Source organism: Triturus cristatus, chromosome 2_2, assembly GCF_964204655.1.
Source record: "Triturus cristatus chromosome 2_2, aTriCri1.1, whole genome shotgun sequence".
Lineage (NCBI taxonomy): Eukaryota > Metazoa > Chordata > Amphibia > Caudata > Salamandridae > Triturus > Triturus cristatus.
Window position 1 is genome coordinate 116,906,607 of NC_140582.1, and position 144,179 is coordinate 117,050,785.

Sequence of the window (144,179 nt, forward strand, 5' to 3'; positions counted from 1 at the left end):
GGTGCTTGGCTGGCTGTGTGCGAGTAGTGACTTTCTGCTGGTCACTACACACACTGCTAGCTGAGTGCCACTCCACGCAATCCTTCTGCCTGTGTAGTTGCTGTGTCTGGATTGTGGGCGTGTGAAAGTGATGGGCCCTTGAATGGCGCTGTGTGCCGGTGTGAGTTTTGTTATGTGATGGGCCCGCGGCTGGCGGTGTGAATGGTTTTGTATGTCTCACACGTATGAAAGGTGTATGAATGGCCTGTAAAGAGGTTGGTGCCTTGTCGTGGCTTTACAGCTCACGAGCTGTGAGTCAATGGTTCAGTTTCTTGCCCTTTCAATTATTACCAGTGCATTTCATTTTTTGTGAAATCACTTGGTAATACAATTTTATCTACTGAACCATCACTCACCCTCGTGCCAAATCCAACCAGTATGTGCGTGTGCTTGCGGGTTAGATGACTGTGCAGTAATATTTGTTTTTTTGAAGCAGGGTGTACCTTGTCCCTTTTTGGTGATTTTTGTACTGTGTTGCTTTTGTACCTGGTGGTGCGAATGGTCTTGTTTGTATCACGTATGAAAGGTGTGTGAATGGCCTGTAAAGCGGTTGGTGCCTTGACGTGGCTTTACAGCTCACGAGCTGCAAGTCATTGGTTTGGTTTTTTGTGAATTTAATTATTGACAGTGCATTTCATATTTGTGAAATCTCTTGTTAATAAAATTTAATACACTGAACCATGACTTGCCCTCGTGCCAAATCCAACCAGTATGTGTGTGTGTTTGAGGAATAGATGGTTGTGCAGGAATCTTTTTTTTTTGTTTCTCTGCCAAGGTACACTTTCCATGTAAGAATAACCCACCAACTGTAGATATTGTCGAAAACCTTTGGGAGTTTATGGTGATGTCTCTCTAGTGATTTGAAAAATATTTTTTATCCCCATTGTCCTGTAAACCTCAAATTGTCTGCCACATTTTCTTTGCAGTATTATTCCTAAATTCTCACGCTGTAGTAACAATAGGTAATCTGGTTATGCAAGGGGGGTTACTTTTGTTTTTTGCCCAGGGATCGGCGGGCATCTAGGGAAACCTTTCCAACCCACGCATTTCTGAAAAGTAGACACTCGGCGGCTTCCAGGGAGGTATGGCTTGCGTGGATCCCCCAACGTTTCCTTACCTAGAATCCCCTGCAAACCTCAATTTTTGCCCAAATAATCACTTTTTTCACACATTTTGGGGTGGGAAAGTAGTGGCATCACCGGGCTCACACAAATTTACCACCACCCAGCGTTCCCCCAGGTCTCCCGGTAAAAATGGTGCCTCACTTGTGTGGGAGGCCCAAGTACCCGCGGCAGGCAAGGGCCCCAAAGGTAGTGAGGACACCTCTAGATGGCCTATCGCCAAACCACCTGGTTTTGCAAGGGGGGTCACTTTGGTTTTTGGCCCGGTGCGCGGCGGCCATCTAGGGAAACCTACCAAACCCAGGCATTTTTGAAAACTAGACACCCGGCGGCTTCCAGGGAGGTATGGCTTGCGTGGATCCCCCAACGTTTCCTTACCCAGAATCCCCTGCAAACCTCAATTTTTGCTCAAAAAATCACTTTTTTCACACATTTTGGGGTGGGAAAGTAGTGGCATCACCGGGCTCACACAAATTTACCACCACCCAGCGTTCCCCCAGGTCTCCCGGTAAAAATGGTGCCTCACTTGTGTGGGAGGCCCAAGTACCCGCGGCAGGCAAGGGCCCCAAATGTAGTGAGGCCACCTCAAGATGGCCTATCGCCAAACCACCTGGTTTTGCAAGGGGGGTCACTTTGGTTTTTGGCCCGGTGCGCGGCGGCCATCTAGGGAAACCTACCAAACCCAGGCATTTTTGAAAACTAGACACCCGGCGGCTTCCAGGGAGGTATGGCTTGCGTGGATCCCCCAACGTTTCCTTACCCAGAATCCCCTGCAAACCTCAATTTTTGCTCAAAAAATCACTTTTTTCACACATTTTGGGGTGGGAAAGTAGTGGCATCACCGGGCTCACACAAATTTACCACCACCCAGCGTTCCCCCAGGTCTCCCGGTAAAAATGGTGCCTCACTTGTGTGGGAGGCCCAAGTACCCGCGGCAGGCAAGGGCCCCAAAGGTAGTGAGGCCACCTCAAGATGGCCTATCGCCAAACCACCTGGTTTTGCAAGGGGGGTCACTTTGGTTTTTGGCCCGGTGCGCGGCGGCCATCTAGGGAAACCTACCAAACCCAGGCATTTTTGAAAACTAGACACCCGGCGGCTTCCAGGGAGGTATGGCTTGCGTGGATCCCCCAACGTTTCCTTACCCAGAATCCCCTGCAAACCTCAATTTTTGCTCAAAAAATCACTTTTTTCACACATTTTGGGGTGGGAAAGTAGTGGCATCACCGGGCTCACACAAATTTACCACCACCCAGCGTTCCCCCAGGTCTCCCGGTAAAAATGGTGCCTCACTTGTGTGGGAGGCCCAAGTACCCGCGGCAGGCAAGGGCCCCAAACGTAGTGAGGCAACATCAACATTGCCTATCCCAAAGGTCGCCTCACTACGTTTGTTGTCCTGGCCTGCCGCGGGTACTTGGGCCTCCCACACAAGTGAGGCACCATTTTTACCGGGAGACCTGGGGGAACGCTGGGTGGTGGTAAATTTGTGTGAGCCCGGTGATGCCACTACTTTCCCACCCCAAAATGTGTGAAAAAAGTGATTTTTTGAGCAAAAATTGAGGTTTGCAGGGGATTCTGGGTAAGGAAACGTTGGGGGATCCACGCAAGCCATACCTCCCTGGAAGCCGCCGGGTGTCTAGTTTTCAAAAATGCCTGGGTTTGGTAGGTTTCCCTAGATGGCCGCCGCGCACCGGGCCAAAAACCAAAGTGACCCCCCTTGCAAAACCAGGTGGTTTGGCGATAGGCCATCTTGAGGTGGCCTCACTACCTTTGGGGCCCTTGCCTGCCGCGGGTACTTGGGCCTCCCACACAAGTGAGGCACCATTTTTACCGGGAGACCTGGGGGAACGCTGGGTGGTGGTAAATTTGTGTGAGCCCGGTGATGCCACTACTTTCCCACCCCAAAATGTGTGAAAAAAGTGATTTTTTGAGCAAAAATTGAGGTTTGCAGGGGATTCTGGGTAAGGAAACGTTGGGGGATCCACGCAAGCCATACCTCCCTGGAAGCCGCCGGGTGTCTAGTTTTCAAAAATGCCTGGGTTTGGTAGGTTTCCCTAGATGGCCGCCGCGCACCGGGCCAAAAACCAAAGTGACCCCCCTTGCAAAACCAGGTGGTTTGGCGATAGGCCATCTTGAGGTGGCCTCACTACCTTTGGGGCCCTTGCCTGCCGCGGGTACTTGGGCCTCCCACACAAGTGAGGCACCATTTTTACCGGGAGACCTGGGGGAACGCTGGGTGGTGGTAAATTTGTGTGAGCCCGGTGATGCCACTACTTTCCCACCCCAAAATGTGTGAAAAAAGTGATTTTTTGAGCAAAAATTGAGGTTTGCAGGGGATTCTGGGTAAGGAAACGTTGGGGGATCCACGCAAGCCATACCTCCCTGGAAGCCGCCGGGTGTCTAGTTTTCAAAAATGCCTGGGTTTGGTAGGTTTCCCTAGATGGCCGCCGCGCACCGGGCCAAAAACCAAAGTGACCCCCCTTGCAAAACCAGGTGGTTTGGCGATAGGCCATCTTGAGGTGGCCTCACTACCTTTGGGGCCCTTGCCTGCCGCGGGTACTTGGGCCTCCCACACAAGTGAGGCACCATTTTTACTGGGAGACCTGGGGGAACGCTGGGTGGTGGTAAATTTGTGTGAGCCCGGTGATGCCACTACTTTCCCACCCCAAAATGTGTGAAAAAAGTGATTTTTTGAGCAAAAATTGAGGTTTGCAGGGGATTCTGGGTAAGGAAACGTTGAGGGATCCACGCAAGCCATACCTCCCTGGAAGCCGCCGGGTGTCTAGTTTTCAAAAATGCCTGGGTTTGGTAGGTTTCCCTAGATGGCCGCCGCGCACCGGGCCAAAAACCAAAGTGACCCCCCTTGCAAAACAGGTGGTTTGGCGATAGGCCATCTTGAGGTGGCCTCACTACCTTTGGGGCCCTTGCCTGCCGCGGGTACTTGGGCCTCCCACACAAGTGAGGCACCATTTTTACCGGGAGACCTGGGGGAACGCTGGGTGGTGGTAAATTTGTGTGAGCCCGGTGATGCCACTACTTTCCCACCCCAAAATGTGTGAAAAAAGTGATTTTTTGAGCAAAAATTGAGGTTTGCAGGGGATTCTGGGTAAGGAAACGTTGGGGGATCCACGCAAGCCATACCTCCCTGGAAGCCGCCGGGTGTCTAGTTTTCAAAAATGCCTGGGTTTGGTAGGTTTCCCTAGATGGCCGCCGCGCACCGGGCCAAAAACCAAAGTGACCCCCCTTGCAAAACCAGGTGGTTTGGCGATAGGCCATCTTGAGGTGGCCTCACTACCTTTGGGGCCCTTGCCTGCCGCGGGTACTTGGGCCTCCCACACAAGTGAGGCCCCATTTTTACTGGGAGACCTGGGGGAACGCTGGGTGGTGGTAAATTTGTGTGAGCCCGGTGATGCCACTACTTTCCCACCCCAAAATGTGTGAAAAAAGTGATTTTTTGAGCAAAAATTGAGGTTTGCAGGGGATTCTGGGTAAGGAAACGTTGGGGGATCCACGCAAGCCATACCTCCCTGGAAGCCGCCGGGTGTCTAGTTTTCAAAAATGCCTGGGTTTGGTAGGTTTCCCTAGATGGCCGCCGCGCACCGGGCCAAAAACCAAAGTGACCCCCCTTGCAAAACCAGGTGGTTTGGCGATAGGCCATCTTGAGGTGGCCTCACTACCTTTGGGGCCCTTGCCTGCCGCGGGTACTTGGGCCTCCCACACAAGTGAGGCACCATTTTTACCGGGAGACCTGGGGGAACGCTGGGTGGTGGTAAATTTGTGTGAGCCCGGTGATGCCACTACTTTCCCACCCCAAAATGTGTGAAAAAAGTGATTTTTTGAGCAAAAATTGAGGTTTGCAGGGGATTCTGGGTAAGGAAACGTTGGGGGATCCACGCAAGCCATACCTCCCTGGAAGCCGCCGGGTGTCTAGTTTTCAAAAATGCCTGGGTTTGGTAGGTTTCCCTAGATGGCCGCCGCGCACCGGGCCAAAAACCAAAGTGACCCCCCTTGCAAAACCAGGTGATTTGGCGATAGGCCATCTTGAGGTCGCCTCACTACGTTTGGGGCCCTTGCCTGCCGCGGGTACTTGGGCCTCCCACACAAGTGAGGCACCATTTTTACCGGGAGACCTGGGGGAACGCTGGGTGGTGGTAAATTTGTGTGAGCCCGGTGATGCCACTACTTTCCCACCCCAAAATGTGTGAAAAAAGTGATTTTTTTGAGCAAAAATTGAGGTTTGCAGGGGATTCTGGGTAAGGAAACGTTGGGGGATCCACGCAAGCCATACCTCCCTGGAAACCGCCGGGTGTCTAGTTTTCAGAAATGTATAGGTTTGCTAGGTTTCCCTAGGTGCCGGCAGGGCTAGGGTACAAAATCTACAGCTAGTCACTTTGCCAAAAAAAGGGTCATTTTTCACTCCAAAACCACGTTGCGTTTTGCGCCGTTTCCTGTCGCGGGCACTAGGCTGACCCGCACAAGTGAGGTACCATTTTTCTCGTAGGACTTTGGGGAACGCGGGGTGGGTGGAAATTTGTGGATCCACGCAGATTCCAGAACTTTCCATCACAGAAATGTGGGGAAAATGTGTTTTTTTTGTCAATTTTTTACGTTTGCAAGGGATTCTGGGTAACAGACCATGGTGGGAGGCAGTCAAGTCACCCCATCCTGGATTCCCCTGGGTGTCTAGTTTTCAGAAATGTATAGGTTTGCTAGGTTTCCCTAGGTGCCGGCAGGGCTAGGGTACAAAATCTACAGCTAGTCACTTTGCCAAAAAAAGGGTCATTTTTCACTCCAAAACCATGTTGCGTTTTGCGCCGTTTCCTGTCGCGGGCACTAGGCCGACCCGCACAAGTGAGGTACCATTTTTCTCGTAGGACTTTGGGGAACGCGGGGTGGGTGGAAATTTGTGGATCCACGCAGATTCCAGAACTTTCCATCACAGAAATGTGGGGAAAATGTGTTTTTTTTGTCAATTTTTTACGTTTGCAAGGGATTCTGGGTAACAGACCATGGTGGGAGGCAGTCAAGTCACCCCATCCTAGATTCCCCTGGGTGTCTAGTTTTCAGAAATGTATAGGTTTGCTAGGTTTCCCTAGGTGCCGGCAGGGCTAGGGTACAAAATCTACAGCTAGTCACTTTGCCAAAAAAAGGGTCATTTTTCACTCCAAAACCACGTTGCGTTTTGCGCCGTTTCCTGTCGCGGGCACTAGGCCGACCCGCACAAGTGAGGTACCATTTTTCTCGTAGGACTTTGGGGAACGCGGGGTGGGTGGAAATTTGTGGATCCACGCAGATTCCAGAACTTTCCATCACAGAAATGTGGGGAAAATGTGTTTTTTTTGTCAATTTTTTACGTTTGCAAGGGATTCTGGGTAACAGACCATGGTGGGAGGCAGTCAAGTCACCCCATCCTGGATTCCCCTGGGTGTCTAGTTTTCAGAAATGTATAGGTTTGCTAGGTTTCCCTAGGTGCCGGCAGGGCTAGGGTACAAAATCTACAGCTAGTCACTTTGCCAAAAAAAGGGTCATTTTTCACTCCAAAACCACGTTGCGTTTTGCGCCGTTTCCTGTCGCGGGCACTAGGCCGACCCGCACAAGTGAGGTACCATTTTTCTCGTAGGACTTTGGGAAACGCGGGGTGGGTGGAAATTTGTGGATCCACGCAGATTCCAGAACTTTCCATCACAGAAATGTGGGGAAAATGTGTTTTTTTTGTCAATTTTTTACGTTTGCAAGGGATTCTGGGTAACAGACCATGGTGGGAGGCAGTCAAGTCACCCCATCCTGGATTCCCCTGGGTGTCTAGTTTTCAGAAATGTATAGGTTTGCTAGGTTTCCCTAGGTGCCGGCAGGGCTAGGGTACAAAATCTACAGCTAGTCACTTTGCCAAAAAAAGGGTCATTTTTCACTCCAAAACCACGTTGCGTTTTGCGCCGTTTCCTGTCGCGGGCACTAGGCCAACCCGCACAAGTGAGGTACCATTTTTCTCGTAGGACTTTGGGGAACGCGGGGTGGGTGGAAATTTGTGGATCCACGCAGATTCCAGAACTTCCCATCACAGAAATGTGGGGAAAATGTGTTTTTTTTGTCAATTTTTTACGTTTGCAAGGGATTCTGGGTAACAGACCATGGTGGGAGGCAGTCAAGTCACCCCATCCTGGATTCCCCTGGGTGTCTAGTTTTCAAAAATGTATAGGTTTGCTAGGTTTCCCTAGGTGCCGGCAGGGCTAGGGTACAAAATCTACAGCTAGTCACTTTGCCAAAAAAAGGGTCATTTTTCACTCCAAAACCACGTTGCGTTTTGCGCCGTTTCCTGTCGCGGGCACTAGGCCGACCCGCACAAGTGAGGTACCATTTTTCTCGTAGGACTTTGGGGAACGCGGGGTGGGTGGAAATTTGTGGATCCACGCAGATTCCAGAACTTTCCATCACAGAAATGTGGGGAAAATGTGTTTTTTTTGTCAATTTTTTACGTTTGCTAGGGATTCTGGGTAACAGACCATGGTGGGAGGCAGTCAAGTCACCCCATCCTGGATTCCCCTGGGTGTCTAGTTTTCAGAAATGTATAGGTTTGCTAGGTTTCCCTAGGTGCCGGCAGGGCTAGGGTACAAAATCTACAGCTAGTCACTTTGCCAAAAAAAGGGTCATTTTTCACTCCAAAACCACGTTGCGTTTTGCGCCGTTTCCTGTCGCGGGCACTAGGCCGACCCGCACAAGTGAGGTACCATTTTTCTCGTAGGACTTTGGGGAACGCGGGGTGGGTGGAAATTTGTGGATCCACGCAGATTCCAGAACTTTCCATCACAGAAATGTGGGGAAAATGTGTTTTTTTTGTCAATTTTTTACGTTTGCAAGGGATTCTGGGTAACAGACCATGGTGGGAGGCAGTCAAGTCACCCCATCCTGGATTCCCCTGGGTGTCTAGTTTTCAGAAATGTATAGGTTTGCTAGGTTTCCCTAGGTGCCGGCAGGGCTAGGGTACAAAATCTACAGCTAGTCACTTTGCCAAAAAAAGGGTCATTTTTCACTCCAAAACCACGTTGCGTTTTGCGCCGTTTCCTGTCGCGGGCACTAGGCCGACCCGCACAAGTGAGGTACCATTTTTCTCGTAGGACTTTGGGGAACGCGGGGTGGGTGGAAATTTGTGGATCCACGCAGATTCCAGAACTTTCCATCACAGAAATGTGGGGAAAATGTGTTTTTTTTGTCAATTTTTTACGTTTGCAAGGGATTCTGGGTAACAGACCATGGTGGGAGGCAGTCAAGTCACCCCATCCTGGATTCCCCTGGGTGTCTAGTTTTCAGAAATGTATAGGTTTGCTAGGTTTCCCTAGGTGCCGGCAGGGCTAGGGTACAAAATCTACAGCTAGTCACTTTGCCAAAAAAAGGGTCATTTTTCACTCCAAAACCACGTTGCGTTTTGCGCCGTTTCCTGTCGCGGGCACTAGGCCGACCCGCACAAGTGAGGTACCATTTTTCTCGTAGGACTTTGGGGAACGCGGGGTGGGTGGAAATTTGTGGATCCACGCAGATTCCAGAACTTTCCATCACAGAAATGTGGGGAAAATGTGTTTTTTTTGTCAATTTTTTACGTTTGCAAGGGATTCTGGGTAACAGACCATGGTGGGAGGCAGTCAAGTCACCCCATCCTGGATTCCCCTGGGTGTCTAGTTTTCAGAAATGTATAGGTTTGCTAGGTTTCCCTAGGTGCCGGCAGGGCTAGGGTACAAAATCTACAGCTAGTCACTTTGCCAAAAAAAGGGTCATTTTTCACTCCAAAACCACGTTGCGTTTTGCGCCGTTTCCTGTCGCGGGCACTAGGCCGACCCGCACAAGTGAGGTACCATTTTTCTCGTAGGACTTTGGGGAACGCGGGGTGGGTGGAAATTTGTGGATCCACGCAGATTCCAGAACTTTCCATCACAGAAATGTGGGGAAAATGTGTTTTTTTTGTCAATTTTTTACGTTTGCAAGGGATTCTGGGTAACAGACCATGGTGGGAGGCAGTCAAGTCACCCCATCCTGGATTCCCCTGGGTGTCTAGTTTTCAGAAATGTATAGGTTTGCTAGGTTTCCCTAGGTGCCGGCAGGGCTAGGGTACAAAATCTACAGCTAGTCACTTTGCCAAAAAAAGGGTCATTTTTCACTCCAAAACCATGTTGCGTTTTGCGCCGTTTCCTGTCGCGGGCACTAGGCCGACCCGCACAAGTGAGGTACCATTTTTCTCGTAGGACTTTGGGGAACGCGGGGTGGGTGGAAATTTGTGGATCCACGCAGATTCCAGAACTTTCCATCACAGAAATGTGGGGAAAATGTGTTTTTTTTGTCAATTTTTTACGTTTGCAAGGGATTCTGGGTAACAGACCATGGTGGGAGGCAGTCAAGTCACCCCATCCGGGATTCCCCTGGGTGTCTAGTTTTCAGAAATGTATAGGTTTGCTAGGTTTCCCTAGGTGCCGGCAGGGCTAGGGTACAAAATCTACAGCTAGTCACTTTGCCAAAAAAAGGGTCATTTTTCACTCCAAAACCACGTTGCGTTTTGCGCCGTTTCCTGTCGCGGGCACTAGGCCGACCCGCACAAGTGAGGTACCATTTTTCTCGTAGGACTTTGGGGAACGCGGGGTGGGTGGAAATTTGTGGATCCACGCAGATTCCAGAACTTTCCATCACAGAAATGTGGGGAAAATGTGTTTTTTTTGTCAATTTTTTACGTTTGCAAGGGATTCTGGGTAGCAGACCATGGTGGGAGGCAGTCAAGTCACCCCATCCTGGATTCCCCTGGGTGTCTAGTTTTCAGAAATGTATAGGTTTGCTAGGTTTCCCTAGGTGCCGGCAGGGCTAGGGTACAAAATCTACAGCTAGTCACTTTGCCAAAAAAAGGGTCATTTTTCACTCCAAAACCACGTTGCGTTTTGCGCCGTTTCTTGTCGCGGGCACTAGGCCGACCCGCACAAGTGAGGTACCATTTTTCTCGTAGGACTTTGGGGAACGCGGGGTGGGTGGAAATTTGTGGATCCACGCAGATTCCAGAACTTTGCATCACAGAAATGTGGGGAAAATGTGGTTTTTTTTTCAATTTTTTACGTTTGCAAGGGATTCTGGGTAACAGACCATGGTGGGAGGCAGTCAAGTCACCCCATCCTGGATTCCCCTGGGTGTCTAGTTTTCAGAAATGTATAGGTTTGCTAGGTTTCCCTAGGTGCCGGCAGGGCTAGGGTACAAAATCTACAGCTAGTCACTTTGCCAAAAAAAGGGTCATTTTTCACTCCAAAACCACGTTGCGTTTTGCGCCGTTTCCTGTCGCGGGCACTAGGCCGACCCGCACAAGTGAGGTACCATTTTTCTCGTAGGACTTTGGGGAACGCGGGGTGGGTGGAAATTTGTGGATCCACGCAGATTCCAGAACTTTGCATCACAGAAATGTGGGGAAAATGTGGTTTTTTTTTCAATTTTTTACGTTTGCAAGGGATTCTGGGTAACAGACCATGGTGGGAGGCAGTCAAGTCACCCCATCCTGGATTCCCCTGGGTGTCTAGTTTTCAAAAATGTATAGGTTTGCTAGGTTTCCCTAGGTGCCGGCAGGGCTAGGGTTCAAAAACTACAGCTAGACTCTTTGCAAAAAAAGTGTAAATTTTCAGTGTGAAAATGTGGTGTGTTCACCTTAGGTTTTGAGCCACTTCCTGTCGTGGGCACTATGCCTACCCACACAAGTGAGGTACCATTTTTCTCGGGAGACTTAGGGTAGTTCAAATTTGTAAAGCAACTGTTATTACCTGTTGATTTTTGATGCATTTCTCCCTTCCAAATGAAAGACATTGTGTAAAAAAAAAGTCATTTTGAAAAATGACCAATAATTGTCATGCAAATATGAGTATTCCCAATTTCGAAAATGTGCAAATATGCACTGTTTCTGAACTCTGTAATTTGTTCCCATTTCAGAAATACATAGGTGACTTTCATACCGATTTTTCCAAGTATACATTTTCCCACAATAATTGCTATATACCCGGACCAAAAAAAAAAAACATTACAAAATGCTGCTCATTTTTCTACTCTGGGTTCGTTGGGCTCTTGATGAACCTACAAGTCCTATATGTCCACACAACCAGGAAGGTCTACCGGATGTAACGGTACATTGCTTTCAAAGAGATGTCATAATTCGAAGAAGTTACAGGTAAAAACGTTGACTCAAGAGGCTGCTTTTTTCAACAAATTTTTAATTTCTCCTATATTTGCCTGTAAATTTCTATAAAGAAACCTTGATGGATCTACGCAAATGACCCCTTGCTGAATTCAGAATTTTGTCTACTTTTCAAAAATGTATAGCTTTCCAGGATCCATTATTGTTTTGTTACCCTTTTCTACCGTTAACTGGAAGGAGGTTGAAAGCACAAAAAATAGCAAAAATAGGGTATGTCCCAGAAAAATGCCAAAACTGTGTAAAAAATGTTGGTTTTCTAACAAAAGTCTGTCATTCCCTAAAAGCTGGAGAAATTGTGATTTCAGCCCCACAAACCCTTTTTTGATACCATTTGCAGAGAAAAACCCAGAAGCTTTCATTTGCAGCCCGTTTTTCACATTTTTCACAAAAAAAAAAAAAAATTGCTGTATTTTGACTAATTTCTGTGACCCCTCTAGGAGAATCCACAAACCCTGGGTACCTTTAGAATCCCCAAGATGTTGGAAGAAAAGGACGCAAATTTGGCGTGGATACCTAATGTGGTCAAAAAGTTACAGGGGCCTAAGCGCGCACTACCTCAAATAGCCCAAAAAGGGCTTAGCACAGGAGGGGAAAAGGCCTAGCAGCGAAGGGGTTAATTAAGCCGACATTTTACAAAATGACAGCAAAACAAATTACTCTCATTTTTTACACCTCTATCACCCGCCAGTAACAATGGAAGAGCATATAATGCCCTCCAAAGTCAAGTCCAAGCATTTACTAGACCCCCTCCCCACCACTTTCTACTCTTGACACCTCCTCCAAAGAAGGACAACACTGGGCCAATGGAAAAGCCTGTGTGCGTCCCCGCCCAACCCTTGGCTCAGATCATATCATGGGAGGAACCAGAGTACACTACCCTGAATCTCAGTATTAAGTGTTTCTTGTAACTGCATCCCAAAATATGTCTAGTTTGAACAATCATATTACCTCTGGCAGAAATATGTAATCTGTGGTATCCAAAAATTTGAAAACACTCCTGATTTACAAAAAGGCAAAATTCACTTGCAATAACAATTCAACCATTATCTAATGTTGGGTTTAATTAGTGATACAAGCCATACATATAGGGTATTTTGAGTGAGTGAGTTCTGTCTTTTATTTTAGATTACAGGATGCCTGGATTGGCAGCTCACTTTGCATATATATTGACAAGTAACAACCTAGGCAATCAAGGAGTGATAACATTAATGAATTATGTGTCTCTAAGTTAAAATTGACAAATTCTTATAATAAATGAAATATAAACAGTAAAGAAACATTTATTCTTATTATTAAAAAAATATATAAATTTATTCATATATTGAATATAAATGACATAAAAAATATTAAAACACAATTATTGTTCTGAATACAAATACATAATATGGTGATTACAATCATGAATTAATTTTTATATAAAAAAGCAAACATTTCTGTGGCAAAGTTGTTTGTTTATCGACGCGCGTTTCGGCGTAGTGAACGTCTTCGTCAGGAAAGAGCCACAATTCCTGTGTTTCAAAGTCAAGTAATTGGAGTTCAGTGGATTTAGAGTGCCTCCAAGGGGACAGTTGCCTTACTGGTTATTTATCAATCAAACCAGGATGTATTGGTTATAAATTGATCAGGTGAAGGGTAGAGCTTCTTTCTTATATCATTTAAATGATTGATGATCCAGTCTCACTTAGATGTAAGGGACTTATCCAAAAATCTATTTTCGTCACTGTATTGGAATGGTGAGCATATCTCATGTGAGTATTGGTTAGCAAGCAGGTTTGATGTAATCTCGATGAAGGCTTGTATACGCGGTAAAGCTTTCCCTCGCTGTGTAGCAGCACGTCCTTCGGTTAATAATAAGAATAAATGTTTCTTTACTGTGTATATTTCATTTATTATAAGAATTTGTCAATTTTAACTTAGAGACACATATTTCATTAATGTTATCACTCCTTGATTGCCTAGGTTGTTACTTGCCAATATATAGTACCGTGCCCTAGTAATTTGAATTATCAGGGGGTCCTTGTTACTTTTGAATAGCTCACTTTGCATAGAAATGCTCCTCCCTGAAAACCCAGGGCCTCACTTAAGAGGCCCTACCGGCACTATTGCGCTGCCGGAACATCACTTTTTGACGTTCTGCATGCTCAATGTGCCACTGGCATACTTGTAAGGCCGCATAGAGCCATGTTACATGGCTTTTCATGGCCATATAAATATGTGCCCATTTCACGGAGAAAAATGTGTGAAAGGGGTGTTCCATGAGTGTTGCTGGGGGTGTTCCCAGCAACATCCATGGCTTTTCTGACACTGCTCCAGATTTATGCGAAATCAAAAGTCCAAGGCAGCGCCAAAAACGTATGCCTCCGAGGGGAGGTGTAAGGGAGGAATTTATTTATTTCGCCTCGTTTTTCCTCTTTCTATGTGTGCTGCATTCTGTCCTTTTTTTTGCTGTAGGGCAGTGCAGCAGCAAGGCCTGCTGCACAACCCTACAGCATGAAAACCATAAATGAGGCCCCCAGTGACAGGATCATAATCTCTCACTTCTGGATATTTATGGCAAATGTAGGGATACTAGTCTTCCTGGATTTTTATTATATGTCTGGCAGATTTCACTAAATTCAGTCCATGTCCTATTTTTAGAGAGGTTTGTTTGAAGACAAAGGAAGACTAGTTTTAATGAGTTTGAGTGCAGGATTAGTTACCAGCCTTTTCAGAAATCAATTTAATTAACACTTATGGAAGTTGTATTTAATGTATTGCCCTTAGTGCCTCAGGTGTTCTATATTAGTGGGCCCTGTTTTTTTTTTAACCATTGAGGGCCCCATGGTCAATGTGAAACTGTAATCCTACTTCTAAATTAGTGAAATGTCCCAGTCTTGGGTTTTCAAAATATGGTCACTCTAGGAAAATTGCATGTGTAGTTTCTGATATTAGATCTCACAGGGATTCCATCAAGGTAGTTAAAATGTGTTGCCTTGCATGCATGTAGCAGTGCTGATGAAGACAATGCATTGAATGAACCAATGTGTAAGCGTTATGATTTCAAATGTAATCAGATAAAATGGATTGTTTATGGATGTTTAGTTTCAGCAATGTGGCAGAATAATAAAATTGTAAAACAATACACAAAATAGTTTATATAAGTAGGTTTTTAATGAATGTAGGTAAAGGATTTGATGTTTTAAAACTGTTGAACTAGTACTCATTTTTTTAAACTTCTTGCATGACACTTGTTTGTGTCACTGCATTCATTCGTAAGACTAATGATTTTTAAAATATTCGTTAGAAGAAATGGCTTACTAGAGAATTATTAAACTTTCCTAAATCAGTAGAATCTCTAAAGGGCAGAAATAATTTATTGAAAGAGCAGAAACAAGTCGAACAAATACACTTGTAGAAAAAGAAAGAGTTCCCTCTTTAAAAAATTGTGATGTGTGTATGAACGGTTCCGTTTGCAAATCTACAAATTATTCAATATACAAATTATTCAAAATACATATTATTCAAGTGGGGGGAGCATTCAATTCAATTAACCCGATTTTAAACTGTAATATAAAATAGGGAAACCATGGCTATCCTCTATCCCTCCAATTTATCTTACATTGGGAAACAAGCCAAGAGGTATGGATGCAAATAACTCAAGAGCCCGAGAAAATGCACTGCTTATGAGGACCTCGCAAGCTCACAAGCATTAGCAATGCCAATAGGTATAGTATTTCTAAACAGGCACTCACCCTGGAGTCATACATGCTCACCTCTCAACTCGCTCTCACATTGGATACAACTTTCACCCTGCACTTACACGAGCACATCTTCCCCTATGTACTTACTGTCATTGTTAGCCCTGTGGTCTGTCCAAGGGTCGGCTCCAGGGTCTATCTTGTGCCACTCTCACACTTGCATTCTCTACCTCATAATTCCTTTCCCAGGTCTGTGGGTGTGCTGGTGCGTCTATGCGGAAGTGGTGGCGATGCCAGGTAACCTGAACTGAGAAGTGAGTCTGGCGGAGAAGTCAACTGCAAGTCAAGGCATTCTTTCATCTTGGTGGGACAATATTTTTGCCAGTAATTGAGTGAACTTGGGTTTCCTTACTTTGTGTTATCATAACTGCAGTTGTTCCGACCCATATATAGAGGGGCATATTTACAAGCTCCTATCGCCATGGGAACGTCACTTTTTACGACGTTCCTGTGGCGAAAGGGGCTTCGACTTATTTACAAGACAGCGTTAAGGCACTTAACGTGCCTTAACGCTGCCTTTTAAATAAGGCACCCTTTCACACTGTGTTTAGCATGAAACGGGTGGGCAATGGGTGTTGCGGTGAGCATTCCACTGCAGCACCCATTGATTCAGACACTGTCCCCTATTTACAAGGGAGGCGTAAATATGGGGCAGCACCAGAATTAAGACCAGGGAAAACCTGGTCTTAACCTAGCGCAATGAGGTGAAATGTTTAATTTCTCCTCGTTTTTGCTGTTTTCATGAGTGCTGTGTTGTACAGCACACATGAAAACAACAAAGGGCCAATGAATGCTTATGTACAGGAAGGTCTCCCCACATAAAACCTAATATTTTTTAAATGCTGTTTTGCAACTTCTATGTGTGCTGCATTAAGCAGCACACATAGAAGTTACAACACAATATTTAAAGAATGTTTATGGGAAGGAAGGAAGGGAGACCTTCCTGTACATAAACAATATTCCCCTACATGCAGACACCCTTGCACTATGGTGCAAGGGTGCCTGCATTGGCGCTAGGCTGCTAAGTGTAGCGCCAGCGCAGGGAAAAACGCAGCACTGCACCATATTCTTGTAAATATGGTGCAGCCCTGGGTTTCTGAAGTGGCGGAGTGAGGCGTTAAGCCAGGAAGGCAACCGCCTCACTCCGCCACTTTCCTTGCACATATGTCCCAGAGTGTGTTTTTTACACTATAGTGCCCTTGAGATTGCTAGAGAGAAACAGTGGTGGTGTGATGGCATTCTTTGAGAGGTACAGGCACTTGGCTAGTGCTTCCCAGGTCGTGTTTGGTGTACCACAGAAGTACTGCATTGATGACGTGATCTGGTCCTCAGTTAGGTGAAGCAACATAAACCTGTATTGTGGAAAATTTGACCTATCACATGTTCACAATTTATGTGAGGCAACATAAAGCCGTATTGGCGTAGTGTCTCACTTTAATTTGAATTGCTCTTTACTATTGTAGCCATAAGTATACCATTGACTGTGTCTCTGCTTACATGTTTGTATTAGCTCTTTTGGATATCATTAGTATGCAGAATAGAGAGCCAACTGAAAGTAACCAAGCATGAAACATTCTTGTAAACATATTTGGTATTGTTCATATGTTTGATGGTAACTGTATCTAGCATGAGCTTCTCACCAGTGTTCCTGTTATCTTCTTCCAGATATCCTTCAACGCAGATCCATTCAAGAGGTCTGGATTTTTTGCTTTTGCACAGAATCAGTGCTGCCAGAAAGTGGGCTTCGGGAAGGTACTGTTTCTGAAGATTCGGGCTTTGGCACTTGCACAAGCACACCACTTTCATCCTGCACTCACACAGACACAGCTGTTACCCTATACTCTCATAAAAGAACCTTGTCTAACAGTTATTCACCTGGCTCTTTAGCAAATGCTTTGACCCACTGAGCTATGAGACCAGGGTGCTAACATGAGACATGTAAGTGACAGTCGTTCCTGCCTCTTCCCACCAGCAGTTAGCAGTGACTATGCCTAATAATGTTTATTCATTTTCACACTGGTTGATACTTTGTTTTAGTGTTTTTTTTAAGAGCTATGTTTTTGCTAAACAATACCTGCAAGCTCATTTCCGCTGTCAAATGATCCAAATGGCTAAAGTAAAGTACAGTAACAATATATCAAATTCAGTCACCCAGGCACACACCAGAAGTGGGTCTGTTATCAGCTTTGCAAGCAAACAAGCTTTGTAGACCCTTTTTGTAGGGGTGGTCGGAATTCACAGAGTTTCACTCGGTGGTATTCCACAGAGTTACATGAAAACTATGCGAGATGCTGCAGAGTTCTGCAATCAGGTGTAAATAAGCACGTCGTGCTGCTCGTGAAGATTCTTGGTGACGGGAGCTTGCTCCATGCTGCAAAATTACCACGGGTACACCAGAGGACGTTGCTTCTTGGCTGCTGCTTGAGTAGATTTTCTACTCAAGAGACAGCTTTCGCGCCGTGAACGGTAGCGACCCCCTGTGACTGACCATCACCGCCCGTTGAGAAAATCTCTCCGGGTTCTCCTAGTGCCCATAAAGGGGACTAGCAGATGCCAATTCTCGGTTGTGCTCGTCAACTTACAGTTGGCGAGCCGGGCACATGAAAAAACTCTGCCATGTGATGGTTGTCGGTGTTTGGCCAGAACTTGTCTTTTAAGCATAAAGTAGAGTTGCCAAAACTATGCTAACTCTGCCGGCATAGCGGAATTTATCGCCCACCCATACTTTTTTTCATTTCTGAGATGACCATCCCACTGCTTGTCACTGTCACGTGGTCAGTATAACTGTGCCCCATGCAGGCTGTCCTACTATTAGTGAGAATTGAGGCAATTTCAGTTCTTATTTAAAGTCCACTCTGGTCCTGACTCCCAATGTGTAGTAAAGAGCTGGACAACACAGAACCAAAATACTAAGCGACAACCCACTTCCATCTGTTCGACTCCTCACATTCCCAATAATTACTAATAATCACTCACTCAGTCTCCAAAGAGTTCCAAAAAACATATGACAATGTTCAGTACAAAAGGTCAGGTCTTGATTCCTTGATCTCACTACATTTATCTCTTGGCTTGGCCGGCTCACGGAATCAAGGAGCTTTGGAAGGACAACAGCACCTTGCCCAGAGCCAAGGCAAATACTTTAGCACCGGGACACTCCTTGGAGCACTGTTGACTTATGACAACAGTGTCTCACTCTGAATGTACTCTGTCATGGCAATCAAGGAAGGTATTTTAAGGCCATGAGACTCTCGCGGGTAAGTAGCGCGCTTTACAAATCCCTAATTGATTGATTGAAAGCAAAGCCATAGCTTGCCATTATCCCCTCAATCTCTGTTGTTGCCTCTCAGTGTTATTTTGTCTTCCTACTGTGACAAGGATTGTGTACCTTATCTGCTGGCTGAACTCCTTTCTTTCCATTCCCAGATGCTAGTAATCTGGCCCACTGGAGAGCTTTGGCCAAAGCAGTCAATCCACAACATTTGGTTCTGCAGGAGTGTTTTCTGGATAGAAAAGGCTCATTATCCTGCTGTCGGTCAAATAGTAGGTAATCTCTGCTATTACCCAGCAGCCATCAAAATAGTACATAATCTCTACTATTTAGCTGTTGCTAAATATCTGAAACTTCACTGTTTATCCGGCTGCAGGCTACATAATAGAAATCATTAACTATTCAACTGGTGGACAGATAAATAGTGAGAAGGAGGTCTTGATTTAGCAAGACATGAAGAAAAAAAGGACTCCAGGTAATAGTACTATGGTGGCCATCTTGTAATGGGGATGCGTCATGTCTAAAGCATTTGAAAGTAAATGCATATATAAATGTAAAAGAAATTGCACAAAGGTAAGTGCATGAATTACGGTAAGTTGTTTACAGATAAAAAACAGTAAAATGAATTTTGCATAAAAAGATTTATAATAATAATAAAATAAATGTAGGAATCAAAGTTCTGGTTCAGGAGGTTCAGGATATCTCACAAATATTTTGGACAGCAGTATCAAAGTATTTGGCTGTCTGCAAGGAATAATAAGTATGCTTTTAAAGCAATGTTTTCTTCACTTATGAGAATACATTATTTTTTTTAAATTTATATGAACTTCCTTTTGACGATGTTTGATGGCTGGCCACATTTTGGGCTTCTAATGGATAACTTGTACTGTTTTTGGGCGTTGTTAAAAGAGCTGTTGAACATGCTTAGTGTTGCAGATATGGTAACACAGCAGTAGATTACTGGCAGCAGTAAACATGTAAGGCAGAGAGATGAGCGGTATGTGGGCCATAGAAGGAGAGACACTTACAGTAGGCATCTGGTGATTGGGGGCACAGTGCTTTTGGACACATGCAGTGGGTAAATTGAGTAAGACACAGTAATGCAACATGTGTGAAACAGAGTAAGTGATAGGAGGAGACAAGTAAGCAATGGATCTGGGAAATTCACAGGAAAAGTGGCTATACACTGAGCTGCCAGCCGAATAAACACACTTTTTCCATACTATTTACCCAGCTGAGTGATTTTCAGGCATAGATGCTTATTGGTCCCATGTCAAGAGTGGCCCCTTCAATCACGTTGACATTTTAGTCACCTGGTTAATGTATTTTAGGAATGGTAGTTTTGTTTTTAACAGGCATAGCAGTGTTTTAAGTAGGCAACATTCTGCCACCAAGAGAGCTAGGGTGACCAGAGAAATGGGCACCAGGGTGGCCAAGACCAGGGTTAACCATGAACAAACAGACGAGGAGAAACAGGACAAGGAAAAACCCAACTAGGGGTACTAGAGCTAGAATGAGATGGATCCAGAGGGCCAGGAGAATTTGGGAACAGGGAGATCAGGTCCCAGTGGACGCGGGCACAAATGAACTGAAAGACAAGGCGTAGAAGCAACAGAAGACCCGGGACCAGCACAACGAGCAGGGCTAGCTGGGTCTGAGTACAGCGACCAGGACCAAAGGGAGAAGAACGACAAGGACCAGGAGTAGCAGACCCAAGTGGAAAGACAAAGAGGGCCTGAACCAGGAAAACAATGGAAATATGGACCACCAGGACCACGGAGATCAAATCAAGGACCAAGGGACCAGAAGCAAACGGACCATGATCAGGAAGGCCACAAACAAAAAGGACCAGGAGGGCAATGGCCAGTAGGACCAGGAGGCCAGGAGAAGCTGGCCAGGGACTAGGAAGTCCAGAAGAACCAGGGCCAAGGGTACTCAGAGGACAAGAGTACGAAGGACTAGGTGACCTAAATGGACTATGACCTGGAGGACAAGAACCAGGGCTAAGAGGGCCATAAAGATCAAGACCTAGGTGACTTGGATTTCCAAGTGGAGTGGAGCAATTATCTTGGGTGGGGAGCTAGGGTGAGGAGAATTAGATATAAGAAGGTTAATCAGAGTCAAGAAGATAAAGAAGACTGGATAGTGATGGTTAATGATACTCCATCACCCACCTGAACAGGAAGTGACATCAATGGACTTCCCATCATCCATCTGCAAAGTAAATGACATCTCTGGTTTCCAGCCAAAACCACCTTTAAAAGAAGAAGCCAAGCAACAGGACTTCACTTCCCATCATCCATCTCAACAGGAAGTGCTATTGCCGGATTTTCCATCATTATCCGCACAGGAAGTGATGTCACTGGATTTCCCATCATCCATTTGCACAGGAAGTGACATCTCTTGTTTTCTACTGAAACCATCTTTAAAAGAAGAAGCCATCCAGAGGACTCAATTTTCCATCACCATTCTGCATAGGAAGTGACATCACTGGTTTTCCCATCATCCATCGCACAGAAAGTGATATCACTGGATTTCCCATTTAATGTTCCCTCTAATTTTGTTACTCTGCTTGCAGCAATAAAGGGCCCCTTTGCAATGAAGCCAAGGCTGTGTGCACTGAAGGAACTCAACAACTCCCTATGCAAATGAGTGCAGTGTGTGAGCTACTGTAGTTAGTAAAGTTTGCCACATCAAATATGTTTGAAAATAGATGTAGAATATGCGATTTAACTCACTTTTAGTTTAATGTATGAGTTACATGTAATGGAGATGTTCTAATATATCTGTATGATACATAAAATGGTTAGATCAGCAAACTGAAAGAATAGATTATTTATTCTAGTTGCATCTGCAGCCTCCGGGGGCAGAAATGACACGGCTCAAATGTTTGTATTGTAATGTATATTTAATTGAATACTGTTAGACCCGGCCTCGTGGCATGGCCATCCCTGTCCCCGCACCACAGAACCTGACCCATGCACCCCGCGCAGCCCCCGAGCACACGGCCTAGCCGATCCTTCCCACCAGAACACACACACACCCGACCCGGACTTCCCCGTCCGTGGCCTTCCTCCTTTCGGCCACACCGGGCCCGCGTGCCCACTTCACGCACCATGATGGCCGCCCGGCCCCAGCGCGACCCTGGCCTAGAGGCGCCACTCCGGCTGGGGGACATCGCGCTCCCATTGGGATGAGAGAGAGAGGAGCAGTTTCCATCGCACCTCTGAGCTCCCCTGGGAAGGTGGGTTTCGATCGGCCCGCCGGCCTCCCCGAGGGCTGGCTCCACGCCTGCTGGGTGTCTGGGACTCCTCCCGACCCGGCCCTGAAAGGATCAAAAGACACTGTCAGGAAACCCCGACAAGCGACCCCCAGGTGACAAGACCCCTGCCTGCACAGACTCCGGACATCAAAGAGGAGTCGTCCTATAACAAGGGGTGCTCTGGGACTATCTGGCAGATTCGCCTTTGGAAATACCTGAGCCTTGCTGAGTGACTCGCGGCTCCCTGAAGATCGTAAGACCTCCGAACTTGTGCTTGAGCCCTGCTGAGTGACTCGCGGCTCCCTGAAGATCGTAAGACCTCCGAACTTGCGCTTGAGCCCTGCTGAGTGACTTGCGGCTCCCTGAAGATCGTAAGACCTCCGAACCTGTGCTTGAGCACTGCTGAGTGACTCGCGCTCCCCGAAAAGATCGTAAGACCTCTGAACTTGTGCCTGAGCCCTGCTGAGTGACTCGCGGCTCCCACAGACTCTCTTGGTCCCGCCGGACCCCGACGACGACAAGCGTAACCCCCAGCTCGAGGATTGTGAGCTGTGCGCCGGGTACGCCCCTGCATTTGATCCATATCCCCAAAGACTGTCCCGCTACCTCCTACCCCCCCCCCCGGGACTCTGTGAGCCCGTGCTCTACTTGTATACATTTGTCTTGCTGATCATAAAGATCCTACGACTCCGATCTGATAAAGATTTGTTCTTAAGAACTCACGGCGTGGTGTCTCTTTGTCGTGTGGTGCCGAGTGTACGATCCTAGATACGAGATTCCTCCCCTGAGGAGTCTCCCGCCAGTGCCCGGCTACGATACCTTGAGGGTTGATCTCAGGCTAGTCAGTGCCCCCCTCTGGGCCCCTCTGAGGTCGCCTTCTAACATTGGTGGCAAGCGACGGGATTCGGGCCCATAATCTAGAGATCGTACCGTGAAAGGCTGACGCACTACCGACAAAGATGGCAGAAGGAAACGCCGTGATTCTCACAGAAAACGACACCAGTACCGTGTTCCGGGCGGAACAACTGGAGGAGTACACACACAGAGAACTGAAGCAATTCTGCAAAGAACTCACAATCGCTACCACTGGTCTCAACACCAAAGAAGATATGCAGAAGGCACTGAAAGCTTGGGTGGATTCTGGAGCCCCCCGCCCAGAAGGAGCGGTGGAGCCCCACGACGAAGCTGGACCCTCCCAAGGAGAACGCATCAGCAACCAGGTGCGAAGCTTCGTACCAGACGGGGGCCTATCCCCGGAGGAACTCGCAGACAGAGAAAGAAGTGGCCATCACGAACTCGAATTAGCAAAACTCAAAATCGAGGGCGAATTGAAATTAGCCGAGAAAAAGCTAGCAGTGGAACAGATGCGGGTGCAAGGAGAACTAGAAGAGAAGAAATTCCAACGGGAACACGAAGGAAGGAGACTTCAACTGGAGCACGAACGCAGCTTGAAGGAGATCGAGCTAAAAGCAAAAAGCGAAGAAGCGCGGCCCCCGGGAAACCGAGAGGCGGCATCCCCGGCGGAGCAGAAGGTCCACATCCCCAAGGATGTGGTCAAAGAATATTACAAAAACGATGACATTCAACAGTGGTTCAGGGCATACGAGGTCGCCATGACCTCCCATCGGGTCCCGCAGAAGGATTGGGGGGCCGGGTTGTGGGGACGATTTCTGAGCGAAGGGAGAGACACCCTGCTCGACCTACCAACCTCCATGCAGACCTCCTACAACCACATGAAAGAGGCCCTCCTCACAAGGTACGGCCTCACCCCGGAGATGTACCGCCAGCGGTTCCGGGACTGCAGGAAGATCCCGGGCACCACCTGGGTGGAGTATGTAAACTTCTTCAGCCGCGCATTCGCTGGGTGGATCAAGGCCAGCAAGGTAACCACCCTAGAAGAACTAACCGACCTTATGTTGTGGGAACACCTGGCTGCGAACTGCTTTGTGGAACTGCGCCAGCATCTGCTCGACAGCAAGCTCACAGATCCGAGAAAGCTGTCTGTCGAGGCGGATCGCTGGACCAACACCCGGGTCTCCCGGGGCCCTGTAGGAGAGTACCCCCGAGCCAGTCAGGGACCACCCCGCCAGAGAGGGGGGGGAAACCAGGGAGGGCAAAGAGAGTCCCAGTCCAGTACCCCGAAAACCCAACCTCCGCCTTTCCCGGCACCCCCACCAGCTGTATCCGGCCGCCCGTGAGACGGGGGCACCGGGTGACCATCACTTGTTTCCGTTGTCAGAAGCCCGGGCATTACGCCAACGACCCTGAATGCCCCATGGCCCCACACATCACCCAGGCAGCCCCCCGCTAGACAGATAGCCAATGTAGCACTGGGGGAGGAGGGGGAGGAGACCGTAGAGTGGGAACCCGCAGCCATGGCCCTAGTAGCCTTAGGAGATAGAGAAATGGTCCCTGGAAGCCTCCTGCCCTCCAACACGAAGAAATATGGGCAGCTCGTAACGATCAATGGCCACCAAGTAGAGGCCCTTCGTGACACCGGGGCCAGCATCACCGGTGTCCTCAGTCATTTGGTCAACGAAGACCAGGTCCTCCCCAACGTCTTTTGACCGGTAATTTCCGCTGACAATACGGAAAGTCTGTGTAATGTAGCCCTGGTGCCTTTTGAGTGGGGAGGGGTGGTCGGGAAACTGAAAGTCGCAGTGAGAACATCCCAGCCAGTCGACTGTCTCCTGGGGAACGACCTGGAAAGTTCCCCCTGGAAACACGTCGAGCGCAAGACCCACCTAGGGATGATGGGTCTCCCTGAGTGGGTGTGCGCCACCACCCGATCTATGGCAGCCCGACTGACCCCCCTTGGGGAAGTCGACGACGCCCGACCACCGAAGACAGGATGGTCCCCACCAAAGGTCCCCACGTCCCCCCACAAGGAGGGTCGGTCGCCAGTAACGAACCCCCACCGTCCGACTCCGCACAGGTCACCGAGTTAGGCGATCTGCCCGAGTTGGTCCAGTGGCGCCATGAGGGGGGCCCCTCCCGAGAGGAGTTCTGCCGGGAGCAGGCTACCTGTCCTTCCCTGGTCGGGCCCCGGCAACAAGCAGAGGCCCAGGCCACGGGCGACCAAACTGGAACGCACCGGGTGTATTGGGAGAATGACCTTTTGTACAGCGAGCAGAAGTCGGTGGAGCTAGGATCCGCCCGGGTGCTGGTGGTACCCCTACGCTTCCGAGACCTCCTCCTGGGCTTGGCCCACGACGTCCCCCTCGCAGGCCACTTGGGCCAGGACAAAACCTACAGTCGCCTCGTGACTCACTTCTACTGGCCCAGAATTAAAGCGGATGTAGAAGCCCACTGCAAGTCCTGTCCCACGTGCCAGGCTAGTGGGAAGAGTGGAGGAAAGCGCAAGGTTCCCCTCCAACCCTTCCCTGTCATCAGTACCCCTTTTGAACGGGTCGGGATTGACATCGTGGGGCCCCTGGACCCCCCAACCTCCCAAGGGCACCGCTTTATCCTCGTCCTGGTGGATCATGCCACCCGATACCCTGAAGCCATACCCCTGCGCACCGTCACAGCCCCCGTGGTGGGCCGGGCGTTGATGGGAATCTTTTCCCGTATGGGTTTTCCCCGCGAGGTCGTGAGCGATCGCGGTACGAACTTCATCTCCAGATACATGACGTCCCTGTGGCAACAATGTGGAGTGTCCTATAAGTTCACCATCCCGTACCACCCCTAAGGAAATAGAGCGGTTTAACCGGACTCTGAAAGGGATGATCGCAGGCCTGGAAGAGCCCCTCCGGCGTAAGTGGGACGTCCTGCTCCCCTGCCTCCTGTTCGCCTACCGGGAAGTTCCCCAGAAATCCTTGGGGTTCAGCCCCTTTGAGTTACTCTACGGGCACCCCGTCCGGGGGCCCCTCAGCCTGGTCAAGGAAGGGTGGGAGGCGGCGCCCAGAGGCCACCCCCGAGATGTGTTCCGATACGTCCTGACCCTCCGAAACCAGACTAGGAAGTTCCGAGAGCTGGCCGAGGCCAACCTGGAGGCGAGCCAGGAAGAGATGAAGCGCTGGTACAACCAGAATGCCACTCTGGTCGAGTTCCAGCCGGGCCAGCAGGTATGGGTCATGGCCCCCGTGAAACCCTGCGCCCTCCAGGATAAATGGACCGGGCCCTTCAAAGTGATTGAGCGGAAGAGACAGGTCACGTACTTGGTGGACGTCCAGTCACCACGGGACCCCCTCCGGGTCCTCCACGTGAACCGCCTCAAGCCTCACTTTGTGCGGACGGAGCTGAGCCTCCTGCTGGCCACCGATGACGGGGCCGAGGAGGAGTCGGATCCCCTCCCTGATCTCCTGTGCACCAAAGAGAAGGATGGCTCCGTAAAGGGAGTGAACCTCTCCCCATCCCTCACTTCCCAGCAATGTGAGGATTGCCGCCAGCTCCTAGGGCAGTTTTCTGACCTATTCTCCCTGGTCCCCCAAGTCACCGACTGGTGTGTCCATGACGTGGACACCGGAGACAGCCCACCGGTGAAACACCGCGCCTACCGAGTCCCTGATCGGGTCCGGTCCTGCATTCAAGCCGAGGTCTCGAAGATGTTGACCTTAGAAGTGATCGAACCCTCAGACAGTCCCTGGGCCAGCCCCGTGGTCCTGGTCCCGAAAGCAGCTGCCCCCGGTGTCGCCCCAGAACTCCGCTTCTGCATGGACTACCGGGGACTCAATGAAGTCACTCGAGCCGATGCCCATCCCATTCCTTGAGCCGACGAGCTCATTGACCGACGCGGGGCTGCTCGGTTCCTCAGCACCTTCGATCTCACCTGCGGCTACTGGCAAATTGCGCTCACAGAAGGAGCCAAGGAGCGGTCCGCCTTCTCCACCCTGGATGGGCACTATCGCTTTCGCGTGATGCCCTTCGGGATGAAAAATGCCCCGGCCACCTTCCAGCGACTGGTAAATAGAGTCCTGGCCGGGCTGGAAAAATTCAGCGCTGCCTATCTAGATGATATCGCAGTTTTCAGTTCCGAATGGAGTGAGCACCTCCAGCACCTCCGGAGGGTGCTCACTGCCCTGCGCCAGGCAGGCCTCACCGTGAAAGTCAGCAAGTGCCAGATTGGGCAAGGTTCGGTAGACTACCTGGGGCACCAGGTCGGAAGCGGCCAGGTCGCCCCCCTACAGCCCAAGATCGACGCCATCCTAGCCTGGGAACCCCCCACTACCCAAACGGAGGTCCGAGCCTTTCTGGGCCTCACGGGCTACTACCGGAGATTCATCCGGGGGTACGGCAGCCTAGTCGGTCCCCTCACGGAACTCACGTCCAAGAAACAACCCAAGAAAGTGCAGTGGACCCCTGCCTCCCAAAAGGCGTTCGATGCCCTGAAAGCGGCCATGTGCACTGCCCCCGTCCTTCAGGCTCCCGACTACTCCAAGGAGTTTGTGGTACAAACGGACGCCTCTGAGCATGGAATTGGGGCCGTCCTGTCCCAGGTGAATGACCAAGGCCTAGACCAGCCCGTAGCCTTCCTCAGCCGAAGGCTGTTGCCCAGAGAACAGAGATGGAGCACCATCGAGCGCGAGGCGTTCGCCGTAGTCTGGGCCCTCAAGAAGTTACGCCCCTATCTGTTCGGCACCCATTTCAAAGTCCAAACCGACCATCGCCCCTTGCGATGGCTCATGCAGATGCGAGGAGAAAACCCCAAACTACTGCGGTGGTCAATCTCCCTCCAGGGGATGGATTTCACCGTGGAACATCGCCCTGGTTCTTCCGCCTCAGCGAAGAGAACCCCCAAGAGGATGGGTATTTCTCTCTGGCTTTCAGCTGGGGGGGACGCGTGTTAGACCCGGCCTCATGGCATGGCCATCCCTGTCCCCGCACCACATAACCTGACCCATGCACCCCACGCAGCCCCCGAGCACACGGCCTAGCCGATCCTTCCCACCAGAACACACACACACCCGACCCGGACTTCCCCGTCCGTGGCCTTCCTCCTTTCGGCCACACCGGGCCCGCGTGCCCACTTCACGCACCATGATGGCCACCCGGCCCCAGCGCGACCCTGGCCTAGAGGCGCCACTCCGGCTGGGGGACATCGCGCTCCCATTGGGATGAGAGAGGGAGGAGCAGTTTCCATCGCACCTCTGATCTCCCCTGGGAAGGTGGGTTTCGATCAGCCCGCCGGCCTCCCCGAGGGCTGGCTCCACGCCTGCTGGGTGTCTGGGACTCCTCCCGACCCGGCCCTGAAAGGATCAAAAGACACTGGCAGGAAACCCCGACAAGCGACCCCCAGGTGACAAGACCCCTGCCTGCACAGACTCCGGACATCAAAGAGGAGTCGTCCTATAACAAGGGGTGCTCTGGGACTATCCGGCAGATTCGCCTTTGGAAACACCTGAGCCTTGCTGAGTGACTCGCGGCTCCCTGAAGATCGTAAGACCTCCGAATTTGTGCTTGAGCCCTGCTGAGTGACTCGCGGCTCCCTGAAGATCGTAAGACCTCCGAACTTGCGCTTGAGCCCTGCTGAGTGACTCGCGGCTCCCTGAAGATCGTAAGACCTCCGAACCTGTGCTTGAGCCCTGCTGAGTGACTCGCGGCTCCCCGAAAAGATCGTAAGACCTCCGAACTTGTGCCTGAGCCCTGCTGAGTGACTCGCGGCTCCCACAGACTATCTTGGTCCCGCCGGACCCCGACAACGACAAGCGTAACCCCCAGCTCGAGGATTGTGAGCTGTGCGCCGGGTACACCCCTGCATTTGATCCATATCCCCAAAGACTGTCCCGCTACCTCCTACCCCCCCCCCCCGGGACTCTGTGAGCCCGTGCTCTACTTGTATATATTTGCCTTGCTGATCATAAAGATCCTACGACTCCGATCTGATAAAGATTTGTTCTTAAGAACTCACGGTGTGGTGTCTCTTTGTCGTGTGGTGCAGAGTGTACGATCCTAGATACGAGATTCCTCCCCTGAGGAGTCTCCCGCCAGTGCCAGGCTACGATACCTTGAGGGTTGATCTCAGGCTAGTCAGTGCCCCCCTCCGGGCCCCTCTGAGGTCGCCTTCTAACAAATACTGTGGCAGAGCATTCACAGAGCTCTCAGGTTCTACCACATCAAGTATGAGTAGCTGCTCCAGTCATGTTTGTGTCTTGCCATTTCATATCTTACAGTTTTTCCATCACATTATAAAAGCACGACTACCAAGTGCTAGAATGCAATGTAAAAAAGAAATTGGATGAGTTAGCTATGCAGGACATTAGACAACAACGGATGGGCTAGCTTTGTCTACCATCGGACAACAATGATTTATGTGCACTGCAACACTGCCTTTGAGAGCCGGCATGTGACTTGTTCACTATTTCTTCTACTAGTTTTCTCTTCTTGGATGATAGTTGCCATACCTTACTAAGCTCCCTAAATCAAATTAAACACATCCACTTCTGTATTAATGCAGTAACCAATGTGTGCACTAAATGGATGAAGCTGGCCAGTGGACACCATCTTACCTGTGCTGTCATATGAATGGCAGTGCAGTGAGCCATATTACAGGCAGTGGTTAATTTGTAAAAGAACAAGTGCCAGGATCCAAACATTTTCTCCAAAGTCTGATGCTGGTGATATGGAAAGTAGGGAGCACCAAATTATAAGGCTGCATAATCTTGACTCAACCTTTTGCCTCTTGTCTCCATCATCACACATGCCCTGCCCCTTTATTATACTCTGTCAGGTTCTTTTTCATTAATGCTTTCTTGCTTTATCACTATTTTCCTGCCTTTCTTCCCCTTCATGTTTTTTCTCTCTGCCCGGGTCAAAGTCAGATGAAGGAAAATAAGTGCTGGTGTCGAAAAATGAGTTCTGGTGGTTCTCATCACCAAGCACCAGCACACATTAGGCACTGGTTATGAGGTGTCCAAAGAGCTCCAGTGAAATGGTTTTGTATCATGATTTTTAAGCACCTTACATTCAGGGAGCACTGGCCCCACTAACTTGTGGGCGGCTGTGAGTTAGAAACATATGGCTGGGAGTTGCTTGCTGTTTTTTGTGTTTTGTGGCTGGACTCTGGGCATGGTCTCGGTCTGTCCTGCAGACTGGCTCCAGAATGGTACATCAAAGTGGTTATTACAGCCTTCATGGTAGGCACAATGTTAATGTCTGCTACTGCATTCCTGTTGCACTGTCGACAGTGTATCTTTGTTGCCAAGCTGCCTTCTTTAATTGCTATCCCAGTAATGCAAGTACTTGAGGAAACACAGGTACAGTTGCAGTCAGGTTAGCTGTGGTATGCATGATGTAGTACAATCCACCTAGTTGCTCAGCTCTTATGTGGCGGAGGCTTGTGTCTTCACTGGCTCAACTTTCTTGGGGGCATATTATCAAGCCAGGCGATAAATTTGTCGCCGCTTTAGCGGCAGAAAACTGCCGCTAAAACGGCGATAATGGGCTTGATAATATGCTCTATGGAATTCCAATTGAAGCCCATGCTCCTATAAAAGCTCTCCTAGTGCAAACTGAGTCATTACTGGCCCAAACAAGATCTAGTGTTCCACTCCACTGAAAAGGGCACAGCTCAGGGGAGGTTGATATCAGCAAATAGCCCAGCAATTAAAAGGAACGGGGAGCACCATGGGCGCCATCCTGCATCCCACGCCTCTCAACTTTGAAATGCGCAGATTGGTACGTTGTGCCCTGCACGGGCCCGACAGAACCCAGAGCCTCCGCCACATGACCACGGTGTACACTTTCACATCTAGAAAGCACCGCGCCTGATGGAGCATCTGCTTCTTGAATAAGCATATTTTCTCGATGGGGCGCCAGTGAAACTTTCTGGGGTAAGGGGTGGATGTGGGTCAGCTTGGGTAGGTTGAGGATGAGTCTGGCCACTGCATACTGTATGGTTTGTAGTCTTTCCAGAAGGTGGGAGGTGATTCCTACATACAGTGAATTGCCATAGTCCAGCCAGCTAGTGACTAGGGCTTGAGTGATGGTTCATCTAGTGTTGACGTTGAGCCACCTGAAGATCTTGTGGAGCATGGGAAGGGTGAAGAAGCAGGTGTAGGTAGACTGTGTGGATCTGGTATTTCATTGTGAGTTTTCTGTCAAGGATAATGTCAAGGTTGCGGGCTTGGTCTATCAGTGTGGGTGAGGGTCCTATTTCAGAATGTCCCCAGGAGTCGCTCCACAGGGAGATGTTGTTCCTCAAGATCTATAGTTCAGTCTTGTCCATGTTGAGCGTGAAGCAGTTGTCCTTCATCCAGTTGGCTACATCTGTCTTGCTCCTACAGAAGTTGGTCATGGCGGTGGATGGGTCTTCTGAGAGACAGAGGATGAGCTGGGTGTCGTCTGTGTAGGATATGATGTTTAGTCCATGGGTTCTGACGATGCTTGCAAGGGGGTCATGTAGATGTTGAACAAAGTGGGCTGTGGACGAGCCTTGAGGGTCGCTGAAAGTGATGTTCTTAGGTGGTAGGGGGATTTTCTGGGTGCTTCCGGTGAGGAAGGGGCATTCTATTGGAAAGTGTCTTCTTGGATTCCGGTATGATGAAGTCTCTTGATGAGGCTGTGATAGAAAACGGTGTTGAATAGTGCTGAAAGGTAGAGGAGGATCAGCAATGGGAATACTCCCTATCTTGCTGGTGCATGCCTCTCCAGGAATTATAGAGGCCCCAGCTTGCCACAAAGCCCATGAAAATGTGCTGCTGTTCTGACACTTGGTGTACTTGGCTTTGGGGGAAGGATCAGAAATGGTGCATCTAGCGATATCCATATCCTTACTCCTCTAGTGTATGAAGAGTATTTTGTGCCCACTACCTGTCCCATTTCCCTATTGTGCAACCTGACAAGTTCAGTAGTGTTCATATGAGTCTCTTGAATGCATGCTTTGTGTGTGTGTGTAAGCATCACAGATAACTATACATTTTGTGTCACAGTGAGTAGCCATGCCCCGTATATTCCAGGTTAACACATTATAAGCCGTTGGCATCTCTTTCTATCTCATTCCTATCTAATGATATCATCTAGCAGTGGTCTGAGCACATTGGGGACTTGTAAGAACTCACTTCTAATTGGATGTACACTTTTGTCCCTTTTTCCTCACATCTTTCTGAACTCTGGAATCTGTATACCTCTCTCATCATCTCTTTCCATGCTAGCACGCACTTTTCACTTTTTTTTCTTTTGGCATGTATTTCTTTTAATCTCCTGCACTACAACATCCTCCATATCCAAAGCCTTCCCACTCGCCTATAAGCATCTCATTTTCGTTTCCTTTCGCGCTGCAGGGATTTCAGCAACTGTGGCACCTAGATGGCACTCAGTTCACAGTATGTACTACAGGGCATATTTGTGATGGTTTTGCATCACCCTTGCACCTCGGTAGGGGAAGTTTTATCAAGCCACACAAGGGCAGCTTGTGTGGCCCTGCATGGCTTGATAAATCCAGAGTAACACAGTGCAAATCACTGTGTCGGGTTACCTTGCCACAGGGAGGCATTCCATGGATGGTGTCTGGGAGTTCCCACACATCCACCCATGGATTTAGGTGCATTCCCACATTTGCCAACAATAGTAAACCTATGAATGCATCAAAATGCTACACCAGGGGAGGCGTAATGAGGAGAAATATGTTTATTTCTCCTCATTTTTTCCCCTTTCTATGTGTGCTGCATTATGTATAGGGGATACACTGCCTGCTTGTTGCACTCCTTGCTCCCTGCCCTGGTGGGACTACCTGTCCCAGGGCTCACCGGACTCCTGCTCAGCTGCTGGCCATCAAAGAGGCTGAGTGAACGTGCTCAAAGCGCTGCCTCACTTCCTGCGGCGCACGTGCCCGGGCAAAGACCGAGCCAAGATTGGGCCTGTCTTGGCCCGTCATTGCCCCGGAAGGGGCTGGGCTGGGCTCCCTCTCTTTCATCGAGGAATCATCGCTGTAGACACCAGAAGACATCTGCTGTAAGTGTCCATTTAAACCCTTGGTTCTAGTTATTAAAGATAAATATGGCCAAACGTAAGGTGGGGGACATTGTGAACCATGGACTCTTTGCTAAGAAGCAGAAAAGACCAGGGACAACTAGACCTACGGCCATACCATCTGAATCTACTACATTATCCGATATTGACATCTTAGTTGGAGAGGTAGAGCTGCTCCTTACAAGTTATAATAGGGGAACGACAAACTGGCAAAAATGTTTAAGTCGTCTATTGGTGTCAGAGCTCCTACTTTGACAGAGGAGCTTATTTTGCCCTGTGAGTCAAATCTTGGAAACCAGGGCACTACGAATGTTCAAGAATCGGTTTCTCTTAGCCCCAAAGCTATTAATAGTGCAGACCAACCGGTCAAGACCCCGTGTTCTTTATACCCCACTATCACTGTGGTTCCCAATGTGCCCTGTCACAACCAATTTGATCCCACACAAGCAAACGATCAATGTGTAGAAACACCTCTGCCCATCGTCCTTTCACAGGAAATACTATTACGCTCATGCTTGGAACACCAAGATCCAGCGAACACTGAATTACTGTTAAGCAAGCTGAACTACCTTTGCAATCAACTATTGTCGCTAACTATTCTTGTATTGGACCTCAAATCGAGTCTTTCGTGCAGCTGTAATTGCAGAAATAATGTTCAGATGAATAACTTCCTCATGTTAACCATCCAGCCAATGGAACGAGTAGAGGTGTAATCCCGATTCCTGTTCCACTTCCTGTAGGTATAGTTAAATGTACTACTCCAGATGCCATCACTGCCAGTTCTTTTCACAAAAGTGTCCCTCCAATGAGCATAGATCTGAACTGGCATAGGGAATCGCTTATCTCTAGTACCACCTTTAGCTCTAACTCCCAAAATCTTCAAAATAAAGGGGCATATTATCAAGCATGGCGATAAAATTATCCCCGCTTTAGCGGCAGAAAACTGCCGCTAAAACGGCAATAATGGGCTAGATAATATGCTCTATGGAATTCCAATTGAAGCCCATGTTAGATGTGAAGGGCGATAATTTTATCGCCTGTCTTGATAATATGCCCCAAAATGTCTTTGAGTGATGGCACTTCACTGGCTGAGAGGAAGTTTCCCCATAGAAGACCTCTGCATCATTTAGATACCCCTTCCAACTTTCCTTCCATCTGAGCGTCGCCGCCCCTTGAACCACCATTTTCGTCATTCTAACGTGCACCGGAAAACCAGTAGGTCTATTCACATGGTACAGGTCCCCAAACTAAAGCCAGGCACCTCGGAGGACACTGATGCATTAATAAATGCGGTGATTTATTGGTTAAGGACGGAGCGGAAATGCCTATCTATAACTGGATCTGACATTATCTTTGCAACAAAGCAGTTCAGTCACCACAACACCTTACGACCATATCCATGTTGTTCTGTGTTCTAACTCCCTGGCTGAAAACCTTATACATTTTGAACTACGTATCTGCCATATTTCCGGGAGCATTCGATCAGGGATACGGCTGGAAGCATCTAACCCCGCTGCTGGCTAGCTTGGGGGGGGGGGCGGGGGGTCAGTCCAGTCCACAGACTGCTCCAGCGACCATGGATATTTCCACCCCCTCTCTTGCCCCTCCATCGCCCACAAATGCACCTGATTGACTGTGTAATAACTCGTACTTACCACCATGGACTTACCTAAGTCATAGTACCTGTACATCAGCAAATGGTAACCCGAAAATGATTAAATCTTGCACATGAAAGGAAACGTGGGCAAAGGGAACAATAAAGTCTACTTCTCGTACTGTTTTATTAGGTGGACCAGTTCCCTCCTCAAGCACTAGTAACAACAGGGATAATCCTCATGAAGGGGTTGGTTGTAATCTTGAACCGCATAACAAGGAAGATAATAATTACATCACAATCCCCGATGAGCCTCATTGTCTTAGTGATTGTCCAGGGCTTAAATCTCACTACGATGGCAATCTTTCAATGCCACCTAGTTTTAATCTTTGATCCTGGAATTTATCTGGTCTAAATGCAAAAATATGTGATCCTAACTGGTTTCTGTGTATTATGAAGTATGATGTGTGCATGTTCCAAGAAACATGGCCAACTGAGAAAGCTTACATAGAGGGGTTTACCTCCTTCAGTCTAGAAGCTAAACCTGCTGAGCACTTTGGCAGAGCAAGTGAAGGGCTTTTAACTTTGGTTAAGAATGGTCGTTTTAATTTACTAACTCCCTTGGCAATTGACTGCCCAGACCTAATCGAGATAATAGCTACTTTACACTCTGGACTTTCTCTGGTCCTATTTAACATCTACGTTAGAACGTTAAAGTCAAATGTTAAATCCCATATCATATCTGTTTCAGATGCTACACTGGATACCGTACACCTTGATATAAAAATAATAGAGGCTGGAGATATGAACACCTTCTTTGAACCCTGCACTTTTCTAAAAGAGATTACCATAGAGGAGGATGAGCACTGGGGTATTCCTGCACTGATAGTACCACCAAGGAAAAACCTTTCTTCGAGCGGACTACAAGTAGCCTCCCTAACAACTAGCATAGGGCTCAGAGCTTTAAATGAACGCACCATCTTGGATCCTAATAGACCACCAACGTTTAAAAGGGGAACAAGTTCCAGTGTAATTGACTATGTATTGATCAATGTGAGATTGTGGCCACTGTTGGCTGATATGGAAGTTATTGTAAAATCTGATCGTGACCACAATTCTCTTGAGGTGACTCTTCTGGGCGAGCCTTTGAAACAAGGGAGTAACTTTTCGTTTACAGTTTTCCCTGCCCCAACTATAACTAATAAATTGCCGCTCTGCTAAATGGCCTAATGTCCTGTCAAAACAAAAATTATATTCAGAGTTATAGAATCAGTTTTTCGCTTTCCTAGCTTATATGAAGGGACAGATGCAGCTTACATTCCTATTTTAACAACCAGTTTAGAGAGCTGCAAAAGGTTTTTTACAAAGAGGTGATTGTCGCAAACACCAAGCACTACAAAGAGAATGCATGGTTCGACCCAGCATGTAAAATAGGAAAGAGGTTGTTAAGGTTGGCTATTATAGGGACGTAGTCTCGCCATGCTGCAATATGGCCGTGCAGTAAGTGAGCTTTGCCGGCCGAGTCAGGGATCCGACTTAGTAACTGTTCCCTGGGCGTCCATTTGTAGCATCAGCATGCCTGGGGCACTTTTGGATACAAGCGGCTCCGATCGAGAGGCGTTCAGACTGAGTGGAGCCTAATACTGAGATGCTCGCTTGATCAGCATTGTGGGAGCAGCCTCGGCCTAGTAGATTGGCGACGTACTTGGCCCGTGAGTCAGTAGATCCTGCACTTTCCTGGCTGGATCGAGCTGGCGAAGGGCAGCCAAGGCGATCCGCCCACTCGTCCTAGAGGCATGGCGCGACACTGCTGCCTGGGTGAGGAGCCGACACCGGCGACAGGGGGCACACGGCACACTGCCTATCCACTCACCCCACATCGTTGTTGGCTGCCTGCATTGTACTGGAACTGGCACGGCTGGCTCACCTCACCACACGCAGCGGCTACAATGGAGGGGAGTGGTCTCACGCCCGCTGTCTTTTAGGAGGGCAGAAGCTAGGGCAAGCGACAAAGTGAATCGGCTGGGGAGCACCAGAGAACCGGCCAAGCTGCCCAGACCCGATGCTATTGGGGCCGGCCGTAGAGACACTATTGACCCGCACATTCCTCCTCTGTCCGGCGGTAAGGCCTATAAATTACCCTCAAAACACCGACAGACCCTGGCAGTGGGGCACTACTACAAACAGATGCAGTGGTGCGACATTGGTTGAAGTTCAGCGATGCTTTTGACTACGACATGGGTGGTCGGGGGGCATACAACACCCATTTGAGCCATTGGGACATTGGCAAATCTGCATAGCGGTGTGAGGGTAGCACAGCGAGCGGATCCAGTGCATGCCCTATAGAGCCCTCAAGCAACTTCAGGGCACCGCAAACAAGTGTGCAGCCCCCAGCAGACCACGCAGAAGGTAATGGAGCGGCGCCTTACAGAGCAGAGGACTCTGATGAGCATGACTTGGACTTGAAAGAAATACTTCTAGATGTTAAAACGAGCCTGAAAAACATAGATGCCAGGTTAGACTTACTTACATTGCTTCTAGACAAAGTCAAAGGAAGAGTGCATAAGCATGATACTCAAATTGACCAGCTGGAGACTTGAGTCTCTGACATTGTTGACAATCAGGCAGTAGCAAAGGAACAACTTCTGTGGATGGACAAAGTACTGGAGCTTATAAAGCTTAAGAATGAAGACCTCAAAGCCTGTTTGAGGCAAAATACCATTCCCCTCATGGGGGGTGCCGGAGAGTACTGCTACCACCAAAATGGAGGATTTCGTGGACACCCTGCACAGAGACCTCTTTGGAGTTGACCTATCATCGGTATTCATCGTCGAAAGGGCCCACTGGTCTCTCGGTCCAGGAGCCCCTCCCGGTGCCTCCCCCAGCCCATTGTGGTGCGACTGCTAATTTATAAAGATAATGGGCCCGATTCACAGAACTAACTTAAGACAAAATCCTAAACTTACTACCATCTTGGTATTCACAGAACGCACTTACTCATTTTGGTATTCACAGAAGACACTTACTCACTTCGGTATTCACAGAAGTTAGGAGTCCTAACTTTAGGACTCCTAAATGCCTTCTGTGAATACCGAAAGTCTTAAAATTAGGATTTTTCTCAGTTTAGTAGTAGTATAGTTAGGACTCCTAACTTTAGGACTCCTAAATGCCTTCTGTGAATACCGAAAGTCTTAAAATTAGGATTTTTCTCAATTCAGTAGTCCTAAATTTAGGACTCCTAACTTTAGGACTCCTAAATGCCTTCTGTGAATACCGAAAGCCTTAAAATTAGGATTTTTCTCAGTTTAGTAGTTGTAAAGTTAGGAGTCCTAACCTTAGGACTCCTAAACTGAGAAAAATCCTAATTTTAAGACTTTCGGTATTCACAGAAGACATTTAGGAGTCCTAAAGTTAGGACTCCTAACTTCTGTGAATACCGAAGTGAGTAAGTGTCTTCTGTGAATACCAAAATGAGTAAGTGCCTTCTGTGAATACCAAAATGGTAGTAAGTTTAGGATTTTGTCTTAAGTTAGTTCTGTGAATCGGGCCCAATGACTTGGGGGCCGATTCACAGAACTAATCTGAGACAAAATCCTAAACGTACTACTTTTGGTATTCACAGAAGGCACTTACGATTTTTGGTATTCACAGAATGCACTTACGACTCCTAACTTTACCTCGGGCTGGAATTTCCACACCCGGACCATACTCTCCGCACCCGGAGAGTACTCTCCGCACTCGGACTGTACTCTCCGCACCCGGAACGTACTCTCCGGCTAGGGCCGTACTCTCCGGCTCGAGCTGTAATCTCCGGCTGGGGCCGGATAAAGTGTAATCAATGGGCTGGATTGCAATTTTTACGAAAAGGAACATTAGGAATGTGTGATAAATAGTAGAGAAGGTCATGAATAACAGTTTGGGCAGGGAAAAGTGTACAGCCAGACACTACAGAATAACCCAGAAAAGGTTTCTCCTTTGCATCATGGTACATGCAGTACACAATTTGTGCTCCCCTCAGTGTTGACTGCACAGCATGAGTGTATGGGTACTGCCTGAGTGAATGGATGAGTGCACGAGTAGTGCCTGAGTGGAAGGTGTCGTGGAAGGGTAATGTCTGAGTCATTTGATGAGTGCAAGTATGAGTGCAAGAGTAATGCCTGGGTCATTGTATGAGTGCATCGGTAGTGCCTGAGTGAATGGAGGAGTACATGGGTACTGCCTAAGCGAATGCTAGAGTGCAAGAGTAGTGCCTGTCTGATTCCATCCATGAGTGCATGGGTAGTACCTCAGAGATTGGATGAGTGTGTGGGTAATGCCTGACTGGAAGAATGGGTGCAAGGTTAATGCATGGGTCATTGGATGAGTGTATGAGTAGTGTATCACTGAATTAATGAGTGCAGAAGTAGAATTAGAGGTGAATGAATGAGTTCAACAGTAGTGCCTGAGTGATTGCATGAGAACATGGGTAGAGCATTGGTGATTGTATAAGTGCAGCAGTAGTGTCTCGGTGATTACATGAGTGCATGGGTTTTGCCTCTGTGAAATAAAAAATGCAAGGATAATGCCTGAATTATCCGATTAGTGCCAACGTTGAGCTACAGAGATTAGATGACAGCATGGATAGTGTTTGTGTGAAAGGATCACTACCTGGCTGATGACATCAGCAACATAATGAAAGTTTTTAAATAGTGTAAAGGATCAACATTATTTTTAATTGAAATAAATAACATAACAGTGTTGACTGCACAGTCAACACTGAGGGGAGCGCAAATTGTGCACTGCATATACCATGATGCAAAGGAGAAAACTTTTCTGGGTTATGATGTAATGTCTGTCCGTACCCTTTTCCCTGCCCAAATTGTTTTTCATGACCTTCTCTACCATTTACCACACATTCCTTATGTTCTTTTTTTTTTTAAATTGCACTCCCGCCCATTGATTACACTTTATCTGGCCCCAGCCGGAGATTACGGATCGAGCCCGAGAGTATGGCCCTAGCCGGAGAGTACAGTCCGTGTGCGGAGAGTACTCTCAGGGTGCGCAGAGTACGGTCCGGGTACAGAAATTCCGTCCCAAGTGCGGACGTAAAGTTAAGAGTCGGAAGTGCATTCTGTGAATACCAAAAATCGTAAGTGCTTTCTGTGAATACCAAAAGTAATAGATTTAGCATTTTGTCTCAGATTAGTTCTGTGAATCGGCCCCATAATACTCAGGCTGGCTTGAGAAAAGGGACAGATCCAGTAGAAAGTGTCAAAATATCCTTTTACCCCGACTTCACAGAGGCGGTGCAGGCCGCCTGGCGAGACGTCCTGCCGGGCAAGCGTCTGTTACAGTAGGCGGATGTGCAGTATGCCCTCCTCCTTCCAGCCAAACTCAGGAACATGCAAGAGGGCAAGGTCCATTACTTCACGGATGCAAAACAAGCTCTCAAATTTGCCAAACAGAAAATAAAATCAGCAAGATCCCAGGTGGGCTCACCTCACTCCTCAGCGGAGGGCCGTTTGAGTGATAATGATTAGCAAGCATGAACTGTTTATGTTAAAGCACAGTGTACAGCAGCCCGCAATAGTTTTAAGTACAGTCACTCCAATAACTGTTTTGCAATAGTACTTTGACATAGAATGTTGTTACAGGCACACGTCGCATCGATCTGGGCAAGTATGTCTCCCCGGTTTTTCATAACAATGTTTACTTCTCCTTTCTTTTGCTGCATATGGGTCGCCCTAATATAAGTATGCTCGGCAACCTAGCCTCCATGGCAGGTAGTTGACTTGGAGTTTTCACAGCCCCAAGGGATTATTCCCATATATTAATGTTGTGGAGTTGGGTATCACAACCTGATTGGGGGGGGGGGTGGGGGGGCTTTAGGGTGGGCAGTTTTGTCAATGTTTCTAGGAAGTGGGGTGGGAGTTGGCAGAAATGTTCATAATTGTTGTTGGCCTACATCTACATATGGACGCTTTAGCATTTGTTGCATTCATGGATCATATATTGTCACAACACGCACCCACACAAGGCTGCAACCTCCGTACTACAAGATCCTCCTTCCTTCATCCAATGCCGAAGTGAATGGCAACAGTTAATTCCCTTAAGTGTAATATATGCGGGCTAAATAATGGCAGGCAGGTTCAACTAGTATATGCTTACTTGATCAGGCACAAAATCGACATTTATTTACTCCAAGAAATGCATCTATCTAGGGCAGGTCTCCCAACTTGCTGACGAGGGGGTTGGGGATGTCGTACACTTCGACCTATTCCAACTATGCATGAGGGATATGCATCCTCAAACGTAAGGGCCTTGCTTGGGAACTGACCCAGTGTATTAGTGATACGGACGGTCGATATGTCATATTAATAGGCACATTGTTTAACCTCCCTATAACACTGGCTACGGTCTATGGACCAAATGTAGACGACCCTGAGTTCTTCATTTAAGTATGGCACCTAATCACTGGCACTGGCCTGCGGACAGTGCTCTGGAGTGGGAATTTTAATGTTCCATTAGATGACACGCTAGATAGACGAGGTCGCACCAGACGCCCAGATCCATCAGCAGCCGCTGCTTTCCATGCAATTATTGCAGATAATCACCTAGTTGATGTCTGGCGGGAAACACATCGGGAAACTAGGGAGGGCACTTGTCCATCTCTGCAACACAAAACTTGGTCCAGAATTGACTATTGGTTAACCACCAAAGACGTGCAACAAAGTATGCGGTCGGTCACTCACCTTTCTCATACACTTACAGACCATGCCCCAGTACTTTTAACCCTCCAGCCCCCACGCACTCTCCCTCATGCATTCGTGTGGCAACTGCCTAATGGAGCCCTCCAGGACTCTGCCTTTAGAGCAGAGCTACATGCAGCTATACTTGAATACTTCGAGCTGAACACGGAGTCGGTAAGCTCCCCCTCTGTACTCTGGGCACATTTAAATATGTTATATGGGGCATCTGCATAGCTAAACATGGTATTCTTAAATCTTTCCATGGAACACTGGCTAAACTAGGGACTGACATTACTGCCCTGAAATCCAATTTCTTCTACACTGAAGATCACATTGGCCAGTATCTGAGATAAAATGTCCACATATCAGGAAAAATCCCTTCAGGAATCATATATTCTAGATAAGGAAATCCATGCCCGTAGATATGGGGAGAGGGGCAGGCCAGGTAGAACCCTTGCTCGACTTCTTCACAAACCCCATGCTTGAACATATATATCCGCCCTTTTGGACACGAAGGGTCAAAGCCGCTCTTCCCCCACCGACATTTTACAGACCATAGTGGCATTTTTCGAGTAGCTTTACACTGCCACCCCTATAGCGAGTCCTGCTGACCTCCAGGCATACTTGGAGTCCCTTCAACTTGTCTGGCTATATGACGCTCATGGAGAATTTCTAAACAGTCTGATCATGTTAGAAGAAATACAACAAGAAATTGCAGGCCGCTCCCCTGATACGGCCCCTCGCCAGGACGGCCTGCCTGATGCTTTTAGTACTCCCAGCTTCTAGAGCCTAAATTACTGGACATGTACCAAGGTTCCATGGAAGCTGGTGCCTTGCATAATGAAGGAAATGCCTAACTAGCGACATAGTCACAATATTTAATATGTCAATTACCCATCTATAAAGACAAACTCTGAATACTTTTCAAGATACCTATATCTGATATTTCAAAATGTGAATGGTCATTACAGGAATACAATAAGAAATATCAAAGGGCCCGATTCACAGAACTAACTTAAGACAAAATCCTAAACTTACTACCATTTTGGTATTCACAGAAGGCACTTACTCATTTTGGCATTCACAGAAGGCACTTACTCATTTTGGTATTCACAGAAGTTAGGAGTCCTAACATTAAGACTCCTAAATGCCTTATGTGAATACCGAAAGTCTTAAAGTTAGGATTTTTCTCCGTTTAGGAGTAGTAAAGTTAGGACTCCTAACTTTAGGACTCCTAAATGCCTTCTGTGAATACCGAAAGTCTTAAAGTTAGGATTTTTCTCAGTTTAGGAATCCTAAAGTTAGGAGTCCTAACTTTACTACTCCTAAACTGAGATTTTCTGGAAAGTTCTTTGTTATTCTAATAGCATCATCGCTCTTTGGAAGTAGGGAACAAATTGTAGTCTCTTCGTGTCCTCGCACTCACTTCCACAACGGCTTGCAACATAGTTGACACAATTTTTCATAGAAGAAAATATTTTAGCCAAAGTAAAAAAGATGTCCTATAGATATGCTTTACACAACTAAACAAATGAATCCGCATTTTAGAAATAATGAAGGACAAAGTACATTCTTCTGAGGCCTACGTTAGAAAAGAGAAATAACTTTAGCAGCGTTTGAGGCCTTCTTGGAGTAACTGTAAAAGTTTTGCTTTCTTCTAAAGAAATAAAACATAAATCAGTAAAATGATCACAAAGTAATACAAAGAAGTCATTATTTTAGAGATTCATTGTTATTATTAAACCCCATAGCTATAATGTTATTAACTACTAATATTAATGTTTCTTTGCTATTAAGAAAAGAAAAACATTTCTGAAAACATTTTTTCTGCAAACATTTCCATTATTTTCTTTTTCGTTATTCTAATTTTGAAGATTCTAGTACACATTTAGAAAATCTCTTCCTCATTTCTGATGTGTTTACATAAAAACTCATGTTTTCATTTGCTTCCTTACACAGCAACTATTGCAGACTTTGATCACTGATTGTGTTGCATCCCTCTTACACATTTTCCACGTTATTCTTTTTAGGTCTTCATGTTAATAATATTCACACTATTAGTCACTTGTTTTGTTAATAACACTCTTATGAGCAGATTTGATCAAGCAAGATTATTATGCAAAAATCATGCTACATCAGTGGTGCTAGTACAGGCAGAGCAGGGGCAACAGACAACGCAGGGACAGGGAAAGCAGGCAGGCCAGGGGCAGAGGGCAGTGCATGGGCTGTAGGAAGTGCAGGGACAGCATTCAGCACAGGGGCAGCAGGTAGCACAAGGGCAACAGGCAGCACAGGGACAGCATACAGTGCAGGTGCAGCAGACAGCTCAGGGACAGCAGGCAGTGCAGGGGTAGCAGGTAGCGCAGGGACACAGGCAGCAGGCAGTGCAGGGACAGCAGGAAGCACAAGGGAAACAGATAGTGCAGGGACAGGGTCGGAAGGCAGCACAGGGTCAGCAGGCAGCGCAGGGACAGCAGGAAGCACAGGGGCAAGGGCAGAGGGGTAGAAAACCTTAAGTTAGGGGTCAGGCGAAAGAGGGGTAGCCCAGCCTCCTCCGTGCTATGAAGGGCGCAAATGGGCCCACCTCCAGGGTTGCTGGGAAACGCAGTCCGGTCTGGATGGCTGAAATAGTCGGGTGGTGGGAGGGGGTCTTGAGGCGCTCTCAATCGTTGGTGCAGGCAGGCAAATATTGGAGGGGAGACACCTACTCTAATGAAAGGCGGAAGGTGGCTTCCCCAGAGAGTAGATATATAGTAGATATAACTCCTCCAGGCAGTGAAAGTGCATTGATTGCATCCCTGAGGGTGGAGGGTGGAGACTCAAACACTGAAGGGGAGGGAGAATGAAGAAAAGCAACCCACAGAAATTCAGTGAGGTCCTCGTTAACAAAGAGCTGCTAATTAGTTCTTCTTCAGAGAAGCGATTGGGTAGATGGTGGGAGTGATGCGTAGGTCAGAGGTTTTTATTGTTAATCTCGGCAAACTTTGTCTGGGTCTGATGACTGCTTCAGAAAGATTGAGGTTAGCCAGATGCTGAGATCCCATGATTAATTGTGTGAGTTGTTATATATTCCTGTTTGGAGTCAGCACCATTATTGCTGCTGGGAGAGCCACAACCTAGAAAAAAGGATGTGTATGAGCTTCAGCCAACAAATTAAATTTGAAAGAAAATTAACCCAAATCAGTTCTGAAACCTTAGACTGTGGGCCCACTGCTCCTGTGTGGCAAATTAATACTACAGTTAAACTGTGAAATAATTGATATGTAGGTCACAAGAATAGAGGTAACAAAACATCTCTTTTTATTTATCCCGTTCCGTGATCATGACGGAACCACGCCGTCATGAGCCACGGGTGCCGTGTGCTCATGACGGAGTGGTTCCGTCATGCTGCGGCCGTTGGCGGCCGCTCCGCCCACGCAGCGCTAATTCCCCGCCTGTGCGGGCGATTAGCGCAAGTGGGTGGAGTCATGACGGAACCACTCTGTCATGAGCACAGCTCGCCCGTGACTCATGATGGCGTGGTTCCATCATGAGCACAGCGGCGCCGCACTGCCCCCAAACCCCCCCAGCGCTGCGGCGGAATTCGCGCCGCAGCGAAGGGGTTAAAGTGTCTTTTTACTAATGAAGTATCTCTATCCATTTCTATTGTTCTATGTCTTTGATGCCTGCATGCCCTCTCCTTATTTATTGGGAATATTCCAATAATATTCAGTTCAATTAGTCATAGCCCATTCCTTCACTAGTAAAGAACAGTGAATTAACCATATGGCGGTGATTGGTTGCCTCCTTCAGATCTTTCCCTCCATGACCTTGCTCAGGAAAGGCTTCCCTGTCCCGAGAGGAAGAAGAAGCAATGGCCATCCCTTGTGTACAGCCTGTGTACCCACTCTCCTCCATTAGGAATAATGCACTTTTATTTCCTTGTTGATTCCTACTTGAGAGAAGGAAGAGGCAGTGGGCATCTATGGCATGCAGCCTGAATATTTCCCAATCTGCAATCTTGCTCTCTCTCATTTATGTAACATTGTATTTCAAAGAGGAGGTACAAAAGCTTCAGATTCCCTAATAGTGGAGTTCCTGCTGGTAGGAATGTTACTAACATCCCCAGGATTATGATTGGGCAATGAGCTGTAAGAACTGCTCCTAACACTACCGCCTTAAAAGCCAGGCACCTCTCTGTCTGCAGTCCTGCCATCGCTGGCAAAGGGCTCCGGCAAAGACAGTTTACTTATATCATCCCTTGTGAAGCTTGGATTAGAGTCGAGGTTGACTTCCTCTCCATCCTTGAGACAATGTTAACCCCCATGGGTATTGTCCAAACCAACCCAGTTCTAGGTTGTTAAAATAAAACTGTCAGAGATGGCTGCTCATGGGTTGCACATAAAAACTTCTGTCTATCTGCAGCACCTCCCCAGAGTGTTGCCTTTATCAGGTAAGACTCTTGTTGGGCAGAAACTGTTTTGACTATTGTCAAAGGGAATCAAACTACCCCAATTTATTCAAGTTCCAAGTTCTTCATGACAAATGAAGAAAGTGCTCTGCTGAGTGTTGAAAAGCTGCTGTGTGAACAGCCAGTCTCCCAGAGGAGAGGGAAAATCACCTGATGTCTGCATGTCTTTCTGGAGGAGCTGATGGCAAGTGCCTGTCCCTCCCTGCAGTAGGGGAAATTGTCCTGCAGGAGAAGCCCTGCATGTTCCTGGTGTGAGAAACAGCAGTCAATCTGTGTTGTGAAGGGTCTCCCAGTTTCCCTTAACCCCTTCGCTGCTAGGCCTTTTCCCCCTGTGCTAAGCATTTTTTGGGCTATTTGGGGTAGTAGCTTTCTGACCACATGAGGTATCCACGCCACATTTTCGCCCTTTTCATTCAACATCATGGGGATTTTAAAGGTACAACAAATTTGTTGATTCCCCTGGAGGGGACCCAAAAAGTGCTGCAAATAAAACTGCCTGTCTTTTTCCCTGTAGATGGTATCAACAAAGGGTTTGTGGTGCTGAAATCACCATATTCCCAGATTTCAGGGACTGACAGACTTTTGTCAGAAAATCCAAATTATTTTCACAGTTTTAGGATTTTACTGGGACATAGACTATTTTTGCTATTTGCTTGTGCTTTCAACCCACTTACAGTTAATAGTAGAAATGGGTATGAAAGCAATAATGGATCCTGGAAAACTATACATTTTAGAAATATAGATAAAATTCTGAATTCAGCAAGGGGTCATTTGTGTAGATCCTTCAAGGTTCCTTCATAGAAACTAACAGTTGAAAATGGGAAAAATTGCAAATGAGTTGAAAAAAACAGCCATTTGAGCCAACGTGTTCACCTGTAACTTCTTCCAATTATGACAGATGTTTGAAAGCAATATACCGTTACATCCGTTGGACCTTTCTGATTGTGGGGATATATAGGACTTGTAGGTTCACCAAGAACCCAACGAACCCAGAGCCAATAACTGAGCAGCGTCTTGCAATGTTTTTTTATTATGTACCGAGTATGTAGCAATTGATTTGGTAAAACATAAACACTGAAAAATTGGTATGAAAGACACCTATGGACTTCTGAAAATGGAACAAAATATAGAGATTAGAAACAGTAGCTATTTGTACATCTCTGAAATTGTGAGTACCCACACTAGCATGTGAATTATAGGACATTTTTCAAAGTGACTGCTTGTTTACACATTTTCTTTCATTTGGAAGGCAGAAATGTATCAAAGGTCAAAAGGGAATAACAGTTGCTCTACAGTTCTGTGTTACCCTGAGTCTCCTTATAAAAATGGTACCTCACTTGTGTGGGTAGGTCTAGCGACATGAATCGGCCCAAAACGCAACGTGGACACACCACATTTCTACAGTGAAAACTGACCCTTTTTATCAAAGTGCCTAGCTGTGGCTTTTGAACCCTAGCTCTGCCGGCACCTAGTAAAACCTAGCAAACCTATACATTTTTTAAAACTAGACACGCAGGGGAATCCAGGATAAGGTGACTTGTCTGGCTCTCACCAGGTTCTGTTACCCAGAATCCCTTGCAAACCTCAAACTTTGTAAAAAAAACCAACACATTTTCCTCACATTTCTGTGATGGAAAGTTCTGGTGTCTGCGTGCATCCTCAAAATTCCATCCACCCCGCATTCCCCAGAGTCTCCCAATAAAAATGGTACCTCACTTATGTGGGTAGATTTAGTCCCCGCGACTGGAAACGGCCCAAAACGCAACGTGGACACACCACATTTTTACAGTGAAATCTGACCCTTATTTGGCAAAGTGCCTAGCTGTGGATTTTGGACCCTAGCTCTGCCAGCACCTAGGGAAACGTAGCAAACCTATATATTTTTCAAAACTAGACACCCAGGGGAATCCAGGATGAGGTGACTTTTCTGGCTCCCACCACTTTTGTTACCCAGAATCCCTTGCAAACCTCAAACTTTGTCAAAAAAACCCACACTTTCCTCACATTTCTGTGATGGAAAGTTCTGGAATCTACGTGGATCCACAAAATTCCATCCACCCCGCATTCCCCAAAGTCTTCCAATAAAAATAGTACCTCACTTGTGTGGGTAGGTCTAGTGCCTGCAACAGGAAATGGCCCAAAGCGCAACGTGGACACACCACATTTTTACAGTGAAAACTGACCCTTTTTTTGCAAAATGCCTAGCTGTGGATTTTGGACCCTAGCTCTGCCAGCACCTAGGGAAACCTAGCAAACCTATATATTTTTGAAAATTAGACACCCAGAGGAATCCATGATGGGGTGACTTGTCGGGCTTTCACCAGGTTCTGTTACCCAGAATCTCTTGCAAACCTCAAACTTTGTCAAAAAAACACATTTTCCTCACATTTCTGTGATGAAAAGTTCTGAAATCTGCAAGGATCCACAAAATTCCACCCACCATGCATTCCGCAAAGACTTCCAATAAAAATACGATCTCACTTGTTTGGGTAGGTCTTGTGCCCGCAACAGGAAATGCTCCAAAACGCAACGTGGACACACTACAATTTTACAGTGAAAACTGACCCTTTTTTTGCAAAGTGCTAGCTGTGGATTTTGAACACTAGATCTGCCAGCACCTATGGAAACCTAGCAAACCTATACATTTTAAAAAAAATAGACACGCAGGGGAATCAAGGATAGGGTGACTTTTCTGGCTCTCACCAGGTTCTGTTACCCAGAATCCCTTGCAAACCTGAAACTTTGTCCAAAAAACCCACATTTTCTTCACATTTCTTTGATGGAAAGTTCTGGAATCTGCATGGAACCACAAAATGCAATCCACCCCGCATTCCCCAAAGTGTTCCAATAAAAATTGTATGTCACTTGTGTGGGTAGGTCTAGTCCCCGCAACAGGAAACGGCCCAAAACGCAAGGTGGACACACCACATTTTTACAGTGAAAACGGACCCTTTTTTCAAAGTGCCTAGCTGTGGATTTTGAACCCTAGCTCTGCTGGTAACAAGGGAAAATTAGCACACCTATACATTTTTTTAAACTATACACCCCGGGGAATCCATGATTGTGTGACTTGTCTGGCTCTCACCAGGTTCTGTTACCCAGAATGCCTTGCAAACCTCAAACTTTGTCACAAAAACACATTTTCCTCACATTTCTGTGATGGAAAGTTCCAGAATCTGCATGGATCCACAAAATTCCACCCACCCCACATTCCCCAAAGAGTTCAGATAAAAATAGTACAATAAAAAGTTGGGGTATCCACGCAAGCCATACCTTCCTGGACTTCACATGTTGTCTAGTTTTCAGAAATGTGTTGGTTTGGTAGTTTCCCAATATGGCCGCTAAGCCTGGGGCCAAAAACCCAGGAGATCCCCCCTTGCAAAACTAGGTTGTTTAGTGATAGGTAATTTTGATGTCTCCTCGTTAAGTTTTGGCCCCTTGCCTGTCACAGGCACTTGGCCCACCCATGCAAGTAGGGTGTCATTTTTATCGGGAGACCTGGGTAATGCTGGGTGGTAGGAAATTTGCATCAGCCCGGTGAGCCCACAACTTTCCCACACAGAAATTTGAGAAAAATAGTATTTTTTCAGCTACATTTTAGGTTTGCAGGGGATTCTGGGTAGGACAACTTTGGGTGGTCTACGCAAACCATACCTTGCTGGACTCCACTGGGTGTTTAGTTTTCAGAAATCTGTTGGTGTGGTAGTTTCCCAAGATGGCCGCTGAGCCCAGGGTGAAAAACCCAGGTGAGCCCCTTGCAAAACCAGGTAATTTTGTGATATGTAATTTTGATGTCTCCTCAATATGTTTTGGGCCCTTGCGTGTCGTGGGACTTGGCCCACCCACGCAAGTGAAGTGCTATTTTTATCGGGAGACCTGGGGGAACGCTGGGTGGAAGGAAATTTGTGTCAACCCAGTGATCCCACAACTTTCCCACACATCAATTTAAGAAAAATATGATTTTTCGCATAAATTTGAGGTTTGCAGGGGATTCTGGGTAGGACAACATTGGGGGGTTCACCCAAGCCATACTTTGCTGGACTCCTCTGGGTATCTAGTTTTCAGAAATGTGTGGGTTTGGTAGTTTCCCAAGATGGCTGCCGTGCCCGGGGCCAAAAACCCAGGTGGTCCCCCTTGCAAAACCAGGTTGTTTTGTGATAGGTAATTTTGATGTCTCCTCAATACGTTTTGGGCAATTGCCTGTCGCGGGTACTTGGCCCACCCACACAAGTGAGGTACCATTTTTTCCAGGAGACCTGAGGGAATGCTGGATGGTAGGAAAATGGTGGTTTTTCTGAAAGCAGAATATTATGACACAGTAATGCAAGAAAATGTGTGACTATAGTCAAATTTTCAGGTCTGCATGGCACTGTGAGTAAAAACAATTGTTGGGATCCATGAGAGGCACACCACCCAGCACTCCCCATTTTTCCGGGCTTATAGAAATATCTAAAGTTGGCAATTATTCCCTAGAGACAGAAGACTCCTGAGCACAGTAAGACAGATGAGACAAATATAACTGCCTATCCATCTGTTTCTCAAGTAAACACACGTACTGGTTGGATTTGGTACGAGGGTGAGTGAAAGGTTCAAAATGTATATTTTATTAACAAGAGCTTTCACAGAAAGGAAATGCACTGTTGAGAATTAAAAGGTTAAAAACATGAACCAATGACTGCCAGCTTGTGAGCTGAAAGCCAGGATAAGGCACCAACCTCTTTACAGGCCATTCACACACCTTTCATACTTGACACACACTTTAACACAACTAGTTGTGGCCCCAGCACATTACAGCACTCACATCAAAAGACGATGTGGAGACAATTTACACCCTGGCAGAGAGAGAAAGAAAAGACAAATATTACTTAAAAACAAACAATTCCTTAAGTACACATACATACTCGTTGGATTTGGCATGAGGGTGAGTAAATGTTCAGAGCGTTAAATGCTATTAACAAGAGATTTCACAAAAAGGAAATGCACTGTTAATAATGAAAAGGTTGAAAACCTGAACCAATGACTCACAGCTCGTGAGCTGTAAAGCCATGGCAAGGCACTAACCTCTTTACAGGCCATTCACACACGTTTCATACGTGACACACTAGACCATTCACACCGCCATCCGTGGGCCGAGCACATTACAACATTCACATAAACAGACAGCACCATTCAGGGGCCCATCACTTTCATACACCCACATGACTGACACAGCAATCACACTGGCTGGTGGTTGACATAGTGTGTGCAGTGGCGTTTGACTAGCAGATTGTGTAATGACCAGCAACAAGTCACTACTCACACACTGCCAGCCAAATGCCAGCCAAGCACCAGCCCACCCACACCACCGGCCCACACACACTTCCAGCCCACACTCACTGCCAGCCAAGCGTCAGCCCACGCACATCGCCTGCCAAGCACCAGCCCATGCACACCACCAGCCAAGGTCCATCCCATGCCCACCGTAAGCCAAGCACCAGCTCATGCACATTGCCATCCAATCACCAGTCCACACACACCATCAGCCAAGCGCCAGTCCACACAGACAGCCAGCTAAGCAGCAGTCCATGCACACTGTCATCAAATTTGTTTTTAGCAAGAAAGAAAACACAAACCAGTTGGAACTAGATACAAAACTATAACTACAAACACAACAGCGGTAACTAAAGACACCATTCTAATGCCAACCGTGAAACTGGACAACAACTATATCAAACCATACAGAACAGGCAGTACACTATTAGACTCACGGTTGCTCCAAAAAAACTCTTTTGAGTGTGATACAATGTGAAACATATGGACACACACAGCCCAGTATTAGAAGGACAATCAGCACAGTGCATACCACTCTCCTTTCGCATACCTCTTCGCAAACAGATTCTACATCTCTTACAGGGATTGGTTTTCTTAGCGTGGAAGGAATTAAATCAGGAAAGTAGTGATCTTTCAATCTAGCCACATCCTCCACCTCTACAACTCTAGGAACACTTGCCCGTTCCACTACAACAAGGCTGCTTATTACAGACTCCTGAAACTGAACAAAAGTCATCTTTGATGCAAGAGAACACTCCTTGAGCACAACAAAAGCATCAAAAGTTTCTAAATTGAAGAGATGGATGGGCAACTTCCTATACCAAATGTAAGCCTTGTGAACAACAGTGTAAGGTTCCAAAATCTGATCTACTCTATCAACACCACCCCTGTGCTTTTTGTAATCTACAATTGACAAAGGTTTGCGGCCTTCAGCAACCTGACACCAGTCACAGGTGAAGTACTGTCATCGTGGATGGTAGTCAGCATGTACACATCCCTCCTGTTCACAAATTTCACAGCTAGCAGTACCTCACTACGCAAGGCACTGCACTGTACCCTCTGAAGCTTTTTGCAAACAAGCTCTTTTGGGTGACCTTTACAGTTAGAGCGGATTGTGCCACAAGCAAGAGTGTCCACTTTGAACAATTCCTTAAACAATTGCACAGCAGTGTAGAAGTTATCAAGGTACAACTGGTGACCTTTGCTAAACAGTCCTCTAGCAAGTTCCCACACAATTTTCTCTGAAAGTCCAAAAGTGGATGGACAATCAGGGGTGTCAATAGTGGAATTCCTACCAGTGTACACCTGGAAATTATAGACATATCCTGTCCTACTCTCCGACAACATATACATCTCAATCCCATAACATGCCCTCTTGCTAGAAATGTACTGCCTAAAAACCAACAGGACAGGACCAAAGACTCACCAACAGCTACTTCTTTCCCTGGAGTATAGATCTCTGAAAATCGATCTACAAAGTGGTCAAGAACAGGCCGAATCTTAAAAAGACAGTCACAGTCAAGGTGATCTTGTGGCAACGCCAAAGCATCATCAACAAAATGCAGCATCCAAAGCAAAGGGGGTCAGAAACAGCCAAAATATTCACCCCCGTAAAAGGGAAGCAGCCCTTGCCCAAGAGGACACTCCCCAACGCCAACATTTAAAAGACCCTTGTGTATAGTAGCTTCTGCCCCCCTTGGGGACAGATGGGCCTAAAACATATGGCTTATCTGTCCCCAAAGAATGGCCACAATAATCCCCCCATAAAGGGGAGCGACCCTTGCCCAAGGGGCCGCTCCAAAACAACATTTAAAAAAAAAAACTGGTGTCTAGTGGCTGCTGCCTTCTTGGGCACAGATGGGCCTGAAAGCATATGGCTGACCTGCCCCTAAAGGAAGCAGAAACAGCCACAAGAATCACCTCATAAAGGGGAGCGACCCTTGCCCAAGGGGCCGCTCCCCAACATCCAAAAAGAAAAAAACAGAACTCTCCGGTGGCCTAGTGGGCCACACAAAATAAAACAAAATTAGCTGATCTCTCACCCAGGGGGGCAGAAATGGACAAAATAATGCTCCCCAAAGGAGAGCAGCCCTTGCCTAAGGGGCCGCTCCCCAAAAACATACCTGGACACAATTTTTTTTAATGGTCTGATCTGCCTCTCAGGGGCGCAGAAATGGCCTAAATAATGCTCACCAAAGGGGAGCAACCTTTGCCCAAGGGGCTGCTCCCCGCAAACATATCCATGGTGTTCTAGTGGGCAGGATTTATTTTAAATATGGTCCGATCTGCCACTCAGGGGGGCAGAACCAGCCAAAATAATGCTCCCCAAAGAGGAGATACCCTTGCCCAAGGAGCCACTCCCCACAAATATATCCCTGATGGTCTAATAAGCACAATTGAAAAAAATGGCGAGATCTGCCCCCAGGGGGGCAGAAACAGCCAAAAACATTGCCCCCCAAATGGGAGCTACCCTTGCCTAAGGGGTCGCTCCACGCAAACAGTGTATTACTTTAAAAATAAATCCCTGGTGTCTAGTGGGCATTCCTGCTGCACAATCGCAAGATCGTGCAGCAAGAATGCTCAAAAGAGGCATCGGAGGAAAGGAAAATAAGGGTGGGCGTAGTGGGCGCAGTGGGGCTACGTGAAGCAGCGCGTAGTGTGCCCAAATCTACGCACACTACGTGCTCCGCGTAGCCCCACTATGCGCCACCCGCCCTCCTTTTAAAACATACCCTAATTGTAAATTAAATAAAAGTAAAGACACTTACCTGAAGCGCGGCGTCTCCGGGGCTCCCTCTTCCTGGTTTCCAACTTCTTCTGACAAATGCGCATGTGCGGACGCCCGCGCATGCACATTTCTTGCGAGAAATGCACATGCGCAGGCGTCCGCGCATGCGCATTTGTCAGAAGAAGTTGGAAACCAGGAAGAGGGAGCCCCGGAGACGCCGCGCTTCAGGTAAGTGTCTTTACTTTTATTTAATTTACAATTAGGGTATGTTTTAAAAGGAGGGCGGGTGGGAGGTGGGTGGTGGGTCGCAGGCAGCTACGCTTCGCCCTGGCGTGTGCGTAGCACTGCCTGCTTCGCCTACTTCGAAAACTGCAAAGCAGGCAGCGCTACGTACACTACGTGGGCGAAGCGTAGTGTCATGCCCAGGGTTAAAGGAAAACCCTTTCCTTTCCCCCGATGCCTCTTTTGTCTAAATCCCCCCCTCCCCAAGGAGAAACTCACCTCCTCTCTTGCCGACGCGCTGCAAACAAATGGCTTCCAGCGTGCCCGGTTTCATCTAATGACGTGGGCGCACGGAGCGCACTGACGTCATTAGATGGGCTTCTGCTGTCTTCCCTGGTGGGAGCAGTATTAAGGGCAGCCCATGGGGGGAGCACCAACACTTCCCCCGTGGGTGGGTGCTAGGATGGCCGGGAGCCGTCCGACACACATGCCCACCGTGACCGTCTGACGCACGGAAAGGGTTAATGGGTTCATCAATTGACTAAGTCAACATGTTCAAATGTTTTGTTCGGCGTCCATGCCATTTGGTGAGAGACTTGCACACCACTGCCTGATGATGGGGCTGCCTTGGAAGGGGAGACATTGTCACCACCTATGTAAAAGCTTTGATCTCTCCTGGGAAGGTTCAACTGCTAAAGATGATCACCTGCTGGAGATCCGGCCTGGGAGCAGCAACTGCTGAAACCAAGCCCCAATGTGTCCAGTTTTTAAGGCTTCCCCTGCCGAAGCCATGCATTCTCCGTACAGGCCTGCTGCACTAATTCCCGCCCAGCAGCCCTCATACCGAGTGAAACTGCCTTCATAGTCCCACACCATCGAAGTCACTGGTGGAGGAGCAGGGTGGAGGAACAGGGTGGCAGAATACACCAGCCAATGCCACAAGAGCCATATCTTCTCTGCGCTGGCAAAACAGGGTGTAGTGGGAAGAACAACAGACTGAACAAACAGATACAACTCTTCCATTAGGAACTGTAAACTTTACCTGTGGAAACTCATAGCAGCACGATTTTTGAACTGATATATGTATTGATTAGCCATTCATTCAATGACTGTGCCTACACTTCATATGAGGTACCATAGACATTTGGAGAATTTAGAGCAGGGAGAAGGCCGAAGGGGGTGCAGTGCTTCAATGAGATTTGTAGATGAAATTATAACATGGTAAATTATGCCTATTTGAACTGTGCAGTATTTCATTTTGCTGGGTGTTTAAATTACTTCGGATTTATTAAGATATGCACAGGGCTGGACAATACATTATTGTTTCTGTTCATGGACTGTTTAGTTCTGTGGTCTTGGGCTCTGAGAGTTTTCTCTCAGAAATAGGACCTTGTGCTTGCATTTAAATATAGCATTGTAGATATGAATATGTTTTCTTTATATTCCATTAACATGTGAAGGTCCTAAGTATTTGCGATTATAGTATATGCTGAACAAATAGGCTAATACATGGAGGACAATCATTAAAGTAGCGTCTTTTTTCAGAAAGTTATCGACTAATATTGGCTACCACAATAAAGGTTAAGTAACTGGTAACTGGTGGAGAGGCTGACAGTCACTGTAAGATATGCAAGCAATGTGATTGGTTTAGAGCCAGGCTATTGTGCCACACAGCCTATTGTTATCATGTATTTATTCAGTTATTTGTAGTATTTGTAAAGTGCACTGTGACCAGGCTGGTACCTTGGCGCTAGACAGGAGCAGTTGTCTACAAGGGAGAAGAAAAGCCAAGAGCAGTACCGCATCATAAGCATCCATTCTTTAGAGAACATCATTTGCATTCTTTATTTTGGGAACAGCCAGGTCTTCAAGGCTTTCCTAAATTCCAGCAAGTCTGTCAAGGTTCTTAGACCAGAAGGCAACCTGTTCCAGAGCTGTGCAGGTTTCGCTGTGAAGGCGCGACCCCCTGGTCAAACCTACAGGAACTTGTCTTCCTGGATAAGATTAGCATTTGCTGATCGAAGAACTCTCCCCAGGCGTATCTTCTCAGTCTACGCTGCAGCAGTATCGGGACCTTCTTCTGTAGAGCTTTGAACACAGTACACATAGATTTAAATAGAATCCTTTGCTCCACTAGGAGCTAATGAAGTTCCCTAGGAGCTTCGGAAGCTGGAGATCTCTGTGCTCTATTCAGCTTCAATTTTGCTGCAGCCACCTGGACTCTGGATAACCTCTTGATCAGGCGATCAGGGGCTACTTGGTGAAGAGCATTATAGTAGTCCAGTCTACGGAGGATAACACTCTGTGTATCTAAGGCTTTAGCATGAGCAGGTAGGACTGGCCACAGTTTTCCGGGGCCATGAAGCAGTGCAAAACAGACACAGCCACTTTACAGATGTGCTTTGCTAAAGACAGACGATTATCGAAGATAACTCAAAGATTAGGTACTGCCTCCGAGGAGGACAGCTCACTCTCAGTAGGTAATGGTGAAAGATTTGAAGGTAGTGGCATCAGGATCTTATGCGACAAGCAGCACAGAAATTCTGTCTTAGTTTCCACCCATCCTTTGTACAATGTCTACTAAGCAGCTCTGGAAATGTTTATATCATCCAGCTGATTATTGTTAAAAAACAGACGCAGCAGTGTTTCATCCGCATAACTAATCAAGTAAATATTATGTGCTTTTATCAAAGAAAGCAATGGCTTCATGTGAGTGTTAAACAGCACCGGCCTATGCGCTGATCCTTGTGGCAACCCATGTTTCATTCATCTAAAATCAGCTTGAAACAAGGGCAAAGCCACAGCCTGACAGCAATCCTGCAGGTAGGACTTTATCCACTTCCAGGCAGTCCCACCAACACTCAAATCCATCAACTTGTCAGCAGGGTTTGATGGTTTACCATATCGAAACCGGCCGACAGGTCCAATGGAACAAGAGCCGTGGATTTGCATTTGTCTATCCTCATACTGGTCTTATCCATAGCAGTCACAACTGCTATCTCTGTACCATGGCTTGGTCTCAAGTCCAATTGTTCTTACTCCAAGTAAGAAGAAAGAGTCCAACTGACATAACACTCCAAAATCTTAGCCGGGAAGGGAAGAAGGGAAATAGGTCTGTATTTACCCCAAACCGCCGAATCTGATGCCTTTTTTTAGCATAGACATAACTACAGCCTTCTTCCAGCTATGTGGCACTATGCACGTTTTCAAAGATTGCTTACAAAGTAGTAACAGAGAAGACTTCAGGTCATCCGCAATTTTTTTCCACTGTTTGGGTGGAAGAGGATGTAATGGTAATCTAGACATCGTAGATGAGGCAATTGTTGAGAAATTCTCCTTTGTGATGGATTTGAAAAATTCAATCATACAATTGATGTTCTCATAAAAGTCTTGTCCATCACATGCTCTACTCCTTTGTGTCTCCAAGACCTCAGTGTTATGTAGGGGTGTAACATTAGTTAGGGATGCAGCATTCCTAGCTGTGCAACCTGTTGAAGGTGCCATATTTCCCATCAGAGGGACTTCCAATATCCTCAAAAAAGACCGCAAGTTCATCAGCTCCTGTGTAGGGACATTCAGGCACATGCATCAACAGAAACACCGGTCGCAAACGGGCAGATTCTCAGAATCTGGCCCTTTGTGACCGGTATTTTTGCATTTGGGATGCATCATCCCAAATGCAAAAATCGCAATTCAAGTAATCTCTTGTGATTGCTTAAAGTGCGATCTCATTTAAGGAATCCCGAACTGAGATTCCTTAAATGCAATGCATTAAAGTAAAAAAAATTGCGATTTCGCTAATAGGGTATGCAAATTACCATGAAGTTGAACTTTATGTTAATTTGCAAAACCTTTGAAAAAAGCACTTTTGTGCATTTTTCAAAGTTTCATGTTGCGCACATACATCCCTTTAGGGCATGTGTGTGCGAAACATATGTGCACAGGTCAATTCCAGGGTGTCCTTTTGACACCCTTGCACACTGAAATTGCATGCACAATTTGCGAGTACCTATTGGTACTCGCAAATTGCGCTTGCAATTTCCCATTCATTCCTAACGGCCTGTGGGCCCATAGGAATGAATGGGAAGCTAATCCTTATTTGCGACTCGCAATTTGCGAGTCGCAAATAAGGAAAGTGTAGGAATCGCTATTATTATAGCGATTCCTACATGCATAGGATTTTGTGAGTCCTTTATTGCGAATCCTGAATATTCGCAATTAAGGACTCGCAAAATCCTAGCTTGATGCATGTGCCAGAATATCTTGTTTTAAACATTGTGGATTAGAAAGGTCATGGAAAATATCAAAGACCCTCTTTGCGCTGTAAAAGCCAGCTTTTGCTCTGCATACTTCCTGATTTTACTTATTTAATGCCGACTTAAGATGTTGTTTATCTTCATTGATATAATGCCTATGCCATTTCCTTTCTGGTTGCCTTCATTTAAATGTTGCTGATTATAGTGACTCATTATTTCATGGGGCAGACGATTTCAGGTTTTTCAAGTTAGTCAGGGGAATTATTTTGTCCAATGTTATTATAATTCCTCACTCAAAGTTTAGGCAGTTAGTTTCAATTGAGCTATTAGGATTAATTACATTAGAAAAATCAAAAACAGGCCCAGTAACGCAATAAACCAATTTGTGGCATGCCCTCCCCTTTATCCCAGAGAATGCAGCTCTCTTGGGGGCAGTAAAATTCCTGAACATCTAGATTGAACGAAATTAGCACATGGCGAGTCCAACAAAGCGGGCTGACTTATTTTGCAGAGATTAATCCATATGTGGCAGAAATTAGATCTAATGTGTGGCCCCCTTGGTGAGAAAAGGGGGGGGGCACGCCATACTCTGCCCATAAATTATAGTCCCCTAACAGAAAAATATTTGAGTGGGAAAGCGTTATGTTATACATTACTTCTATAAATGGCTGATGATTTAAATTTGGGGGTCTATAACATAGGTCGCCTGAAAGGACATTGTTCATGTCAGTTTTCAAAGCGAATCCTAGCACTTTCCATCCTTCAGACTCATCAATAGACAAACTAGTGAACAGGGGCATATCTTGGTCAGTAGAACTTCGGGTGGGGGGGGGGTGTAAGCTTCAGATTTTTAAGTAATCACACCATTATACACAATCAGGACGCGTGAGAGTCACCAAGGGGACAGTGAAAAGGGAGAGGAATGTGTATGAGAGAAAGCACAGGGCCTCAATTACAAGAAAGTGGCGCAGCGTTGCACCGAAAGCTCTTTGGCTGCGCCACGCTGAGGCAATCTCAAAGCACAGGGATGCGTCATATCTACAAGGATATGACGGATCCCTTTGCTCTTCCCTGCACTGGCGCACAATTCGCTGCCATGCGTCAACGCAGGCACCCTTGCAAGGATGCCTGCATCATGGGGATCATTGTTCTTGTGCAGGATTTAGGCCCAGATCTCTGTACTGGGGTGAATGTATGCCATTGTTCTGCATTCTGTCCATCAATTGTTCTTTTTGCATTTGTCAACCCGAGTAGGACAGGTATGGCCAGACTTGGGTCCCCTGCTCTCCATGCCACTGGAGTCAAGCTATCCTGGCTGATGAGGGCTGAAAGCCCGAACCCGGTCCTAGGATGCTTGTTTCCAGTCCAGGGAGGACCTGGCCTGGTAGTTCGGGCTGGACTGTTCCCATTGGGCGCAGGGTCAAGACTGATTTGCATATGGCTGGGTTCAAACTAGAATGGCATGGTGGGAAAAAAACTATGGATTTAGGCCCAGATCTCTGTACTGGGGTGAATGTATGACATTGTTCTGCATTCTGTCCATCAATTGTTCTTTTTGCATTTGTCACCCCGAGGGGGACGGGTATGCCCAGAAGTGGATCCCATGCTCTCCATGCCACTGGAGTCAAGCTAACCTGGCTGAGGAGGGCTGAACGCCTGAAACCGCTCCTAGGATGCTAGTTTCCAGTCCAGGGAGGACCTGGCCTGGCAGTTTGGGCTGGACTGTTCCCATTGGGCGCAGGGTCAAGACTGATTTGCATATGGCTTGGTCCAAACTGGATTGACATGATGAAACGATGGATTTAGGCCCAGATCTCTGTACTGGGGTGAATGTATGACATTGTTCTCCATTCTGTACATCAATTGTTCTTTTTGCATTAGTTCTATTGCCACAGCATTTCCCTCATTTGCTTGGAGGCATGGCTATTTTGAGCAAACAGTCATGTGAACCATACTTAACGTTACCACTATTCATCAATGGGTAAATGACACACATAGGAAAGTACACAAATCATGTGTACTTACCAACTTATCCACCAACTTGGATGCCAATGTATTTGAGGTCAGACTCCTTGCCACCCACATCCACCCAGCAATGTTTGAGCTGATGGATGTTCCGGTCAACTCCAAACAGCCTCAGCATCTGTTGGCGCACCCATTCCCAATGTTGCTTCTGCACCTTCACGGAGTAGCCCTGGAGCACACGTCCCCACTGGCTACCATGTTTGGCAGGTAATGTGTAACCAACCACAGGACGCTCCCAAACTCCTGTGCATTCAAGCGGAGACACCTACCCTACTGAGGCATGATCCCACCCAAAGATAACAAACACCCAAACAAAATGGAACACCCCAAAAATCCACAACTACCCCTATGACAACAATACCCCAGAAGGCAAACACCTTGCAGCACACAGGACAATATTTATTTTATGAATTTGTATAGCGCTTGAATCATACCCTTAAGGGTATCTCAGCACTTGCGGACCGATAGTGAGAAAGCTGACTCATAGTAGCAAAAGCTAGAACAGAACAGTTTTCAGCGCTTTCCTAAACTGCAGATGGTCTGGGCACTGTCTCAATGCAATGGGGAGCTGATTTCAATAAAGAGGTGCCAGATATGAAAATGCTTTTCCCCACAAAAATAGGCAAGAAAACAGCACAAAAAGAACTTGAGGGACACAACAGAGACTAGGGACATGACTAACCAGCTCAAAACACACCAAAACACTCTCCAGCACAGCCAAAACACAGCCACTCACAAGCTCAGACAATAAACCTGTGACTTAAAGTTAAAATTAACCCCAGGCTTTGTACTCCACTCCGCCAGTGGAGTTTGCAGATTTTTACCAACTTCACGCTCCTCTTGGAACTCGAAGTTGGGCAAAACTCTGACTCCGTGGTGGATCGGAGTACGAGGCCAGCCCCCTTAAAAAAGAAAATTTAAAACCCACTTACCTTGTCTTCTGCCTGCCCTCCTCCTCGCCGCGGTGTCTCCCTTCTTCCGTCGTCCTCCTCCTCATGTCCCTGTATGTATTACGTCTTGTGTGAACTGCGCTTGCGCAGTTCACGCAAGACGTAATATGTAAGCGGACACAAGGAGGAGGACGACGGAAGAAGGGAGACACCGTGGCAAAGAAGAGGGCAGGCAGAAGACAAGGTAAGTGAGTTATTTTTTTTTGTAAGGCTTTTGTGTTTCTGGGGCAGAGCAGAGCTCCGCGTAGTTCCACAGAGTTTTTTTTTACTCCGTGGAACTACGTGGAGCACCACTAAGCATACTCCACCCAGGGTTAGTTAAAATGAATGTAACTTCACACTTCCTGGTTTGCAGCATGCAGGATCCATTACATCACTCCCCATTATCCATAACACCACTTCCTGGGCGGATACGTCATGTTTTGATCCAATTCATCATTTTTTTAATGCTACTAGTTAATGCGTCCATTTCACACAAGGCCTGACAATGGCACCATACGGTCATTCATATGCATCGTCTGAGAAGCGTCAATTTCTTTTGACGCAATAGGGCAAATGTGAGCTTTTGTGTGCATAGGGATGTGCAATGCATGTAATTATTTCCTGGAATTGCTGTGTGTGAATAGTGGAATTGTCCTGCTAACTGTAATTGCATGTGTTTCATATGTGTATTGACAGTGTAACATGTGTGAGTTTGTGCTCTTCGGGGATCGTACTACGCACAGGGTCCTATCCCTCAGGTAGCGCTAGGGCACACCTTACAAGAGATGCTCCGTGTGCTAAATTGGTATTAGCACCCAATGACATTTCTTTACCTTGCCCCGGAGATGCCACAAACTTACACTGCCATTGGGTCAGTTCACCCACATCTACAACTGCCTACTGCCAGTCTGCACAGTGAACCACAGTGCAGGCAGTAGGTTGTGGGGATACTTGGGAGGGTTACATTTTCCCTTGAAGGTGAGTGCTGCGGTTGCCTGCAACCACCTGGAAGAGAAGGCATGGATGCCGCCACATTATTGGTTGAGTTTAGGCCATTCATATTCAAGAGTCATACCCCACAGGAAAATAACAGAATCATCATTTATGGGCCACATGATTCTCAGACATGCTGATGGTGCTAAGCTAGATCATCATGCATGCCTTGGCTTCACATCCTACATATTACTGACAGTAAGGCTGCATACATCACACCATAACTATACTCCGCATCAAGGCAGTGCTGCTAGTGGAATGCATTGGGTGTTCACATGCAACAGTCCTGTAAATTAACACTGAGACAGGTTCTGAGAGTCACATGGACCTGGCACAGTCCAAAACATGACATGCATCCCCCAGAAGAGCCAGAACAAGGATGTATCAAATGATGTAACCTTGGGTAATCTGTTTCCATGTGTCCTGCATGCTGTTTCTCATAATGGCCATGTAGAACTATTCCATGAATGGTTTATGTGCATGGAAGTGTGGAAAGAACCCACAATATCATACTGTGGTACACAAACATCGGCTGTGTGGCCTTGTGCCTGGAAGGATATGTGTGGGCCATGCACATAGCAATTGCACAGCGTCTTTACCACCAAGCATAGCCTAGGATTTGTGGATTGCGAGGCCAGCTTGTGGCAATTACTAGCAGCTGTGATGTGAATGTTTTGTTGTTTACACTGTGACTATGAAATCAAAATGCATTCACACTGGTAGTGCTCATATGTTTATTTCCATATATATGTACACAGTTTCATGTAGACATCATTTTGAGACTTCATGTAGGTCACTCATGCATCTGTGAAAGAATTGTCACTGATATGCCCCCCCCCCACTATGTTGCTGCCACAGATGGTACTATTTGATGTGGCTTCTCATCTTCTTCATCCTAATTGTCAGCAGTTCCTGCTCCTCATTGTCATCAGCCCATGGTACAATTGTCAGAATATAAATATTGTGCAATATGCAGCAAATTAGTGCAATTTTGCATACCATTGGTGGTGAGTAGAGCAATCTGCCTTCAAACATATCTAGACTCCTGAAGCTGGATTTGAGTATGCTGAATTTCTGCTCTACAATGGACCGGGTCTTGCTTAGGGCATGATTGTACCTCCTTTGTGGTTCTATCTGATATATTTTTTTTTTTTCTAGAGGAGTCATTGCCCACGGCTGCAGAGCATATCCTTGGTCAGCTGCAAAGGCCGGATGGGTAAAATTAGTTAAGAGTCATGACAAAGGATGGCATCACATTCATGTACATTCTGTTATGTGTCCTGAATTACTCATACACTTTGTCTACTGTAAGAGATGTGCTATGAAATTGTGTGGCATACACACAAGTAGGAACTGGAAATGACTGACACTGTACTATACATAGAGGTGTGCCGTCCTCTGTGATTCACTTACTATTTGTCATACTTTGGAGTGTCAATGCCATGAAGATGATGATTTTTCACCAGTAAGGAGAGTCAATTAGCCATTGAGTACATACATCTCTGAGATACATCTATTGTGTCTGTTTTTGACTACTATTGCCAGTTCTGAACTGATACATGTCTGATTTTACAATCTGTAGATGGAGCTGGTGATATTGCATACTTCTGCAATGTACTCCTGCAATGTTGGCTGCAGCCTTGGTGCAACTGGTGCAGGAGGCGGACAATGGACTCAGTCCTGAGCCTGTAATGAGCAATGACCTCCTCCTCTCTGAGGTCAATAAGGGTATTCCTCTGGCGGTATGACTGCTCCCTTCTCCTGCGCTGCCTCCATGGCGATGGTGGTGAAGCTGGTCTTGTTGAAGCTCCAAGCTGCAGTAAGGGTGCGTCCATGGTAAAGTTTAGCTTGCCAGAGTGATTTGGGTATGTTCTGCTTACATACCAGTGGCCATTCGTCTATTTTGCTCCTGCTTTTCAGTAGCGGTAAAAATCTGCCACTATTCTTACTATGTACCTCTTTTGCAAAAGTAGTGTAGTTTTCCAAGACCGTTGTAAATATGGCTTCATCAGTTTTGCAAGGCTTTTTCAGTGGGAACGTCTACCTTGCATATAATGAGCAACAACTGCTGCAACTGGATCTGGCACTAAGAAAAATAGACACAGGAGTTGAAAAAGTGACGCTAAAGCCCTCTAGCGTCACTTTGTAAATATGGCATAAAAAAAAGCCTCCGCAGCATCAAAAAACTGATGCTTGTTCTAAATGTGAAAAAGGGACTATGTTGGAAGCTTTCTCCTCATCTACTAACAATAACTAGTTTCTGGGAGGTCGGCTTAGTATTTTCACACAAGCATCTTCACCACTGAAGCATGAACCCATGCTCAAATGCATCCCACCATTCATCCAGCATCAATAAATGATGCATACTGAGCTTCCATACATGATAAAGGCAAAAGATCAGCAATTCTGGGATCTAGACAGCCAATGGCCAACCTCCTCACAGTGATGCAGGTTAAAAACCTTGTGGCCATGCAATATCAATCTGTTGCTACTAGATACTGTCACTGTATAGCCTCGGTTGATGGGCCAATAGTCAATCTCCCTCAGAAAGTGTACAATTTGTGTGTCCTCCAGTTATCATCGCCACGCCAAATAGATAAGCAAAGCAAAGGAGCACTTACAGAAGACAGAGACTGTGTAGTTCACCAAGGAGGGAACAGAGGGATAGCTGACATGATAGGATGGTAAAGCATGTCCAAGCCATGCAGATTCATCCTCTTAATTATGTTAAGCATTTCTGATCCTGGGAAAGCAATGAAATAAAATATTCACACTCTTTTACTCCCTAAACCTCAACTTCTCATGATGATTATTTTGAGAGCATTTTAAATGTTTCTATAAGTTTACACAATACATTCTTTGCTAATACCACAAGTATCACAACACTTTCATAGTAATGGAGTTTCTTTGTCAGTCTATTGGAAACAGAAAGTACCCTGTTGAAAAACTGCATGCATCTTATTTACTTGCAGGGAATATAAGAAGTGTTGAGACTCAACCACAGTCTGAACATGGCATGCATGAAATCTGTGCTACACTACTTGTTAAAAAACTACAAAGTATTTAACAGGAGGATAATAAATACCCACGAGTTTAGAACATCAATGGCGTCAACAGTTCTATTAAGGCAATGCATTGATACTGCCTCTAAAGAATAATATATTTGAAAATCTAATTATGGAGGATATATTTGAAAATCCACTGTTCCTGGCACATCTTTTTAAAGGAATTAGCCTCAAATGATAAATGTCATTACCAACCCACACAGTCATTTAGTCACATTTAATATGCACTTGCTGAAGATATTTATGAAAGCATCTGACATAAATACTGACTGACATTTTGCTGGGTACATAGATTAAATTTTTTTAAGATATGTACTTTTTCTTCCTTCTGTCATGAGATTGGAAGTTATACTGCGTTGGTGACTGGCATAATGGGCCATAAGCAATTCATTGTATTTTGCAAAGGTCACTCCAAATAACAGATGGCACCATTTCAATGGAATACAACTTTTCTAGTTCTAGCCTTTGCTTTTCACAAATCGTTTCAGGTGTTTTAATGTGGTTTGCCTAATTGAACCTGAACATGAATGATTAATTCTGGAATGCACAGATTTGTTGCATGAAAACTCGAGGTAGAAAAAGAGGTGTTCTGCTAACATGGAGCTTTTTGGTAACTATATATCTGGTCCTGCGACATTGCCTTGGCTTTGCGACTAAGAGCGAGTACATAACTGTAGAACAGCTTCACCTATACTTGCAAAGGATCTAATCATCGTTATCATCAGCAATCTAAAGGAGCAGGATTACTTGACTTCTCTATAATGAGTCTCCCAAGTTGCTGTTTCTTGGCCCTTGGTATAACAAATGGCATTTTCAGCCATGTGTTCCAACTTAAATTGGAAATATTCAAAAATTCTCTTTGATGACTATTGGGACCTTTAGACCTATGAGATAGTGCTATTTGGGTGCAAACTGCATTTAATCCAGGTTTGCCAGTAAGGTGCAGTAGAAGACGGGTGTCAATTGTGTTCTACCTGGTAGTAAGTCCCTGCGAAATCTACACTCGGCATAATAGGTCATACTTTCAGCTGTTTAGACAGCAGCTGTGTAAATGGGAAAGCATATTTGCTGTTGGCACAGCTACTGGCCAAATTGTGCATACTGTCTACTATATAGCCAGTTACCAGTAAATAATTACATGTCTGTGTTATTTAAACAGTTGCTGGGTAAACAGTACACCATTTCTGGTATTTAGTCAGGGGCCCATTATATAATGAAGCCTCTTGGACATTTTCAAGGCTGCCATCTAAATAGCACACTTTGGGGTAAATGTGCATTATTTTTCACATAGGGCAGCACTGCAAGCCTTCTAACTGCGCTGCCCTAAGTCCAGGGGTGGCTCCTCCATTAGGGCGGAGGAGCACCACCCCACTGCTTTCCCTTTACTATTTTATGTTAAGGCTTCTCGCACTGCGAGAAAGCAAAAAGCAGGGTATGCCTGGTTGGGGCCAGGCGGGAGGGTATGCCTGGTTGGGAGCAGGCAGGAAGGTATGCCTGGTTGGGGCGGGCGAGAGGGCGGGTTGGGGAGGAGTGGCTTGCACCACCCTGAGTAATCTGACTGTTTGGTCGGCCCTCTGGGGCCGACCAAACCAGTCATGCACACTCTCCATTTTCTCTATGTAGGCTGCATGCAGCCTACATAGAGAAAACGGCCTCCCTACAGGCGCCTGGCTGGGTGCTGTCTGCACCAATCACAATGCTGCATTGTGATTGGCTTATGGGAGGGGAGGGAGCATGCCTGTTCCTGTTCAGGAGCAGGAAAACGCCAAACGCGGGACCTGGCTCAGGAGCAGAGGCGGCGCAAGACCAAGTCGGTAGGTTTATTTTTTATTTTTATTTTAATCCCCTGTGCAACCCCACCCTGCCCCCCACGAGTATTGAAAGCCACGACTGCCTACGTCAAAAGATAAAGGCAGGAATGCACCGTATCTAGAAGATAGGGCGCATTCTTGTCCTTTCTGCCGGTGCACATACTGCAGCCGAGCGCCAATGCTGGCACACTTGCACCATGGTGAAAGGGTAACTGTGTCCTTGGCATGATTGTTTTTGTGCAGAAAATAACACCTTCCTGCACAATAGCAAACCAAGGAGGCGTTTTCCTTGTTCTATGTGTGCAGAATGCAGCACATGAGGAAAGAGGAAAAGACAAGGAGAAATGTTAACATTTCTCCTTGTTACACCTGCTTTGGGGAGGCGTTAGGTTTAACGCGGACCCAGATTTAAGCTATGCTCTAAATCTGGGGCAGTATTAAAACAATGGGTGTTGCGTGGGAACGCTTACAGCATCACACATGAAACTTCCCTTCCATACAGAGTAAGACATTGCCTTGCCTCACTCCATATTTACAAGGCTATGAAAAGTCATGCAGGGGGGGTTTGCGTGGCCTTGTAAATATGGGTTGGCACATGTGTCTCTGGAGAGTCACAAAGGGGACTTTCCGGTAGTGTAAAAGTGGGGCATGGGCATTGTAAATATGCCCCAATGTCTTCCATTTAGTCAACAGCTTGTACATAGTGCAATTTCTTTGGTAATTGCAAAGCCACCGTCTAAATGGCTAAATGTTAATACATTTATGCTATTTAGCCTGCGGCAAATACTAAAGTTACTCTGCTATTTTCAAGGACGCCAGCAAAATAGTAAATAATTTCTACTGTTTAGCCAGCAACCTTGTAAATAGCAGAAAAAAGCCACTATTTACCCGGTGGCTGGCTAATTAGCTGCTACATTTCTGGACATGGTACTGCAGCACACGATGAAGGCTTACATGCATGTTTGAACATAAGGCAGAGGGTCGTACTTACATGCCCTGAGCAGCAATTGACCATCTAGCTCTATGTTTTGTTCACTACCAAGACAAAATGCGAACAGCACAGTGGTAGGAACTGATAGTCTACCAAATTCAGACATTTGACATGATAAATAGACACCCAGGTGAATCCAAGGTGATGTGACTCATGTGGATCCCATGAGGTCTTCTTACACATAAGGCCTTGCAAAATGCTAATTTTGGCAAAAAAATGCATGTTTCTCACATTTCTCTGAAAAAATTCCAGAATCTATTGGGATCCGCAAATGTCCTACCACCCAGTGTTCCCACACTTGTTCTAATAAAAAATAGTAGCCGACATGTTTGGGTAGGCCCAGCGCGGTCATGGATGGGTTTAGGTGAGCGTATGTCTGCTTGACAGAGTGCAAATCTGTCTCAGCTCATCAGATTCTGCCGGAGTGCTGCTTCTTTTTTCAACTCATGTTGCAAATGTTAGAAGAGATGACAGTTTTTTTCCCTGACAATGCAGCTGTCAGGTATTTAATTACACTGCATGGTAAGGCATGCTTAGTTTTCCCAAGGCAATGTGACAATGCTATAATCCTTTTTAAGTCTCACCTAACCCTTTCGCTGCTAGGCCTTTCTCTTCCCCCCCCCCTGCTATGCCTTTTTTGGGCTATTTGGGTTGTTCGCAATTAGGCCCCTGTATCTATTTGTCCACATAAGGTATACATGCCAAATTAGCGTCCTTTTCTTCCAACATCATTGGAATTTTAAAGTTACCCAGGGTTTGTGGATTCCCCTGGAGGGGACGCAGAAATTAAAAGTGCTGCAGGAGAAAGAGTTTGTTTTTTTCCCTGCAATTGGTATCAACAAAGGGTTTGTGGTGCTGAAATCACCACCTTCCTAGCTTTCAGAGACAGGCAGACTTTTATCAGAAAACCAAAATGTTCCACACAGTTTTGGCATTTTACTGGGACATAGCTTATTTTTGTTACCTTTTGTACCTCCAACCTCCTTCCAGTTAGTGGTAGAAATGGGTGTGAAAGCAATAATGGATCCTGGAAAGCTATATATTTCTGAAACATTCTAAAGTAAGCAAGGTGTAATTTGTGTTGGTCCTTCAAGGTTTTTATTATAGGCACTAACAATTAAAAGTAAGAGATATTGATTTTTTTTTTTTTAAAACATCCAGTTGTGCCAACGTTTTCACCTGTAACTTCATCTAAGTATGACAGATTTTTTAAAGCAATATACCGTTACATCCGCTGGATCATTATGGTTGTGGGGGTATATAGGACTTTTAGGTTTACCAAGAACCCGAGGAACCCAGAGCCAATATGAGCTACATCTTGCAATGGTTTTTCATTGTGTACCGGGTATATAGCAATTTATTTGGTAAAATATATAGAGTGAAAAATAGGTATCAAAGACGCCTCTGTATTTCTGAAATGGGAACAAAATATAGAGTTTAGAAGCAATAGTTATTTGCACATACCTGAAATTGTGGGTACCCATACTAGCATGTGAATTATAGGACATTTATTAAAGTGACTTCTTTTTTACACATTGTCTTAGATTTGGAAGGCAGAAATGCATGAATAGTTAATAGGTAATAACAGTTGCTCTACAATTCTGTTTTCCAATAAGTCTCTTGATAAAAATGGTACCTCACTTTTGTGGGTAGGCCTAGTCCCCGCGGCAGGAAATAGGTTAACCCCTTCGATGCTCATGACGGAATGGTTCCGTCATGAGCATCGGTGCCCCTGTGCTCAAGACGGAACCATTCCGTCATGAGGCCAGGGGCACGAAATCCCTCTGCTGCAGACAGCAGAGGGATTTCTATTTCACCCCAGTGACCTTGGGAGCTGGGGAAGAGCTTCCCCAGTTCCCGAGGCCTCCTCCCTGGTTTCTGTACCATGCAGATCAGCGCGCACATCGCGCTGTCTTCATTGCACAGAAACCGAAACTGAAATGAGCCTAAAATTTTAGTTTCAATTTCTATGTGCTCAGGGGGCTATCTCAGCCCCCCGGGCACGTAGAAAGACGGGAGAGGTATCATTGGACAGGGGAGAATCTCCCCTTTCCGATGGTACCTTTCCCCAGTGGATCCCTGCTTGGGGATCGCCCCAGGAGGGTGATCCCCAAGCAGGGATCCACCCACTAGACACCAGGGAGGGGGAGCGGCCCCTTGGGCAAGGGCCTTTGCTCCCCCCATAAACAAATGGCCTAAATTCAGTCTTTCTGCCCCCCCTGGGGGGCAGATGTGGCAGTAGCCCCCAATCTGCCCCCCTGGGGGCAGAAAGCCCACTAAACACCAGGGATTTCTTTTGGTGCATTTTTTTAGGTTGGGGGCTGGCCAAAATGGGCACGCCAATGCGCCCACCCCCGCCACCATTACAGCCTTTCTGCCCCCCCTGGGGGGCAGATGGGGGCAATAGCCTCCAATCCGCCACCCCGGGGGGCAGAAAGCCCATTTGACGCCAGGGATTTTTTTTCATGCAGTTTTCTTTAGCGTGGGGCTGCCCGAAACGGGCACGCCAATACCCCCAACCTCCTGCAACCATTACAGCCTTTCTGCCCCACCTGGGTGGCAAATGGTGGCAGTAGCCCCCAATCTGCCCTCCCCGGGGGGGCAAAAAGCCCACTAGAAGCCAGGGATATTTTGGGGCAAATCTGAATTAGGGTGGGGCTGCCCAAAATGGGCATGCCAATGCCCCCACCCCTCCACCACAAAAATGACAGCCTTTCTGCCCCCTCCTGGAGGGCAGATGGGGCATTAGCCCCCAATCTGCCCCCATGGGGGGGCAAAAAGCCCAGTAGACACCTGGGATTTTTTTGGCAAATTTTAATTAAGGTGGGGGCATTGGCATGCCCATTTTGGGCAGCCCCCACCCTAATAAAAATTTGCCCAAAAATCTCCCTGGCGACTTGTCGATTTTCAGCCCCCCCCTGGGGAGCAGATGGGGGCATTAGCCCCCAATCTTCCCCACCAGGGGGGGGGGGCAAGAGCCCACTAGATGCCAGGGATTTTTTGGGGCAAATTTTTATTAGGGTGGGGGCATTGTCATGCCCGTTTTTGGCAACCCCCTAATTAAAATTTGCTCAAAAAATCACTGCCATCTACAAGGCTTTCTGCCACCCTGGGGGGCAGATGGGGGCATCAGCCCCCAATCTGCACCCTCGGGGGGGACAAAAAGCCCATTAGTCACCAGGGATTTTTTGGGGGCAAATTTGAATTAGTGTGGGGGCTGCCCAAAACAGGCATGCCCATGCCCCCACCCCCTCCACCGAAAAAATTGCAGCGTTCCTGCCCCCCCAGGGAGCAGATGGGGCAGTAGCCCCCAATCTGCCCCCCCGGGGGGGCAAAAAGCCCACTAGACGCCAGGCATTTTTTTGGGCAAATTTTTATTACGGTGGGGGCATTGGCATGCCTGTTTTTGGCTACCCCCACCGTTATTAAAATTTGCTCAAAAAAATCCCTGGCATCTAGTAGGCTCTCTGGGGGCATTAGCCCCCAATCTGCCCCCGGGGGGGCAAAAAGCCCAGTTGATGCCAGGGATTTTTGGGGCAAATTTATATTATGGTGGGGGCATTGGCATGCCCGTTTATGGCAACCCCCACCGTAATTAAAATTTGCTAAAAAAAATCCCTGGCATCTACTAGGCTTCCTGCCCCCCCTGGGGGGCAGATGGGAGCATTACCCCCAATCTACACGGCCGGTGGGGCAAAAAGCCCACGAGTTGCCAGGGATTTTTTGGGGCAAATTTGAATTAGGGTGGGGGCTGCCCAAAACAGGCATGCCCATGCCCCCACCCCCTATCCCACAAAATTTCAGCATTCCTGCCCCCCCTGGGGGACAGATGGGGGCATTAGCCCCCAATCTGCCCCCCGGAGGGGCAAAAAACCCAGTAGATGCCAGGGATTTTTGGGGCAAATTTTAATTAGGGTGGGGGCATTGGCATGCCCATTTTGGGCAGCCCCCACCCTAATTAAAATTTGCCCAAAAACTCCCTGCATCTTGTGGACTTTCAGCCCCCCCCCGGGGGGCAGATGGGGGCACTATCCCCAATCTGCCCCACGGGGGGGCAAAAAGCCCACTAGTTGCCAGGGTTTTTTGGGGGGGAAAATTTGAATTAGAGTGGGGCTGCACAAAACGGGCATGCCCATGCCCCCACCCCCTCGTCCGCAAAAATGACAGCCTTCCTACCCCCCCTGGGGGGCAGATGGGGCAGTAGCCCCCAATATGCTCCCACGGGGGGCCAAAAAACGTACTAGACGCCAGGGATTTTTTGGGCCACATTTTTATTAGGGTGGGGGCATTGGCAAGTCCGTTTTTGGCAACCCCACCGTAATTAAAATTTGCTAAAAAAAATCCCTGGCATCTAGTAGGCTTTCTGCCCTCCCTGGGGGGCAGATGGGGGCATTAGCCCCCAATCTGCATCCCCGCGGGGTCAAAAAGCCCACAAGTCGCAAGGGATTTTTTTGGGGCAAATTTGAATTATGGTGGTGGCTGCCCAAAACAGGCATGCCAATGCCCCCACCCCTCCCTCACAAAAATTACAGCCTTCCTGCTCCCTGGGGGGCAGATGGGGCAGTAGCCCCCAATCTGCCTCCTGGGGGCTAAAAGTCCACTAGACGCCAGGTATTTTCTGGGCAAATTTTAATTAGGGTGGGGACTGCCCAAAACGGGCATGCCAATGCCCCGACCTCCCACCCACAACAATTACAGCCTTTCTGCCCCCCCTGGGGGGAGTATGGGAGTAGTAGCCCCCAATCTGCCCCCCGGGGGGCAAAAAGCCCACCAGACCCCAACGATTACGCTGGCTTTTTTATGTGTGGGGGTGGGGACTGCCCAGAATGGGCATATCATTGCCCCAACCCCCAAAAAAATAGCCACAGTGTTTCTGCCCCCCTTGGGGGCATATCAGGGCAACCCCATCCCCCGATATCCCCCCCAGGGCGGCAGAAAGTCGACTAGGCACGGATTTGTTTTTAGCAATATGCCTACCTGTTGATTTTGGGACCTAGAGCAACCGGCACATAGGGAAAACTAGCAAACCTGTACATTTTGACAAACTAGACACCCAGGGGAATCCAGGATGGGGTAACTTGACTGGCTCTCACCAGGTTCTGTTACCCAGAATCCCTTGTAAACCTAAAAATTTGCCCAAAAAAACATATTTTCCTCACATTTTTGTTTTGGAAACTTCTGGAATCTGCGTGGATCCACAAAATTCCACCCACCCCGCATTCTCCAAAGTCTTCCAAGAAAAATAGCACCTCACTTGCGTGGGTAGGCCTAGTGCCCGTGACAGGAAACGGCCCAAAACACAACGTGGACACACCACATATTCACAGTGAAAACTGACCCTATTTTTGCAAAGTGCCTAGCTGTAGATTTTGAATCCTAGCTCTGCCGGCACCTAGGGAAACCTAGCAAACCTATACATTTTTGAAAACTAGACACCCAGGGGAATCCAGGATGGGGGTGACTTGAATGACTCCCACCAGGTTCTGTTACCCAGAATCCCATGCAAACCTGTCCAAGAAAAACACATTTTCCTCACATTTCTGTGGTGGGAAGTTCTGGAATCTGCGTGGATCCACAAAATTCCACCCACCCCACGTTCCCCAAAGCCTTCCAGGAAAAATGGTACCTCACTTGCGTGGGTAGGCCTAGTGGCCGCGACAGGCAAGGGCCTAAAACCTATTGAGGTGACAATCAAAATTACCAATCACAAAACAACCTGGTTTTGCAAAGGAGGTCCCATGAGTTTTTGGCCCCGGGCTTGGCGGCCATCTAGGGAAACCTACCAAACTCACACATTTGTGAAACCTAGACACCCGGGGGATTCCAGGGAGGTATGGCTTGCGTGGATCACCCAACGTTTCCTTACCCAGAATCCCCTGCAAACCTCAATGTTAGCTGAAAAAATCTTTTTTTTCTCACGTTTTTGTGTGGGGAAGTTGTGGAATTACACAAATTTCCTACCACCCAGCGTTCCCCCGGGTCTCCATATAAAAATGGTGCCTCACTTGTGTGGGAGGCCCAAGTGCCTGCAACAGGCAAGGGCCCAAACATTTTGTGATAGGCAATTTTGTTGTTGCCTCAATACGTTTTTCAATTTTTCCTATATTTAACTGTTAGTTTCTATGAAGAAACCTTGAAGGATCTACACAAATGACCCCTTGCTGAATTCAGAATTTTGTCTACTTTACAAAAATGTATAGCTTTCCAGGATTATTGCTTTCATACCCATTTCTATCATTAACTGGAAGGAGGTTGAAAGCACAAAAAGTAGCAAAAATAGGCTATGTCCCAGAAAAATGCCAAAACCGTGTAAAAAATGTTGGCTTTCTGACAAAAGTCTGTCATTCCCTAAAAGCTGGGAAAATGGTGATTTCAGTCCCACAGACCCTTTTTTGATACCTTTTGCAGGGAAAAACCCAGAAGCTTTCATTTGCAGCACTTTTTCCAATTTTTCCCCAAAATAAAAAAAATGTAGCTGTATTTTGGCTAATTTCTGGGACCCCTCCAGGGGAATCAACAAACTCTGGGTACCTTTAGAATCCCCATGATGTTGGAAGAAAAGGACAAAAATTTGGCGTGGATACCTTATGTGGTCAACAACTTACAGGGGCCTAAGCGTGAACTACCCCAAATAGCCAAAAAAAGGCTTAGCACAGGGGGGGAAAAGGACTAGCAGCGAAGGGGCTATAACGCAACGTGGACATACCTCATTTTTACAGTGAAAACTTACCCTTTTTTTGCAAAGTGCCTAGCTGTGGATTTTGAATCCTAGCTCTGCCGGCACCTAGGGAAACCTAGCAATTTTTTAAAACTAGAAATCCAAGGAAATCCAGGAGGAGGTGACTTGTGTGGCTCTCACCAGTTTCTGTTACCCAGAATAAATTGCAAACCTCAAACTTTGTAAAAGAAAAATACATTTTCCTCTCATTTCTGTCCCTGGTGCCTAGTGGGCTTTCTCCCGCCCCCAGGGTGCAGATTAGGTACTATTGCCCCAATATGCCTCCCAAGGAGGCAGCAAGGCTGTGGATTATTTTGGGGGGGGTGGGAGAATTGGCATGCCTATTGTGGGCAGCCCCCATCATATGCATTTAAAAAAAATCCCTGGTGCCTAGCGTGCTTTCTGCCCCCCCCTTGGGCATATCGGGGGCTATTGCCCTCATCTGCCTCCCAGGGGGAGCAGAAAGACTGTGGAATTTCGTGAGTGGTGGTGGCATTGGCATGCCCAACAAGGGCAGCCCCACCCCTAAATACAGTAAAAAAAATAATCCCTGGCATCTGGTGGCTTTCTGCCCTCTGGGGGGAAGATCAGGGGCTACTGCCCCATCTGCCTCCCGGGGGGGCAGGCAGACTGTGGCATTTTGCAGAGGTGGATGCATTTGCATGCCCATCTCGGGCAGCCCCCACCCCTAAATATAATAGGAAAAATAATCCCTGGCTTCTAGTGGGCTTTCTGCCCGACCAGGGAGGCAGATCGGGGGATATTGCCCTCATCTGACTCCCAGGGAGGTCAGAAAACCTGTGGAATATTGCAGGGGAAGGTGGCGGCATTGGATTGCCCTTCTCAGACAGCACCCACCCCTTACTACAATATAAAAAAATAATCCCTGGCATCTAGTGGGCTTTCTGCCCCTCCAGGGGGCAGATTGGGGGCTAAAACCACCATCTGCCCCCCAGGGTGGGGCATAAAGACAGATTTCCCCAAATTGTTTTGGGGAGAGCAAAGACCTTTCCCCAAGGGCCCTCTCCCCACTCCCTGGTGTCCAGTGGGTGGATCATACACAAAAAGGAGCGCAGGGGGAAATAATATTCAGGTTGCCCCCCACTCATCAAGTTATAAATCCACAAAACCTGATTATTCACGAACACTAATTAATTAAAACTTATTAAGGGATATCAGGAGTAGTTTTAACAATATTTCTGCCCATGGGCTGGCTTTTAAAGTTATTGCCATTCACCACCCAATCCCAGTGTTCGATTTCCACTATTTGTCAATACACCAGGCGGCATTTCATCTTGTAAATAGCAGGAGGAAAGTACCTCACTTAAGCATCACAAAGGGAGCTGCTGGTTGGTACTTACCAGCTTGCCCACGTCATCATCATTGGTAACTTTCATAACCAAAAAGGAAAGTGTCCAGATTCAGAAAGGTGAAGAAAAGAAAGAAGTGGTGTGTATAAGAATGCACTATAAGTGCTTGTGTCATTCTTTACCAACTGGACCCCGTTATGAAAAGAAAAGAAGAAATTTGCTTCTCCAAGCTAAAATGAGATGTGACTCACTTGCAAACGTACATTCTTTATTGGGTGCCGAGAGTACCCTCAGATTAAAAGAACGGTATGTATTTGACCATTTCAATTAGGAAAGGCCAACATTTTCATTGCCAATCTACTTGCAGCAACATCATCAGGGCTCGGGGACCATTCTTCATCTCACTGATACTTCAATCTTAGCCAGGTGGTTGCTGTCATCTTTCGTACCCGCAACACACCATTACGGGGTGCCCACACGTTTTAGCCACTCATCGCCTGAAGCTACTCAAGGTCGTCGCACATCAACCGCAGTCGTGGAAGCTTCTACTCAAGCACAAGATTTATGCAGGCAGGGAAGCGTTATGAAGCAGATGATATCAGATAGAGGGTAAACATGCAGTTTAAAAGTCATAGGGCTCAAAGAGCAGAACTGTGGTACCCCACATTTCAGCTGATGGTTTACAGAGAAGAAAGGCCCCTCAATGACCTGAAAGCTTAGTTTCTCCAAAAATGACGCAAACCATTTTAGGGTGCTGCCTTTAATGCATACTTCTTCCAAACGGTAGGGTAGGGTGGGATAGAAAACCATATCAAATGCCACACTTAAATCAAGAAGAATGCAGCAGACCCACCCTGATCTAAAACCTTTTTAAGATCACCTGTGGACATTAGGAGTGCTCTCTCTGTACTACAACCTAAACAGAATCCTGTGTGGTTGGGGTGAAGGATATTATTGGCTTCAAAAGATTCTGCAACATACCTATTTATCGTCTTCTCTAAAAGTTTACTGACTCCTAGAATTAGAGATATAGGTCTATTATGTTCTACCACCTCTGGGTCCAATGTAGCTTTCTTGAGTAAGGGGAGTGTGATAGTAGGTTTCCATGCATCTGGAACACTACAGTTGTTCAGAGACAAATTATAAATCTCCGCCAATGCTGACAGCATCACATCTCCTCCTTTCAATAGAATGTCTATTGGAGTAGGGTCAAATGGCAAGCCTGATTTATCTGTGCTTGCCACAGCAGTGAATTCCTCTTTATCCAATTAAGGAAAAGAGGAGAGCTCTGCTTTAATTTTATTGTCTCTGAACCTTTCTTCTATCTTATTATTATTATGATCTGCTGACCCTGATAATGCATTATAAATGCTCCTTGCTTTCCTAAGAAAGTGATTAGCTACTAGTCCACAATGTGCTCTTGATGAAGGAGATCCGCCTTTTAATATATCGGTCTTAAAAAGGAATTCACAATAGTGTATATTTCTTTTGGGGAGTTAGTGGATTACCTAATCCTCTCTGCTAAGACATTCATCCGGGCTCTCCTAATAGCATGCTGATATTTTTTCAGGGATGATTTAAAAACCTGTTTGCTGGCGTCACTGTAATTGACTCTTCACTTTCTTTCGCATCTTTTGCACTTTTTTGTTAGTTGTCTTAATTCCTGTGAAAACCACTACATTTTACTGTATAGGATATAGAAACATCTTTATCTTGCATTAGGATTGGCACTGAGGTACATAAGGCCAACTCCCAACTGACTGCATCCAATTTGGACCATTGCCGAGTAATCTTAGAGTGTATGACTTTAGGTGTGGGCTCAGTGGCGTAACAAAGGCCCCTGAGGTGTGGCCCCGAGCTCCAGGGGCCCCCTCCGATGCTACCACGTCCCTGGCCGGAGAGCTTCTGACTGGATCTGGAGCGTGGGGGGGAGCTGAATGTAGTTTGCAGGGGGGTCCCCTTCAAGTTTTGCTACGCCACTGTGTGGGCTCTCCTACATTTAGAATAGAAAATGGGATCAAGTAGTGATTTGCCGGAACGACTTGCAGAGGGTAATTACCTGCCTTGTTGGGTATGTTAGTAACAATTGGGTCTAATATATGATCCCTATTATGTGTTGGAGAAGTGATGTTAAGATAGATGGATCACTAAAAGGTTCTGTGGAAAATGAAAGCCTGCATACATACTACATCCTCACAATTAATATTTGAATCACCCAATAGCGTGAAATTGGCTGACTGGAGACTGTGAGATGCCAGCATGCCTGGCATGGTCTGCACAAACTCTGTGGCTGGTCCCAGTGAGCAGTAAACAAGCATCTCTGAAATAGGGTGTCCAACTGGCATGGGCACAAATTCAGGACAGTGAGTGTAAACATTCAGGACAAAGGGTCAAAATGCAGGACAAAAATTCAGATCATGAGGTCAAAATTCTGTACAAAAATTCAGGACAAAACGATTACAGACACATCAGTGGATGTCCTGCAATAGTATATAAATAAGTGGGCAAAGAACATAAGTACAAGTCACTTCCCTTGCCCGGTCACTTTCTCCTGCTTGGTCACTTCCCCTGCCCGGTCACTGCTCCTGCCCAGTGACTGCTCCTGCCCCGTCACTGCTCCTGCCCCATCACTGCTCCTGCCTAGTCACTGCTCCTGCCCGGTCACCACTCCTGCTCATGCCTAATGACAAAAAGAACTATTGATGGACAGAATGCAGAGCAATGTCATACATTCACCTCAGTACAGAGATCTGGGCCTAAATCCATCATGCTTTTGCTCACAATTGCCATTCCAGTTTGGACCCAGTCATAGGCAGAGCAGTCTTGACCCTGTGCCCAATGGGAAAAGTCCAGCCCGAACTGCCAGGCCAGGTCCTCAATGGACTGGAAACAAGCATCCTAGGACCAGTTTCGGGGTTTCACCCCTCTTCAGCTAGGATAGCTTGATTCCAGTGGCATGGAGAGCACGGGACTCACATCTGAGCATACCCGTCCCAATCGGGGTGACAAATGCAAAAAGAACTATTGATGGACAGAATGCAGAGCAATGTCATACATTCACCCCAGTACAGAGATCTGGGACTAAATCCATTGTTTTTTTGCTCACCGTGCCATTCCAGTTTGGACCAAGCCATATGCAAATCAGTCTTGACCCTGTGCCCAATGGGAACAGTCCAGCCCGAACTGCCAAGCCAAGTCCTCAATGGACTGGAAACAAGCATCCTGGGACCAGTTTCGGGGTTTCACCCCTCTTCAGGCAGGATAGCTTGATTCCAATGGCATGGAGAGCAGGGTCCAGGGAAGACATGGCTTGGCAGTTCGGACTGGACTGTTCCCATGAGGCACAGGATCAAGACTGATTTGCATATGGCCATATCTGAACTGGGGTGGTGTGGTGAGCAAAATAACGATGGATTAAACCCAGATCTGTGACTGGGGGTGAATGTTTTGCCAATGTGCAACATTCCGTCCATCATCTTGTGTGTTTTGCTGTTCGGCCTATGTGGGAAGGGTATGCCCAGACGTGGGTCCCGTGCTCACTACGCCACTGGAGTCAAGCTATCCTGGCTGAAGAGAGGTGAAACCCTGAAACCGGTCCTAGGATGCTTGATTCCGGTCCAGGGAAGACATGGCTTGACAGTTTGGGCAGGAATGTTCCCATGAGGCACAGGACCAAGACTGATTTGCATATGGCCATGTCTGAACTGGGGTGGCATGGTGAGCAAAATAACAGTGGATTAAACCCAGATCTGTAACTGGGGGTGAATGTTTTGTCAATGTGCAATATTCTATCCAACATCTTGTGTGTTTTGCTGTTCGCCCTATGTGGGAAGGGTATGCCCAGACGTGGGTCCTGTGCTCACTACGCCACTGGAGTCAAGCTATCCTGGCTGAAGAGGGGTGAAACCCCGAAACCAGTCCTAGGATGCTTGATTCCGGTCCAGGAAAGACATGGCTTGGCAGTTTGGGGTGGATTGTTCCCATGAGGCACAGGATCAAGACTGATTTGCCTATGGCCATGTCTGAACTGGTGTGGCGTGGTGAGCAAAATAACAATGGATTAAACCCAGATCTGTGACTGGGGGTATATGTTTTGCCAATATGCAACATTCCGTCCATCATCTTGTGTGTTTTGCTGTTCACCCTATGTGGGAAGGGTTTGCCCAGACGTGGGTCCTGTGCTCACTACACCACTGGAGTCAAGCTATCCTGGCTGAAGAGGGGTGAAACCCCGAACCCGGTCCTAGGATGCTTGATTCCGGTCCAGGGAAGACATGGCTTGGCAGTTCAGGCTGGACTGTTCCCATGAGGCACAGGATCAAGACTGATTTGCATATGGCCATGTCTGAACTGGGGTGGCGTGGCGAGCTAAATAACAATGGATTAACCCCAGATCTGTGAGTGGGGGTGAATGTTTTGCCAATGTGCAACATTCCGTCCATCATCTTGTGTGTTTTGCTGTTCACCCTATGTGGGAAGGGTATGCCCAGACGTGGGTCCCGTACTCACTACTCCACTGGAGTCAAGCTATCCTGGCTGAAGAGGGGTGATACCCCAAAACCGGTCCTAGGATGCTTGATTCCGGTCCAGGGAAGACATGGCTTGGCAGTTCGGGCTGGACTGTTCCCATGAGGCACAGGATCAAGACTGATTTGCATATGGCCATGTCTGAACTGGGGTGGCGTGATGAGCAAAATAACGATGGATTAAAGTAACCCAGATCTGTGACTGGGGGTGAATGTTTTGCCAATGTGCAACATTCCGTCCATCATCTTGTGTGTTTTGCTGTTCGCCCTATGTGGGAAGGGTATCCTCAGACGTGGGTCCCGTGCTCACTACGCCACTGAAGTCAAGCTATCCTGGCTGAAGAGGGGAGAAACCCCGAAACCGGTCCTAGGATGCTTGATTCCGGTCCAGGGAAGACATGGCTTGGAAGTTCGGGCTGGACTGTTCCCATGAGGCACAGGCTCAAGACTGATCTGCATATGGCCATGTTGGAACTGGGGTGGCGTGGTGAGAAAAACAACGATGGATTAAACCCAGACCTGTGACTGGGGGTGAATGTTTTGCCAATGTGCATCATTCCGTCCATCATCTTGTGTGTTTTGCTGTTCGCCCTATGTGGGAAGGGTATGCCCAGCCGTGGGTCCCGTGGTCACTACGCCACTGGAGTCAAGCTATCCTGGCTGAAGAGGGGTGAAACCCCAAAACCGGTACTAGGATGCTTGATTCTGGTCCAGAGAAGACATGGCTTGGCAGTTTGGGCTGGACTGTTCTCATGAGGGACAGGATCAAGACTGATTTGCATATGGCCATGTCTGAACTGTGGTGGTGTGGTGAGCAAAATAACGATGGATTAAACCCAGATCTGTGACTAGGGGTGAATGTTTTGCCAATGTGAATCATTCCGTCCATCATCTTGTGTGTTTTGCATGCCTAATCACAGCACCTGCCACATCACTTCTCCTGCCCATCACTTCTCCTGCCCCGTCACCTCTCCTGCCCTGTCACTTCTCCTGCCCCATCACCTCTCCTGCCCATCACCTCTCCTTTCCCGTCGCCTCTTCTGCCCCGTCACTGCTCCTGCCTCGTCACTGCTCCTGCCCTGTTACTGCTCCTGCCCCATCACCGCTCCTGCCCCATCACCAGTCCTGCCCCATCACCTCCCCTGCCCTGTTCACTGCTCCTGCCCGTTCACTGTTCCTGCCCGTTCACTGATACTGCCCGTTCACTGCTCTGGCTCATGCCCGATCATCGCTCCTGCCCTGTCATTTCTCCTGCCCCAGTCACTTCTCCTGCCCCATCACTTCTCCTGCCCCGTCACCTCTCTTGCCCCATCACCTCTCCTGTCCAGTCACCTCTCCTTTCCTGTCACCTCTCCTGCCCCATCACTACTCCTGCCCTGTCACTTCTCCTGCCCTGTCAGCACTCCTGTCTGTTCACCTCTCCTGCTCTGTCACCTCTCCTGCCCAGTTACGTCTCCTGCCCGGTCACCTCTCCTGCCCGGTCACCTCTCCTGCCCCATCACCTCTCCTTTCCTGTCGCCTCTCCTGCCCCGTCATTGCTCCTGCCCCGTCACTGCTCCTACCCCGTCACACTCAGTGAATAACATTCGCAAATTACACAAGGCCACCAGTTCCCCACAGTACTCTGTTTGGGGAAAGCCCCTCTGTAATCACTAACTACTATCTACTGGCTCCAAGGGAGTCTCTGGCCTCCGAGGCACTGACTCACACATGATATGCTAAAGGCAGACGGCGCTTTGTCTATCGAAAGGGGATAATCAGCCTCAGTCAGATTGACACTGGCCCTGTCCACAGTCTGTGCGAGCTCAGGGAGGAGCTGCTGCAGCCTCTGGAGTTCAACAGAGAAGTGTGAGCTGGCCCCTAAGAGAAATCTCTTGGGGCTTCTTACAGGGGACCAGCACAGCTCACTGTAATTGATCTCCAAAATTACAGACAAAAGGCGTTCGTAAAAGGAATGATTACGGACACCGAACATCACACCAAAATGACGGACGGTCCGTGAAATTTACGGATGGTTGGTTACCCTACCCTGAAAGTGTTTAAATAAGTATGAGAGAGCTTGATAGAATATAACAGGCTTTCACTGCCTGGATTCGAGACTGGTATGAACTTACTTTCTAAATTATTTAAAAAAAAGATAGCAACCCCTCTCCCAACCCTGTCAACCCGGTCACATCTGGCAATTTTATAACCTGGTGGAATGGCTACTGCTATGTCTGACATAATATGAACAATGGTTCCAAAGGGAAGCAGTTACTTACAGTTGAAATAAATCAAATTTCACAAAACACAGCATTAGTAGATCAACCAAATAATCAATATTAAACAATGAATAATAATTAAAAAAAAACACAATAATTTATTTTTTGATTTTCATATGAAAATCAACTCATTTATCAACTCATTTGAATATGGACAAAAATGAAAAAGGCTGTATATACAATGATATTTACAGAGAAACGACGCAGTGACAAAGTGAATAAGGTGACTAAGTGTGATAGTGAAAGTGTGAATATTTACAATGTATGCACGTGATTATCAATAAAATACACAAAAAGTTTTTGCAGAAATTTTGCAAAAAAAGTCCTCAGCTTAATTATGGATAGAGAATAGACCTTGTAAGGCACATGTCCTAACTTTTCTGTATATACAAGGAATTCCAATTGGTACGGGACTGTAGAACCGTCAACGTTTCGACCCTATATCAACCAGTTGTTGTACACAGTCATATCGGGTCTTCTTCAGGACACAGGAGGTGTATAACAGCCTACATAAGATAAATATATATAGATCAGTATCTAAGCTGTGTTAAAGGTTTTAAGGCAAGGAGAACAAGAGTTTCCCCATCAACTCACCTAAATTGTAGGTGATAGGACAATCTGTGGTTCTAAATGACAGCGATCCCATTATTAATCTTTCCAACTATACTTTGTCACAAGAAGAAAATAATATTCTTTCCAAGGGGCTATCTTTTGTGCCCACTCAAAGAACGGATCCCTTTATGGTGAAACTTGAACTTATGCAGTTTTTCAGAAAGGTCAGACTAAAATATTTTTTTGCACAAAGAGAACCTTGTATTCGATCTATTGCGGCAACACCTTTTAAACCTGATTCTGTTTTTACACCTTCTATACAGACTATGAGCCAAAAAATTGTAGCTTTTGAGCAAATTGTTACACAAGACGTTTTGTCTACATTGGACAAACCTAGATTTGTCCCCTACAATATCTCAGTAAGAGAAAAATTGGCCCTACAGTCCCTTAAGAACAATGAGCAAATAATTATCAAAGCTGCCGATAAAGGGGGTTCAATCGTAATACAAAATCGGAGTGACTACATCGATGAGATCCAAAGACAACTCAATGATCGTGATAGTTATCAACCAATCACAAAGGATCCAACATCTGAAATAAAAATTCTGATAGACTCCCTACTAGCACATGCCCTTGAATCAGGTTTTCTGAGTATCCCAGAGTCTAAATTTCTTTCTAAAACTAACCCTAGAATCCCCACAATCTATACCTTGCCAAAGGTCCATAAGAACCTTGATAAGCCACCTGGACGCCCAATTATATCGGGTTGTGGCTCTGTATTAGAACCCCTTAATCAATATATTGATTACTTTCTACAGCCATTTGTGATTGCCACTAAATCTTATGTTCGGGATTCAACACAAATGATCCAGTTCATAGAGGATCACCCTTTTGACAAGGAGAAACAACTCTTAGTAACCTTAGACGTGTCCTCCTTGTACACGAGCATTCCTCAGCACGAGGCACTTGCTGTAGTACAAGAGGTACTCAATACAAGACCTACTCCCCATAGAATCCCCACGGATTTTCTAATAGCAATGCTGGACATCGCAATGACTAAAAATTATTTTGTTTTTCAGAACCAATACTTTTTCCAATGCAAGGGCGTTGCTATGGGTGCGAGCTATGCGCCGTCCCTGGCAAATCTCTACATGGACAATTTTGAGTGGACCTTTCTGTATGATGAGAATAATCCATACAGAGACAGCATCGATATGTGGAAAAGATATATCGATGATGTCTTTATGATCTGGACCGGTTCAACCACGACCTTGAGGTCGTTTTTTGAATGGCTAAATGGAAGATCAAACGACATAAAATTCACAATGAGTGAGAACAGTGAAACTATAAGTTTCCTAGACCTTAATGTGAAAACGAAGGAGGGGGTACTCTATACTGGACTTTATAGAAAACCTATTGAGAGAAATGCTCTCCTCAGCTATAATTCCAACCATCCCCGCAGTCTCCGTGATAATCTGCCCTACGGGCAGTTTCTTAGACTGCGCCGTAACTGTACTCAGAGAACAGATTACTTTGCTGAAGCAACAGTTTTAACACAAAGGTTAAGGGACAGAGGTTATCCTAGTACCCTTTTAAAACGGGCCAAAAAGAGAGCTTGGTATTGCCCACGAGAGACTCTATTAGAGACTAAAAAAAGTGAAAAGGCGAATGATAGAATGGTATGTGTCACCACCTTTAACCCAGACAGCCAAGCCATCAAGAAAACAATAGTCAAGTATTGGAACTTGGTGGCTACAGAAATTGGGACTGCTGAATTACCATTATTTGCTTTCAAACGTGGCAAGAGTGTAAAAGATGCTGTGGTTAATGCCTACCTTCAGAGTCCCCTTAAACCAGACTTACGCTCACAACTATCACTACCACCGATCTTGGGCCACAAAAAATGCGGCAATTGTAAAGCTTGTGTTTCATCGATAGAGGGCACCGTATTTGTTTATGGTACAAAAAGCTACATACGACCTACATTTACTAACTGCAATAGCAACAACGTTATCTATGCAATCTATTGCCCATGCGATAAAGTGTATGTAGGGCAAACTACACAAAAAATTAAGTGTAGAATTTTACAACACATGAGCAGGATCAAGTGTAGAACACAAGGGGCACCGTTGGTGGATCATTTTTTAAGTCTCAACCATTTACCGGATAGTATGAGATGGACAGTAATCGAGAGGGTGCGGCTGCATCCGAGAGGTGGTAACATTCATTCCATTCTCAACTATAAGGAGTGTAGATGGATCCACTCTCTGGACTCTGTAAAGACAGGGCTCAATGAAAATGAGGAGACCAATAAACAACTGGGAATGTTATGCTTTAGATAAGTAGAGATTTTCTTAAACTTCGCCTGTCTGGGACAAGTTTGTTTGATTATTGATACTTATTTATAGCTTCCTGTCATGTTCACTGTGTTTGTCTAATGCGCGACGAACATTTGGTGTAAAAAATGTATATATAATGAAACCATCTTAATGTTACTCAATTTTTATACAAAACAGCTATGCTATGTGTATATACACTGTGTAAAGCAATGTTCAAACTGATCTAGGTGCACTTCCTGAGTTGATACACTTTTCCACTACTGTTACACTATTTAATAGAACTGCGTTTGTCTAATGCGCGACGAACATATGGTGTAAAAAATGTATATCTAATGGAACCATCTTAATGTTACTCAATTTTTATACAAAACAGCTATGCTTTGTGTATATACACTGTGTAAAGCAATGTTCAAACTGGTCCATAGGAACTGCCTGAGTTGATACCCTTGTCCACTACTGTTACACTATTTAGTAGAACTGCCATTGTCCCTTGAGGCATGACTTCGGTACATGATGCAATTATGGGTTATCTGTTCAACGTGGATGTAAATTGTCATGAATAAGGAAAGACTCGGAAGTTATACTCTGAAAATCCGTGCAAGGTTGAGAATCTGCATCCTCTGCCTAAATATTTTACAAATATTTTATATTTTCGCCCGATTTAGATATCATGCGCTTAAACATTGAAAATAATTTGGCACTTTGGCTAATACTGTCATGAATAAGGAAATACTCGGAAGTTATATTCTCAAAAGCCTTGCAAGGTTGAGAATTTGTATCCTCTGCCCAAATACTTTACCAGTATTTTATATTTTCGCCCGATTTAGATATCATGCACTTAAACATTGAAATTAATTTGGCACTTTTGACTTTTGCCTCATACGCACGAATAATTAGTTTATTTTAGAGAGACCAATCGAAATGGCCCACAATAGTCCTGTTTCTATGTCCGTTGACAGCTCCAATTTAGCTGCTGCACGCTCTGCTTTCGGGCTGGCGGCGTGCAACAGACGGACTCCTCCTGACTAAGAGAAACAACCGGAAAACATCAGGTAGGAGGCGTCCCAAATTGTTTTGTCGGACACTTGTTTATCGCTAGTAGACTAAATTACCGGTAAAATGACGGCGGATCGGGTAATTTGTTTATATTAGTTAGACATTGGCCCATCGGGTATCTATATTTTCAGTTGTTCGTTAAGAACTGGGTGGTGCACGTATGTATCGAATATATCGACTCGTTACTAGCCTATGTCACTTGGGGAGTTGATCTCCACTGGGATAACATTGTGGATACTGTAATTAAAATTTGTTAGTGAAAGGAATCAAGGCACGTTTTTCATATTTGGAAACTATGACCTAATTTTGGGGTCATTTGAACTTTTAACAGACTAAACGAATCCTCTGGTACTAAATGTGGGTTGATTTATGCTTTTTTAGTTGAACTTGTGTCCTGATGACTGTGCCTCCTGCAGTACTATACGCAAAGTATCTACCCTGAAGTCAGGTGAGCCATCACGTGGGCTATTAACTTATAATGGTACCTAATGTCTGTCACACGAATATCATTCTGATTATCCCTATCTGGGTTTATATCTGTAGCAATCCACAACAGGTCCCGGTAATCAGAACGTAAAGAGATGAAAAAGATTTAATAATTAGACCAAGACGAATCAAGATCTACTACGATTCTGGTAATTAATTTTCTATGGTCTCAATGTTGTAAATTAATTTTTGCATCTAATATATGCGTACTAATGTGCACACATGTCACCAGGTAGTCTCTTCCGATTGAAATCGAGTGGCAACTGCGGCATATTGGTGGACATTTGTCCTATCACCTACAATTTAGGTGAGTTGATGGGGAAACTCTTGTTCTCCTTGCCTTAAAACCTTTAACACAGCTTAGATACTGATCTATATATATTTATCTTATGTAGGCTGTTATACACCTCCTGTGTCCTGAAGAAGACCCAATATGACTGTGTACAACAACTGGTTGATATAGGGTCGAAACGTTGACAGTTCTACAGTCCCGTACCAATTGGAATTCCTTGTATATACAGAAAAGTTAGGACATGTGCCTTACAAGGTCTATTCTCTATCCATAATTAAGCTGAGGACTTTTTTTGCAAAATTTCTGCAAAAACTTTTTGTGTATTTTATTGATAATCACGTGCATACATTGTAAATATTCACACTTTCACTATCACACTTAGTCACCTTATTCACTTTGTCACTGCGTCGTTTCTCTGTAAATATCATTGTATATACAGCCTTTTTCATTTTTGTCCATATTCAAATGAGTTGATAAATGAGTTGATATTCATATGAAAATCAAAAAATAAATTATTGTGGTTTTTTTGAATTATTATTCATTGTTTAATATTGATTATTTGGTTGATCTACTAATGCTGTGTTTTGTGAAATTTGATTTATTTCAACTGTAAGTAACTGCTTCCCTTTGGAACCATTGTTCATATTATGTCGATGAGGCCCAGGTTCCTTGGGTTATAGGGTTACCCCTGTGTGTTTAACTCTACTGCTATGTCTGGCCAGCAGCCTTCATTAAGCCATGTTTCCATCAGGAAGAGTGCTTTTAGCTGATTTCCTTCTAGAAAGCTAAATAACTTTACTTTAGGTTTTGGGAGCGATCTGCAATTGATTACGTACATGTGCCATCTTTGAATTGGCTGAGTTTGCATAAGATGGTTACTTTTATTTAATAAGGTACATGGTTCAAGTGATGCCTTTATCTTGGTCGTGATTAAATTGCATTTACAAAGAGGAATTAGTGAATGGATGGATTCATGAGTGCAGAAATGAGTGATAGAGTGCATATATGATGACTCATTGGGGCATATTCTCAAGGAGCTATCGCTGAGTTAACGGCACTTTATCGCAGCCAAGGTTGCGATAAATTTATCGCCCCATTTACAAGCTGGTTTTAAAAGCCCATAGCACCAGTTTACCCGTGATAGCAGCCACAAAAAACATCGCCACAGAAGACCCCTGCAACTATCGCTAATGAGATGCAGAGTAGGCGTTCCCGTGCCAAAAGCTGCGACAACACCACTCCACAACATTCACAACGACCAGCCAGAACTGCGATAAGAACACAAAACAGGCAATAAGGCGCATTAGCAGCAGGAAAATAACACCTGCTCTGACCTGCTGCAAAGTCGGACCACAGCCTGCACCACAAAAGGGATAACAGCCCACAGCCACATCGGAAGGGCAACAGGTGCCATGGAGCCACTGGTCATGCAGCCTGGACACCCAAGAGGGCCACAACACCCACGGCCACCACCCAAGGACCCCAACCCCCACCCAGAACACCCCACCGGACCACCACAGAGGCAGTGCAGACAAAGACAGCAGACGCCCAGGAAACGCAACAAGCACACAGACCCAACACCTGACAATGTCATTGCCCATTACAGGCTCAAAAGGACAACCATCGTACGCATCCTGACCAACAACGCCCAACAGGCCGACGGCACTAACACAGCGGACAAACAACATCCCACCCCACACAAAGCTGCTGGCTGTGCTGCACCTGTTGGCCCCTGGTACCCCCCAACCAACACCCGCCAGCGTCGGAGGAGTCACACAGCCAGCCACATCCAAGTCCCTCACACCTGTCCTGGACATCACCATCAGTCTGGTACCCCAGTCCCTATACGTCCAACACAATGCGCAGGATCCGCTGGACACCAAGCAAGGACCATACGCCATAGCTGGATGCACGCACATGTTGGGGGCAATCCACAGAACACTTGTCATACCTGAACACCATGGAAACTCCACTAATGTCGCCTCCAAATACCTAGCCAGTGTGCATGATTCCTCCATCCTCCGACAGTCCATCAGCAAACAGCGTTCCCAGGATGGCACCAAGGGAAATGCACAGCCCCTTGGCAAGTTCCAAATGAACACCCCACTCAACTCCACAACCATTCAAATCACAACTCTGGCAATGCACACGTCACAAAATCAAAACCAACATGCAAAACAACATTCCCACCCACCAGACATGACAGAAAAACTCACACACTAGCCAATGATTGGGAAAGCACACAATGCCAAGAGTGGTGGAGATGTGCTGGACAGACCGTAGTATGCAGAACACACCCATATCCATGGTGACATACACCTTTGGTGTATGGAGTGCAGTGGACAGTGAACCAACCATGTCACCCCGGCCAGTGGGGAAGTTTGCGGAAATGTTGCCTGTTACATCCCCCCGTAAGCATGAGTGGAGTGGGATGGACCAGCGTATGCCAGGCCAGCGTAGGGGTGTGAATATAAAGCACATGGCCGTGGGCGTGGTCCTCTACCGGAAAGCCCAACGTCTCTGCCAGGGTGGCGTCTCTCACCATGCCACGAGGCCAACGTCGTCCTCGTGAGCGGAGTTGCCTGCGATCCTGTGCGCCTGCCGTACCCCGGCCTGCTGGACCCCAATCCCGTCAAGCCCGCCCCTGCACAGCCAGGCCACACTGATCACCTGCCGACACCGGCGTGTGTCAAGGAGGGCCCACCACGTGCCTGCGCAAGCTCCAAGCCCGAGGCCCGCGAACTTGGCAGCCTCCTCAGACCATCACAGCCTCCATGACACAGGCCTGCTTTAGTCCTTTCTCATCGACGTACTCTACTGCCGCCTCCGGCCTACACCATGGTCAAGTAGGTCACACATTTGGAACTGAGTCTTGATTACACCATGGCAGTGAACATTATTTAAGGCAGAGTTCATGTCACTATACTCCCTTCGTTGTGGAGCCACCAATTCTGTGCATAGCATTACAACCACACGTGTCTGTGGGCCTACGCGGACTACTGCCCTCGGCCTATGATGCACATGAGTAGGTCACAGAATTGGAACTGAACATCGATTATTCAAAGGCAGAATACATATCATCGCACGCAAGGAGAGGCATAAGAGGATGACGCGTTGCAGTCCGGAGGGAACAGGATCATCATTTCGGAGGTGATCGAACACTACCTACAACTGCCCTGGTGACACTAACACTGCGCATCGCGAGCCAACGACAGGTGGGTGTGGGCCACTGCTGACCACTGCCTCCGGCCTACACTGCGGTCCAGTAGGTCACTGAGTCTTGATTTAGCGATGGCGGAGTTCATATCAGTGTACCGGCATCATGGCACACTGCATCCCCCTCTCAGCACCGGTGCCACTAAGTCTGTTACCCTACATTCATGGACACTCTCTGGTCGTACCTTGGTGGTGTCTGAGTCTATGGACTAGGGGCTAGTTTTCATCCTCATGTAGCTGACCCCGAATTGGTGGTGAAAACGAGGCTGTCGCTTTACACTCCTCCATTTGCTGCTTCCAGATAACATCACACCTTCTGCATCATGCCCTGGAGGACACCTTCCTCTGTCCCCCACAAGCCCCCGCCACATTCACCTTCGACATCGATGAGGACCCGCTCACTGCGTGTGGACCTACCTCAGTGCACCGCAAGTCACCGCCCCGCGGCAGGGTGCCTGTGCCGGCCGCTCTGCATCTGGCGCCACTAACTCTGTGCTGGTCAGGTCTGGGACCCCTTCTTCTGAGATATTGGATGGCCTCTGAGGTGATGGCCTTAGGGTCATCAACACCATGTGTCTGTGGCCCTGCGCTGTCCGCTGCCTCTGGCCTCAACTGCGGTCCACCAGGGTTCACACATCAAATCAAGTCCTGACCGGCCAGGACGTCGCATCACCGCAAGAGGCACATGCCTCCACCGCCAGGACCACCTCCAACCGCTATCTGCCAGAGTCAAAACAGTGGTCCTGACAGAATTCTGGAGTTGCTCACACCTGTCGTGGATGCCATCATCAGTCGGATACCCTGCTCAGCACTCCAGGTGCCACTGACTCAGTGCACGGCAAGCCATCATCCGTTACTGATTGAGTTTTGTGTTGTTGAGAGGTTGCGTAGCATTGTCACCTCAAGTAGTGTGGGAGACCTGGGACGTTGATGAGGAAGATGATGCAGGTCTAACACACCCCACTGCATCTGCATCAGGAATGTCTCGAAGGGACACAATCCAAGACTTTTTCTTCATATGAGTACGCTCAGCAGTAGTGCCCCTACCTCAGTGCACTGCAACTCACGGACACTTCTGTTTGCATGTTGTGTGTCCTCTGGACTTTCTCCAGCTCCCTCCATGTTGCTCAGCAGTTGACTCTGTTATGCAGGTGTTTTCAGCTTCTGATGCACTGGTGTCCATTGTTCAAGTGGTTCCCAATACCAAGCACTCCGTGCGGGCTGGTTTAAACTCACACCACGCACATCCAGCACAGGCGTCACTGTACACGTGGCCTTGCCAATAAAGGAACCGGGAGCACGTGCCTGGTGCCAGTGCAACATAATCTCTGCATGTGTCCCTGTGGTCTTGTTGTATGCATGAGGGCCTTGGGCCCTACGACATTACATTGTGCTGTGTACATCGGATGCAGACATGTCATCGCAGGCAGCGGGTTGGAGCTTGGACATGTAGCTTTGTCGTTACCCACTCAATTTTTATGGGGAGTGGCCAGGGCCATCGTACACAGAGCCAACGTGGGTGTGTGACTGCTATTTGCGTGCCCCTGGGCGTGGTTCTGTACTGTGAATGTGCATCTGCATGTGTCTCTATGGCAGTGTGGGTCTCCTGTGTGGGGTGTAGGTGGTCCCCGAAGGGTGATAGACACCAACATATGTGATCTAGCTCGCCTTCCATGGATTTGGACCCCACCATCACCTGTTGGGCCACCTCCTTTTGGCGTGCTGACACATGGCATTTGGGTGCCCTGTGTGGGTGGGTAAAGTGTCGTGAGCCAGCTGTGCTTGCGGGTGCTTCCTGCTGTGTGGTCTGTTGCAGGCTCTGTGTTCTCCTCTGAGTAGCTTGGCTGCCCGGCTCCTGGTGGTGGGTTGCGTGGGATATCCAAGGGCTGTTGTAGGGCGTCGGTGTCGATGGTGTGGTGGCCCTCTCCGGCATCACAGATACGTTGTCTTTGGTGCTCTGCTGGAGGTGTTGTGTGCCCCTCTGCAATTTGAAGGGGAGGTGCATGTTGACTTTGTGTTGACATGGATGTTGGCGCATTGTTCTGGTTTACATGCAGACTGTATGACAATGTACATTGTGACTGTTTGGGAGGTGCTGGAGTCTTCTGCGGGACAGTGTACATTTCGACTACATGATGCATGTGAGGTCGTGGGCGTACATTTCCATTTCACAGTTTCCAGCTCTGTCAGATGTAGTAGGCATGTTTCTGTGCATGTGCGGAGCCAGTTGTGTCCTCTGTTCTGCTGTGTCAGCTATGCGCATTGTACCACGTTTTCGTCAATGTGGGTGTGCTGTTCTTGCTATGTGTGTGTGATGCAGTGTGCCAAGGGGATCAGGGACATGATCCTGGGTAATTGTGGGTGTGCAGTGTGCTACACCTCGTTGTGCATGTGCGCCATTGTGCCCATCTTCCCCATGCCCCCAGTCCCTGTTCGTTACTCTCCCTGTTGATGTTGTGTCAGTTCCTCTCGAGCTGTGTCCGTACTCCCTACTCCTTGCACCGTCTCCACACTGATGACTGTGGCCTCGGTTTCCTCCAGCTCCTCCTGTGGCGCACGACTGCCACCTCCTGTTGCCGCCTTCCTGTTGGCAGCGGGTTTGTGCCTGGCTTAGGTTGTCGCATCATGCCGGCGCCTCTTGGTCTCCTCGATTGGCCTCCTCGGCACTCCGACTGCATTCCAGGTGGTCTGCTTGTGGGTCAGTTGCTGGTATTGTTCTGTCACCTCCGTGACGCTGGTCTTGTTTTCCTGCGGTCTGCACCCCGTCTTCCTCTCCCTCTTCTCCTTGGCCTTCCCCGACCCCGTTGTTCCTTGCTGGTGGTCTGTGGGGGTTGAGGGGTTAGCGTTGGTCTCTGCGCTGGGTCAGGGTGCATCCATGTTGCTACGTGCTTTGGCTTGTTTCTGGTGTGTTCTTTCTATGGTTTTTATGGTGCATTTTCCCACCAGACGCGTGGGATTTGCAGACCTGTGGCTGGTTTTCGCTACTTTTTGTACCGCAATTGGCCTCACCGCATGATTTTTTGCGTTTCGCATTTTTGCTGCGTGGTGTTTAATTTTGCGCGGCCATTTGACGCGTTATCTGGTGACTATCGCATGCTACCGCCGCGTTGTGAATACTTGGTTGGCATGGTGTAATTTTCCCGCAATGGGCTGCAATGTTGAGAGTTGCGTTAAGCTACTCTTGCGGTAGTTATCACACGTTCTTGTGAATATACCCCATTGAGTAATAAAACACATCAGCCACACAAATGTTCTTTCATTCATAAGCCAGACCTATTGGCATTGCCAATGTTTTCTTAGAACGCCTGCATATAGTCTGGCCTGAACAGCACTGCTGTGGGGCGCTAGTGAGGAAAATGTGTCCACAAAGTAGAAAAAGAGTGCCACCTACTGGCAAAGAAACAGATGACAAGCACTGCACTGTATCTTTGACAGCATCCAGGTTAATTACACCCTCCATTTTAAACATCAATCTTTAACAGTAAGAAAACAACAAAACAAATTTAAATTCCTTTGCCAAATTACTTTTATCTCCTGTGTGTTAATGACGCCTACTGAATTTTAAACCGTGGCCCTATGCTTATTGACAGGTGTTTTTTAATGCCGGGTCCATGATACCTATGAATTGCTTTGTTACTGCGGTCTAGGATGGCAATATATTGTCATTAAATATCGCCTGACAGGAATATCATGTCATGAATATTGTTACAAAAATATAGCCCCATTGTAGTCACTAATAGAAAATCAAATCCAATCAAATTATTTTTGTAGATGCTATTTAGAACATAATATATACATCTGGCACACTATCTTTTTGCTAACAACATTTTAACACACAACCTCCTGAAGACTTGCATCCAGGTCTCTTCCCCAAATCTGCTGAAATTAATAGACATATTCTCTCTTTCATATGAAACAGCTACTCATCAAGGATTTAAGTGGTATGTGGGAAAGGGGATGGTGAGACCACGTATTATAATGGATAAAGTACCCCCTGCGTACGGCACCTCAAGCTCTATACCCTTAAAAAAGAACCCAGCCTTCAAACTCGTTCCATTACTGCTCAGTGACTTGCAATATCCTTATAATGTTAGGAATACATATTTTGCCAGCAATGTTCTCACATACAGCTGTTAGGTACATATTCCAATGTAACTTTAGAATTCTAAATGCAAAAAGGCTGGAATGTCTCTAAGTACCACAGGTTTGGCCAACAGATGTTGTTGCCTTGTGGGTGAACACATGATAGAGGAATCATTATGACTCAGTGCAGATTATTTTAAACATTATGGTGCCTTGTCACTCTATTGATACCAGAATCAATTTAAAAATATTTCGAAATTTGGTCGTACATCATGTCCAAATATTAAACCTTGCCTTATAAATGGAATGCAATGAAGACTGTTCAGAAAGGCATTGAGAAAAAGAATACAAAAGGAGAGAGCCATGATAATTGGTTGTGCACAAATGCTTTAACTCTGAGCGGCAGAAAATACATTATTCTGTCTTATGACAACATCTAAATTATGCAGAATTTCAGCTTTAGAGAAATGGGCTTCGTGGTATGAAAAGAAAGGCTATGTTTGAAAGATAATAACAAAGCTGGGTTGCTTCGCTCAAGGTGATTCTTTGTGTGTGTAATTGGTTTACCATCGTCAAGATGCATTCGGTTTAGAGGACGTGAAGAGACGCTCCAAGTTCCCATCCTCCATTTCGCTGCATATCAAATGAAACAATGCCGGATGCAAATTAAATGGAAACTCTAGGATAGTTTATTAAAGCCTTGAATGATTAAACAATTAAATATGCTAGTTAATTTCTTTCATTCCAGCAGCACATAAGCATGCTCAGATTATCCCCATGGAAATTCGAAACTCTTATTAGGAAAATCCAATGTTCATTTTGTATGACATTTTTTCTAAATACCCAAGTAAAATCAGTTTGCAAATGCAATCGCAGGTGAAGGTAAGGGACCAAGCATATGTTTGTGTGAAAGCACATGAATGCCAAAAATAGCACGCAGATAACCATAATAAAAAAAAAATACAATGGGGCAGATTTATGTTCCCTGGCGCATCCCTGCTAATCAGCATGGATGCGCCAGGGAAGATGCGTCACGCAAGTTTGCCCTTGCGCCACCGCAGATGCGCCGCATTTACAATGCGGTGCATCGTGGCGCAAGGACAAGCAGATGCGTGACGTATCTGCAGGCGTACGGTTGGCGCAGTGCTGAAGTTGTGTCGCAAGCGCAACGCAACTTCAGCACTGTTCCAACCTACCCCATACCTAACATGGTGCGTCAAGCCTTACCCCTGCTTCAAGCAGGCGCAGGGTTTTGACGCATCAGCGTTGAGAAAGTGACTCAGTGAAATCTTATAGATTTCACTGAGTCACTTTTCAGGGGCGTTCCTGCGACGGAACGCCCCCCCTGCGTGGAAACGCCCACATGAAACCTGACGCAGGTTTCATGTGGCGCAGGGCTTTACACCGTGACGCATCTCCATAGATGCGTCACGATGTAAATAGGGCGCAACGTGGCGCAGGGTTTACGCCACCGCTGCGTCACAAAAGTGACGCAACGGCGGCGTAAAAGTGGCGCAACTGCAACATAGATCTGCCCCAATAATTTTAGGCTTAGATTTCACATATGCACGGCCAAATAAGATAGGTACTATTAAACCAGCAGGTATTTAAATTGCTAGATTTCTGATTGAAAAGGTCAATCTGGACATAAACCTCAGGTGTAGACAGCATTTGTAAAAAACATAGGGGCCGATTTATGTTCCCTGGCGCATCCCTGCAAATCAGCATGGATGCCCCAGGGAAGATGCGTCACGCAAGTTTGCCCTTGCGCCACCGCAGATGCGCCGCATTTACAATGCGGTGCATCGTGGCGCAAGGACAAGCAGATACGTGACGCATCTGCCAGCGTAAGGTTGGTGCAGTGCTGAAGTTGCGTCGCAAGCGCGACGCAACTCCAGCACTGTTCCAACCTACCCTATCCCTAACATGATGCGTCAAGCCTTACACCTGCTTCAAGCAGGCGCAGGGTTTTGACGCATCAGCGTTGGGAAAGTGACTCAGTGAAATCTTATAGATGCGTCACGATGTAAATGGGGCGCAACATGGCGCAGGGTTTACGCCGCCTCTGTGTCACAAAAGTGACGCAACGGCGGCGTAAAAGGGGCGCAAGTCCCTCATAAATCTGCCCCATAAGGCTTGTCAGTGATCTGCCTCCCTCCCTGCTCAGCTCCGCCTGCTAGCTGCTGCCCCTTGCAGGTCTACTGACCTCTGCAGGTTGTAAATTCCAGGCCCTCCTCCATCCGGATGCTCCTGCTTATGCCTCATCCCTGGTGGTCTAGTGGGGAGCATCTTTACTCTGCTTCTGGTCTGCCTTCTGTAATGTGATTCTGCCTCTTTTTCCACTCTGTCTCCTATTTTACTTTTTCTCCCTTTTGCATACTTTTTTCACTTTTCACTGTGATGTGTACCTGCCACTGCTCGCCCCCCACAGCCCTGCCCGCTTCCCACCTCCCAGCTGTCCAGCCCCCCACACTACTTAATGGTGGCCGCAGAACGGCTGCACGCAGCGGGTACGTTTCTGGCCACTCCAAAGGCTTGAAAAAGGCAGGCCCGTCTGTGCTCGTCCGCGCTGGACAGCACCCAGCACCCAGCACCGCCGAACCTAGTTCTTGGGCCTTCCACCGCTACGATGCCAGCCCCCTCCCCGCCCTCAACACCGGATGCCATGCCGCCTGCCACATAGCACCGCCGAAGGATACTCAAGGACCTTTCTCTGGCGAAAAATGCAACTGCACACTCACCCACCTCCGCACTTTAGCTACTCCTGCTGCCGACCAACCCACAGCGCACTTGACTGACTCAGCTGCATCCTCCTCAACACACGCTCCCTCCACAAACACGCCACTAAAATCTAGGACCTCCTCAACTCAGTCACCCAGACATCGCCTTCCTCACCGAAACCTTCACAATGCCTACTGCCAGAGCCAGAAGATGAGGGGAAAGGCAGGTCAGGGCATAGAGCAACATTAAAGCAGCTTTTCAAAGAAGGAAAACAAAACTTGGCTTGTCTGTGTTCTGTCCTGTTTTTTCTTATCTGTACAGTAAGGCAGAAAGGAGATATTTATGCCATCATTTTTATTTTTTCACTCCTGAGGTAATTATAGAAATGTTAGAATTTCACTGCATGTTTCTTCGAATTATGAGCAACTGCTATTTTTTTTTAACTGACTTTTATTAAGCTGATTTTAATATTGTTTTGCAAGAAACATCTAACAGCTTTTTATGGGTTTGAAATTTTTGTTTGGGGTTCATGTTTGCAAACATGTTCTTTCTTTAATATGAAAGAGCTACTGGCCACGGATGTAAGTGGTTGGTGGAAAAAGCGATGGTGAATTCATGTTTTATATGTAATAAAGTAACCCCGCCATACATGTGACCTTGAGTGCCTAACCTTATAAAATAACTCAGCCTCTTTCTACAATATTGACATGGAATTCCTCAGTGACTTACAATATCCTTATTTTGTACGGCAGACAGTACTATAATCCCATATATTAAAATGTGCAGATTTGTAACTAGTCTTTGAATAGAAGTGTATTCATCAGACAAAAAGCAGCACAAATGTGGCATATGATCTAAGGACAAAGGTTGATATGCGTAGCTTCAGTTAGAAGGGTATTTGCGTAGGTTTTAACGTCAGTGCTAGGGCTGTTTTCCACCTAGGGCTCTGAGTGACAATTATTAACAACAGCAAAGCTCAAGCTGTATGTAATGTCACTCAGGCCCCCAGGGTGGAATACATCTCCTTGTTGATACCAATGCATCAGACAGAGAACCACGAGTATATGTAAAATCCTGTCTCTAAGTTAATTACACCCCATATGCAATATCACTAGTCAGCTCTAATAAGAAAATGACATAGCTACTCCTCTATAATGCATTATTTCAGTTGTGATTCCAGAATGCTTGCTGCCAGATCCTTCAGATATGGTAAATTGCAAGTGACAGACCAGAATTAAAAGTACTGTTTGCAAAATGAAAGGGCGTGCTAGTTTTGCTATTGATCTAAACTGTTGCCATTAAAGGAACAGGCATTAGCCAAAAGGCAATAATTAAGGCACTGTGTTCAGTTTGTGGAGGTTGAGAGTTCCCTAAATTAAAGCAGTAATCCCTGTGTACTTTACCACAGATTTTGAAAGTCACATTAAACTACTTATGTTTTTCCAACTACTATTTTTTTCCAGAAAATTAGTGGCTGTATATTGGTGCATTTATTTTCACATTTCATAGTCTTCATTTATTAAATGTCTGCAAATATACCATCTCTTTCATATGAAAGGGCAACAGACCGAGGATTTAAGTTGTTTGAGGTCTGGGTGATGGTGTAACCATTTATTAAAAGGAATACAATACTGTCTGCCATTTGATAAAAGGTTATTTCAAGCCATGCTGAAGTTCAAGACCTCATAAAATAAGTCAACACAGGCCATGTTCCTTTGTAATGTCCTGGAAGTCCTTAGTGGCTTGCAATATCTGTGCAATGTATTGTAGATTATATTCTACCCATTATGTATTTTTGTGTTGGCATGCCCCCTCCGTCGCTCCCCTTCTTCCCCTTAAAGCCACCTTCCACATGATAATGGACAAGAAAGACAAACAGTGAGAATCGATGTAATGGAACAGCCCTAAGTACCTTGGGAAACGCTTTGGAATGCAGCTGTACACATTGGGATGGCAGTAGGTGTCAACTGCAGTGTTGTGGTAGTATTTAAAGTCTTTTTAGTACAATGTGAAAACCAAATATAACAGATAAAAATAAAAAATATATAGATAGGTACCAATAATGTTGTGTAGGGATAGTGCTTAGAAGTGTCTAGGAGTGCTTAAATACAAAGTTGGTGCTTTAGATACCCAGTATCCTCTTAAAGTAAAGACAATTTGGGAAACTGAGTTAGCCGCTATTTGTAAGAAGTTGTATGCAGAATCCTGATATGAGAAATATGGATCATCATATGTGTGGTTGCGAAACCTTACCATGTAATAATGCCACTAATCTGTATCAGGTTCAGTTAGGTTTATTTGTAACATTTTAGCTCAGTCCTGGGTAGCTGTGGCCAGAGCAATTAGGAATCAAGGAGTGCGAAAACAGTTGAATAAGAAAAAAAACACAATAAAAATCCGACACTGATTTATTAAAATAGATTGTATTCTTATCTTTGAATAAACACCTCAATGACAAAAATCCACTGGAAGGTTCTGGAGATACGATACAATAAATCACTGTTTTTCACTTAGTGCAATAAATCTACCATTTTCAGGGTTTAGGGTTAGCGTTAGCAAGCAAGTTTCAATCTGCTACATCAGCACTTTTGAGGGTGCCAACACCAATAAGGAGCCAGTCACAAGGACCAGTTACGTCAAGGGGGACAATTACTTGTTGAATTATGTGTATCTAGTTTAGTTCAGAATCCTATAGGCAAACTGCCATTGAAGTCAATGGAATGGTCCTTATACACGAGATACAAGATGATGACGATACTCAATGAAGGTGAGCTGGTGTCAGGGGTATTCTGGTGAAACCCTTGGTCCTCAAACTTGGGAGGGGGTGACTTTGGCCTCAGGGGTATATAACCACTAAGTCAGAGTGAAGTCCAGCACAAGACCAGTTGCCACTGGTCTACTGGTCTCCAGTTACAGCAAAATCGGCGGTTTCCTTTCATTGTTAATCATCTCCTTGCTGCGTGGCCAAACAGCACTCTTGATGACTTTCCTGGGTCCAGCAAACTTAGATGCAACTTTTGAGGGTCAGGGCTCAATCTCCAAGGCTGCTATTTGTCGTCCAGCTACACTCAAAGTGCTTGGTGCTGGGAACACAAGGGTGTAGCGGTCTCAGCTTTAATGGCCTTGTGGCTGTAACAAGGAGTCAGTCACTGACTCTTGAAGCCACTTCTCTCTCTGGCACTCGGAGGCAACCATTCCATGAGTAGGGCAACGCAGATACAGTCATCTCTTTGCTTATCCTCCAGTGCAGCAGGTGCAGTCCAGTCTTTAGTGCAGCCTCTCTTTGCTGGGTCCAGGGAACAGCAGGGTCATCTTCTTTGGTCCTCTCTCCAACACAGACATAATCTGAGGTCTGAGTGCCAGGGGTGCTACTTTTGTGCCTGCTAGGAGCCCAGGGGAATGTGGCAACTAACTAGCCAATGGGCTACCAAGTCCCCTCCTACCTGATGAGGAATTCCTGTGAAGTGTAACATCTAGCTATCCCAGAATGCACTATTCTGCCAACTCCCAAACATGGTAGGACTTTTGTCTCAGTGTGTGAATCTCCCTAGCCCAACCCAGAGTTGTGGTTACCTGAGGGCTGCACTCCCCTTGAAAAAACGTGTTGACAGTGGCTTCTCCATCTTTGCACGAGATGCCAGCCTGTCTGCCTAAACAAAAGAGCAAAAGACACACAATTGAGGGACAGAATGCAGAACAAATCAAAACATTCACCCCCAGTCAATAGATCTGGGTTAAATCCATCATTCTTTTGCTCACCATGCCACAGCAAGTTTAGACCTGGCCATATGCAAATCAATCTTGGCCCTGTGCCTCTTGGGAATAGTCCAGCCCGAACTGCCAAGCCAGGTCCTCCCTGGTCCATAAACAAGCATTCTAGGACCGGTTTCGGGGTCGGATTAGCGAGCGCTCGAGCAGCGTATCATCCTTCTGCTCAACCTACTGTGTTAGAGAGTACAAACTGTATTTTTAAACGAACGGAAACCTTTTTAAAATTGTATTGTGTTGAATTTGTTTTAGCATGTTTTAAAAACTAGAATTTGACAGTTAGCACACCGGGGGGCTTACCCACTCCGGCGCCAGCATACTCACGCTCGATACCTGCCGAATCAGGGCAAGGCACCGAGCACCAGGGTTTTAGTGGCGGCCATCTTAGGGCGGGACAGAGCGGTGAGAGCGCTCTAGGCTCAGGGATAAAAGGAGCCCTCGGACAGTGTTTTGCGGATTAGCGAGCGCTCGAGCAGCGTATCATCCTTCTGCTCAACCTACTGTGTTAGAGAGTACAAACTGTATTTTTAAACGAACGGAAACCTTTTTAAAATTGTATTGTGTTGAATTTGTTTTAGCATGTTTTAAAAACTAGAATTTGACAGTTAGCACACTGGGGAGCTTACCCACTCCGGCGCCAGCATACTCGCGCTCGATACCTGCCGAATCAGGGCAAGGCACCGAGCACCAGGGTTTTAGTGGCGGCCATCTTAGGGCGGGACAGAGCGGTGAGAGCGCTCTAGGCTCAGGGATAAAAGGAGCCCTCGGACAGTGTTTTGCGGATTAGCGAGCGCTCGAGCAGCGTATCATCCTTCTGCTCAACCTACTGTGTTAGAGAGTACAAACTGTATTTTTAAACGAACGGAAACCTTTTTAAAATTGTATTGTGTTGAATTTGTTTTAGCATGTTTTAAAAACTAGAATTTGACAGTTAGCACACTGGGGGGCTTACCCACTCCGGTGCCAGCATACTCGCGCTCGATACCTGCCGAATCAGGGCAAGGCACCGAGCACCAGGGTTTTAGTGGCGGCCATCTTAGGGCGGGACAGAGCGGTGAGAGCGCTCTAGGCTCAGGGATAAAAGGAGCCCTCGGACAGTGTTTTGCGGATTAGCGAGCGCTCGAGCAGCGTATCATCCTTCTGCTCAACCTACTGTGTTAGAGAGTACAAACTGTATTTTTAAACGAACGGAAACCTTTTTAAAATTGTATTGTGTTGAATTTGTTTTAGCATGTTTTAAAAACTAGAATTTGACAGTTAGCACACTGGGGGACTTACCCACTCCGGCGCCAGCATACTCGCGCTCGATACCTGCCGAATCAGGGCAAGGCACCGAGCACCAGGGTTTTAGTGGCGGCCATCTTAGGGCGGGACAGAGCGGTGAGAGCGCTCTAGGCTCAGGGATAAAAGGAAACAGTCTCTCTCCGCGATAGCGGACGCGTTTTGAGCGGACGCGCCTCGTCTTCGCCGGAGTCCAGCCAGAGTCAGCCCGTCTGTGCCCGTCCGGGCCAGGCCGGGACTTAGGGCGCATTACTCTGTTTCTACGCTATACGGTATGATAACAAGTGCTATACTTAGGGCGTTACGCCCCATTAACCATGACAACTGTATAACCCTGAACCCGTTATTAGCTGGCTCACAAACATGCCCTGAATGTACTCTGTCCTTAACCAATTTTCAGCCCTATCGTGAAATCACGCAGGGTACGACTATCAAATCTCGCCAGCAGGGAGCGAGGTCTAACAATTGTATATTTTACTCGGTTAATTGCCGTTCACTAGTACAACATAAACTTGACATTTTTCACCTGTTAATGGAAAACAAGCCTACCGCCTTATTTTTAACCGAAACCTGGCTTCATGAAGGATCAGGTCCGGACGTTGCCATGGCCCTCCCCCCGAACTACGCTATTGTAAGGAGGGATCGGGTAGGACAAGGAGGAGGGGGCATTGCTATTATTTACAGTAGAGATGTTGTATGTAACTTCGAACCTGTAGACATTCCCAATTGCGAAGCGGCATCATTTAAAATTACTCTCAGTCCCAATTTTACCTTCTCTGGCGTACTGGTCTATCGACCGCCAGTAAATAATCCCGCCTGGTCAGATTATTTGGTAAATTCTATCCTACCCGAATATCTGAATGCTCAAAACTACACGGTCCTTGGAGATCTAAATCTTCATCTTGAAGACGATAATAATAAGACCTGCAAGAACTTTATAGATGAGTTCACGGTTTTAGATATGACAGTACGCAACAAGGGTCCTACGCATAGAGCTGGACATTTGTTAGACCCTATCATAACAAACATGAAGGAACTCTCATGGCTTGACACTACGCCCGTTCTTTGGTCTGATCATTTTCTTTTACGTTTTGCCATCTCACTTAAACCTATAAAACGCCCAGCTACGACCGAGCTAGAATCCTGTAGGAGAAATTGGAAATTCCTAAACTTGGAGGATCTTAATAACGCGCTGAGGAAAGACCACCCATGCTTAGATGGAGACATGGAAAGCATAGCAGAAGCCACACAAAGATGGCTAAACGGTGCAGCGGATTCTTGTGTACCCTTATCCCGCTGCAAAGGGAAAATACATCGTCCTCCTGCCCCCTGGTACACTGAAGCTCTCAAGAAAGAAAAATCCATATGTAAGAATCTTGAGAGGCAGTGGCGAAAAAACTACGAACTCCATCAAAAAGAAGTCTACCGTAAAGCCAGAAATAGTTATCATTCAGCATGCATGAAAGCTAAAGCATGCTATGTTACCACCAGCATTAACATGGCCGTAAATAAATCTCAGACTCTCTTCAATACCGTAAGAGAGCTGGCTGGTGAAAATTCAAGAGCGGAACCTACCCCTCTTAACACCCAGCAATGTCAAGACTTGGCTTCATTTTTTATTGACAAAATTGATAATATTGTCTCTAACATCAAAAGAGACAGCATAACCACGCATAAACATTTCAACATCCCTCAAGTTGTTAGAGGAAATTGTCATCTCGGGGCCTGGCCTCCTATTAATCTGAATATACTGAAGGAACTCTTAAAATCGATCAAATCAGGTTCCCCACGTGACATCATTCCTATAAGTATTCTAAGTAAACTAGAGGACTCGGCTATGATCCCCATAGCGGAAATACTGAACGCCTCCATTGAGCAGGCCTCAGTTCCTGCGCTATGGAAACATGCTATGGTCACTCCTCTACTTAAAAAGCCGGCCGCAGACCCTTTGATACTGGCCAACTACCGCCCAATTTCATTGCTGCCTGCCTTCTCAAAAATCCTTGAGAGGCACATCCACAAAGCACTCTCATTCTATGTGGAAAAAAACGAGCTTCTTCACTCGTCCCAATCTGGCTTTAGGAGTGGTTATTCCACTGAGACGGCCCTACTTGGGGTCACGGAAAAAATCAGGGAGCTCATGGACGATGGCCAAACGGTAGCACTGGTCCTGTTGGACTTAAGTGCGGCCTTCGACACCATTTCTCACTCCATACTGCTTGACAGGCTGGGGGAGAATGGTGTCGAAGGCAAGGCACTTGAATGGATTAGATCATACTTATCCCTCCGCACCTTTCAGATCTCTTCCTCGGAGGCATGCTCTGAGATATTCCACTCTCCTCACGGCGTGCCACAGGGATCGATACTGAGCCCGCTGCTTTTTAATTTGTACCTTCGTCCATTAGCAGATCTTGCTGAAAAATTTGGCCTTGTCTTAATGACTTATGCAGATGACTCTCAAATTCTGTTCTCTCTTTCGAAATCCGATTCATCTGCTCCATCTGCACTGAAAATAGGCCTCCAGGAAATATTTAATTGGATGTCAGTTAACCAACTTAAATTAAACGGGGAAAAAACGGAGGTCCTCCTTCTGGGAAATAGCAAAGATCTTTGGAGCGATCCCCACTGGCCATCATCGTTTGGTAAACTCCCTCCTCCTGCCTCTCAGGTCAGAAACCTTGGAGTCATCATAGATGATAGTTTATCTATGACGCAGCAAGCCAACAAAGTGGCTGGCATATGTTTTGCCATTCTTAAATGGCTTCGCAAAATTGCCTGGATGTTACCCCCTTCCACCCAGAAGATCGTAGTCAATGCCTTAGTGACATCTCGGCTTGACTACGGAAACATCTTGTACCTGGGTTCAAACAAAGTGGTAATAAGACGGCTGCAATTGGTGCAAAACGCCGCTGCCAGACTGCTTTGCAGAATCCCAAGATCCGTTGGGATCACCAAGCATCTTAGGGACCTGCACTGGCTCAGGGTCGAAAACCGGACTCGGTTTAAAACCCTGATTTACCTATTTAAAATCAAAGCTGGTATTGCCCCTAAATATCTACAGGACCTTGCTAAACTTTATTTTCCCAATCGCAGCCTCCGTTCAGGCACTGCTGCGAATTTTGTGGTACCTAGGTTCAAGCGGGCTAGAATAGGCGGAAGATCGTTTTCCTATTTGGGCCCAACTCTGTGGAACACCTTACCCATCCATATACGTAAAGAGGAAAATTTCATGAGCTTTAGAAAAAGCATAAAGACCTGGTTGTTTGATAAATAATGTGTTTCAAGTTTGCTCCTTGTCCAGTGGATGTTTGTACGTTACGCTGATCCGGCGCCGGGAAACCCTTTGTGGGTAGCTGCGCGCCTTACAAGTGTTATAAAATAAAATAAATAAAATAAATTCACCCCTCTTCAGCCAGCATAGCTTGATTCCAGTGGCACAGTAAGCCCAGGACTCACGTCTGAGCATACCTGGCGCACTTAGGGCGAGAAAGCAAAAGACACACACAATTGATGGACTGAATGCAGAACAAATCAAAACATTCACCCCCAGTCAAGAGATCTGGGTTAAATACATCATTCTTTTGCTCACCATGCCACCCCAGTTTAGACCTGGCCATATGCAAATCAGTCTTGACTCTGTGCCTCATGGGAACAGTCCAGCCCAAACTGCCAAGCCAGGTCCTCCCTGGACTGGAAACAAGTGGTCTCCAGGGAGAGGTTGATGACGTTGCGCAGGTGGGGTGCGATGGAGCTGCTTGCTTTGTTGAAGACGTGGTGCGGGAATGGGTCTGACCGAGAGCCGGTGTGGATTGTGCTCATGGTTTTGATGGTGTCATCGATGCTCACGCTGGCCCAGGCTAGCAGGGGGTCGTGGTCGATGATGTGAGGAGAGTCTGTTGTGTTGCTGTCTGTTGGGGCTGTCTGGGTGTTGAAGCTGTCGTGGATGTCTGCTATCTTGCGGTGGAAGAAAGTGGTGAGGGAGTCGCACAGGGCTTGCGACGGTGGGATGTCGTTGGTGTTGTAGCTGGGGTTGGAGAGTTCCTTCACGATGTTGAAGAGCTCCTTGCTGTTGTGTGCATAGTTGTCGAGGCGGTCTTTGAAGGAGGCCCTCTTGGCAGCCATGATGAGGTGGTGGTGGTTGCGGGTGGCGTCCTTGTGTGCTGCGTGGATGTCTGGGGTCTGTTCACTGTGCCGTTTCTTCTCTAGCTTCCGGCAAGCTTGCTTGGAGGCTAGGAGTTCTGGGGTGAACCAGCTGGCCCTCTTGCTGGTATCTCTGTAGGGGGGTTTCTTCAGCGGGGCAAGGGTGTTGGCGCAGTCCTCGATCCAGCGTCTGAGGCTGTGGGCAGCGTCGTCGGTGTTGGAGGGTACGGTGGATGGGCTGAGAGCGAGATTTGCATGAAGTTGATCTTTGGTGATTTTGCTCCAGCAGCAGCGGGGGATCTGTTGGGTGCGGTGGTGTGTGGTGGGTTTCTGGAAGGTGAAGTGGATGCAGCGGTTGTCGGTCCAGAGGAGTTCGGTGGTGTGGTTGAAGGAGACGTGCGGGCTTGAGGAGAAGACGGGGTCGAGAGTCAGTCACCCTGGCCGCAGCGCCACACCTCTTCCCCAATGGAGAAGCCCTGGGAAAAACTGGTACCATATATTAGTGACATATAAGTAAGATAACTTTTGCCAATTGTGGGTTAACCAATTAGACAAATACGTTTTAAGAGGTACTGGCACTGATGCCTGGCTGACTCAGTGCACTTTCAGAGTCGAAACACAAGCTGCATCAGTTGAAATGTATGGGGGTGACCAAGCAAAAAGAGGAATTTCCTTACACCTGAAATCAGAACAAGGACTGTCTGACAATGTAAGCTTTCAGAGAACTCTGATAAGATGTCCCCAGTGGGAGAACAAGGCTGAGAAAATTGATTGACATTTTATAAGCAAAACTGCTCATATTTTTATTAATGCAGAGGTCTTCATAGATCACAAGCTAACTAGATGCATAAACATGCGTAGTGCACTTTGCATGGGAGATGAGAAGCCTTAGTCTCTCTAATGTTTGAAAAACAGAGGGAAAGTCTGCTTGCACAATGTTTGAAAAGACCCAGGGCTGGACAGGTGTGTTTTTTGTCCTCCAGGCATTTTTCCCGTAAACAGCAGCCGTTGAAGGCTTGCTTTGAAAGCTTGGGACGGCTCCTGGTGCCTCTCTCACATTTCCCAGATCCCTGAAGTTCATTGCAGCAATTTCTGTTTTGATTAAAATCACATATGTCAGATTTGACAGATTGACGAAGTTGAGACGCAAGCAGACGCGCTGACCCCGGAGGCTCTCAGCAGTCAGCAATCCAGCCACTCCTCCACTCCTCTGTGCTCCTGCTGCACTGTTGCCCCACTCTAGTTCCAGCTCTACCTCCAGCCGGCCCAGCCGCCATGGCTCTCGTCACCTCAAACCATCGAGGCACAGGGGTCCAAAAGGCGTGGAGAGCTGGGCACGCCTGAAGACAGCACAATTGCCGGACCCAGAGCTGTCGACGGGGAAGCAGAGTGGAAGTGAGGGAACTGAGGGAAGCAAGCCGGGGGGCTAGCAGGGAGTCCATCTCCATCTCACCACAGCCTACTGGAGCCCCAGCAGTCCAGGCTGCCCGCACTCTCCCCCGGCTGGAAAAACTGACAGCCACATGGCTGAAAACTGTACCTGTGAGTGCAGTTGCTGTTAGGGGGCAGCCACCGAGAGTTGTGCCAAGAGGATTGCGGAGACGACCCAGATTAGTCCCTGGTGCAGCTTGCGGTTAACTTGGAGGCCCCGCTCTCCACCGCCCGGATACCGCTGGACACTGCCCATCATCACTCCCCACAGCCCCGTTCCAGCATGGCACAATACAGCTAACACGACCTTGGGCACACAACCCTAGAATTTCCAGGGGACTATAAGGGGGCTCAAGGGGACTAGAGGGGGCAACTTTGACATCAACACTGACATCTACCCCGCCAGCAACAAGGAACAAGGCACTTTGTCCCTCAACAACTTCAATACTTTAATGCCCTCATCTCCAGCACCTACTGGGCAGAGGGTGTGCTTGGAATCCTATAGTCTGGAAGAGCTTGGTCGCTGTGCCACCTCCTGCATGGGGGAGTAGCACACCAGATGCCAAATCCCTAACTAGTCCCAAAAATCCCGCCCCCTGCTAGGAAAAGAAAGGAAGGGCAAAGCAGAGAGGTAGAGAAAGGGAACAGCGGCCCTAGTATTGAGCCGCTGATAAGTGACAGCACGACATAAACAGCAGCACCCCTGCCAAGGAGAAGGCATCAGGTCATCAGCCGCATCTGAATCAAAGCTGTAAACGGGTACGGCTGCCGGCTGGCAGCAGAAGCAAGACAGAAGCTTGGCAGCAGGGCAAGACTGTGTCCGAGGGTGGCAAGAACCAGGTACCAGGATCAAAGGAGTACTTTGAAGGCCATGGGTGTACTGAAGCGACAAGTATCAGGTACAGGCCGATCGCAGCTTGCGCCCAGTGCTCTACCCATGCCTCCCCCCCTTCAAACTGCAAGAAACAGTAAGGCGCCTGCCATCTCTGCAGAGTAGCGATCTTACTGCTAATAACAAGAACTCGGAAGCCAAGCTCTTTCAAATTAGGAGCCAATCTGTGACTGGAATGGGAAATCATGCTGTCATCATATGGAAAAGAAACCTCTAACAACATAATCCCCTCAGCCACCCCAAATTAGGAAGGTAAGGCCCAACAAGAGTTGGCCTGGTCCACAGCCCTAGGCATCCTACAGAGGTCTGTGGATGTAATGTCCGTCCAAGCCAACAAAATGGACATACAGATTAGCCTTTTAAATACTCTGGCTTTATATGTCACCAGCATCAGCAAAAAGATCAAACCTGAACAACCTGATAAAGCGGGCCCAGGTGGACGCTGACCATCCTCGCCTAGCTTGCAACTGCTCGCCAGTCCTAAGCAAACTAAGTGCGCTCCCAGAGGTGATGGCAAAGTTAGTGGGAGAGCTGAAAGAAATAACTAACCCAAAGCCCCTAAACCCTAGAGGTATAACTTTGAATGGAGGAGATAATTTAACACAAAAAAAAAACCCGGTCAAAACAGGGCGCCTCACGCTGAAGAAGCAGAGCCCAAAGGGAATCGAGCAAAAAGGAGAAAGGGCCACAACAAACCCCGAACTACAAAGCCCAACCTGGCGCCCTATCCTCTGTTCAAACTTGGAACCGTGAAGACACCATTCGGAACAATGACACAAAGGTCACACAGTCGTGCAGCCCGGAAGGGGCGGCTGATGACCCAAAGAAAAAAAAAACAGATCTCGCTGCAAAACAAAAGATCAACACCTGGGTATCCATGAAAGCGAGGTGCACGGTAGCTGTAGCAGACTCGGATACGACAGCAAATAGGGCCCCCCGCTAACCATGCAAAAATTCTAAGGCAAGATATGGCTTCCTGAGCACTGAGTCAAGTGGCAGGGTGCTACATCACTTGGCTGACCGCCTCGCCAGCCAGCAAGAAGAGCGCCACAAGGCACTCAACAGTTCAGACTGAGGAACCTGAAGAAGAAAGCTCCATGCAAACCACTATAGATATAGTCTTAATGAGACAAAAGGAGCCTAGAATCCCAATCAACTCACCCTTCAAACCTGCAAATTCTGGTCTGGACCCTCACCTGCATGTAGGCGGCCCCTCCCCATATCTCAGGAGTCGAACCATCTCAATCCTGGGACCATCAGGCTCCTCCCTCAACCTAGTAGGTGCAGACTCTGACTGACCTGGTCCTCTCTAACTGAGCTCTGCCAACTCGGACCAACAAAAGTGTCCAAGATGGTCACCTAGACATAAGACATCCACAAGTTCGAACTGCCTAGACATTATTCTACCTGGAATATAAATCCAAAGTCACATTTGATATTCTAAACGTAGAATCATCCTCAAGCTAACCCAAGCCATGGGCTTGCTGGAAGAAGTCATATCAAACGAGATTACATCTATTGAGTTAATCGTGCCTGGACACGGCCAGGACAATGAAACAACCAAGGTCACCTGGTGATCCACGGTGCTAGCCTCTAAAATTCTAAGGCACATGGACATCTTGAAGCAGTGGGGAATCTCCATCAACCCCGGCAAAGAACCAGGTTACCCACACATCCTTGACCGCACATCAGATACGACCAGTCTAACAGCTCAATCAAGATTGGTTTACTCAATCCTTCGAGGCGCCCTAAGCAAAACCCCAGTTTCCTGATCAAGGGACACAAAGGGGGGCCACAAGATCCAAACCGCGGGCCCGGAGGGGGCAGAAAACTGGGCATGGCTCCCTGGGACCCTGAACACAACCTGACTGCTAAGGTGACAAAGCAGCCTCCACAACGTACATTCAGAAAGCCCACTCAAGATATGCTCCTGGAACATCAATGATCTGGCAAACAAACTGGGCGATCTGGTCACCACATCTTACTTACGCTCCTTAAAAATCATCCTACTGCAAGAGACTTGGATACAGACGGTATACATAAACCATCACATACCTGCACTCCAACAGCAGAATTTCAGCCACAGCAGTGGAGGCCTTGCAATCTATGTATCCACCAATAGTGTAATTCACTCTTAGGAACAAGTGAGTGACACCTCAGGCTGTAAGTAGTAAGCACTTCGCATGGAACTGTCAATGGCCAGTTAAAGAGTCTAACTTTGATAAACATTTATATCCAACCTAATTAAGGTATAAGGGCAGCCATTACCAAGTCACTGACAACAATGGTTCTAAATCTCAGATCAGAAAACTCCACCACAGATATTATAATCTTAAGTGACTAATGACCGACCTTCCCATAAACGAGATAATACAGATCCAAGAAGGCGATTGGTCTATTCCACCTCAGGACCGACCCGGGTGGGGTAAAGATGAGATGACCTAAGAGGACAGGTCTTCCAAGGAAACCTTGGATTTAGAGCTCTTAATAGACTATTTCATCCTGATAAGCCACCTGGTCTTTCATACCTGACCAACACTGGGACCTCCGTGATCGACTGCACATTTGTCAGCCTTCCCTTAGTGAACCTAATCACCTCATTTGGCTTCTGTGAAAAAATGGACAGTGACCATCACTCTCAAGAGCTTACCCTCAACATCAGGCTGAACAAACATAACAAGGCAGCTGACCAAGGGTTCGAAAACCACACTATTAATCTCAAATGAATCAAGTGCTCCAGCAACTGCCTCCTACCCTTGTCACAGAAGACAAACTTCTACTATCCAGCATCTACAAACTAGAGGGAGACCCAGTTCTGATTTGGACAATGTTTACCGAAAACTGGCTAACCGATTTGCAAAACCGACACCGGGTAAAGCTAAGCCACACGTCTCACATGGGGGAAGTTACAGCCATCCAATAAGGACAGCCAAAAAAAGAATCAATCAGCTGTGGAGAAGTCTCAAAAGGTCACCAATGGACCCAAAAATAATAAGCAACCTCAGAGAGGCGCAAAGAAATCTGAAGGTGGCAAAACATGACCACCAAAGGAAAATCTGGAACTCCTTCTGAGCTAAACTATTGTACAATGTCAGGACAAAGAATTCACCAAAGTTCTGGCGCACCACAAACAGACTAGGGGGCTCTCTCCCTAAGGTGGCTTCTTCCAACATCTCTGAGCCAGTCTGGTACCACTTCTTACATGAACATTTTAATACTCAATTGCCACCAGATCAATTCAATACGCAGGAGGAAGGATCTGCGGCCAGCAGTGTCCAGGAAGCTCCAACAGAGAGCCACGAACAGGCAACCTCTGGGTGCCTCATCTCAGAGGCCCTAATCCAAAAATAAATCTAGAAGGCCCGCAGGGATGGGGCTCCAGGCCCAGGCGGAATTCCACTGGCTCTATATAAGGACGACCCAGCTTTCTGTGCTATCCAACTAGCCCTGCTTTATTCATCCATATTGGAAATGAACTGCATCCCCCCCTCATGGTGTGGCTCGATACTTGCTCCAATGTTTAAAGGGGGTGACAAAAAATCTCTTGGGTACTATATTATGATTTCTCCAATTGATAATGAAGCAAAGGACTTTGCAAGCGTGCTGTTGGATTCTTTACAATCATGGGCTGAGACAAACAAAACCATACCCCCAAATCAAACTGGATTTACAAGGCACACTGGGACAACAGTGAACTTTATTGCACTCTCCATTCTGATCGACCAGGCTGAATCCAACACCTGTTCTGTATACATGGGTCTTATAGATTATAAATCTGCATTCAACAGGGTTGATAGGGAAAAGCTTTAGCAGAAACTTGCCCTCCTCAACATGCTGGACACTTTGCTCAGGTCCTGCAGCTACTTGGGTCAGAATCAAAATTGGGGATGGAATGGATCGCACTTGTCACGGCGCATAACCACCATGCAAGGCCTCAAGCAAAGTTGCAATCTTGCGCCCACTCTATTCAGCTTATTTATATCCGATTTGTCCCTGGTCCTTAATTTAGTCAACTCTCGCCCACCTAAACTGGTGGCCTCTGCCTCCTAAACCTACTCTATGCAGAGGACCTGGTCCTCCTCAGCAAAACAAAGATTAGTTTGCAACGCCTTCTGGGAGCAACCGCCACATTCTCCAATTGGAATGGTCTGCTGATTAACAAAAGATTCTTGCAGTTCGAGTTGCCAGAACACAAAAGCCAACATGGTCTCTTGACCAGGAGAAATTAGAAGCAACCAACTGCCATAAGTATCTAGGCGTCCTTTTTAATGATAATGGCAGATATGCAAGCAAGAAGATTGAAATAAAAAAGAAAGGCACCACACTTTCGTTTGCTCTCAGATCTACACATACAAAACTAAGAGGCCCCACATTTGCACCAATTCTCCAGGTAGCTCAGGCGAAGGTTCTCTCAACCCTAACATATGGGTGTGAGGCTCTGAAAGGGCAGGAGAGCATGACACTTGACAAAACGCTCACAAAGACCTGCAGAACAGTTTTGCAGCTACCTTCCCACACATCACCAGCACAAATAGGACAGGAATTCTGAAGTTGTAGACAGGCACTGGCTCGCAAGGTGGCCTTTGCTATAAGCTGCCACAAGCTTAGGGCCTCAAAGGAAGGTACCCTGGCCCACCACTTATGGATCTAATTGGCCACAAACCATAGGTCAGTGGGAAACCACTATCTGACCCAAGCCCTCAACACACTCGGCATGGAACCCACCTGGGACCTGTACATCAGTTGTCAGGAATTTCAAATGTTGGCAAAAATCAGCACCAAACTACTCTCCTCAATAGTAGACAGGGCCAGCCTTTCCGCACGGAAACACGACTGGATAACACCATGCACCTATAAATAACTGATACCTCAGAGCTAACTAAACAACCCCTACAATGAAAGGACAAAGCTACAGTTCATGAAGCTGAGGATGGGGGTAATCCCCATTTCCTGTCATCTCCCAGTCTGGAAAAGGGGTAAGGTTCAGGAAATGTGTCGGCTCTGCAATCAACAAAAAGAGGACATAATACACGTGTTGTGCCTGAGTCCCACTGTTAGATTTGGGGGTCTCTAGTTGGCAGAGGTAGGTACCTTTGTCCAAGTAGGGACCCTTGCGTCTAGTCAGGGTAAGGGGGTACACTACTAAAATAACCCCTGCTCACCCCCTTGGTAGCTTGGCACGAGCAGACAGGCTTATCTCAGAGGCAGTGTGTAAAGCATTTGTGAACACATACAGTAATCAAGTGACAACACTAAAGATGGACACTACACAAGTTTTATATCAAAAATAAGGATTCTTTATATAGACTTATCACAAGACCACAAACGACAAAAGTCCACAATACTGTACTTAAATGGTAGAATTTGCTTAGTTCTCTTAAAATGGTAAATGCGACACTCAGAGTTCAATGTACCTTAAGATGCGCAACGCAAGACAACGAAAGTGTAACAAGGACGGTGATGCGTTGAAGATCTGGTGCAAAGAAACAAAGATGGCGCTTTCTTCTTGATGCAACATGCTTCCCGGGGATACAGCGGTGTCTGCTGCGACGTCGATCCTCTTCTCCGGTGATGCGAGATGTTTCCTCACGATGCGAGCCGTGACAGGCCCTGCGACACGCTTACCAGTGATGCAGCTGCATCTGCTGCGATGTCGATCCTCTCCCCTGGCGGTGCGAGTTGCTTCCACAACGGTGCGAGCCACGTCAGGCCCTGCGACACTCTTCCCGGTGATGCGGCGGCATTTGCTGCGACGTCGATCCTCTTCTCCGGAGATGAGCTGCGACAGGCCCTGCGACATGCTTCCCGGAGATGCGGCGGCATCTGATGTGACGTCGATCCTCTTCTCCGGTGATGAGCCGCGACAGGTCCTGCGACACGCTTCCCAGTGATGCAGCAGCATCTGCTGCGACGTTGATCCTCTTCCCTGGCGATGCGAGGCGCAACGGTGGACCTGGGATGACTCAACGATTCTTCTGCAACATGCTTTCCGGTGATGCTGCGGCGTCTGCTGCGACGTCGATCCTCTTCTCCAGCGTTGCCAGGCGCTTCGTGTTGTGAAGCGGCAGTTCGGCGACACGATCCTTGTTTGTGAGTCGCGCTTCTAGCTCCTTGCGACACGTCGTCCCTCAAAAAGCCTCGCAAAACAGCAGGCACTTCCAAAGAACTCTTGGGGAGCTGGTGGGCGAAGTCTGTTGTCCCTGAGACTTCAGTAGGAGGCAAGCTCTTTTCCAAGCCCTTGGTGATCCTTCACAAGTTGAATAAAGTGCACAAAAAATCCATTCTCCTTTCGTTGGCAGTCAGGCAACCACTGCAGGCCAATCCCTCAAGCTTAGGGATAGTCTCTCCTCAGTCTCTCTGGTTCCACTCCTCAGCAAAGGTTTCTTCTTGTTTCCCAAAGTGATCTAAAGTTCTTAGGTTTTGGTCCCAATATTTATACCCAGTTTCTCTTTGTTCTCTGAAGGCAGAGAGGCCTTTGCCTAGTCCAAACCAGTTCTGGTCAGTCCTGGAGTACTTTGTTGACATGACTCCTTCTTTCCTTTCACAGTGCAGGGCAGAGATATCAGACGCACCACAGGAGGTGGAGCCAGCATTGTGGAGAGAAAGCACAATCCTATTCAGGTCCCAGGTGCAATTCCTCCCACCCATTTACATGGAGATCTCTCTATTCAGCCCTGTGCTGACTCACCCTGTCTCCTGGAATCCCCCAGCACCTGTCACTCAAACTCCAGACAAGGAATACACAACCTAGCAAAGGCAGGTTTGGATGGTTAGACAAGAAAATACCTACTTTCTAAAAGTGGTATTTTCAAACACAGAACAACTTCACTAAAAGATGTATTTTATCATTCTGAGTTCAGACATACTAAACTCGAATTTCTACCATGTTCCCTGAGTCAGTTAGGATTATAAGATGTAATAATCAAACTGCCCATTCTGGCCTATTAGGAACAGGTAGCCTTGCAATAGTGAAAAACGAAAATGGCTGTAATTCACTATTAGGACATGCCACACACACCAAGGCATGTCCTTCCTTAGACTTACAATGCACCCTGCCCTTGGGCCTACAATAGGGGTTCTGATATGAAGAAAAGTGAAGGTTTAGGGACTGGCAAGTGGGTGCACTTACCCATTTCAGCATGGCAGTACCAGACTGCACACAGGCTCTGCAATGGCAAGTCTTAGACACACTTTTACAGGCTGCTTCTGTGGGTGGCACAACCAGTGCTGCAAGCCCACCAGCAGCATTTGGATCACCAGCCCTGGGCACTCCTGGTGCACTGTACTAGGGTCTGACAGGTAAACCAAATCAGACAATCATGGAATCACTAATCCACACATCAATCTACAATAGGGAGCACTTGCACTGTGGCACTGGATAGCAGTGGCACAGTGCCCAAAGCATCTAATATCAGCAAAAACACGTGAGGCAACAGCAAAAAGTGGAAGGGAGACCCACGCCAAGGTGCCAGGCCTAACACCCACCCTTTTAGAGGATAAGAGAGCCATGCTATGAAGGGGATGGATTGCTAAAGATATAAGATCTTGCATAGAAGCAGTCTTAGCCTCCTTTGATACATTAAATACCATGCTAAATTGCGCTTTGGTTAAATTCATTGAGTGGTTCTCTAGGAAGATAGAGGCTCAGGATCATGCATGCGATGCGCTGATAAATAATTGCACACTACTGGGCACACACCTCCGACTTCACCCCCCAATGACATTCACCCCCCTCTTTTGCTTACGGACTAAGTGACATATCCTAGGTCACACTATGGGGTTATGCATAGTAGGTGTCTATTCCCATAAATTTTCCAAATAATCCTATCCCAATCTCCCATTAGAGTAACGATGCGAACTCCCCTGTTCTTAACTCACATATGTATGCACATCACATTTTAGCACCACTGTGTTAGTAACATGTAAATCAGGCCACCATACATGTTTCAATGATTTTTAACTTTTACTGTTTTTAAATATGTATTTTTAAAAGAGAAAATGAGGTAATTCTATGGAATATGTAAACTGAGATTTTAAGTCATTTTCTCATGTTGCAAAGGTTTCAACTAATCATGCAATAAAGTATTTTCTACTTCACTCCTTGCAGCAATCACTTGGAGGCTTCAAGATAGCGAGAAAGTGAAGGAGGTGGAAGGTATAGGCAAAGAAATCAGAGAGGGAGAACAGAGAGAGGAGAGAGAAAGAGAGAGTGAATTGATGTATGGATGGACAGATGGATGGACGGATGGATGGATGGATTGTGGGATGGAAGGATAGATGGATGGATGGACGGATGGATGGATGATGGATGGATGGATTGGCAGTGGGAAGAGAGAGCTTGCATGAGGAGATGAAGGAAGCGGGCTAATTTGAGCATTTTTGCTAGGGCTTCTTTTGGTTCTCCAGACTAGCATGATAAGCACCTGAGAGACATGGTGGTGTTTTGAGAAAGTATTTCCATAGTATAGAAGAATCACAAGGGGATGAATGGCAGTTTCTCAGATATTTAAGGCTGTCTTTGGTCAATTTGGTTAAGATTCAATACAAACATGCACAGAATAGTTTTATGCAACCCAGCCACCCCATCACGAAGGATGCCTTTACATTTTTATCAGCATGGTTCTCCCTGCCAAAGAAAATGTGTATTCATCACACTGTTTTCTCTCACAGTTATCATTACCTTGCCAATTGCTTAATCTCTGTACGTGAAAATTGAATTCATCATATTTAATCATGTTTGTTTAAATACATTTGTTAAATTCTGTTTAGTGTAACGTCTTCTTTGACTGTGCCCCTTACACTACCATATTGCAAAAATATTGCCTGCTTGCAGCTAATAAGTACAAGATAGATGGTGTTGTTATATACTGATAACGACCTGGGTCAGTCCTCCTTTCCTACCCCTGTGATAAAACTTTCTTAGGTGCCTGAGAAATCAAAGAAGTTAGGACTAGCTTCCAATCACAATTACAGTGTAACCCTTTGGTCACACAGTAAATCTTGGAGTCAATAAGTGGGATTAAGTGTAGATTTATTACAAATTCAAAGACAAAGTAATATAGCTCAGTCTCAAAAACATAGTATAAAAATACAAGATTATTAATAGAAAACTGAATCTATGCTCAAACTTTATCCTCATTAACAAGAAGCATATGAGGAGTTCGGTAGCAATAGTAGAAAGTATAAGAAAAACTGATTAATGATTGGACTGAATGTTGCGGTCCTACTGTCTATAATGCATGAGGGAATACTACTACTACTTAATTAACCTACACTATTTAGTGCTAGAAGGAAACTGTACTTAGGAACGAAAAGCATTATTAATGGCAACTTGGGTATTGAGCAGAAGACCCGAATCATCCCAAATGGCTGTGATTGGGGCCCTAGTAGAAGTAGAATGAAGGAACCAGGCCAAAAGCCTGCCCGCCTTATCATCTTCCTTGTGTTTTCACATCAGACACTCTGTGTATTCCACTTTGCCTAATGTCTCTAGTGTTGTCCTGTGCTCAAGCCTCGTTTGTGCCATTGGGGCCGTGGTGTCCGGTCTGTGGGCAACATTCGCTAATATCACAGAATATCTGTTTCTAGTGTATGAAGTTTCCCATACAACGTTAGTTTGGTGCTGTACACCATCTTCATGTGTGCCCATGGAGAGAAAATTTGAATATGTCCCACTTTATGCCAGTGTTTGATTTTGTGTCCTTGTTGTCTTTGAAATAGTGGGTGATATGGTCAGATAGAGTGACAAGAACCACCGTATCCTGTTTTGCATTCGTGTGGAGAAGCCAGGAGGGTATGCAAGGGCGACCTTGGCCCCAAATTATTTGGAGTTGTAAGGGGCAATGATCTGAAGTGGTGCACCCCAAGTATTCAGCTTATGAGACCTTCAAGAGCACCTCTGGGCTACAATAAAAGAGATTGATTTTAATGTGGTGGTCATGTAAACCAGAATAAAATGAGTATTCCTTTGTCATGGCGAGCAAGCTGTGCAGCCATCTAGTACCTGAGTGTGGGAGGCCGAGTGTCTTAGGCCTTGAGTGAGAGCAGTGAATTGCGTCCCTGGTTTTTCACCCCAAGAACGGTCCCCCGCCAAGTTAGGGATGCAATTAAAATCCCTTCCCCCAGTAGCAGGCTGCCGGTGGCAGGTTCACCGCTATTGTAATGACCCCCTAAGTTCTATTTTCTAGGCTGTCGGAGTTGTTTTAGGTCATTTCTGAGGAGAGAAGCTCGCGGTTGGAAGCTGCGTCGCATCGGTTAGAGTAAGTTGAATTTAATTGCTTCTAGAATTAATTTAGGAGTAGGGTGAAGGTAGTTAAGTAGTTTATAGTATATGTAATCTTTGGATTTTATGTTTGTTGTGAGGTTTCGTTTGTAGTTTAGCATATGTGAAATGCAGTTAGTGCGCTGATAGGTCGGTGGTATGGTTTGCTATATATGTTTAATTATATCTAGAGTACGGTGTTATCAGTATGTTAATGTGTGTTTTTTAATGATTTTACTGTATGTTTGTGTGGGAGGGATTGTGTTCTTTTTTTCCACAGGTATTCGACGTTTCCAATTTGGTGTTGGGAGAAGGATGCTCTTTTTTTTTTAACGGAAATATGTATTAGTTTCTAGTAAACAAATATTTATTTTACATTTCCTTTATTTTTTGGGTTTTCCTGGAGCGATTCATTTTTTAAAATGTCTTTTTCAGGTTATTTATGGTTCAACACTATGGATATATTGCCGGCGGAGTTTGTTTCATACAGTTGTGTTCTTCCATTTTGTTGTGGGAGTTTTAACTAAGTATTGGAATACCGAAACGTTTGGAATTTTTTGGCTACCTGGATTACATTTTACAGCTACAAAAACGTATGTTATTTTAAAATATTTACAGTGGGCGGGAAATGTAATTTGTATAATAATTGTTATTGCTATTTTTTAAGATATAAAATATATTTATTATGTCAAATAATTTTAGAAAAACATTTAAATTAATTGACATATTTATATTTTTTTTTTTTTTTTTTTATATTTATTGGTTACACCATTACACAGTTAGCACATACTTTCGCACAGTCTCCATTGATAAATTTAGATTCATATAAACCACTGCATATCATAGCATTTCCTACTTATATCAATAAATTGTTTCAACATCTGATAACTCAAATTCATCCCAACTCTCCTAATATTATCCTGTCAGACCCAGGCCCTCTCTCCATTTTATAATGGGGTCCCATATCCTTACCCCCAGTTTCCTCCCTGTTTTGCCTTTCCGGGCATATATATTTTTTTCCAAATTATAAATAGATAACAAGTTAGCGAGCCAGCTTTGCATTCCTGGGGGATTTTTGTCCAGCCATGCCCTGGCTATACAAAGTCTAAAGACCGCCATGGCAACAAAAATAAACTCTCTCTGGACAATGTTGGTATCTGTGACTATCCCTAGCAATATTTCGGGAGGATTTAAAATAATCTGGATATTTAGGGAGGCATCCAGAAACTTCTCTATATCTTTTAACACTGTGAGGATTTGCGGGCAAACAGCAAATATATGGATTAGGTCTGCGTCAGGGGAACTACATCTTGGGCAAGTAATACCAGTCGTACCCCCCCATTTTGCTATCCTTGCAGGGGTGAAATATAGCGTGTAGAGGGTTTTAAACTGCTGGGATTGCAATGGCGCTGAGCAGAGGAGAGTGCGCCCTAAATCCAATGATTCTTTAAACCAACTAACCTCACCTCTCAGCTTATCTGCCCACCTCTCGCTATACTTCTCCATATCGTCTGGTTTTCCTGCTACCAGATTTGCATAAAAACTCTTGATAGAACAATCCCCCCCTAATCTCATTTTCTCCAATATTTCTACCTTGCCAAACCCGATCCTCCCTCCCTGCTTATTCCCCAGAAAACTTCTTAGCTGTAAAAATTTAAAAAAATCCCTCCTGTCTAAGCCAAACCTATTCACTAAATCTGTAAATTGAAACACCTCTTCCGTATTCCTTAAGTCCCCCATCTGTACTACCCCCTTCTCCATCCAGCCCGCCAATGTTATGTCCCAAAAAATCTGTTTTGGGAGGGAAACATTTTTATACAACCTAGTGTATCTATGATATCGGCCCAAACCAATTTTTTTCCCCACTGCCTTCCATATCTTAATTGCGGCTTGGACCGTCTTAAACCTGGTTCTTTTGTAGTACGCAAAGTCAATGCATTTAAGAAAGGAATTCTCCGCTTCTGGTCCTAACACAATAGAATATATCCTAGATGAATCATTTAGAGTTGTATCGTCCAAGCCGCCCGTTCCTAACAGTCCACGCATATATTGTAATGCAGATGCCCAATAATACAATCTGAAATCTGGGGCTCCCCAACCTCCTCTCTCTCTAGGGAGAGACATAAAACGATATGCCCTACGGGTCTTCCCATGAGACCAGATAAATCTATTTAAAATACTATCGAGATCTTTAAACCATTTTACCTCAAACCATAATGGTATTGTCCTATAGAAATACAAGAATTTTGGCAATATTAACATCTTTATGACATTGGTACAGCCCACTAAAGACAAATGCATATTGTTCATACGATCCAGATCAGTCTTAACTTTTACCATCAAGGGCGCCAGGTTTTTCTGTATTAGTGAGTCTAAATCCGCTGTAATTGCAACCCCCAAATACGTCGCTGAATCGGTGACTCTATAATCATTGAACACAATATGCTGATTACATATTATTTGCGTTTTAGAACTATTTAGGCTGTACCCCGAAATTTGTCCAAATCTTTGGGCTTCAGATTCGATTTCACCTATGGCCACACTGGGGTTGGGTGTCAGTATGGCCACATCGTCAGCGTAAGCTAAGGACTTTACCTCACATCCATTCAGCCTTATTGGAGGAATCATTACATTACCCTCCATTTTCCTTATTAATGGATCCAGATAGAGAGCAAAAAGTAATGGGGAAGATGGACAGCCCTGTCTGGTCCCTCTCTCAATGTTAACTGCTGCCGATTTTCCCCTGTTAACTCTAATCCTTCCTGTCGGGTTTTTATACAAAGTCTGCATTGCAATTATAAAACTATTCCCCAGACCGTTCCACTTTAGTGTTTGCCATAAGTAATCCCATGAGACCCTATCAAACGCCTTTTCGGCGTCCAAGAAGAGTGCCGCGATAGGGTCTCCCAGGACACCAGCCGCATCAAAGGCTGTAATCACCTGCCTAACATGTTGTGTAGTACTTTTGCCTGGAATGAACCCATGTTGTGTATGGCTTACTAATCCCTCTATTACCTCTGCGAGTCTTGTTGCTAGAATCTTGGAATAGATCTTAGTATCTGCGTTCATTAGTGTAATAGGCCGGTATGACCCTGGGAGTATCGGGTTTTTCCCTTTTTTTAAAATAACAATAATATCCGCCTCTCCGCATGATTCTGGGATCATGACCCCCTTCTGTGCTTCGATCATGACGTTAAACATGTCCAATCCCATGGCCTGATAGAACACTTTGTAAAACTCCACAGGGAGCTGGTCTGGACCGGCTGCTTTGCCTGCTGGTAGCCTAGTTAATGCCGTAAGGAATTCCTCGAGACTAAAGGGGGAATCCAGCCTATCCTTTTCTTCCGTCGATATGCCAGGAGGGGTGATAGTACTGAGATAACTTTGAACCTCACTCATAGATCCTCCCCCATCCCTGGTATATAGCTCTTCATAGAACTGCCTGAATGCTTCTCTTACTTCAGTCGTTTCAGTAACCCTGCTTCCATTCCGATCCGTAATCTCTACAATATCTGAAGCTGCTAGTCTCTGTCTAGTGCGTACTGCTAGTAAGCGGTCTACCTTCTCACTTAATTCGTAAGCCGCTTCCTTTTTTGTTAAATAATTCTCTACTGCTTTTTTTGAGATGCATTCTGCCGCCTCTGCCCTGAGAGCTACTATTTTCAGTAGATGGTGTTCTATTGGTGTCTTATCACTTATGCCTTGGGCCAGTTCCTCCTCTGTCTTCAGCAGCTTTTGATAAACATCCTTAATTTTAAGCCTTGCCTTTTTCTGGGATGAAAATACGTAGCTCATCGTCTCGCCCCTAACCCCGGCCTTAAAAGCATCCCACACTACTCCCGGGGGAGCCGTACCTTTATTAATTTCCCAGTAGGACCTGATCCACTCAGTCATATAAAGCCTATATCCATCATCCTTCAATAGGGCTCTATCAAAAGTCCACTGCATATCTTTCCGCTGTGTCTGACCCATTCTAATAGTTAAAATCAACGGGCTATGGTCCGAAACGATGCGAGGATGTTTTTCTATTTGAGCTTCTGCCAACAGAGGGATTGAAATCAAAAAGTAGTCCAGCCTTACAAGTACCTTATGGGGGGCCGAATAGAAGGTGCTGCCATCCATACCGGGATTTAACTTAACCCACGGATCCACCAAGGAATTATTTGCCACCAAATCTGACAATGCCCTATGTGATCTCCTTTTCCTCCCTGCATAGGACTTTCGAGGCTGAACAAATGAGCTACTAGGATCATGAATATTAAAATCACCGCAGCATATAATTGGTTCAGGCCATAGTGCCAACTCGGTGTCTAAAAATTGAAATAGTTAGGGGTCGTCATCTGTTGATCCATATACTGATACTACGGTACATTTTTCACCCTTAAGATTTATTTCCACTATTACACACCTTCCCCATTCATCTTCCATTTTCCTTATCACCTCCACTTCATTGGATCTTCCTAGTACAGCCACCCCCCTGTGTTTCGTCCCTTGCTTCGTATTTGCTAACACAGCAAACCCTAGGTGATCCAGGAGATATCCCTTAGAAGCTTCAACGTGTGTTTCCTGGAGGCACACCAGGTCCAACTTAAATGTCCTAAGTAGTTCCGCCACCCTAAGTCTTTTACCCGAATCGTTGAGCCCACAGATGTTGATAGTGGCAATCCTACATGACATTAAAATACGTCATAAAGTTTATCCGACACTATAAACCTTGCTTGCTCTATCCCTTTACTGTAAGGGTATACCTGATGCATTTCGCGTATCTTCCTCCTTGAATCTAGTGCGCATTGAATACTATGAACTCCCTGTGCGAGAGACTGTGCTCCCCTGTGCTGCTTCTCAGAACCTACGTCCCCTTTTTTCCCCTTTTTACCCCTCTTTCATCCCCCTAACCCCCTCACCCCCCCCCACCCTACCCTCTGGCCTCCCCCCCCCCTCCCCCCCATTACTGGCAAATAGGTCCAAGGGACCTATGTGTAGCCGCAGAAGCGTGCGTGAGTTGCTCCTCACTCCCCCCCCCTGCACCTGATCTTCCCATAAATCATTCATACTCCTCCACAGTGTCTTTATCTTAACTGATTCTCTTTTATGTGTGCTATCCCCTGAACACCAAGATCCAAGCCCTTGAGGATTAGACATTCCTCTAGATTCTCAACCCCCTGGTTTCACAGCCACTTTCTGCGATTTAAGTTCCTCTAGGAACTGTTGGGCCTTAATCTCGGAGAAGAAGACAGTTGTTCTGCCCTTGGTAACTACCTTAAGCCTTGCGGGGAATAAGAGAAACGCCTCGGACCCTAGAGCCTGAAAAGGTTTAATAAGCTGTCTAAGCCTCCATCTTCTCTCTACCGTTGCATGGCAGAAATCTGGCCTAGCAAAAAAGGTATTTCCCTCAAAGGACCTTTGCCTGTCAGGTCTAGCCTTATCAATTATTTCCTCTCTGAGCAGGTAGTTTCCTACATATATCAAAATGGCTCTGGGGAATGCCTGTTGACCTGTCTGCCCCACATGCCCCTGGGCTTTTCTAATAGTGAAAGGAAATCTGTGGGCTCGTTGAATCTCTTTTTCCCACTCCCACTTTGATTCAGGAAAAGCGCCTCTCAACAAATTAACAACAAAATGCATAATGTCGTTTCCCTCTTTTCCTTCTGCCACGCCCAGAATGCGAATGTTGTTCCGTCGCTGGCGGTTTTCGAACTCCTCCAGCTTCCATTGTAGATCAGTCGTCAGTTTTTCCTGCCCCAGCCTATATTCCTGCCATGCCCCAAAGCCATCCTCTAGTTTTCCAGTCCGCTCTTCCACCTCGGCCACCCTCTCGACGACCCCTTCATAAAGTTTATTATCCTTCTTGAGGGTATTGTGTATTTTTTTTGTGGCTTGTCTAGCCCTGCGGCTTTCTGATCTTGCTTCCCCTTGCATCTGCTTGAGCGTGGTGCAGATCATATTAAAGGGGGCCAAATACTGCGCAGAGTTGGGGGTATTCTCTAAGGGCTGTGAGTTGCCTTCTTCTAAGTAAGATTGTGACGTCGCGGAATAGTCCCAGTCCAGCTTCTTCCCCCCTACTATAGGAGAGTCCAATCTTTCACCGTGCCTTCTACCCTTTACCTTTCTCTTTTTCTGCGTGGTCTCCTTCGTAGATGAGTCGGATCCAGAGCTGGTTTCTCCGTCTAGCTCCCCCTCCTCTGAGGTGTCGTCGCTTGTCTGGGATACATCCGTATCCTCATTGAGAGAGAAAAAGCATTCCCCATCGACTGAGGCTCCCTCTCTCTTTTCCGACCCCATGGTTTTACTGTCTGCGACCGAAGCGGTGCACTTTCCAGCTAAATTAACGTTAGTGGCATCGATCTTTGTTTCTTTCCCCTTTTTGCCGCCCATTTCAGCTTCTAGCTGTATAAGTGCTTCCAACATCCCCATGGTTCCAGCTGCCCCGGGTGTGTGTGAACTCCCCACTGTGTCCGGATTTGGGCTCTTGCTAGGCCCCTTTATTTCTTTCAGACCTCTGCCGTTCGGTGATGTTAGTTGGATTACCTTAGAAGCTGTACCTTCTGTGTTACCTTCCGTGTTAGCTCCTCCAACGCCATGGTTACTAGTGAGTGCCGCCTTAGAGACCCGGGGTTGCATAGCAACGGATGCCTCTGCGCCGGGAGCGTCTACCGTTGCGTCCTCGCGGACGTTCAGATCCCTGGGTTGCTCCGGTTCCGCCTGAGGTTGTTTCCTGGATGTAAACACCTCCTTAAGGGTAGGGTACCTTAAAGTTGCTTCCTTTCCTTTACTTGCGTCTTGATTTGTTCCTGTAGTAGTCGCTACAAATGGATGATCCGCCGCTGGCTCAGAGTGCGATTGCTCGGTGCTTCCCGCTATCGCTGAGTCCGAATTCAAACATAGCTCAGCGTTATCCGCTGCGTCAGGTTTTGGCATTTTCTCGTGTCTCCTCGTCTTCTGTCCAGGTATTATCTTCCGAATAGCCCCAAAACTCCGCTGTTGTAGCCCCGGGGGGGGGTCATTGCTAGCTCTTTTGGGGTCAGCATGAATATCCTGTAGCACTTTGGGTTTATCCCTCTCCTTTTCCTTGTTGGCTTTCATCAGCCGCGTCGGCATCCTCGTCCTCGTCCTCGTCAGATATACACAGACCAAAGCTTCCCACTTGTTTAATCTCTTGAGGAACTGGGTGATTTGGGCTTTAGGACTAGGAATTTTTGTGCGAATCCTAGTAAGACCTGCGTGTAGCCAGATAGCCAAATCCATGAAGGAGTATATGCTCTTCAAACAGCAGCCATCAGGTATCTTTGGGAGAGAGGTCTGGAGCGACTGCTCACCACAACCTCACGGCGGCCATCTTGCCCGACATATTTATATTTTAGATGTTTGAAAATAAATGTTTAGTTAAGAACTCAGTTTACAATTACGATTTTTGTGTGTTTATAGATAAATGTTTTAAAGTAGGGATTTTGCTATTGCTTCTAAATATACTAGCCCTTTAGTGTTTGGGTAGAGTCTTACTTTGTATTGTAAGTGCTCAAACATTGTTTTAGTTTGTTTAGTTAGTTTTGGACTTAGCTGTGTTACAGATTGTTCTAGTCTTAGTTGTTGGTAGCTTTCATCTTTTTGGATTGATTCTAATAATTTATGTAGGGTTGGTTGGGTTCTGCCTGTTGTGGCTTAGAAAGCATTATGGCATCCTTTGATGGCGTTATTAGTTCTTGCTTCTTTGTTTAGGGTACTGTTATATACATTCCACCATGGAATGTGGAATTTAGGTTGTCTTCTGTGTCCAGATCTGTGTAGCCTACCCACCCAGGTATCCTCGAAATAGTCAAGTAGGGGACTTAGTTTATGTTCATTTGTTTGGTAGTAGAGACATTCTATTAATAAATTGTAGTGTTCTGCTACATCAGTTATTGGGACGTAGGCTATTGCAATAAGCTTTTTTATTTCATAAGCAAAATTGCTATTAATTGCATATTCTGCACTAAGGGTAGATTTTTGCAAGTGTCTCCATATGCATTGATTAAAGTGGTAATACCAACCTTGTATTGCTGTGTGAGTGTAGCATTTCAGGATGGCTTGTATCATTGACTGTTGAAAGTCTATCATAATTTTTTGAGTGTAGTAGTTATTAGTTTATTGCTTTACTTTTTTAGGAGTTCTAAATAGGTAGTTGTTTGTTGGTTTGGTAACAAGGCATATCTAAAGGGCATGTTGCTATTGTGATGCTGTGCATGGATTGTGTATAATTGGTAAAATGGTTTGGGATATATTTTAAATGTTCCATCCATCATCCATGTATCACAATTAGTAGTTTAAGTAAGTTTGTGGGAGTTGCACATATTAGAATCCGTTTTTCATTAGATTTACTGTCATGAAGAATAAATTGCTCTTCATTATGAGTTACAGTGAGTTCAGGTGGTATTTGAATTTCACTGAAAGTTTTGGGGGCAGGTGGGCTGTTCATAGTTGATTTTTTGTTCTAGCTATTAGTCTTTTTAACGTTGAGATGGAGGGTAATTGGCCATGCTAGACCTGGCACCATTGGCGTGGGTCTCCCTTCCTTTTTTCGCTGTTGTCTCCTCTGTTTTTGCTGGTGTTAGATGCTCTGGGTGCTGTGCCACTGCCATTCAGTGCCACAGCGCGAATGCTCCCTGTGTAAATATGACATGTAAATTGGTAAATCCATGATTGGGTCATTTGGTTTACCTGTTATTCCCTAGTAGCGTGGCCTGTGTGTGCCCAGGACTGGTAAACCAAATGCTGCTGGTGGGCCTGCAGCGCTGGGTTGCGCCACCCACAGAAGCAGCTTGTAAAGTGTGTCTCAGACCTGCCACTGCAGAGTCTGTGTGCAGTCCAGAACTGCCATCTTGGCTGTGAAGTGCACCCACTTTCCAGCCCGGGAACCTTCCCTTGGCATCATGTAAGCCACCCCTATGGTAGGGTGCATTGTATGTATAAGGAAGGACATGCCTTGGTGTTTGTAGCATGTCCTGGTAGTGAATTAAACCCAATTTCATTTTTCACTATTGTAAGGCTACCTGTTCTCCATAGGCCAGAATGGGCAGTTTGACTATTACACTCTATAGTCCTAACTGGCCCAAGGAACATGGTAGAAACACTAATTTAGTATGCCTGAGCTCAGAATATTAAAATACATCTTTTAGTGAAGTTTATTTTTATATTCTGTGTTTGAAAATACCACTTTTAGAACATAGGTATTTTCATGCCTAAGCCTTCCAGTGTGTTCTGCTGTTATGTGTATTGGTTGTCTGATTTTGGAAGGACAGGGCAGGCTGAGTCAGACCTGGGTTAAATAGAGAGATCTGCATTTGGAGTATGGGGAGGGGGTAACTCCTTGACCTGAATAGGGCTTTACCTGGCAAGGTGAATGCTGGCTCCAACTCCTACTGTGCGTCTGATGGCAGACCCCCTCTTTCTGAAGGAAGGATGCAGCCTGGTAAACAAAGTGCTCCAGGACTGAGCAGAACTGATTCTGGCTGGGTTCAGTGACTTGTAGCTTTTGAGAACAAAGACTTTTGGGGTATAAATATCTGTGCTGAAACCCCTACAATTTGTATTGCTCCTGGACATCAAGACGAACCTCTGTCCGTGTAACTGAAGGAATCTGCAGGAGGTGACTATCCTTGTGCTTGCGTGCTGTTTCTTGGATTGGTCTGCAGTGGTTACCATTGGACTTGGAAGAAGAGGGAAAAGGACTTTGAGAGAACTTTTATTAATCTTGCTAAAGCAATCACCCAAGGGCTAGGAGAGAGCTAGCCTCCTGCTGAAGTCTCAGGCACATCAGACTTCACCACCACCCCCTGATTCCTCCCAGCGAGGATTTCTATCTGCAGGTGAGGTTCCTGTGAGTTCCAAGGCCTCTAGTTCTACTACAGAGAAGAGAGTGCTGAAATCATCGCTAACGCACGTTTGCGAGCCGCCGCATCTGAAAGCACACCGAAATCATCGCGCTGCTGCCGACGAGTGCTCGTTACCAAAGATCATCGCATCGCACGTTTGCGGGCTACCAAAGTGCTCGCTAACCCACAGATCATCGCATCGAGATCACTGCATCACAACATCGCAGCGCGGACGCCAGGCGTCGGCAATTTTCATCGCAACGCATCAGGATCGTCGCGCCCTCCTGGAGCACCATTTCTTCGCATCGCAGCCCGATCGCACACATAACAGGATCGTTGCCTCACCTCCTCCCTCGCAGCAATGAGTCATCGCATCAACGGCCTAGCGTGCAGAAGTTTGTTGCCTTGTCCCCGCACGCATCAGCAGATCGGCGCATCGTCTCCTCCCTCGCGGCAAGGATTCATCGCATCGCCGGCCTCGTGTGCAGAAAATCATCGCTACAGCTTCTTTGCAACATTTTGTTGGTTTTGCTATGAAATCCAGGTACTTTGTAAGTAAAAGGGTCGCAGAGACCACTGCTTTAAACTGAACTCCTCTTTGCACACTTTGAACTATTTTTGCAGCATTTCAAGAGTAATCCTATTTTACAGTATTGTGGCTTTTTACCGTTATTGGTCTTGTGTTAAGTCTATACATAAAGATACTTGTTTTTTATAGCTACTTGTCTGGTGTCCCTTTGCAGTGTTCCTCACTGTGTTACTGTGTATGGTCATAAATGCTTCACACACTGCCTCTGAGATAAGCCTAGCTGCTCGTGCTATGTTACCACAGGGTTGAGCAGGGGTTATCAAAGGGTGTAGCCCTCTTACTCTGACGTAGGAAGAAGGGTCTCTTCTTGGACACTGGCCAGCAATTCCCAACTAGAGACCCCCATTTCTAACATTGGTGGTCAGCGGTGAGGATCTGGACTTGCATTTGTGATCGCATACAGTAATTATACTGTACACTACTAGTGAGTGCAGACCATAATGTAACCACATACGTTTTTTAGGTTTTTTTATTCTATTTTTGATTAATATTGCCAGTTATTGCTAGGATGGGCAAGCCCAGATCCAATGCCTCGGAGGATCTCTCCTGAGAAGAAGAGAAATTAGAAACCTACACTGCCAAGCAGCTCGAATATTTTTGCAAACGCTTCACAGTCCCTATCACAGGTCTCACTAGAAGGGAGGAGAATTACAAGGTGCTGAAGGCCTGGATAGAAGCCAGGAATGCCCCTAGGAATGTGGGAGAGCCTGTGGAGGGGGAAGAGAATGCAGGAGAGCAGCAGGATGAAGTAGTAGATTCGGTGAGAGATAAAGCAATTTCCAGCCCGGGCACTAGCGTGTCCACAAGGGGTCTGTCCCCAGAAGAGATGGAGGACAGGGAGAGAGATAGGCGGCATAATATGAAGATGGCTAAGCTTAAAATGGGTGGTCAGAGGGACCTAGAGAACAAGAAGTTAGAATTTGAGGTTATGAAAAGGAAACTTGAGCATGAGAGAATATTGAGGGAGTTGGAGATTAAAGCAAAGAGTGTAGAGATCTCCCCCTCTTGTGGCAGCATACCTGTAGTGCATACTGAGAGTAGAGTATATATACCCAAGGAGGTTGTTAAGGATTTCCACAAAAGTGAAGATATTGGGCAATGGTTTGCAGCCTACGAATTAGCCATGGTGTCACACCGGGTCCCTGAGAATGATTGGGAGCGGGGTTTTGGGGACGCTTTGTGAGTGAGGGGAGGGATACCTTGTTGGACCTGCCCCAGGAAAGTCGGATGGTTTATGCCCATATGAAGGAAGCTTTTATGACCCACTATGGTTTGACCCCTGAGATGTATAGGGAGAGGTTTAGGACCTGCAAGAAGTTAGAGGGTACCACTTTGGTTGAATATGTGTCTTTTTTTTGCAGAGCAATGGAACGCTGGGTAAAAGGTAGCAAAGTAGAAACTTTTGAGCAGCTTTATGATTTGATTGCATGGGAGCATTTGTATAGTAACTGTTTTCCTGAGCTACGCCAGCACCTGATTGATTGATAGCTGACTAACCCTAGGAAGCTTGCTGAAGAGGCGGACCGCTGGGTGAGCACCCGGGTTCGCAAGGGTCCAGTGGGAGACTTCGCCAAAGGTGGGCAGGGTCCCCAGCAGAGAAGTGGGGGGGAAAGGGGTAAACCGAGGGAGTTCCAAAGAGGGCCCCAAAGTAATTCCCAAGGGAACCAAGCAGTGGTGTCCCAGCCTCCCCAAGAGAGGAAGCTAGTGCCCCCGACAGGTAGGCCTGTTCAAAAGGGGCCCCTTCCTTGTTTTAAGTGTGGTCAAGTGGGCCACAGATACTTTGATCCCCAGTGTCCTCAAAGGGTTGCTGGTGCACCGCCCCGTGCACCACCACACCAGCTTGCTAGTTTAGCCTTGGAAGGGGAGGAGATGGGTGCCCAAGGTGGGTGGGATCCCATAAAGTTGACACATGTCTCATTAGGAGACTTAGAGATGGTCCCTAAGCCTGCACTGTCTGATAACACTAAAAAGTACAGGCAGTGGGTGACCATCAATGGCCATAGAGTGGAGGCTCTAAGAGGCACAGGAGCCAGTGTAACTGCTGTCAGCTCCCAGTTGGTGTCCAAAGAGCAGGTTGTCCCCCATGCATTCTACCCAGTAGTGCCCGCAGACAACTCAGAGAGTCAATGTGAGGTGGCTCAGGTTCCCTTTGAGTGGGGGGAGGTCTCAGGAACTCTTCAGGTGGCTGTGAGGCCCGCCATGCCTGTAAACTGTCTGTTGGGCAATGATTTAGAGAACTCCCTGTGGGCTACGGTGGAGAGGAGATGTCACTTGGAAATGTTGGGTCTGCCTGAGTGGGCGTGTGCTACCACTCGGTCTATGGCAGCCAAGGAGGGTGTTGAGAAGGACCTGGAGCCTGAGAGTATGGCCCAGATCCCTGCCTTAGAGAGAAGGGGCAGGGGTGCGGGAAGCCGGCCCCCATGGTTCCCACGGCCCAGGTGGGAGCAGACCCTGAGGGGGATGCCCTGGAGCCTACCAGGGAGCAGATCACCGAGCTGGGGGACCTGCCTGAGCTGACCCATTGGCAGCAAGAAGGGGGGCCCACCATGGAGGAGTTTTGTGAGCAGCAAAGAGTTTGCCCTTCTCTTGAGGGTATGCGGCGACAGGCTGCGGCCCAGGCAGCAGGTGACAAGTCTGGTTCACATCTGATTTATTGGGAGAACAGTTTCCTGTATAGCTAGCCTAAGGCTGCTGAGCCGGGGTCAGCCCGTGTGCTGGTGGTACCTGAGTGCTTCAGAGCCTTCCTACTGGGGTTGGCTCATGACATTCCATTGGCAGGCCATCTGGGGCAGACCAAGACCTTTGAGAGGCTGGTCACCCACTTTTATTGGCCCCAGATGTGCAAGAGCTCAAACGCTCATTGCAGGACATGTGAGACTTGCCAGGCAAGTGGGAAGAGTGGGGGGAAGATCAAGGCCCCACTCCAGCCCTTCCCGGATGCCAGTACCCCATTCGAGCGAGTGGACATTGACATTGTGGGGCCTCTGGAACCCAAGACAGCCATGGGCAGCAGGTTCTTCCTGGTCTTGGTGGACCATGCCACCCGGTACACTGAAGCCATCCCGCTCAGGACAGTGACGGCCCCCGTGGTGGGACGTGCACTAATGGAGATTTTCTCCTGTGTGGGGTTCCCCAGAGAGGTGGTGCTTGACAGGGGAACCATCTTCATCTCCCAGTATATGAAATCTCTGTGGAAGGAGTGTGGGGTAACTTATAAGTTCACGACTCCTTACCACCCCCAAGGTAATGGTCTGGTTGAAAGGTTCAACCGGACCTTGAAGGGCATGATCATGGGCCTAGAAGAGCCCCTGAGGCGTAAGTGGGATGTCCTCTTGTCATGCCTGTTATTTGCCTACTGTGAGGTGCGACAGAAGTCCTTAGGGTTCAGTCCCTTTGAACTGTTCTATGGCCATCCAGTAAGAGGACCTCTGAGTCTGGTCAAGGAAGGCTGGGAGCAATCTCCCAGGAAACCTCCCCAAGATGTATTTAACTACATATTGGACTCCAGGAACCAGACTCGGCGTTTCAGAAATCTTGCTGTGGCAAATCTGGAAGTCAGCCAGGAGGAAATGAAACGTTGGCACGACCAGAACACCACTCTGGTCGAGTTTCAACCTGGTCAGAAGGTTTGGGTAATGGCCCCAGTGGAGCCTTGTGCTCTCCAAGACAAGTGGACCGGTCCATTTGAGGCGGTGGAGCGCAAAAGTCCAGTTACCTACTTGGTGGACTTTAAGTCTCCCAGGAACCCCTTCCGGGTCCTGCATGTGAACCGCCTGAAGCCCCACTTTGAGAGGTCTGAAGTGGGCATGCTCCTTGCCACAGATGCTGGAATGGAGGAGAAGAGTGAGCCTCTTCCTGACCTCTTGTGTGCAGGAGAGAAGGATGGGTCAGTGGAGGGTGTGGTCCTCTCCACCACACTGACCCCGGAGCAGCAGAGAGATTGTCACCAGCTGTTGGGGCATTTTCCTGATTTGTTTTCTCTGGTACCTGGTGTCACTGAGTGGTGCGTCCATGAAGTGGACACCGGGGACAGTCCTCCTGTCAAGCACAAGGCTTACAGAATGACTGACAGGGTCAGGGCCTACATTAAGGAGGAGGTCTCCAAAATGTTTGCCCTAGGGGTGATTGAGTCCTCTAGCAGCCCTTGATCCAGCCCCGTGGTCTTGGTACCAAAAGCAGCCGCGCCTAGTGCCAAGCCTGAACTTGTGGACTACCGAGGTCTTAATTCGGTCACGAAGACCGACACGCACCCCATCCCCAGAGCTGATGAGCTCATAGATCGGTTAGGGGCTGCCCGGTACCTTAGCACGTTTGATCTAACATCTGGGTACTGGCAGATCGCCCTAACTGATGGGGCAAAGGAGAGGTCATCATTCGCCACACCAGATGGGCACTACCAGTTCCGTGTGATGCCCTTTGGGATGAAGAATGCCCCTGCCACCTTTCAGAGGTTGGTCAACCAGGTGTTGGTTGGGCTGGAGGATTTTCAGCGCCGCCTACCTGGATGACATTGCAGTGTTTAGTTCCTCCTGGGATGACCACTTGCGCCACCTCTGGGAAGTGTTGATGGCGCTGCACAGAGCAGGCCTCACAATCAAGGCCAGTAGGTGCCAGATTGGGCAGGGTTCTGTGGTGTACTTGGGACACCAGGTTGGGAGTGGCCAGATGGCGCCCCTACAGCCCAAGATTGAAACCATCCTGGCTTAGGAGCCCCCAAGGACCCAGACCCAGGTGAGGGCCTTCATGGGACTCACCGGTTACTACAGGAGGTTTGTCAAGGGTTATGGCAACATTGTTGCACCCTTGACTGAGCTGACTTCCAAGAAGCAGCCAAAGATTGTGAACTGGACTGACACCTGTTAGAAAGCTTTTGATGCCCTCAAGACTGCCATGTGTACAGCACCTGCACTCCAGGCGCCCAATTTTGCTAAAGAATTTATTGTCCAGACAGACGCTTCAGAGCATGGGGTGGGGGCCGTGCTGTCACAGATAAATGAGGAGGGACTAGTCCAACCTGTAGCCTTCATCAGTAGGAGGTTACTTCCACGGGAACAGAGGTGGAGAGCAATTGAGCGTGAGGCATTTGGTGTGGTCTGGGCACTGAAGAAGCTGAGACCATACCTGTTTGGGACTCACTTCCGGTTTCCGACAGACCCCAGGCCCCTCAGATGGCTGATGCAGATGAGGGGTGAGAATCCCAAGTTGTTGAGGTGGTCCATTTCCCTACAGGGTATGGACTTCATGGTGGAACACCGCCCTGGTACAGAACTCGCAAATGCTGATGGTCTGTCCAGATTTTTCCACCTTAGTGATGACAACTCCCAAGGGGGTGGGTAGTTCTCCCCACATTTCAGCTGGAAGGGACACATGTTAGAACTGGCACCATTGGCGTGGGTCTCCATTCCTTTTTTCTCTGTTGTCTCCTCTGTTTTGCTTGTGTTAGATGCTCTGGGCGCTGTGCCACTGCCATTCAGTGCCACAGCGATATGTTGGCTTAGTGGTTTTTTCTTTACTTTTATTGTGTAGATCCCTGACGAAGAGCCTCACAGGATCGAAATGCATTGGATAAAAAATACACATGTCTTTTCCACGTAATGATTGGCTTCAACCGAAGCGTGTTGTTGTACGAGGCCTGGATGGGCACACAACGCATGAGAAGTTATTGAATAAAGCATTTGGATACAATCATGCTGTCTTCGCAGTGATTCAAAGTAAAGTTCACAAATCTTGAAGCAAGAAGTATAAATAAATTTGGTAGAATGTGTGAAATATTGATTACTTCGATGAAATGATACACTGGAGGGACTTCCCCATATCCGCAGTGCGACAGTTTGGAGCATAATGAAAATGCTCCTGCTTAAGTTCACTTCAGTATTCACTGTGACTGGAGGCGTTTCACAGTTACTGATCGCACGCACTTTTGATTCGAATAAATTAAACCAGCATTTTCTAAGTAAAGGGAAGGAGTGCATCCTCTTTGACATTCCCTGTGTAAATGTGACATGTGAATTGGTATATCCATGATTGGCTTATTTGGTTTACCTGTTAGTCCCTAGTAGCGTTGCCTGTGTGTGCCCAGGGCTGGTAAACCAAATGCTGCTGGTGGGCCTGCAGCGCTGGTTTGCCCCACCCACAGAAGCAGCTTGTAAAGTGTGTCTCAGACCTGCCACTGCAGAGTCTGTGTGCAGCCCAGAACTGCCATCTTGGCCGTGAAGTGCACCCACTTCCCAGCCCCTGAACCTTCCCTCGGCATCATGCAAGCCATCCCTATGGTAAGGTGCATTGTATGTGTAAGGTAGGACATGCCTTGGTGTGTGTAGCATGTCCTGATAGTGAATTACACCCAATTTCGTTCTTCACTACTATAAGGCTACCTGTTCTCCATAGGCCAGAATGGGCAGTTTGACAATTACACTCTATAGTCCTAACTGCCCAAGGAACATGGTAGAAACATGAATTTAGTATGCCTGAGCTCAGAATATTAAAATACATCTTTTAGTGAAGTTTATTTTTATATTCTGTGTTTGAAAATACCACTTTTAGAAAGTAGGTATTTTCTTGCCTAAGCCTTCCAGTGTGCTCTGCTGTTATGTGTATTGGCTGTCTGGTTTTGGAGGGACAGGGCAGGATGAGTCAGACCTGGGTTGAATAGAGAGATCTGCATTTGGAGTAATGGGAGGGGTAGCTCCTTGACCTGAATAGGGCTGTGCCTGGCAAGGTGAATGCTGGCTCCAACTCCTACTGTGCGTCTGATGGCAGACCTCCTCTTTCTGAAAGGAAGGATGCAACCTGGTAAACAAAGTGCTCCAGGACTGAGCAGAACTGGTTCTGGCTGGGTTCAGTGACTTGTAGCTTTTCAGAATAAAGACTTTTGGGGTATAAATATCTGTGCTGAAACCCCTACAATTTGTATTGCTCCTGGACATCAAGACGAACCTCTGTCCGTGTAACTGAAGGAATCTACAGGAGGTGACTATCCTTGTGCTTGTTTGCTGTTTCTTGGATTGGCCTGCAGTGGTTACCATAGGACTTGGAAGAAGAGGGAAAAGGACTTTTATTAATCTTGCTAAAGCAATCACCCAAGGGCTAGGAGAGAGCTAGCCTCCTGCTGAAGTCTCAGGCACATCAGACTTCACCACCAGCCTCCTGATTCCTCCCAGTGAGGATTTGTATCTGCAGGTGAGGCTCCTGTGAGTTCCAGGGCCTCTAGTTCTACTACAGAGAAGAGAGTGCTGAAATTGTCGCTAACGCACGTTTGCGAGCCGCCGCAGCTGATAGCGCACTGGAAAGTCATTGCGCTGCTGCCGCCAAGTGCTCACTACCAAAGATCATCGCATCGCACGTTTGCAGGCTGCCAAGTGCACGCTAAATCCAAAGATCATTGCATCGCACGTTTGCGGGCTACCAAGTGCTCGCTAACCCCACAGATCATCGCATCGAGATCATCACATCACGACATCGCAGTGCGGACGCCGGGCATCTGCCATTTTCATCGCATCGCATCAGGATCGTCGCTCCCTCGCGGAGCACCATTTTTTCGCATCGCGTCCTGATCGCATACGCAACAGGATCGTCGCCTCGTCTCCTCCCTCGCGGCAAGGAGTCATTGCATCAAATGCCTAGCGTGCAGAAGTTTGTCGCCTTGTCCCCGCATGCATCAGCAGATCGGCGCATCGTTTCCTCCCTCGCTGCAAGGATTCATCGCATCGTTGGCCTCACGTGCAGAAAATCATCGTTACAGCTTCTTTGCGACATTTTGTTGGTTTTGCTACGAAATCCAGGTACTTTGTAAGTAAAAGGGTCGCAGCGACCACTGCTTTGAACTGAACTCCTCTTTTCACACTTTGAGCTATTTTTGCAGCATTTCAAGAGTAATCCTATTTTACAGTATTGTGGCTTTTTAACGTTATTGGTCTTGTGTTAAGTCTATATATAAAGATACTTATTTTTTATAACTACTTGTGTGGTGTCCCTTTGTAGTGTTCTTCACTGTGTTACTGTGTATGGTCATAAATGCTTCACACACTGCCTCTGAGATAAGCCTAGCTGCTCGTGCTCCGTTACCACAGGGTTGAGCAGGGGTTATCAAAGGGTGTAGCCCTCTTACTCTGACTTAGGAAGAAGGGTCCCTACTTGGACAGTGGCCAGCCATTGCCAACTAGAGATCCCCATTTCTACAAGGCCAGTTTCATGTTCAGGAACTCAGGTTAGTATGTCTTTTAGTATTTCAGTAGTAGGTTTTTGAGAGCTCTCTAAGGCATCTCTTACTTCTATTTCAGCTATGTTAGGGGGATGGTTATGTTCCTTAACACTTAACCCAGTAGTTTATTTTGTTGTAGCCCTCCCATTACATGCATTTGCATCATATTTGCTGCATTTCCAATTAATTGTGTCACTTTTCTGTTTTTCTTGCGTGTAGACATATCCCATATAGCATAATAAAAGTTTTCCTTTCTGTGAAGTAATGAATTTTGCACCTTCAGTCATTCAATGTTTCAAATGCTATGTGAAATTTATATAAAGAATGTCACAAATATTGTAAATGTTTTTATTGTATTACATATTTTCATATACAAAATTATACTTACATGTTTTAATGTGTAGAACTTGTTTTGACATTGAGATGTTTCTGTTGATGCTTGAATTTAGTGTATCCTTTTTATTTTCTACAGAAAAAATATGTAATTTTAATAAATTTGTTTAACAGCATTTTCTGTATTTTGGGGTTTGTGTGGTTAGTGGGGTCTTTGGGTGGGGATTAATAGTTGTTACATTAGTATAATTTTAATTTATACTTACTTTTTTGCCAGGTGTTTTTTTGATGTTGTTTGTAGTTAGTTGAGTGTTGTTTGGAGTTTCTGTAGAGGAGATATAATTTAAATATATATATTACTTTAATTATTTAATTATTGTGAAAAGTACTTTACTTATATATTATAAAGTTATAACATTAGATTAATATTTTATTTACTTTGTAGAGTTTCCATTGAGGAAGTCCATTGCTGTAGAAGCAATCAGGTAGAGATTTCCATTATTCTTGACTTTATTGATGTAACATAAAATAATGTTAGTTTTTCTTTAGTTTATATAGTGTTTGTTTAATTGTTCTTTAAATCTTATTGGATTTTTTAAGTTGTAGGTGTTTTTTATTGGCTGTTACTAATGTTTGTCAATTATTTTGGCAGTTGTTTCCTCATTTGGAAACGCTAATTATGGTTCAGTTAACCTTTTTTTATTCTTTATTTATTTAAATGTATGATAGTATATCATTTGTAATTTATATTGTATCTAAGGTATGAAAATAATTATTTACTTGATATATTCTGTTTGTAAAGAGGAGTTAATTTGGTGGATTTATTTATGTTGAAGTGTTTTTTTAAATAATGTATTAAGTTTTTGTTGTATTTATTTAATATGGTGTGTTTGTGATATTGTTTATATTTTATTTATTATGTATTGTGGTATTTAAATATATTTTGAAGGTGTCAATATTTTGTTTTTGACAATAATTGTTGGGTCTATATTTTTATTTTTGATATTTGTTATGTTGTATGTTTGTTTAATATTAACGATATTAGTTATTACGATATTACTGATTAAGATATTAGTGATGTCGATGTTTGAGTTTCACGATATTTATGTGTCGATATTTTTGTATTTTTCCAAGTATAGTATATCCATATTTCTTTGTCAATAAATTTGTAGGTCGATATTATGAGTGTCAATGTAATGTCAGTGATCCCTCAATACCTTTTACCTAACTAGCCAGCCCTCTAACATTGCAGGTCAGAATCAGTAATTGGGTCACAGTCATTTCACCATAAGCTGCAAATAAACATTAGGCAAAGGGAGAATACTCCTGTTACATCTCCATGATGTACCATCCCTTGCTGAATCAGCAATACCACCACCCATCAGACCACACACCTTTAAAAACATTGAACAAATAAAACTTAGGAAATAAAACAAGCCAGTAATCGTCTTTGAACTCCCCCTCCCAAGCTAGCACACCAACCGGTGTCTGGCCAATAGCACTGAAATGCAAGTAAGAACAAAGTTATATATCCATCAATTTCTGCATCCCTAACAAAATGTGGGGTAGTGGAAGTGTGTCAAAAACAGCAACCCTGGATACAGTTACTCACAGCCCTTTTGCTACTGTATCAGTAGTAGACCCCCTGCCCAGCTTGCACAGCCTTTGTACTCACAGATTCATAAGGAGATAGGTTTGACTCAGTCTGTTATAAGCACTCACATTATATCTTCAGCGGTTTGAGAAGTGACCACAGGGCCCACTCCCAGCAATGTGTCCACTAGTGTCAAGTCCATGTCAGATGGCTCTACATCAAGTCTCCTAACCACTGAGCCAGTGGGAAAAGGTGTCGCCACATGATTGCTCCACCTCTGTTACCATCTGGGCCCTTTCCTTAGGATCCTGCTCCTTCGATGAACCCACCTATTGCCTGTTGCGGGACTTGCAACTTCATTGCACATTCTACCCAGTGGGGAGGTACGTCATCTCTGTAGGGAGGTGGTAAGTCCTTTGCATTCCAACCATGCCCAAGTCTCCTCACGAGTTGCGCAGAAAGTAGTGCTGTCCCCATACATTGTCTTGAGTGTGGCAGGGAGCTGTAGAGCATATTTGATGTTGTGGGCTCTCTTCACAGCCAAAAAGGACGTTCTTCGATTGTGCACCTCAATGGTGTAGTCCGGGAAAATATTGTGCCACTGGTTACCAAGACCAGTTGATGGTGTCACAGGTGGCAGGGAGTCCCCAGTGTGATTCAGGATACCGCAATTTGGTCCAAGGGTTTCTGAGCTCTGTGCTGTGCGACTCACCCAGTCCCCATCATCAAATACTAATTCTACGTAGCTAACCTACACTAACTCATGCTGTAAGGAAAACCTTCTTAGATCCAATATAAAAGAAAGGTGTCAGCATAGCAGAACTTCCGTAGAAGTTCTCCAAGTAAAGAATATCGCACAGCATAAAGTCACACAACAAGAGTAGCTCATATAGGTCTGTACCTCTCCTAGTCTAAAAGGAATTTCCGAGCAAAGCTAAAGTTTATTGCATAGTTCTACCTACAGAATGAAGCTTCTAGAATCCCCTATCAAAGGTCTCATCAGTTTTCACTATCAAACAATTCTCTATGGCAGGCATACTCATAACTTTCTTTTTTGATCCCCATATTTGAAACATCCTTAAATTCCATCTCCTCGTTCCACAGACAGTAGTCCTTCCTTTACTCATTAGCCTTATAATCCTCTCCAAGAATACTCCCTTCAGGAGTGTCTATCTCATTCCCACAATGTTCCTTAGCCCATACCGAGCACCTGCAGATGAGAGAAAACATAACATCCAAAGTACATTTTCATGTTGAAAGTTAAATGTTGCAAAATCCAAATGCTTAAGGACTTTGGGCAATTTAGCATAGCAAGCACCTCAGCATATGTTGTAACTGCTTGATTACAGCTACAAAGAGAGTCACATTTATTAATAAGTGCAAATTACTATTTGAGTAAATACATTTCCCATTTTGTGATAAAGGCAAGATAATATTTGAATGAGTGCATGGACACGAGAAGATCAACAATGTGCAGATTTATATGAGAAATGCAATTTATTGCAAGACTATGGGATGATTTAGATTTTGGCAGACAGGCACCAGTTCGCAAACATGATGGATATTTTGTTTGTCGCATTATAACTGCCAGAGCATATAATGGATTTGTAATAAGATGGCGGTTATGCATCATATTTATGACATAGTAACCCATCTGCCAAAATTCTATGTTCTCACTTCCCCACTACTGTTTACCTTTGTCACATAAGTTAGAAGGTGCCCTGGTGTAATTGTGTCTCTGTTTGGTTTGTCATGATGTGAATTTATGTTCCCTAATTTTGTTGTACTTTGAGCGAATTGTGCCATGTCTGTGCTTCGCATATTTCGTCTTCATTTGTCTTTCTCAGTGCTTTCCTCTTTGTACTCGGTATGCGCATCCAATCCTTTTTTTATTTTTTATGTGTTCGAAATAACACTAACAAGTTGCCTTTCAGTCACATTTAGCCCACCATGCGATTACCAGCTTGGTGTGATGTTGCATACTGACATACATGCTGGTCTAACTCATTAGTCCATTGCTTGATCACAAGGAGTAATCCATGGGGGATATTCGCAAGGAAGTGGTGGAGGGAGGCGTTAGTCTTCTTGGCTTAACTCCTCTCTCCACCACTTTGGAAAAGCAAGGCTGCACCATATTCACAAGGACATGGTGCAGCCTTGCTTTCCCCTCTGCAATGATGCTAAGTTTCACAACTTGGCGCCAACTCAGGTACCCTTGCACCAGAGTGCAAGGGTATCTGCATGCAGGGAGTTTGTTTATGTACAGGAAGGTGTCCCTTCCTGCACATAAACAAACCTAAAATGCCAGTTTGTAACTTACATGTGTGCTGCTTCATGCAGAACACCTCTTTGAAGATGAGTGCGTCTATGATAAACTAAAACATTTGCTGGTGTGTGGGCAATTACACTACCAAATGTTTTAGGTTTTCATGCACAAACTCTCAACGTATTGCTCAGATCGCTCTGATCAATCAATCTACATTGTTCTCCCAGAGTGTTATACGTCGAGAGGGCGTGCATGACAAACAAACATTTGGTTGTGTATTGCTCACACACCGCCAAATGGTTTCGTTTTTCACGCACTCTAGAACACCCCTCATGGCATCGGACAGGAAGATGCATATATAGCTTGAGGCCTGCCCGTGCCTAATTACTGTAGCACAACTGCGCTACCAGTCACGGTTCAAATACTGATTGTCTAATACATAGAGAAAAGATTAAAAACTCCTTTACCAATTAGGCAGCCACAGCTGCTTACTGCCTCATACTCAACAGGCCACAGTCACTTTAGGGAGGTAAGCATCTGGGCCCAAGCTCATTGGGCCTGTTTAATATGCCTATATCTCACTCCACAAATTTAACCCCTTGTGATCTGATTTTGCTGAAATCTGTTAGATTCATACTTCTACACGTGAAAATTCTGCATTGCACAAATCTTGTATGCAACACCCTCAGGGATATGCTATTACCATATTCATGAGGGGAGAGTTAAATGGTCCTTTCCTTTCTTCATTGTGCGTACATCATGACGCATCTCCATACTCAGCAACTAATGTTAATTAAGCAAAGTGGCATCACAAACCCTTTGAAATTACAATGGTGACGTGGGATGTGAGTATATGTGAGTCAGCTCTTGTGCTCTATATAGGTGAAGATTTACTTATAGTGTCAAATAATATTTACACTTTGAAACAAACAGACTCCAGCTCCCCATTTATCTTCCTTAATGACTCAAACAAGCACAGATGATCCTAAGTTACCACAAAGTGAGACGCAGCTGGAGTCACGTCAATAAAATGTGTCTGCGAGAGATATGCAGGGGTTGGTAGAAGGCTTGGGAGTTGGGCCTCAGCTTCCAATTCTGTTTCTAAATTAATTTACTGGTGCTCACTACTTAGGAACTTCCTGAGAAAGCAAGATGTAGAGTGGGCCCAATCTTAAAGGTGGCTGAGGTCTTGCATCACGCTCAGGATGATCAGGCCACGAGGTCAGGCAGTGGCGGCTCACAGGGGTAACACTGTGGGGCGGTGAGACGGGGCGGGGCTGGGTGGGAGGTAGTGGAGTCTGACATACGACAGCAAAGGTGAACGTAAATAGATAAATAAATATCTGCCGTCTTATGCCGGACTCCACTAAACCCCCACCCAGCCATGCCCTGCGAGCTGCCACTGAGGTCGGTTAAGGTGAGGTCTTGCCTCATGTCTCTTTCATCTCCATGCTCGCTATTGTGCAATGCCGTTAATAGCAATGCGCACGAACAGAGGAGGGAGAGAGAGGCTTAAAATCAGAGGGAGAATGGCTCACCACTGTATGGCTTCACAATAAAGCCATGCAGTAATTGCCTATTAAGCGACCATTGCTTCTGAACAGAACTGAGCCTCCCACCCCGCGTTGCCTTCCTCTCCTAGTAACCACCACTAACATGGTCTCTTTGAGCCAATCCAGATGCTGTTCCCTTGCCAAACACAGTATGAGAGCAGCGCCAGGCTTGGCCTGAGCAGGCCAACTTACTGCTCTAAAGGAGACCTGCGGGCTGCGGTTTGATGCCTCTGACTCACTAGTTTTGGAGATGAGACTCCTAGAGGGTGCGCATGTCTGGCATGTTGGGGAAAGGCACCAGTTCAACTCGACATGCGCACTTTGTCACTGCCTGTATGCTCTGCTGTCAATCTGCCCAATTAAGCCCTACCCCCATAGTCCTGCTGCACGCATGCTTCAAAAGGATCTGGCTCACGGCTAACATCTGACTGCCTCGAGCTGAATATTAATTTAAATGGCACGCTTGCAATGTGTGCTTTGAGTTCACATTTTAATAGGGCAAGGGGGTCCAAAATATAAGCGGCAATGCCCTAATTTTCAAATGAAGGAATAACCCAATCATTCAATCAATCAGGGATTGGTGAAGTGCACTACTCACCTGTGAGGGTCTGAAGGTGCTGGGGTGGGGTTATGAGTAGCTCTGTGTCATCCGAAGAGCTAGGTCTTGAGGCTCTTCCTGAATGCTGGCATTGTGGGGGTTCATCTGATGCTGGGGGGAGTTTCTTCCAGGTCTTCACTGCGATGTAGGAGAAGGTTCTTCCACCCATTCTGGCTCTGCGGATGTGTGGGGTTTCAGCCAGGGCGAGGTCAGCGGAGCAGAGGTTT